The sequence below is a fragment of the Salvelinus fontinalis genome, chromosome 24, assembly GCF_029448725.1.
Source record: "Salvelinus fontinalis isolate EN_2023a chromosome 24, ASM2944872v1, whole genome shotgun sequence".
Lineage (NCBI taxonomy): Eukaryota > Metazoa > Chordata > Actinopteri > Salmoniformes > Salmonidae > Salvelinus > Salvelinus fontinalis.
In genome coordinates, this window is record NC_074688.1 from 16782932 (window position 1) to 16910653 (window position 127722).

The window sequence follows — 127722 nt, forward strand, 5'->3', positions numbered from 1 at the left end:
ATTCTGGACATCAGCACAGCTATCACTAACCTCCATTTGATGAGGACTTCTACTTCAATGAGTCAGAGGAGAAAGGCATATTGATTATTGCGGATCAGACCCGAATCCCCGACACTTGAAGAAGGAGGAGATAGTGCTATAGAGGCCGGCGTGCGGGAAGCCTGACGAGACTAAGCCAGAGAGTGGATCAATCGCCTCTACCCTCCATTCTATTGGCGAATGTGCAATCACTGGAGAATGAACTGGATGAGCTCCGTTCGAGACTATCCTATCAACGTGATCTGAAGAACTGTAATATCCTATGTTTCGCAGAGTCGTGGCTGAACAAGGATATTGTAAATATAAATCTAGCTGGTTTTCTATACATTGGCAGGACAGAATGGCTGCGTCGGGGAAGCTCAGAGTAGGGGGTGTGTCTCATTGTTAACAACAACTGATCTCTAATATCACAGATGTCAAACTCATTCCATGGAAAGCCGAGTGGCTGTGGGTTTGCGCTCCTCCCTTGTACTTGATTAATGAATTAAGATCCCTAATTAGTAAGGAACTCCCCTCACCTGGTTGTCTAGAGCTTAATTGAAAGGAAAAAACAAAAACCTGCAGACACTAGGCCCTCCATGGAATGAGTTTGACACCCCTGCCTAATATTAAGGACGTCTCGAGGTTCTGCTCACCTGAGTTAGAATACCTCATGATAAGATGTAGACCACACTATTTACCAAGAGATTTTTCATCTATAATTTTCCATAGTTGTCTGTTTACCACCACAAACTGATGCTGGCACTAAGACTGCACTCATCGAGCTGTATAAGGCCATAAGCAAACAAGAAAATGCTCACCCAGAGGCGGCGCTCCTAGTGGCCGGTGACTTTAATGCAAGAAAACTGAAATCTGTTTTACCTCATTTCTACCAGCATGTCATCTATGAACTTGAGGTGAAAATTTTTTTAGATCACCATTACTCCACACACAGAGATGCATACAATGCTTTCCCTCGCCCTTCATTTGGCAAATCTGACCATAATTCTATCTCCTGATTCCTGCTTATGAGCAAAAACCCAATCAGTGTCAGTATCAGCTACAGGACTGTTTCCCTAGCACAGTCTAGAATAAGTTCTGAGATTCATCTGACGGCATTGAGGAGTTTACCACATCAGTCACCGCCTTCATTAATAAGTGCACAGAAGAAGTTGTCCCCACAGTGACCGTACGTACAGTACATATCCCAAATAGAAGCCATGGATTACAGGCAACATCTGTACTGAGATAAAGAGAGCTAGAGCTCCCACTTTCATTGAGCGGGACACTAATCCAGACGCTTATAAGAAATCCAGCTATGCCCGCCGACTAACCATCAAACAGGCAAAGTGTCAATACAGGACCAAGACTGAATCCTACTACACCGGCTCCGATGCTCGTCAGATGTGGCAGGGCTTGCGAACTATCATGGATTACAAACGGAAACCCAGGCGCGAGCTGTCCAGTGATGCAAGCCTACCAGATGAGCTAAATACCTTCTATGTGTGCTTCGAGGCTAGCAACACTGAACTATGCATGAGAGCAACAGCTGTTCCAGACAACTGTGTGATCATGCTCTCCGTAGCCAATGTGAGTAAGACCTTAAAACAGTTTAACATTCACAAGGCTGCAGGGCCAGACGGATTACCAGGACGCGTAGTTAGAGCATGCACTGACCAGCTTGGAAGTGTCTTCACTGACATTTTCAACCTCTCCCTGACCCAGTCTGTAATACCTACAGTACATGTTTCAGCAGACCTCCATAGTCCCTGTGCTCAAGAACGCCAAGGTAACCTGTCTAAATGACTATCGCCCCATTGCACTCACATCTGTAGCCATGAAATGCTTTGAAAGGCTGTTCAAGGCTCAAATCAACACCATCATCCCAGACACCCTGGACCCACTCCAATTTGCATTCCGCCCCTACAGATCCACAGATGACACAATCTCTATTGCCTTTACCCACATGGACATAAGGAACACCTATGTGAGAATGCTGTTCATTGACTACAGCTCAGCGTTCAACACCATTGTGCACTCCAAGCTCATGACTAAGCTAAAATCCCTGGGATTAAACACCTCCCTCTGCAACTGGATCCTGGACTTCCTGACGGGCCGCCCCCAGTTGGTGAGGGTAAGCAACAACACATCCGCCATGGTGACCCTCAACACAGGGGCCCCTCAGGGGTACGTGCTTAGTCCCCTCTTCACCCACGACTGCGTGGCCACGCACAACTCCAACACCATCATTCATTTTGCAGATGACACTGGTGGTAGGCCTGATCAACGACGACGATGAGACAGCCTACAGGGAGGTCAGAGACAACCTCTCCCTCAACATCAGCAAGACAAAGGAGCTGAACGTGGACTATAGGAAACGGAGGGCGGGGAACGCTCCCATCCACATCAACGGGGCTGTTGTGGAACAGGTTGAGAGTTTCAAGTTCCTCGGTGTCAACATCACTAAGGAATTATTATGGTCCACACACATCAACACAGTTGTGAAGAGGGCACGACAACGCCTCTTGCGCCTCAGGAGGCTGAAAAGATTCGGCATGGGCCATCAGATCCTCAAAAAGTGACATAGCTTCACCATTGGCTGTGTATTGGGCCATACGCATTACCCTCTGTAGCGCCTTGCACATCTTGGCTACATCACAGCTTGGTATGGCAACTGTTTGGCATCCAACCACAAGGCGCTACAGAGGGTAATGCGTATGGCCCAGTACATCACTGGGGCCGAGCACCCTGCCATCCAGGACCTCTATACCAGTTGGTGTCAGAGGAAGGCCCTAAAAATTGTCAAAGACTCCAGCCACCCAAGTTATAGACTGTTCTCTCTGCTACCGCCGATGCACCAAGTCTGGAACCAACGGAACTCTGAACAGCTTCTACCCCCAAGCTAAAAGACAGCTAGATAATTAGTTATATAGTTAACCAATAGCTACCCGGAATATCTGCATTGACACTTTTTACACTAATCTCTTTTGACTCATCAAATACGCTGCTGTTACTGTTTATTATCTATGCCATTGCCAAGACATTTTATCCCTACCTATACAGTACCAGTCAAAAGTTTAGACACACCTACTCATTCAAGGGTTTTTCTTAATGTTTACTATTTTCTACATTGTAGAATAATAGTGAAGACATCAAAACTATGAAATAACACATATGAAATCATGTAGTAACCAAAAAAGTGTTAAACAAAGATTGAGATTCTTCAAAGTATGATGACAGCTTTGCACACTCTTGGCATTCTCTCAACCAGCTTCATGAGGTAGTCATCAGGAATGCATTTAAATTAACAGGTGTGCCTTATTAAAAGTTAATTTGTGGAATTTCTTTCCTTCTTAATGCATTTGAGCAAATCAGTTGTGTTGTGACAAGGTAGGGTTGGTATACAGAGGATAGGCCTATTTGGTAAAAGACTAAGTCCATATTATGGCAAGAACAGCTCAAATAAGCAAAGAGAAATGACAGTCCATCATTACTTTAAGACATGAAGGTCAGTAAATATGGAACATTTCAGGAACTTTGAAAGTTTCTTCAAATACATTCGCAAAAAACATCAAGCGCTATGATGAAACTGGCTCTCATGAAGACCACCACAGGAAAGGAAGACAGAGTTACCTCTGCTGCAGAGGATAAGGTCCTTAGAGTTACCAGCCTCAGAAATTGCAGCCCAAATAAATGCTTCCCAGAGTTCAAGTAACAGACACATCTCAACATCAACTGTTCAGAGAAGACTGTGTGAATCAGGCCTTCATGGTCAAATTCCTGCAAAGAAACCACTACTAAAGGACACCAATAAGAAGAAGAGACTTGCTTGGGCCAAGAAACACATAAGCCCAAACCATCTGGTTTGGGCTTAATGGGACTATCATTTGTTTTTCAACAGGACAATGACCCAACACACCTCCAGGCTGCGTAAGGGCTATTTGACCAAGAAGGAGAGTGATGGAGTGCTGCATCACCCGACCTCAACCCAATTGAGATGGTTTGGAATGAGTTGGACCACAGAGTGAAGAAAAAGCAGCCAACAAGTGCTCAGCATATGTCGTTTGTTAAAGGAATCAACGGAATGGTATCAAACACATCAAACACATGGAAACAACGTGCTTGACTCTGTTCCATTGATTCCATTCCAGCCGTTACAATGATCCCATCCTCTTATAACTCCTCCCACCAGCCTCCTCTGAAGTACACATGTACTCCGATCACAGAGGCACTTTATAAAACACAAGGTGCTTTATAGGAGCAGCTGTCATGTGTGTAGAGACCCTTCCCCCTTTTCACTTCCTCCCTGCTCCCTTCTCGCTCCCTCCCTACTCCCTTCTCGCTCCCTCCCTGCTCCCTTCTCGCTCCCTCCCCACTCCCTTCTCGCTCCCTTCTCACTCACTCCTTTTCCCTTTCTAGCTCCCTTCCTTTCCCCTTCTCGTTCCCTCCCTGCTCTCGTCTCGCTTCCTCCCTACTCCCTTCTCGCTCCCTCCCTGCTCCCTTATCGCTCCCTCCCTACTCACTGGAGCTTCCACAGCAGGGGCTTAGCGAGGGTCTAGTTCACGGGGACCCCCTGTCCCCGTTCTTCCTCAAGCTGCGGCTAGCTTTACATAACTGTTCCTCCTGTCTGCCAGCCCAGGCAGCTGAAGCCAGAGAGAGGATAAAGTGGCAGGCTAAATTGAGTGTGGCACTGGCCCAGAGTGCATCATTCTCTCCCCTTCTTCTCCTTCTCTATCGTCTCCTCACAGTGCATCCTCACCAAGCAGAACCTGTCTGGTCTGGCTTCACACCAGCACAGAGACAAGCAGAGCCCAGGCACCCAGGTGGAGAGTCCATCATGTGTCATGGAGGCCTCAGTTGGCAGAGCGGGTGTGTACACGGAATTCAGAATGATCAAACCTATGCATGGACAGTATTCTGCATGTAGGTGTATCTTGTTCTACATGGTCAAAAGTCAAAAGACAAAAGTACAAATCTCAAAAGTTTGACAAATGAAATGACTGATTGGTTGACAAGATTGAATGTCTTTTATTGATTGGTTGATGACCACTTAAAAAGGGAACCTCAAATAAGCTGCAAATGTGAGTTGTGTGCCCAACATGCAGTCATGGTAATGCTGTTGACCATGGTGCATTAATAATGAGGATGGATGGGGGTTGACTGGGGTTGACTGGGAACACGGGAGGGGCATGGGGACATGGACAGAGATTAATTTGGTCAGTCATATTAGGGGAGGATAGGCATGACACAGCTGTAAAACTTCATTAAATAGTAGCCGCAAAACACCAGTCTCAACGTCAACAGTGAAGAGACGACCCCGGGATGCTGGCCTTCTAGGCAGAGTTGCAAAGAAAAAGCCATTCCTCAGACTGGCCAATAAAAATAAAAGATTAAGATGGGCAAAAGAACACAGACACTGGACAGAGGAACTCTGCCTAGAAGGCCAGCATCCCGGAGTCGCCTCTTCACTGTTGACGTTGAGACTGGTGTTTTGCGGGTACTATTTAATGAAGCTGCCAGTTGAGGACTTGTGAGGCATCTGTTTCTCAAACTAGACACTCTGATGTACTTGTCCACTTGCTCAGTTGTGCACAGGGCCTCCCACTCCGCTTTCTATTCTGGTTAGAGACAGTTTCGCGGTTTCTGTGAAGGGAGTAGTACACAGCATTGTACGAGATCTTCAGTTTCTTGCCAATTTCCCACATGGAATAGTCTTCATTTCTCAGAACAAGAAAGACTGACAAGTTTCAGAAGAAAGTTATTTGTTTCTTGCCATTTTGAGCCTATAATCAAACCCACAAATGCTGATGCTCCAGAAACTCAACTAGTCTAAAGAAGGACAGTTTCATTGCTTCTTTAATCAGAACAACAGTTTTCAGCTGTGCTGAAATAATTGCAAAAGGGTTTTCTAATGATCAATTAACCTTTTAAAATGATAAACTTGGATAATGTCACGTTCCTGACCTATTTCTGTTAGTTTGTTGTATGTGTTAGTTGGTCAGGACGTGAGTTTGGGTGGGCATTCTATGTTGTCTGTTTCTATGTTGGTTTAGGGTTGCCTGGTATGGCTCTTAATTAGAGGCAGGTGTTTGGCGTTCCTCTAATTGAGAGTCATATTTAGGTAGGTTGTTTCACAGTGTTCGTTGTGGGTGGGTGGGTGTCTCCTGTGTCAGTGTTTGTCGCACCATACGGGACTGTTCGGTATGTTTGTACATCGTCATTTTTGTGTAGTCTATTTTTCCCTGTTCGTGCGTTCTTCGTGTTTTATTGTAAGTTCGTATGTCTAGGTTTGTCTACACATTCGTTTTGTTATTTTGTTAGTTAATTCAAGTCTAGTTCTTTTTCTGTCTTAGTTGTTGTTTCGTGTCTTAATTAAATCATGTCATTTCACAACGCTGCGCCTTGGTTCAATCACTACTCCTCCTCTTCGGATGCAGAGGAAGAGGATTACCGTTACAGATAAGCTAACACAACGTGCCATTGGAACACAGGAGTGATGGATGCTGATAATGGGCCTCTGAATACCTACGTAGATATTCCATAAAAAAATCAGCCGTTTCCAGCAACAATAGTCATTTACAACATTAACAATGTCTACACTGTATTTCGGATCAATTTGATGTTATTTTAATGGACAAAAAAATGGCTTTTCTTTAAAAAATAAGGACATTTCCAAGCGACATTTCCAAATGACCCCAAACAGACTTAAACCTGTCTTGTTGCTACTCTGCTGTGTCTTTCTACAACAAAGGGTTTAGAGCAGGGGTTCCCAAACCTTTTACCCAGGGCCCTCTTTTCACATGTATTATTGTTTATTGAGAACACCTATATTAAATACACCACCAGCTTGATTTTGTTTAATTTGAGGGACCTAGGAAAATGTTGTTTTGAAGCTCATTTTCTGCAATTCTACATAGTTTAACAAAACTCTTGACAGAGCCCTGACCTCAACCCCATCGAACACCTTTAGGATGAATTGGAACGCCGACTGCGAGCCAGGCCTAATCGCCCGACATCAGTGCACGACCTCACTAATGCTCTTGTGGCTGAGTGGAAGCAAGTCCCCAAAGCAATGTTCCAACATCTAGTGGAAATCCTTCCCAGAAGAGTGGAGGCTGTTATTGCATCAAAGGGAGACCAATTCCATATTAATGCCCATGATTTTGAAATGAGATGTTCGACGAGCAGGTGTCCACATACTTTTGGTCATGTAGTGTAATATTCCACTACCAAATATGTTTTATGATTATTTATATAACCCCTCAATTTAATTATACATATTTTATTTTACAGAAAGTGAATAGATCAATTGATAGCGACAGAGTCACACTACATAAGTTTATTTTCCAAGCAAAGTCTAATTTATTTGACTCTTTGCCTTTGGAATGTCATAGTTCAGCTTCTGAATGACATAATGACAAACTAAAGATATTCCCATGTGCAGCAGAGTCGCATGTTCTTCTGGCATTTTACCGCTTGTTTCTATCCTAAAGCGGTGCCTATTTATGCTTTGTTTTAGATCAGTATAAACAATAGTGATATTTTTTGTTGTTGCCCTTAAAGCAAGGAACGCACCCCCCATGTAATGTTGGCACCCCGCTATGGGGATAGCATTCCCTAGGTTGGGAACACCTGTTTTAGAGAATGCTTTGTTCCACAGAGTATAGCAAGCTTGAAACATATTGCAGAGACACATTCCACTTCCATCATTAAGAAATATGAACTTGGTCATTGAAATATTAACCTGGTCATTGAGTCTTCACACATTTGTTTATTACATTGCTGTGACCGGAACCCCTCAATAGTGTTGCAATAGAAAACCCCTGAGCACATCAATAAGTACTGAGCTTAGCTTCTCTTGGCTGCCCCCTACTTTGCATAATGGGAGGGATTAGAAGTGTCTGCGTCACACCCATCAACAATTTTGTTGTCAGTAATTGCACTACTGATATGTAATAGATCTCAGACACAAGGCACCTGCTATATCTCATACTCCTGCTGAACATCTCAAAATAGTTTGATATAAAACCACTGGCTGGTACCCTTTGCCAATTTCCCTCTTGTATTATGTAAGGTGCATTTTATACATGAGATCGAATTTTGACCGAATTTTTTTACTTAATAATACTTTTGATAATATATGCTGAAAGAGGCTTGTGCACAAGGCCTGGACAATCAACATCTATCACTCTTACCCTTTCTAAATCTGCTTCAGCAAACTTTGGTTGTATACAGTAGATGCTTAGGTTTCCTGGGGTGGCAGGTAGCCTAGTGGGTAGAGCGTTGGACTTGTAACCGAAAGGTTGCAAGATCGAATCCCTGAGCTGACAAGGTAAAAATCTGTCGTTCTGCCCTTGAACAAGGCAGTTAACCCATTGATTCCAGGCTGTCATTGAAGATAAGAAATTGTTCTTAACTGACTTGCCTAGTTAAATAAAGGTAAAACATATTATTCAGTCCTTCCAACCAAAGACTCTTCTTCATCTGTGTGTTTGTTATGACTAGCTCTTGACTAGCTTTTATGACTATCACCCCATGGGACACAGCATCTTTCTTTGGCAGGGCCCTGGCATGCTGCTAGAAATAGACATGAAGGCATATATTATCTAGCACAGTTTGGTAGATTTGTCCTGACAGAATGGTTGGCACAAAAGCTCAGGGTAGAGGGTGGCCGGCATGGATTTGTAAGTACAGCACACTGAAGTGAGGGCCTTGTTCATTCTGTTTAGTCATTGAGCTGGGAGACACAGTGGCACTGTGCGGAAGACTTGTTTTAAAAAGTCTCCTTATTAACATTGTTAAACCTTGTGTGAAATCACATTAAGCCTTGATTGACTATGAGCTTCAACAAAAACCTCTGCGAAGTGCAATTGCTCTGAATCCAAGAGGAGTGTGTCACACAGTTCCAGTTTGTGGTTCATATTGTCAGGTATTGTTTATGAAATTCTCAATGAAGTGGCTTTCTCCTTTCTCCTCTTCCGATTCGCCATCTCTCTCAAGGGACCATAACCATATTCCTATGCAAAATCATATTACTTTTTTTGGACTGATTCAAATTAGGACCAAGGGGGTGGGAATACACACCAAACACACTATAGATGAATGAGAGGGAGCTCCAATGACCTTAGGGGAGAACTCCCATGAAATCCCACAACTAGTAATATAATATATGCCATTTAGCTGCCGCTTTTAGACATAGTAGTTATTTGTTCCCCCAGGATCCCTCAATCTCTCAGTGTGAACACTTATAACAGTGTCCATGGAGAAAGTGTCTTTTTACAACTGTCGCTTTACTTCAACTGTCTCCTTCAACCCCCCACCTCAACTAGCTAATCAGAGGAGGAGGGGGACGTTGCCGTTCAGGGGGTAGGCACAGCTGTTGTACCGTATCGGGTGTTGTGATGTAAGTTCATGCCTTTTAGAAACTAAACTGGGCATCAGGGGTTGTGGCTGTCCAATCGAATGAGAGAATTCAGAGACAAACCAGCCAATGGGTGCAAAGGTCTGGGTATATAAACTAGGGTCTAACACCTGTCAAAGTTGGGTGACTCCTATATTGGCTTTGGTGGATCCCGGGAACGTTACCTCCTTCTTTTCTCCTGTGCAGGTAAAACCTACTAGGCAGCGAGCTTCTGGAAAAGGGTTTTAAGTAGAAATTAGGAGAATTCCTGAAAAAGAGCACAAAAAGAAAAGAGGATTAAAAAAAAAAACACTTTAGGCAATTGAAACCTCTCCGTTGCTGCACCATTTGGAATCCTGAAATCGGTTCTTCTTGTTTTTTTGCATTGGACTCCTCTTCAGTTTCTTGCAGCATTTCCTAAAATGGAAGATCTACTTTTTTTTCTTCTTTAAACTTCTTCTTATGCGTTTATACTCGTCATCCTCTTGAGTGCAAACTGTAACTTTGTTAAAAGTTTTGTCGGTAAAAGAGACCACTAGTTTGAAAACAGCCATGATCACTAACGGCTGTTAGTAGAGGAGGGATAGTCACAAGAGGGATAGTCACAGGACAGTGGCTGGTTGATTTGTTACCAGTGGTGATCTATAGATGACACTGAGTCATTTTAGATATTTTGCTGAAAATACATGCAAGTGATTTCTATCATGTCCGCAATTATTCAACAACATGTTTGTAGTGGAGATGTTAATCTGAGATCCTATTCATTCTGATTTGAAGGTCAGTTGCGCTAATGACCGGAGAATGAATCAAGTCAACTCTGGAACCGCCTACTGGGGTGGTAGCCAGACTAGGCTCCAGTGGTGGTGTTTCCCTTGAAGGAATGGAAATGTGGCTTGCATGCCAGTGTCAGAGTATAGCCACAGCAAGAGGGTGTAGTGTGGATGGCCTGGTCTAAAAATACCTTCTGCTGCTAAGTGCATAAAAGCACGTAGATCACACCTGTCACTCTCCGTGGAAACATGAGGCGGTGGCTGGAGGGGTCAGGAGACTGATAGATAAGACACTAGGAGACTCAGTACTACAAATCACAAAATATGGTATATTTAGTGGTATTGGTTGTATTGTTAGGCCATTGCTAGGACAGTTCCTTGTGATTTTTTTCTGAAAACCCATCATGCTCTCTTTTATAAATTGTGGCACAATTTTGTTGTTAGGGACCCAGATATTGTTCTTTCACCATTCTTGAATATTTAGTTGGGAGGGCTTTCGTCTGCCAGATCATCCTACATAGATTCACACTTCTTCCCCCTCTCCTTTTTGCAGGACTAAAGAAAGCCGCAATCATGACGAAGAACTGCCACAATGACTACAAGATGAAATTCTCTGATGTAGAGGAGTTTCCAGACCTCTCCCTGCACAACAACCACATGGCCAAGGTGCTGACCAAGGACATGTACAAAAAGCTGAGGAGCAAGTCTACCCCCTCCGGTTTCACCCTGGACGACTGCACCCAGACCGGTGTGGATAACCCTGGTAAGACTTGGAAGCACACACACAGGAAAACTCGTCAGGGCCCTGAGAGGTCACAGGATATGCATGTCCTGATCTGCTCTGATTGGTGGCTGATAAGGGCACCTGAAAGCAAAACATTCTTAGTGCTATTAACTAATACACTATTAGCATGAAAAATGAGACAGTTGGTAGTGCACTTTGTTGGGGGCCTGTTACATGTAGTTTTCCTGTGGCAATAGTTCTCACTTATTCTCTTTCTGTCTGCAGGACACCCCTTCATCATGACCGTCGGCTGCGTTGCTGGTGATGAAGAGTGCTACGAAGTCTTTAAGGATATGTTCGACCCCATCATCTCCGACCGTCACGGAGGCTACAAGCCCACCGACAAGCACAAGACCGACCTGAACTTCGAGAACCTGAAGGTGAGTGAAGAAAGTGGTCATGGCAATCACATTTTTACATTGGAGTTGCTCCTTTTGCAAGCTTGATTTCTTAGCTAATATATAAGGCTGCAGTGGACCGTGGTGACTAGACAGCATTTGAATGAGTTCCATGTGTAGAGCGACATAATTCATTTCCCCGTTTACAGGGAGGTGATGATCTTGACCCCGCCTACGTCCTGTCCAGCCGTGTGCGTACCGGACGCAGCATCAAGGGATACACCCTGCCCCCCCACAACAGCCGTGGCGAGCGCAGAATGGTTGAGAAACTGTCCATCGAGGGTGAGTGTCTGAGCCCTCAGTAAAATCAGCACTATAAAATCATGGTCAGCTGTGCTGCCATGGAGCACGACCATGTCAATCTCATGTTTATGTCTCTCTCCCCTCAGCCCTGGCCACACTGGATGGTGAGTTCAAGGGAAAGTACTACCCCCTGAATGCCATGACCGATGCCGAGCAGGATCAGCTGATCGCCGACCACTTCTTGTTTGACAAGCCCGTCTCCCCCCTGCTGCTGTCCGCCGGTATGGCCCGTGACTGGCCTGACGCAAGAGGAATCTGGTGAGTGCCCAGGACACAGGCCCATACCAATACCCAAAACCAAAATGATACCATTGGTTAAACCAGATAATGAATGTATAGTATGTCCCACAGTCATGTAATACGTACTCCCTCCTTTCTGAAGGCACAACGATGCCAAGAGCTTCTTGGTCTGGGTGAACGAGGAGGATCACCTGCGTGTCATCTCCATGGAGAAGGGAGGCAACATGAAGGAGGTCTTCAGACGTTTCTGTGTTGGTCTGCAGAAGGTACGCTAGCCACAGAGCCTACAGGACTGCCACACTGTCAATACCTAGATTGTTCTTTATCGCTTGTCGCTTTTCTTATAGTCAATAGTCGAACACACATCCCTTTCGGTTGCCTATTCTCACCTAAAAACGCACTCGCTGGAACATTCTCGTCTCCTGTCCTTCTCTCCCTTGTGCAGATTGAGGCGGTCTTCAAGAAGCACAACCACGGCTTCATGTGGAACGAGCATCTCGGCTATGTGCTGACCTGCCCCTCCAACCTGGGAACTGGCCTGCGCGGTGGTGTGCACGTCAAGCTGCCCAAGCTGAGCACACACGCCAAGTTTGAGGAGATCCTGACCAGGCTGCGTCTGCAGAAGCGCGGCACAGGTACGAGCTTCTCTCAAACTCTCTTTACAGCCTTAATGCATGAAGTCATACTATACCTAGCAATAGTCCATAACATGTTATTACACTGCCATTACATATGCATTTCTGAGGTGACTTGTAAAGCCATATTTAACCTGACATGTACATCATGGAACACCAGTGTTAAGGATTATGAAGACTCACCTTTGACCTCTTTGCCTGCAGGTGGTGTGGACACGGCCTCCGTGGGTGGAATCTTCGACATCTCCAACGCTGATCGTCTGGGCTCCTCAGAGGTGCAGCAGGTGCAGATGGTGGTGGATGGTGTCAAGCTCATGGTGGAGATGGAGAAGAAGCTGGAGAAGGGAGAGGCCATCGACGGCATGATCCCCGCCCAGAAGTAAAGCGGCACTTGTGCTATTGAGTTTTTTGTATTATAAAAATGAGTAGCCTTGTCGTCACGCGGGCAGGAGACTGCCTCCCTGGACTTTTCCTAAAGACACTCCACTCTGATCCAACTCTTTTTTTCCTTCCTTCAATCTTTCTCTTCATCATTTATTTTTCTCCTTCCTCAGTCAATTTTTACCATCTGTCCCGTTCTTTCTGTAACATCTTGGGAACAAAGTACCATCGCATAGTCTGGTGCCATGGGCCATCGCTATGTTTATGCACCAAATCTTAAATCCGTTTTTTGGTTGTAAAAATGTATTGAGCAAATAAAACAAGCCCCAGTTAACCATCAACCCCACTGTCTGATGTATGGTCTCGAAACACACACACACACCCTCGCACGTACACATTCTTGCTGCACGCACACACACGGTGCACGCACGCACACACACACACACACATAAACTCAGTGAGCGCAGCCCCGTAAATGCCCTAAAACCATGGTACAATTAAGCAATAAAACGAGAGGCCATGTGTTATGAAATTTTTATCATGGCTGTGATGTGGTCATAGCCACGAGGCGAAGGCAGGTGGTCATGATGACTTATAGGTGCTAAGACTAGTAGTTTTAAAAATAGTGGTAGTGGGTTGCTAGGTAACGACGTAAACAATGCCACTTTATATGAACGTGACAATGTGTCTGTTGTCTCATATATCATGGACAGGAGAGGCTCTAACAATGGGAATTCCAAACCATCCATTACACATATGACCAACCTGTAATCTACTGAGACCACGTCAACCACAGTGAGAACAAAAATAAACTTCATCCAAAATGTCAGAGTTTGAAAGGAGAATTTATTTTTGCTTCAACACAATTTTCCTATGAGACATGCAGGACTGCAGGTCAGTCATTTCCATATTTGCACCCCGTTTAATCGATAACAGCGACTGCTTCAAACGCACTACTACGTCCTACTGTTGAAGCATGGTCCTAAGCTTTAAGCAATATATATGGGAATTGTTGGGCAAGAAAGGTCCTATTTTGGGCAAAGATGCCCAAAAATTGCACAAAATCACAGCTTTCACATTTTAAGACATTTGTGGCCACCTGTTGCAACTAAAATCTCCCATGATTCCTTGCAACGGGAAAACTGAAGTCATTGTAGTGTCATGGATTACTATGTACTACTGCCATACATGTGTGCAATAAATCTTTTTGCCAAAATGAATAAGGTGTAAAATGCTGCAGTTTGAAAACAACTGAAGGTTTGTTATTGTGTTGGGCAGGCAGTCCAATGTAGGCAGGCTGGCGGATATGGTCAGAGGTGTAACAGTGACAAACAAGCGCACTCTGTAATGAGAACATCATCCACTGTTGATGAATCTTTGAGCCATTTACAAAGGCCAGACAGACTTTCAGAAAACAAGGAAGGTTGAGGAACATTCAGCGACACCAACAACACAGTCTGAGCTGAGAAACTAGAAACATGGTTGAGAGATCTAAACTAGAAGAGCCCACTGCAGCAACTGGTAATGATGTTCTGGCATGTCTGCTGTTATGACCCACTGACAGGCGACAAGGATCATTACTGTATATTGGTGCAAATCAAAGCCAGTGACAGACAGTCAAGGCCGGAGTGAGGGACTATCTACCTGACTTGGGTCAATTGTGAGCAGCTTGGAATCGTGGTTCATTTATAGAAGAGTGTCAGGGTCAATTTCAATAAGGTCACCCAGCGTCACATTCTAAACTACCCCCCTCAGCAATACAGAAGTCTGATTGGCTACCAGAAGGGAAGCGGCTACATCACGCCTGTTTTGCTGACCAATTGCTCAGTGTTGCCGAGGGCTGAGTTGAGGAGCAGTTCGGAACTCATCCTCCAGGGAACCACAGATAAAAGAATCAATGGACATAACTACTTAATGCAATTCAACTAGCATTGCTGTAGTTATTATAGTCTGTTTGATCAATCATATCCTTTTCTTTTTAAGCAGAAAATTAGGAGTTGTTGTAATTTTCTTTTTTATGCGATCTTGCGTCATTTTATACAAAAAAGTGATCCAAATTGTGATTGTGGAAATGTGACAATCAATATTCCCCAACATAATACTAAACACAGCTTACACCAAATCAAGTTATGAATCTTGGCCCTGTGGATGTGCTGTAACATTTAAGAGGAAATACAATTATAAGAGGTGATATTGCTAAACCAAAAGTGCTACCAGAAGAACGTGTAGAATGCTTGTGTACATTACCTGCTGAAACGCAGAAAATCAAAAGGTCAGTGGCTCAGAAGAGCAGTCATCACCTACTCCGCTTTGGACATTGAAGTCAGACAGCCTTGCTCATTAGCAACCAACGTTCTGATATATACAAAACACAAAATGAAACTTGGCTAGAGTAGCAGACGGGGTCCTACAGAATTGAGCAGACGATGGACGGGCAGAAGGGTCTGGCATTTGTTTTACACAATATTTTTTTGTCCGTCTCTGCATTTCAGCATGTCTCCCTATATAGCAGGGGTGTCAAATATATGGCCTGCGATGTGCGAGGGGGTCCAATCTGGCCTGCGGGTTTGAGTAAAACCCCACAAAAATAACAACCAAAAAATAGTATTTGTTTTATATATCTGTACCGGTATCCCCTGTATATCTGTACCGGTATCCCCTGTATATCTGTACCGGTATCCCCTGTATATCTGTACCGGTGCCCCGCTACTGTTATTTACTGCTGCTCTTGAAAAATGAAATGAAAGCTAGACAGTTAGGGAGCATCAAAAATGCAAAAAATGATGGTGGATAGACTATTTTTGGCAAATTTTGACGGCAAGGAAATATAACATTTTCAGTGTTGCCGTCCGGACCTTGTTGAAGAACGAATGTGGGGTCCAGGGCAAAATGAGTTTGACACCCCTGCTCTATAGCCTGGAGTTCTGTCTAGGAGAGGGCTGGCCCCTTGTTTCTTAAATATGCATTCAGTCTGTCAACTGCTCATTGAAGTGAAAAAAAGAAAACCATGAAATTAAAAACCTTTTAAATAGCAGCTGTTAAAAAGGAATGACAACAAATATAATATAATCATAATGACATTGACGAAAAATATCTTAATCTGCAAATATGGAATTAAAAAATAACTGCTTGACTCCCTAGATTCACATAATATTGAGGTGCCTTAGCAGGGTTCATAGGTCATAGGTCTGTGAGTGGCGGGGCCGGTCCGTCTGTGCCGGTGCGCCTGCGTGTCCGTGTGGTACCAGAAGCGGGTCTTTGGCGGGGGTGAGGCGAGGTTGGCAGTGAGGGTAGCGGGTTCAGCCTGTCTCCTTCTCCCGCCCCCTCGGTCAGTCTGTCCAGTGTAGAAGCCCTCTGCCCCACCCCCTGTTGCCCTCAGAGCTCCAGATCCTTGGACACTTTTGTGGCGATATCCCGGAAGGCGAGCGGCGCCCCCCACAGGCGTTTGAAGCGCACGCCGCTGGTCTCGGCGGGACCGGCGGGCAGCTGGCACACCTCAGCCTCGAAGGCCACACGTGAGCCGGCCGCCCCGTGGGTGCAGGAGAGCAGGAAGGGCCCAGCCAGGTGGACCTGGCAGCCGCAGCCCTGGGCCGCCTCGCGCAGCGCCAGCACCACCTCCGCCGGGTCCCGCGGGCTCCGCACCCTCACATCCCAGCCGCATCGGGGGGTCCGGGGCTCTGCCGCTTTTTGATGCCCAGGTAGATGGCGACTGCAGGGGCAAAGTGGGTGAAGCGTGGGAGTGGGGGAGTGATTGGGGGTGAGAGATTGAATGAGAGAAGAGGATGCAGGTGGAGTGTGGGTGAAGTGCATTAACGTGGATGGGAAGAGAGGAACAGGGGAGAAATATATTAGTATCATATAGGGTTTGGTTTAACAGCCACAACTCTTAATTCATCAATAGCAATAGAAATCCATTCCTCAATTACGCATTAAAATAGATAACAAGGCCAGTAGAAATTAAAGTATATAAAATGTTTTTAACAGTCTTTACTGAAGAGTGGATGTAGCATCCACAACACACACAAGTTGCACTACCATCTTAAAATCATGCCACAAATTAGACAATTCTAGAAAAATAAATCTGTGGTTCAATTCAGAGGATACCGCAGTGCAATAAAATGGAATGTTAGGAAGCAACACAAGTTAGGCAAGATAACAACACAATTTTACCTTTTTGAGGACACGCTTGTTCTTCAAGGCAACAACATTCTAAATGATGCTGCACCATTATATCTCATTCATTAGACCAGGCTACAGTCATGCCCCACTCAATGATCTGAACTGTATGCATATATATATATATATATATATACACACACACTACTGTTCAAAAGTTTGGGGTCACTTAGAAATGTCCTTGTTTTTGAAAGAAAAGCACATATTCTGTCCATTAAAATAACATCAAATTGATCAGAAATACAGTGTAGATGTTGTTAATGTTGTAAATTACTATTGTAGCTGGAAACGGCTGATTTTTTATGGAATATCTACATAGGCGTACAGAGGCCCATTATCAGCAACCATCACTCCTGTGTTCCAATGGCACGTTGTGTTAGCTAATCCAAGTTTATCATTTTAAAAGGCTAGTAGATCATTAGAAAACCCTTTTGCAATTATGTTAGCACAGCTGAAAACTGTTGTTCTGATTAAAGAAGCAATAAAACTGGCCTTCTTTAGACTAGTTGAGCATCAGCATTTGTGGTTTCGATTACAGTCTGAAAATGGCCAGAAACAAAGCACTTTCTTCTGAAACTCGTCAGTCTATTCTTATTCTAAGAAATTAAGGCTATTCTAAGCGAGAAATTGCCAAGAAACTGAAGATCTCATACAACAATGTGTACTACTCCCTTCACAGAACAGGGCAAACTGGCTCTAACCAAAATAGAAAGAGGAGTGGGAGGCATCGGTGCACAACTGAGCAAGAGGACAAGTACATTAGAGTGTCTAGTTTGAGAAACAGACGCCTCACAAGTCCTCAACTGGCAGCTTCATTAAATAGTAGCCACAAAACACCAGTCTCAACATCAACAGTGAAGAGACAAAAAGAAAATATTAAGATGGGCAAAAGAACACAGACATTGGAGAGAGGAAGATTAGAAAAAAGTGTTATGGACAGACGAATCCAAGTTTGAGGTGTTCGGATCACAAAGAAGAACATTCGTGAGACGCAGAAAAAATTTCAAGATGCTGGAGGAGTGCTTGACACCATCTGTTAAGCACGGTGGAGGCAATGTGATGGTCTGGGGGTGCTTTGGTTGTGGTAAAGCGGGTGATTTATACAGGGTAAAAGGGATCTTGAAGAAGGAAGGCTATCACTCCATTCTGCAACGCCCTGTGGACGGTGCTTAATATGACCCAATTTCGTCCTACAACAGGACAATGACCCAAAGCATGACACAATCCAAACTATGCAATAACTATTTAGGGAAGAAGCAGTCAGCTGGTATTCTGTCTATAATGGAGTGGCCAGCAGTCACCGGATCTCAACCCTATTGAGCTGTTGTGGGAGTAGTTTGACCATATGGTATGTAAGAAGTACCCATCAAACCAATCCAATTTATGGGAGGTGCTTCAGGAAGCATGGGGTGAAATCTCTTCAGATTACCTCAACAAATTGAGGTAAGGTCTGCAAGCCTGTAATTGCTGCAAATAAAGGATTATTTTATGAAAGCAAAGTTTGAAGAACAAAATTATTATTTCAATTAAAAATCCAACGTCTTGACTATATTTCCTATTCATTTTGCAACTCATTTCATGTACGTTTTCATGGAAAACAAGGACATTTCTAAGTGACCCCAAACTTTTGAACGGTAGTATATATATATATATATATATATATATATATATATATATATATATATATATATATATATATATATATATATATATATTCAGGTCATTATATAGTTATTTCTGGAGGTCTCTGTGGTTTGCAGAGATGTGGTAAAATCCATTTAAATCCAGTCCATTCAGAAAGTAAACCAAATTCCAATTCTATTTCCTAATTTCCCTCATTGAAAAGCATTGAAGAGAATTGGAAATTCAGTGTACTCCCTGACTGCAATTGAAATGGAATTGAGCCCAGCCCTGGTGGTATGCACAGCTAATTAAAGTTGGCATTGATTTACATTTCAAAGCAGACATTTTTCTTTGGAATGCTATCCTGGTGGGTCACAGAATCAGCTTGCGGTGGCATTTTACTTTGCTCGGTCACAAGCTAGCAAAAACACATCTGCTGGGTAAGTAGGTGTAGGTTTAACGGTGGACATAGCCAGAATACCACACACTAGTACTAGTACTACTCTTGGAAACAAGTGGAAGCTCTGTGTATTCTGCATGTCTACATAATTATGGGTATTTATTAATTTATTAAAACCGTTTGAGTAAGTGAGAATGAGGTTCATGTCAATGGATGGGGATTGAAGTTGTTATTACACTGAGGGAACCTACTTGATAAAACACACAGAAGGACCCTACGTCAGAAAATAATTAGAGAGGCAGTCACTCACAGGCATCTAGCACAGAGTACCACATCTACTATCTACGAGTCACACCAAGGGTATTTAGAGCTAATGCTGCATTGACCCATGCTCTGAGCTTTACCTGCTGGTTTTAACCAGAGACTGTCTGACCAGAGACTGTGCAGCCGAGGCTACAGTGTGAGGGAGAGAATAGAAATGCCTTTAGTAACTACTGGTCCTGGAGCTGTCATACTGCCCAATGGTGGGCAGACATGGAGTGATACAGAAAGTCTTTGATTGATAGCACAACTATCTAACTGGTCTGGGTTCAGTTTCGCATTGTGTGATCATAACGAATGTGGTTACAACTGGGTTTGGGGAAACTAATCTTGGGCCTGTAATTAAATCGTTTCTCATCACAGTGAGACATACTGTATTGTAGACACTCACCTTGTGACCGGAGATCTGCAGATTCTCTCAGGTTCGTCTGTGACCCTCAAGAGGAAGACAAAACTGCGTGTTAGGAATGAATCAGCCAACAGTGAAATATCCCTTGTTCCCTCCACTTCCTGTTCCAATCCTTCCCTCAACAACAGCCAATAGAGAAATAACCACAACACCAACAACTCAAAGACAGAGTGACATCAACCTTCCGAAATGCACGGAAGTCATATGAAATAAAATAAACAAATAAAACAAAATATACACTTTGAAGCCACACTAGGAATGTTTTTTAGAGGAAGGGCTCAGGGCAGGTTTGGGTGTCATCCAAGAGACTAGAAAGCTGCTGCTGCTTGCGTTGCATGACATAACTGGACAATTCTTACGTGTGCTGTGATGGATTTTACCAGGGTTTGTAGAACATTTATTCGAACATTTTAACAAAAAGCATAATGAAAGCACATAGTGTTTGCCCAATGACTACTACCACTAAAGTATGGTCAGCTTTTGAGATGTCCCATTACACATCCATCTAACACACACAAGGGGGCGCTGCTGTTCAAGCACCACAAAGAGTGTTGTCATGTTCGCAACCTTCCCATTTCAAATGCCGTCTCCACCAGCCTGACCAACCCAAATGCCATCCCAGGAACTGGGTGTGTCTTGAAAGGACTAGAGCTTTCCTTCTATAAAATCTCCATCTAACAGGATAGGGGAAAAATCTGAGCTGTAGAGTGTCTTAAAACAAACCTGCAAGTGGGGATAGTGTCTGGGCTGCCACGTTGGGTCAAATCTCTCTGGGAGAGAGGGAGTGAGTGGTCCATGGTGAGTGGAGTGGAGGGATAAGGACTGACAAGCCTGTGCCTCTGGCTGGGACTGTGAAGAGGATCCCGTTAAGAGGGGGATAAAGGCTCTATTACGCAACTAATCCTGCTTTGAAGTGTCAGCGATGCTAAGGACGCATGGCAGCAGCTCCTTAAAAAAAAAAAACACCACCCCCTCCAATCTGAATCTCCTTGGCCTTGTGATAGTGTTGTCTTGTGTGGCAAAGAGGGAGGTTGGCTAAATCAAAAACACTGAAACAGCTTCACAGTACTGGCTCTGGGACTGGTAACATTTTAACAACACAAGGAATATATGGAGCTCATTAAATGAGTCACCGTCTTACAATCGCGTTAAAAAGTACAACTGGACGGCACAATGAGTGAAGACGTCATCAGGGTGAGGTGCACCCTGAAGCTTTAGGGTAAGCTTTAAGGTAAAGAACAGCCCGTAGAGTCCAAAGCCACATCAGACCCCTTTGATTTGACTTTCAAAGATAAGAATAAAGAAATGTTTCATGTCCAATCATGTATTATTTTTTTTATTGCCACAATCATTTGGTAGATATCTATACAACAACACATCCATTAACCAACTGCCTTTACATGAACTGAAAATACAAGAAGAATGTATAGGGGATCCCAAACTGCTCCTACATCAAGTACTACAAGCGTGTGCGCATTTTAAAAGCCTTTGGAAAGCAGGGTTATTGCTGGCTGTTGTTCTGTTGTTGTCAAGGGTATGCTGTGTCACCTGTGGCCTCTAGGGCGCGCTCTTGTACTGAACTCAGACAACAGACACAGCGCACAGACTGTGAATGAGAGGGGAGTGGGCGAGGGGTTGGAGGTGCTGGCAGACAAGCAGGCAGACAGACAGACTGACAGGCAGACAGAGAGAAGGAGCCAGAAACATGGGAAGAAGAACTTACTAACTGTTTTTGATCCCTGCGGAAGAGTGCAGCCCGAGACGGACTTGTTTGAGTTTGGACGCTTAGAGGGGTCAAGATTGACCCTACAAGGAAGAAGAGAGAGAAACAAGGAAGAAAAATAGAGAGACAAAGAAAGAAAGACAGAGAGAAAGAGATATGGATAAAGGGGGAAAAGAAGGATAAAAGATTGCAGCTGATTGGCAAGGAAAAGTAAAGTTAACAAGGAAAAGTAAAGTTAACAAGGAAAAGTAAAGTAGTTAAGAAACAGAAACATGAAGCACTTCCCCAAAAAACAGCCAAGACCGAGCGAGAGAGAGAGAGAAAGAGAGAGAGAGTGTGAGAGAGAGAGAGAAGTAGGGAGATGTGAACTGGGTAAGTGGGGGGTTTGAGAGAGAGAGAGAGAAAGAGAAAGAGAGAGAGAAAGAGAAAGAGAAAGAGAGAGAGAAAGAGAGAAAGTTTGAGAGAGAGAGAGAAGTAAGGAGATGTGAACTGGGTAAGTGGGGGGTTTGAGAGAGAGAGAGAAAGAGAAAGAGAGAGAGGGAGAGAGAGAGTGAGAGAGAGAGAGAGAGAGAGAGAGAGAGAGAGTAGTAGGGAGATGTGAACTGGGTAAGTGGGGGGGTTGAGAGAGAGAGAGAGAGAAAGAGAAAGAGAGAGAGAGAGAGGGAGAGAGAGTGAGAGAGAGAGAGAGAGAGAGAGAGAGAGTAGTAGGGAGATGTGAACTGGGTAAGTGGGGGGTTTGAAGCCTGTTGTTAATAGAGGAGGAAGTAAGCCTGAGGAAAGTCAATGCAGATTAAGGAGGGAGTGAGAGAGGGGGACGTCAGAAGCATTTCGGACCCTCCAGCAGTGTATGTCTGAGTACCGATGGCCAGACACACACACACCTTACTGACTCCACTATGTCTCTAGGGCTGAGACGAATGTCCTCCATATTGAGGAAGGGTTCCAATTATCACTGCTAGTCACTGTCCCCTGTCTTGGGCTTTGTGTGCTCTCCTCTACAGTAGAATAACTGGCTTTTCCTTAACACACTATCTAACACAGTAGCCTACACCCTAGAGGTCTTCACAGATCCGAATATCCGAGACCCAATCCAGTACCAGAGCGGTTCTGGATCCAGAATTCTAAATAATGACACAGGTCTGATCTGATTGTCACAGGTATGTGTACTTTTAACTGACTTGTCCTGAAGGACCCGTACAGATCCAAACGCGACTGCTGCAGTAGAGAGAGAGAGAGAGAGAGAAGTTTAGAATTTATGCTGCTACTCTTTGCTTTTCAAGAGTGGCGCGTAGCTGGTTGTTGGTCAATCACAAGTCATCAAAGCGGCAATAGGCTATAGTCATAGAGACTCTGTGTGGGACCATGGTCAGGAGATATCTAATCAATGGAAGGTGGAATTAAAATGATGGAATTTAAAGTTAAAAGAGAAGGATAAGCTACAACGACCAAGAGCCAACAGATAGACTGCTACTTTATATTCTGAATGGTGTTGTTGTTGTTTGTAGCTGTAGGACGAGAAAGAGCACGCTGCATCAATTAGCCTAGCTAGCTAGCTGCTAGCTTAACTAGCTTCTCATGGTTTGATGCAGTCAAGACAGTTACTACGTAATCATATTGGATGATAAATCACCTAGCTATGGCAGCTATTAATCTACTATAGCACGAGTTGGCTTGGTAGGTTGCGGTCTCTCGTCTCTCCCTCCCTCCTCCCTGTTCCCGTGTCACTCGCTCCCACTCACAGTAGCTTACATACACAGCACGGCCCCTGAGCGTCACCTCTTTCTACCTCGCGCTTTATCAATTCCGGTTAATAAAGTAGCTTAAAAATGGAATTTTCTTCCCTCACTCGGATCTGACCAGGTCTGGGTCCAACCAGGTCTATACAGACTAGTTGTCCTCTGGTCCGTTCGGAACGGGTCTCTATATTTGAAAAATGTATTTATGCATATCGGGTCCAGATGGGAAAGCCCCAAGTCTATTTCGGAACGGATCCAAGGCCTCTGCTGCATGCTAGTCTCCTTTAGGATGCTATTTCATGGTCATATGCCTCAATCAACATTTATTTAGACTTTTGCTTCAGGCCTGCTATCTAAACTAAAGTTGATCGTCTCCATCAGTGCACACAGATGGGCAGTTTAAATCTGCTTCGCTAAAAAAGATTTCCCCAGATTTCCACACGTAAAATAACACGGGGGCGTAACAGGAGCGAAAGCTCATAGTAATCCTTGTCCTTGCTAGACCGTACATGATCTTTATTTGATCTAATTGCTTAAACGGCAGTCGCTATCCCTGATGAGTGTTCAATTTTACAATGGCGCGCGCAGCATCGTATAATTAGAACTAACATCTATTAGAATCCTCCAAATTGCACACTGCCTGTCCCTTTCAGCTGTTTAGACTAGGATTGCTTACACTTCTAATGTTTCTACTGAATTTCCTTCAAGCTATGAATTCTACCCTCACTATGGACTCGCCTAGAATTGTTGTCATCACTATACTGGGGGGCTAAAGCTCAGGGCTTCCTCACACTCCCTTCACTCTCCTCTTACCTGCGGGTGAGCTTGGAGGTGAGCTTGCTGAACAGGTTGGAGGTGGCGCGGGTACGTGCGTGGGGCAAGGGGCTGGCGTCGTGGGACAGGGTGGGGGAGGTGGGAGGGGCGTGGGAGGGAGGCCGCCGGTCCCTCAGCTGGCCACCGTGGAAGGTGCTGCGGATGCTTGAGCCCCGGGTGAGGCGGGAGCCCGCGGAGGAGGAGGTCCCCGAGGCCCCAGCGATGCTGTGGGTAGAGGGCGAGGCCGGGGGCAGCCGGTGGGAAATGGAGCTGAGAGAGGAGAGAGAGAGACCAGAAAGGACAAAACAATCAGATCAGCATCACATTCATCCATCACTCAACCATTAACAGTGAGGTGATCAGTCCATAATGTATGATAACCCCGGGCATATCATCGTTCTAATGCATCGGTTGAGACAAAGGATCTGACCCAGAAAGGCTTTAGCGGGAGTTAGTTGAGCGTTAAGGCAGAGGGATGGTGAACAATTACAGGGTAGGAGCTTCCACTTGTGTTGGTTTTCAGCAGAGGTAAGGTGGTGAGGCCAAATCAGAACTGGGCTTTTGGTGGAAACAGAGTGTGAGGGGGAGATGGGGATCAGGGAGGAGGAGGGAAGGACAGACTGGAAAGGGGGATGTGGGAGGGGTGTGACTTGTATGCTGGTAAAGAGTGAGAAAAGAAAAGTGAGCATAGAAATAGAAAGAGAGAGAAAGAGAGAGAGAGAAAGAGAGAGAGGGTGAGAGAGGGCTTGAGGGAGAGTGACAGACTGAAAATGAAGATCTCAGCCATCTGCTTGGAGAAGTGTGGCTGGCGTGTGGACGTCCAGCAGTAGCCACCTCTCCTTCCCCATGCCCCCTTAACCCTGCATCCTTTCATCCACTTGGCAGAGCTCCTCCTCCCCTCGTCCCCTTGGCCCGCTCCCTACAGTTCTCCCTGAATGGCTGGGTTAGCTAGGCTGGCTTAGCCCCTGTTGGCCTGGGGCCGCTTCACTTAACGCTCTAAATAACCAGAGCTCTGATAGACAGACACACACCCACAGGGAGAGGGGCCAAGTAGGGCAGACACATTAGAGTCCTTTGGTTGATTTGCAGCCGTTTCAGAGCACAATCATTTACCCTCAACCTGAGCCCCAAAGCAAAAGAGACCAGGGGCAGGAACTAAACATGTGTAGAATGTAATGCATGATCACTATGACAATGTATTTCTCTGTAATGTATTTCTGTGTAATGTATTTCTGTCTATATCATGTAATTGTACGACTGCATGCATTTGTTTATATGAACATTATTATTTGTATCTGTTTCCAAGTGTGTTGGTTTGTGTATTTTATCATTGTGTGTGTGCAGCGGTTTATTTGTTTGTGCGGCTGCACTGTGTGTGTGCGCTCTAGCACGTATGTGTCCCGTCAGCCCATCTATCGTGGCATTGCATTGACAGGGCCTAGAAGGCGCTTGCTGGTCAAGCTGGGACACTGCCATCTCCCCGCTTTCCCCCTCTATCTCCAACCCCCTCCCTCCCCCAGTCCACGTGGCCCTGAGCTGGGACTTTAGGTCACATGATAACCACCCCCTTCTGGCACACAGCGGTAAGCTCTTTATCTCCTAGTCAAGAGACGTAATGAATGTTGTACACACACACAAACACACCACCACAGTACAGTCAGAACACACAGGTTATGTAGGCACACATAATGCTGAGAAAGTCAATGTATCCCTGATATTATACTCAAGGACTCAACAAATGTAGAAGCACATGTGCAACACTCAAACACAAACACGAAACCCAAACGCTCTGCTCACCTGTTCTCCTTGCCGTTCTGCAGCAGGGAGGGCCTGTCTGTGCTGTTCCGGTCCGTGGTGCACACGTATGTGTTCCGGCGGATCATGGCACTTGCTGGGACGTTGTTCTGAAAGTCAGGGAGAATGAGTTAGATAACACATTGACTGTGATCTGGTGAAATTCAGAAAGGCATCCATCCTACTGTATATCCCTCCTCTGCTCCATATAATGACATTGTCTAATGGTCACATAATGCTAGGGATGTTCATGTCTATTCAAAGCCCTGACTTTGATAACATCTACACCCCACATCACAGTGTCAGTGGGCGTATCCCAAATGGAACCCTATTCCCTTTATAGTGCACTACTTATGAGCCCTGGTCAAAAGGTGTGCACTTTAAAGAACCACAGTATCCGTGTTGAACTTTTGTTGTCACTCTCAGTCCACCCTGTCAGAGCGCCTCTGAGCCCTTCAAAGGGTTCATCTCAGGTTCATCTCCATATTCTCCGTTCACACTGTTGTTGTTCATCAAATCAAATCGGATTGGTCACATACGCATATTTAGCAGATATTGACTCCCTATATGCTGGCGTTGAATCTCTATTCTCTGTCCACATCTTAGTTGAGCATGAATCTGTAGATTCTCTATTCGAAGTGTTATTGGTTCATTCCCCAGCACACTGGTCTTAGTTTCATTAACCTCTTGTAACATTGTCTCTTGATGGTGTTAACCCTTCTTTTTCCTGTGTGTGTGCGTGTGTGTTTATAATGTACAATTATTTGTAAGGTCGTGTTGTAAGCCGACTGCATTACACACATTGCATTGCATCAACCAATGGTTGTGTGGCACGCCTTTGAAGGCGCAGTCTGGCATCAGATAACTCTATTATATGTGGTTTGCAGACATGTAGTCAGCCTGGAACACGGCCTATCTGTATGTGTGTGCGTGCGTGTTCACCGTGGCCGTGATAATCTCCTTGCGGCGGTCGGGGATCTCTGACTTGTTGGGGTTGTTGGCGCTGCTGACCATGGGGCTGGAGGGGGGCTGGATGGAGCGGCTGCCCACCACGCTGCTGCTGACCTTCCGGGACGCCATGCGCCCCCCCTCCTCCTTCAGATCCCTGTCTGCCCCCGCCACGCTGCTGGGGCTACGCTTGGGGTGGGACGGGGGTGCTGCCGGACCGCCTGCACAACAGACAAACAGGGCAGATGATACGACATGAGAATCAAAGTCCAGCCCTGTGTGGTTCAGTTGGTAGAGTAGAGCAAGGCGCTTGTAAAACCAAGATCGTGGGTTTGAATTCTGCTGGCGCCACCCATATGTAAATGTCTGCATGGACTACTGTAAGTAGTTTGGGATAAACAGCATGCTATTATATTATAGACTGACAGATGAGTGGGCAATGTACAAATTATGAATATCTCACCCACTTGTAAAGTGGTGGCTGGTGACCTCACACTCTCATACACACAAAGCAAACATTCTCAAACTTGGCAGAACGGAGGGGAATCCTACTTCACAACCATTTAAAAACACAAGTGAAAAGGTAGTGACGGACAGCTAGTTGGAAAACAAACACCCACTAATGGGTTAGGTCAGACACTAATGGATGTACAGTGCATTCGGACAGTATTCAGACCCTTTCCCCTTTTCCACATTTTGTTACGTTACAGCCTTATTCTAAAATGGATTAAATAAATGTTTTTCGTCATCAATCTACAAACAATACCCCATAATGACCCTTTGCTACGAGACTCGAAATTGAGCTCAGGTGCATCCTGTTTCCATTGATCGTCCTTGAGATGTTTCTACAACTTGATTGGAGTCCACCTGCGGTAAATTCAATTGATTGGACATGATTTGGAAAAGCACACACCTGTCTATATATAAGGTCCCACAGTTGACAGTGCACGTCAGAGAAAAGTCAAGCCATGAGGTCGAAGGAACTGTCCGTAGAGCTCCGAGACAGGATTGTGTCGAGGCACAGATCTCGGGAAGGGTACCAAAACATTTCTGCAGCATTAAATTTCCCCCAAAAAACTGTGGACTTCATCATTCTTAAATGGAAGAAGTTTGGAATCACCAAGACTCTTCTTAGAGCTGGCCACCCAGCCAAACTAAGCAATCGGGGGAGAAGGGCCTTGATCAGGGAGGCGACCAAGAACCCGATGGTCACTCTGACAGAGCGCCAGAGTTCCTCTGTGGAGATACAATAACCTTCCAGAAGTACACAGCCATCTCTGCAGCACTCCACCAATCAGGCCTTTATGTTGGTGGCCAGATGGAAGCCACTTCTCAGTAAAAAGCACGACAGCCCGCTTGGAGTTTGCCAAAAGGCACCTAAAGACTCTCAGACCATGAGAAACAAGATTCTCTGGTCTGATGAAATCAAGATTGAACTCTTTGGCCTGAATGCCAAGTGTCACGCCTGGAGGAAACCTGGCACCATCCCTACGGTGATGCTGCCACCATGGTGGTGGCAGCATCATGCTGTGGGGATGTTTTTCAGCGGCAGGAACTGGGAGACTAGTCAGGATCGAGGGAAAGATGAACGGAGCAAAGTACAGAGAGATCCTTGATGAAAACCTGCTCCAGAGCGCTCAAGAACTCAGACTGGGGCGACGGTTCACCTTCTAACAGGACAACGACTCTAAGGACACAGCCAAGACAACGCAGGAGTGGCTTCAGGACAAGTCTCTTAATGTCCTTGAGTGACCCAGCCAGAGCCCAGACTTGAACCCAATCAAACATCTCTAGAGAGACCTGAAAATAGCTGCGCAGTGATGCTCCCCATCCAACCTGACAGAGCTTGAGAGGATCTGCAGAGTAGAATGGGAGAACCTCCCCAAATATAGGTGTGCCAAGCTTGTAGCGTCATACCCAAGAAGACTTGAGGCTGTACTCGCTGCTAAAGGTGCTTCAACAAGGTACTGAATACTTATGTAAATGTAATATTTCAGTTCTTGATTTTTAATACATTGGTAAAAATGTCCCCAAAAATGATTTTGCTTTGTCCTTGTGAGGTATTGTGTTTAGATTGACGATGGGGAAAAAAACAATTTAACCCATTTTAGAATAAGGCTGTAACGTAACAAAATGTGGAAAAAGTCAAGGGATCTGAATACTTCCCGAATGCACTGCAATGTCATGGAAGCTCCTATGACACATAATACTCCCAGATGGACAGACAGTAATGTATATCAACAATAACTACTACCTATTCCCTTTATAGTGCCCTACATTTGACTAGCGCATTACTTTTGAACAGAGCTCTGGGCTATGGTCAAATATAGTGCATCATATAGGGAATAGGGTGCATTTTGGGACGTAGAATAAGAGACAGCCCACTCACAGAAGTCGCTGTGCCTCCTGCGGGGGTGGTAGGTGGAGGCGCTGCGCTGGGTGGTCTTGCTGTGGGAGGAGGAGGAGGCCGAGGCGGAGGTGGTGGAGGAGGTGGAGTGTTTACTGGTGCCGTTGATGACGGTGCTGGGCCGTACCCGCGCCAGGCTCAGACTGCTGGTTGACCGAGACTCGCTGCCCTCCACCTGACACACACACACACACACACACACACACACACACACACACACACACACACACACACACACACACACACACACACACACACACACACACACACACACACACACACACACACACACACACACACACACACAGAGAGAAAGAGAGAAACACACGTTAGGATCAGGACTCAGGTGACTGTGGACAGTGTGGACACACAGGCATGCATACACACGTATTGTGGCAGACAGGCACGCCAGGTGTTCCCCGAATATTTTTGTTAGCAGCGGTGGCTAAGAAAGCGGACGGGGATAATTTTGTAGATTTTTCTGGTGACTTTTTAAAAGGACATTCTACTCCAAAATGCATGAAAATGTAATTATGTTGGAACCATCTTAAATATAATTGATGTGCGCCACTGCACTAAAGGGAGATGAGGAGCAAGTGGTGGCTGTGCACTCATGACTCTCTCATTCACACTAGCGCTAGCTCTGTTTGCTACAAATATACTTGTAACTTGTCAATTTCCCAAATCTCTCACTATCCCTTTAAAAGCGTGTCGCGGCAGAAATATATATATTTTTTGTAAACTCTAACTGCGAACGCTGGGAACGGAGACAGGCAACGCAGAAAGCCTTAACGAGGAAGGATTCTCTCTCCCCCACCTCTAACCCAACCCTCTCTCTCCCACACATGTTGTCTCGTTGTGCCTCACCTCATTCATGCGTCCCAGTAACAGGTAGGTGGCGGTGACCTCGTTGTACTTCCGAGTGGTCAGAGCGTCTTTGATGTCATCACGGGTGTAACCCATCCCCACCATCACCTCTGAAGGCGAGCGGAGAGAGATGAGGGACGTTAGACAGAGATACAGGCTCAAAGAAAGAAGAGGATGGGTACGTGCCAAATAGCACCCTATTCCCTACAATAGTGCACTACTACTACTACTACCACCAGGGGCCAGTGAACTAAATATTGAAAACGGTGCCAATTGGGATGCATACAATATGTAGGTAGGGAGTAGAGGGGAGTTAGAGAGGGGAGTACTTCACCAATGCGGCTGGCATCATTATGATCCTCCAGGGGCTCTGTATGAGGCTTCAGTTCTTCTCCGTCGTAGCCAGAGTTAATCCACTTGTCGTTCATGATTTGCTAATGAGGAGGGATAAAACAATGTGTTAAAGATGCCACAAACAGGGTGTGTGTGGGTTTGTGAGAGTGTGCATGCGTGTACTGTATGTCTGAGTGGCGCCTGCAGTTGCCCTCCTCACCTCCAGGGTGCAGCGTTTGGTGGGGTTGAGCACCAGGAACCTGCGCAGGATGCCCTCGCAGTCGGTGGACATGTAGAAAGGCACGCGGTACTTCCCCCGCAGTACACGCTCCCGCAGCTCCTAGGGAACAACACATATAGATAACGTTACACAAAACGTGCACATAACGTTGTATAACGTTACACAACACACAAGACATATTAATGGCAAATGGACTAAAAGACAACGTGTTCCTTCTCTTGATCAACTGAACATGAAAATAAAATGTGAACATGAACTAATCAGCACAAACCCCTTCAGGACCACAGGCAGCATTAGTAAGCAAAAACATCACATAATGCATCAACTAAATAACATCCAAACCAGACACACGCCGTCTTGACATTGACACGTCAGTGACACAGTCGGCATCCCAAAAGGCACCCTATTCACTATATAGTGCACAACTTTTGACCACACCATATGGGCCCAGGTCAAAAGTAGTGCCCTATGTAGGGAATAGAGAGCCATTTGAAACTCAGACAAAGTAAAGGCCATTTGGCTGTGCTGCGGGGGGCCTTGCCTTGAGGTTCTGCCCGTCGAAGGGCAGTGATCCGCTGACCAGAGTGTAGAGGATGACCCCCAGGCTCCAGATGTCCACCTCAGGCCCGTCGTACTTCTTCCCCTGGAACAGCTCCGGTGCGGCATAGGGAGGGGAGCCACAGAACGTGTCCAGCTTGTTGCCCATGGTGAACTCGTTACTGAAGCCAAAATCTGCAATCTTGATGTTGGAGTCGGCATCCAGCAAGAGGTTCTCAGCCTGAGGAGACAAGTGAAGATAGCCGAGTGCAGCTTTAAGGACTGAGAGTCTGTTAAATTCAGGCTGAATTTGTATGCTCATTTCAGGAAAGCGATTATCACTGTTTCACATATGTTAATGAATTGATATTGATGTATAATATCAATGAGTTGTTGTCATTTTGGACAATGAAAAGGGGCCCATGTCATCAGGTCTGAACCGGTCACGTACTTTAAGGTCCCTGTGAACAATGTTCTTCAGGTGACAGTAGTGTACAGCAGACACAATCTAGATAGATATAGATATATATAGAGATAGAGTGAGAGGGGGGGAGAGAGCGAGAGAGACAGAGAGAGAGAGAGCGGGAGAGAGAAAGAAGGGGAGTGAGACAAGTCACAGTAAAAAAGCCAAACACAGACACTGACACATACAAGCTTACAATAATGCTTGCAATGAAATACAGGCCACACAGCACCATTCACCGGCTTTTGTTGCGATTATACATTTTTGGTAGCGTCTCACCTGACGGAATTTGGCCCGCGCCTCTTTCTCTTTCATTCTCCCATGGGACACGAGGTAGTCAAACACTTCACCTGAGGGAGAGAGACAAATCACATCAACAAACAGAGAAGCAGGCTTACAACACTGTCTGGTTGAATAGTCTGTAATTGAGGCACTTATACCGTATATTTGTGACTTATATCCGCGGGGCGGGAGGGTTAATGGTCATGAAATGAAGGGAGGTTGGGTGGTGGCCGTGTTGAATAAAGAGAAAATGATGCATTCATAAATGTATCATTCTTGTGCAATTCATATCTGGAGGCTAAAATAAGGTTTTTCTTTCATTACTTTTATCTGCCTTTAGTGTGCAGATATAAGCTTTAGGGCCTAACTGTACGCTCGCAGAATACACGCCAATTGCCAAATGCTTTTGGGAACTTAGGCAGAAAAAGTTAACTTCGATCCACAGAGGCAAAAAGGACAATGCTGGAGTTTAATTCGATAAGAGAAAAGCTGTGAAATGGAAAGTGGAAAATAAATCGAAGGGAGGGACAGAACAGTAGTCTAATGTTGGGGAAAGATTTGGTGAAGTGGTAAGATGATAGCAGTGCCTGTTATGTTATGTGTGATGATTATGAGGCGCTATACAAATTCAACAGTCACAAGACGGGTACTTCCAAATGGCCCGTCAAGGGAACTACTGTTCAGGTGGGTTAAATGGAATAGTAGCCTGAAATCTTTACACTGAATGTAGGTCTATAACCTCTCAAATATAACATGAACTCTTGCAGAATTAAGCATTACTTACAGTGAAATGATACACCAAATGTACATTTTGACTCTAGAATATTTATTTATTTCAGTATCTTGAAAGAATGAATTCGCAGTTAGGGACCGTCTGTAAAGGTGCACTCTTTACTGCAATCTTATCAGAAACATGTAGGGGAGTTTCACAGCTTTACATTTTCTTAAAACCGGTTAAACTGATGTCATTTGGAAATCCCTTTTTAAAATATTTATTTATTGCATTTTCTCCCGTCGAGTGAAGCAGAGAAGCAGAGATGAAAGAGAAAACTTTACCAATGTCAACTAGATTGAAGCATCTATTCTATCAATTTATGACGCTATTCTGGTGAGCAGGGTTTATTTAGTCTGCCAGGGCAACAAGTAATGACAGAAGAGAATCTGCATTTATCTAATTATAGAAGTTGATAGACATTGACTAACAAATAGCCTGCAAAAATGTTGGAATTTATAAGCAGTAACATATGCCTATAAAAAATGTTTGTAGTCGTGTTTCTAATAACCCATCCGCAACCGCCCGACTAAATGACATGTAGTCAGGCAGTTGCGGATGGGTTATTAGAAATTGCGGGCCGGTGCAGGTGAACAAACAGCTGATCCGCACACCCCTACTGTATATATAGTGTGTTTAGAAGAGTTATACTATAATGATATTGTAATTCTATGAGGCACGCTGTAAGTGAGTGAGTGAGTGAGTGTGTGTGTGTGCGATGACGGCATTATGCCACAATATACCAGAGAAATTGCAATGTAAGAATTAAGGAGAACATAAAACAAATATTAAAAAATATGCTTAATTGTAACATAAACCGGATAGGTGCAGTGAAATGTGTTGTTTTACAGGGTCAGCCATAGTAGTACGGCGCCCCCTAAAACATAGGAGAGCATACACAACTGTAGTATCATAAGTGAGATGGATTATTAAATTGAGCCTGATCTGGGATCAGTATCTTCATCATGGAGCCTATAGGGCCTCATTCATCTCAGTGATCCCTGGCCCTATGGTTGACTTTGGGTCATTTACTGAGTGATTATTGACCGGCTAACGAAAAGATGAGAGGAGTGAGAGGAAGATGATGACAGAGCGATGGAGGGGGGAGAGAGAGGCAGAGATAGAGAGAAATAAAGAGAAAGCGAGGGGCAATGAGAGAGAGAAAGAGCAAGTGAAAAAGCGAGAGAGAGGCAGAGAGAAAAATGGAGAGGGCGGCAGAGAAAGGGAAAGAAAGAGGCAAAGGGTGATAGAACGAGAGAGAGAGAGAGAAGTTATGAAGTACAGGGAGCCACTGTCACATCTGGATACCTTATTGATGTGACGGATGCATGGGCATGTATGTCTACATGTCTGTGACCCATGCATGTATTTGGGAATATGTGGTGGTGGTGTGTGAGAGAGTTGAAAGAGAGTGACTTAATAATTGAGTGCATGAGTGTGTGTGTTGTGTTTATAAACAGTACGTGCTTCATGCTAGAGGGCACATCCACTGGGAGAAAAGCAGCGAGGTTGAGATCAGGAGGGGGCACATGCTTGGCTATTAGCTCCTTATTTGGCAAGAAACAGAATGGGAGGAAAAATTGACAATCGAGCGGAGTTGGGGATTAGAGAAGGGAGGTGGGGGGGGGCACAAGCAAAGAGAAGAATGGGTAGAAAGTGAACATGAAGGAAGGGGAGAGACAATGACAGTGCAGAGGGAGGGAGGAGGGCGGTCAAAAGACAATCGATGGGTCAGAGGTACCGGGGAGAGGGAAAGCGTGAGGGCGGGGTGGAGAGAAAACGGATGAGAAAGAGAAATAGAGGAGAGTGGGGATACTGATTGAGGGGAGGTACTCTGCTCACCCCCACTGGCGTACTCCATTATCAGATAGAGCGTATTCTCTGTCTCGATCACCTCAAACAGCTGCACTGTAACACACACACAGACAACTCAGTATAGTGGCACAGACAAACACACACAGTTCATAATGCACAAAGTGATTGACTGTGTGTTCCTTAGAGAAGGGAGATGTGCTGTAAATGCCAACAGTATGGTACAGCAGTTTATGGTTCAGCTGCATGCAGTACTAAATGTGACTGTGTGCTTTATAATAAATGGAGGTAGTCTACTTGTCCTGGCTTTACATGAGCGACTGCACCTTATTGCCTTTATAGTGCACTATGTTTGACCAGGGCACATATGGAATATGGTGCTATTTGGGAAACACCCTCTGGCCATTACAGGGGCAGCGCAAGGGGTGACTGTACCCCCCTGGAAAGGAGGATCATTTTGAGCTCAGTGGGGGATTATTGTCCACATCACACATCCTGACTCCTGCTCAGCATCTGTTTTGACAGTAAACGGGGACATTGTGTGAGGATGGCTGTTAGGCTGATGATGTTCTGGGGTGGGGTATGCCCTGCGGCGCTACACCCTGGAAGCTGAAGAGATTAGTGTAGCCGAGGCACTTACCGATATTTGGGTGGTTGAGGCCTTTCATGATGCGTACCTCTCTGAAAAGCTGGAGGAAAGAGAGAGAGCAGAAGCGAGTTAAAATAATGGTATTTCATTATTCAAGTACTTTTTTCCCCAGAATTGGAACTCTTCACAGTCACACTGATATATATATATATATATTATAGTGCATATGAAGATAGGCAAGAAAGTGGGGGATGATCACAATCCCTGATTCATAATATAAGAGCTGAACATCAGACAGGCGGATAGGAGGAGGTTATCCCGCCTCCACCACTGTCACTCATTTATTCATTCATAATGAAGCTCAGCTGCTTCTCGGAAAATGGATGGACCTCCCCCTCCAACACTTGCTAGCTTTCTGCTAATTAGAGAGAGGACCACTCCAGGGACAGCCTGACTAGACAGAGTACCTCTCTCCCTCGACAGAGCCTCCCTCCCCACAGGAGGTGCTGCTGCTTTTAGCCTCTTCTAATTCTAGAAATAGTGGGGACACCACATCACATAGTTGCTGCAATGGTGGTGCGGCACGGGCACCGTCTGCCGCCGCTGTGTGTGAGTCAATGCCCTGCAGTTATGAGGTGACACACAATCGTATATACACACAGTCTCACACCCACAATATTCCCACACACACGGCCCTCCCTCGAACACGTTCACAAGCCTCCTTTCCTGGTTGTGACATCTGCTGTAGATGGGGAAACTGGGAGCGCTGACGGCATCCTGGGGATAATTATAGTGTGTGTGTGCACCAGGACAGAGAGTCCTCTCTTTCAACTGTATATGTTGAGACTGGGTGACGAGGCATCGGCTTGCTCTGACCATGTAAAGGGGAATCAGTGAGAGACTGTGTTACAAGGGCTGGGTTTGTGGGAGGGGGAAAAGAAAGACTTCAATAAAGACAGAAATAGAGACAGACACAAAGTTAGATTTCCTATTGTATTAGTGTGAGTGGAAACAAGAGGAGGAAAGAGAGTAAGGGAGAAAGACAGGAAGGATAGGGAAAGAAACACACACAATGGATGGAATGTGCTGATGGTTGTGTGAGCAGGCGGCCAGCTTCCTTAGAAGTTCGAGCCCATTCTTCCAAAACACAGAGCGTCACCCAGGGAGCTGCGTTTCACCATGCCTCTTTCTCAGCCCCCCTATGCTCGATCCTGTGATTACGGGCCTTCGACGGCAGCTTTCAAACAAGATATCTGCACACGGAAGTGGCAAGAGTAAAGTTGCTAGGGTTATCTATATATTTTGGGTTGCCTTGAGGACAGAGGGAAACAGAGAGAAGGAAACTGTGAACGATTCAAATGTGTATGCCTCAGTGACTGTGCAAGTAAATGACTAATGTCTCAAATAAACATGCACAAACAGAACGGCGCTGGGCTGATTGGTGTACAGTGTCCTAATTCAATGATTTAAATTACGCTCGTATAAATAATACGAGGAAAAATATCTAGGGATATGGCCAGGGGGAGAAGAAGTAAAAAAAAAAATGAATATAGATTACTTGTGGTGTTACTTACGGGGGAAAGTTCCATCATAGCATAATGCAAGCATAACTGTCTACTTCCTGGTAGTGATGTAATAATACATGGAGGATGCCATAACAATGCGTGTTGCTTGAGGCGACTGGATGAGCCAACCTTCAGCATGGACATTACCAAACAGATTCCTGCTATTCTATGGCCCCCATTGTCCCGAGGACAAACTCAATATAGCTCCTATCGTCGGAACAATAGCAACGCTCTCCCTTTCGTGCTGTTGCACTGCAAAGTGACCTGCCTAAACCAGTATGGAGAGATGTTTACACAAAAACACAGTATGTGATGCAACACAAGATGTTGATCGGTTTGTTGCTGCGCCACATGATTTAAGAAAAGCAGGCGGTGTCCACAGACCCACTTTTGTTTACCAAGTTCAACTTCAAGTAGAGGGCTGGTTTAGTGTTGTTGTACTAATGTCTTGTGCATTTGTATCCAGGACTCTGCACTGAATGTAAATATTTATCAAAACCCAACAAATATACAGTGGACTATAGGCTAGTGATACATGACTTCAGGATATAGGCTAGTGATACATGACTGTAGGATATAGGCTAGTGATACATGACTGTAGGATATAGGCTAGTGATACATGGCTGTAGGATATAGGCTAGTGATACATGGCTGTAGGATATAGGCTAGTGATACATGACTGTAGGATATAGGCTAGTGATACATGACTGTAGGATATAGGCTAGTGATACATGACTTCAGGATATAGGCTAGTGATACATGACTGTAGGATATAGGCTAGTGATACATGACTGTAGGATATAGGCTAGTGATACATGACTTCAGGATATAGGCTAGTGATACATGACTGTAGGATATAGGCTAGTGATACATGACTGTAGGATATAGGCTAGTGAGAGGAAACACCGTGCAGGGAAAAATAACTTCTGAGAAACCATGTTCTTGAAAAACAAAATTCAGGCGGCAAACCTGACTCACTGATTCCCTTGTTATCACTGATCACTGATTCCCTTGTTATTAGACGGTTATTTTTCAATGCCAAAGTTATTAGACGGTTATTTTTCAATGCCAAAGTTATTAGACGGTTATTTTTCAGTGCCAAAGTTATTAGACGGTTATTTTTCAATGCCAAAGTTATTAGACGGTTATTTTTCAATGCCAAAGTTATTAGACGGTTATTTTTCAGTGCCAAAGTTATTAGACGGTTATTTTTCAATGCCAAAGTTATTAGACGGTTATTTTCAGTGCCAAAGTTATTAGACAGTTATTTTTCAAAGCCAAAGTTATTAGACGGTTATTTTTCAATGCCAAAGTTATTAGACGGTTATTTTTCAAAGCCAAAGTTATTAGACGGTTATTTTCAATGCCAAAGTTATTAGACGGTTATTTTTCAGTGCCAAAGTTATTAGACGGTTATTTTTCAATGCCAAAGTTATTAGACGGTTATTTTCAGTGCCAAAGTTATTAGACGGTTATTTTTCAATGCCAAAGTTATTAGACGGTTATTTTCAATGCCAAAGTTATTAGACGGTTATTTTTCAGTGCCAAAGTTATTAGACGGTTATTTTTCAATGCCAAAGTTATTAGACGGTTATTTTCAGTGCCAAAGTTATTAGACGGTTATTTTTCAATGCCAAAGTTATTAGATGGCTGTGCAGGGCAGCTGGACGCCACCATGAATCTGCTGGTGGGGGCCCGTCTGAGAGGATCAGCCTCCGTGAAGCAGACATGTTACATAATAGTGCTGCTAATGTGGACCAGAGCTACTGTGAGTGCCACAAAGTATACATTCAGTGTCCACAAACACACCCCACTGAGGGGATGTCATATTATCATTTAAATGACATGATGAATCGCCATGCGTGAACATACCATCCAAATCAAGCACAGACCCACATCCCTTGAGACTGTCTGTAATTGAATTGAGGAGAACAGAGCGCATCAGCTGTTCACCTGAGCTCTAAAGATAATAATCAGATAAGCCCGTCTCTCCTCTCCTCCCCCGCCTCCTCCTTGCTCTTTCTCTCTTCAGTCATATCCCCCTCCCTTCTATCTAGCACTTCCTCCCTCTCTCGCACGCCCATAAATGACTTCCTGGTCCATTCCCTTGGCAGTGGCCCTACGTCACTGTTGCCATGCCAACCCCGGTACCAAAGCCAGACTCTCTAGTCCTTGTCCCATCCCCAGGCCAGTCTCTTCCCAGGGGAGTAACTCCACCCCACCCCACCCCACCTCTGCCCTGCCTTGCCTGCCACCTTCAGCACATGACAGGCCAGGGGGTGGGACAGCCCATCGACAGTATGCATCTGTCTAATGCAGGCCTCCCTCCCTCCTCCCTCCCACCCTGTACGTCACACCGGAAGCCGCTCTCGCTCTAAAGCAGAAAACAGAGAGAGAACAACAAGGCAGAATTAATCAACTATGAGCTCCCTCTGAGCTCCCTCTGGGTTCCCTCTGAGTTCCCTCTGAGTTCCCTCTGAGTTCCCTCTGGGTTCCCTCTGAGTTCCCTCTGGGTTCCCTCTGAGTTCCCTCTGAGTTCCCTCTGAGCTCCCTCTGAGCTCCCTCTGAGCTCCCTCTGAGCTCCCTCTGAGTTCCCTCTGAGTTCCCTCTGAGTTCCCTCTGGGTTTTCGCCTGTTTTGCATGTGGATTTGCACAAAGCAGTTTACTAAGTTGTCTCTCTCTCGCTCTCGTTCTCTCTGTGTGTCATTGTGGATCGAAGTTACTGGGGGGGGGGGGGTCAGTCAGTGGAGGACACAAGCAGTTGTTGAACACAAGGCTGTGTTTTTGTCTGGGCCGCATCCCTGCGGGCCTCACTCGGACCATTTTATCCAGGCCTTGTGCCCGAGCTCTCGCCTGAACAATCACACGCACAGTCGCATACACACACACAGGCAAAGTATGCCTGCACAGGACACACACATATACACTCGCTATACCCACACACAGACATTTTTGTAAATTGCTTCAACAAATATTTTACACAACCACATTGCGCACGTACAGTCGCACACAAGCACACACCTCCTCCCCCTGACCACACTGTCATGAGACCAGAGAGAGAGCCAGAGAGAATGCGAGCGAGAGAGGTAAACGGAACACACAGTATCCCCTCTGAAATGACTAAGCAGAGCCACTGAATGACCTCCTCTTTCTCTGAAAGAGACGTCTATCCACGCCAACGGCCAACCCAGCCGTCGCCCATGAATGACTGTTCCCTCCCTCCCTGCATAAACAATAACATCTGATGCAAGTGCCACAGCCTACTGTCTCTAACCCCCACCCCACCAATAGAATACCCCTCCACCCCTCCCTCCCTGCTCTAAACCTCTCCCCACACACCCCAGCCCCCCTTAATGTCCCTGTGGGACCCAGGCTGCTCCTCTGGGAAAGGGGGTGTGATTAAGCAGAGGAGAGGCCTTTCATGTTGGACACTGTGGTTAGGGGCGTTCCAAGGCCCCGGCTGTTGTCAACATGGCCCCTCAACAGAGACCTCGTTACAAGCCCATCTAAAACCACACAGTCACTTTGGAAGGAAGGGCCTGAGAATACACTGGGCCTGGTTGGGACTGTCTGGTTTCCAAGGTGTCTTGTGAACCAATAATGCATCAACAACATCTGTCTGACCAGCAGCCCCAGGGACCAGGTGTCACACCCTGGCCTTAGTTATCTTTGTTTGCATTATTATTTTAGTTAGGTCAGGGTGTTACATGGGGATGTATGTGTTTTGGTTTGTCTAGGGGTTTGTATGTTTAATGGGGCAATGTCTTGTCTAGGTGTTTGTATGTCTATGGCTGCCTAGATTGGTTCTCAATTAGAGACAGCTGTGGTTTATTGTCTCTGATTGAGAGCCATATTTAAGGCAGCCATAGGCATTTGGGTTTTGTGGGTAATTGTCTATGTTCTATGTTGCATGTGTGCACTTAGTTCAGGTTTAGCTTCACGATCATTTGTTTTGTTCATTTTGTAAGTGTTTGTTTTTTCCTTCATTAAAAAGAAGATGTATTTTTCACGCGCTGCGCCTTGGTCCTCTCTTTCTCAGCAAGACGATCGTGACACCAGGGCTCAGGTGAGGGGTGCCCAGGGGCCAGGACAATTTCTAAAATGTATTTAACCTTTATTTAACTAGGCAAGTCAGTTAAAAATAAATTCTTATATAACAATGACGGCCTACCACGGGCTAACCCAGACGACGCTGGGCCAATTGTGCGCCACCCTATGGGACTCCCAATCACGGCTGGTTGTGATTCAGCCTGGAATCAAACCAGGGTCTGTAGTGATGCCTCTAGCACTGAGATGCAGTGCCTTAGACCGCTGCGCCACTCGGGAGCCTACAATCCATCCGGTTTGAGTTTGCCCTGTGTAGCACCTACATGCATGGAGGGTAGATTGGGTTCAAAGTTCAAACACACATTGGTGACTGTATGTGGCCAAATTGGTATGGCATAATTCCAGCCAGCCTCAGCTAAAATATACATTCAGTTTAAGATAGCACACACTTAGATTCACTTTTCATTTAAGTGTTTGAATGATCCATGGACGGTAATAATAAGCAATAGCTTCTTTCAGGACTGCACCTCATGTTTATTTGACCATAGTTTAGGACTGGATGTCCTATAATGTAACTGTAGCACTGAGAAGCTGACAGATTAAAATCTACACAGAGCATGAGGTAGTACAACCTTGTTTGGCATGAAGCAATAAAACTCATTCAAGTCACATGCCTATCCAGAACTACAGCAACTGATTTCAATTGTTTCCTGTAAAGGGATCAATAGATCCCAAACAGAAAAGACACCACAGTCCATGTCTGCATCCCAAAATGGCACCCTATTCCCATAGGGCTCTGGTCAAAAGTAGTGTACTACAGTGCCTTCAGAAAGTATTCATACCCCTTGATTTATTCCACATTTTGTTGTTACAGACTGAATTCTAACTGATTAAATTAACTTTTTTCCCCTCACCCATCTACACCCAATACCCCATAATGAAAAAGTTAAAACATGTTTGCTAATTTATTGAAAATGAAACACAGAACTATCTCATGTAAATAAGTATTCACACCCCTGAATCAAAACATGTTAGAATCACCTTAGTCATCAATTACAGCTGTGAGTCTTTCTGGTAAGTCTCTAAGAGCTTTGCACACCTGGATTTTGCAATATTTGCACATTATTTTTTTTATTCTTCCAGCTGTCAAGTTGGTTGTTGCTAGATGGCCATTTTCAAGTCTGCAATAGATTTTCAAGACAATTTAAGTCAAAACTGTAACTAGGCCACTCAGGAACATTCAATGTCGTCTTGGTAAGCAACTCCAGTGTATATTTGGCCTTGTGTTTTAGGTTATTGTCCTGCTGAAAGGTGAAGTTGTCTTCCGGTGTTGTCACGAATCCCGCCGAGGATGGTGCCTCTTCCTGTTCGGGCGGGGCTCGGCGGTCGTCGTCACCGGCCTACTAGCTGCCATCGTTTCTTTCTTTTTGGTTTCTGTTAATTTGGGCTGATTGGGTGCACCTGTTTTGAGTTTAGTTTGGTGGGTAGGCTATATAAGGTTAGGTAGCCCGCTGGCTGTTGTGCGGGCTTACTTTCTGTTATGTTGGTGTAGGATCTTGTAGTGGATTTTGTTATTTTCCTCGGAACAGTTTAGTCTGGTGTTATTGGACTTTTCTGATGTGCCCGTATGTGTTAGGGCATGATTTTCCCGTGCATTGGAAAATAAATCCACGTACCTTAACTTTGCTCTCTGCGTTTGACTCCATTCCACCCAGCACTCCTAGTAGCTCTGACAGAAGCCCGCACCACCTATGGAGTCAGCAGGAGCCACGACCACCCCTCTCCCAACTATGGAGGAGCGTGTCCAGCATCATACAGCGGTACTTCAGCGTATCGGATCAGCGATGGACCAGATGATGGAGAGGATGGAACGATGGGAGAGGAGTGGTCTCCCGACGCCCCCTACAGCTCCCCTGCAGACGACACAACCCACTCCCACAGGGTCATCGGCTGGGACCAGCTCATTGCGTCTCACCCCACCGAAGGAGTACGATGGAGCAGCGGCTGGTTGCCAGGGGTTTTTGCTCCAGCTTGAGCTATACCTGGCTACCGTGCGTCCGACTCCCTCGGAGGAAGAGAGTGTAAGCCTCCTTGTCTCCTGTTTATCGGGGAGAGCCCTGGACTGGGCCAACGCGGTATGGAACAGCCCAGACTCTGCTCGGGACCATTATGCAGAGTTCACCCGCCGGTTTCGGGCTGTGTTCGACCACCCACCAGAGGGCCGAGCGGCGGGTGAGCGTCTGTTCCACCTGAGACAGGAGACGAGGAGCGCCCAGGAGTTCGCTTTAGAGTTCCGGACCTTGGCTGCTGGAGCGGGGTGGAATGACAGGGCCTTAATAGACCATTACCGTTGTAGCCTTCGGGAGGACGTCCGTCGGGAGCTAGCTTGTCGGGACACCACACTATCTCTAGATGAACTGATCGACATGTCGATTCGACTGGATAACCTGCTAGCTGCCCGCGGGCGTTCAGAGGGGGTCCTGTCCATTCCACCTCCCAGCTCTCCCGCTCCAACTCCGATGGAGTTGGGAGGAGCTGCATCTAGGGGGACCGGAGGAGGTGGCTCTTCCTGCACCTACTGTGGCCGGAGAGGACACACTTCGGACCGGTGCTGGAGGAGTCCATCTGGGAGTCGGGATGGCAGGCGGAATACTCCTCGGCCACCTCAGGTGAGTAGGCACAAGACTCACCCAGAGCTCCCTGTTGGTCATATGTTTTTGGTTATTTTTTTCCCTGCGTTTTTTCCCTCTCTTCAGCATAAGGCGCTAGTCGACTCAGGCGCAGCTGGGAGTTTTATGGATCGCGGACTCGCCCGTAGGTTGGGTGTTCCGCTGGTGCAGATAGACCCACCTTTTCCCGTGCACTCCCTAGATAGCCGACCGTTAGGGTCAGGACTGGTCAGGGAGGCCACGATTCCGCTGGACATGGTAACCCAGGGGGATCATAGGGAGCAGATCAGTTTTTACCTTATTGATTCACCTGGTTTTCCAGTGGTGTTGGGGATTCCCTGGCTAGCCATTCACAATCCCCTCATTTCCTGGCGACAGGGAGCTCTTCAGGGGTGGTCAGATGAGTGTTCAGGTAGGTGTGTGGGAGTTTCCATCGGTGCCACATCGGTGGAGAGTCCAGACCAGGTTTCCACTGTGCGCATTCCCCCAGAATATGCCGATTTGGCTATCGCTTTTAGTAAGAAGGAAGCGACTAAATTACCCCCTCATCGACGGTGGGATTGCGTGATAAACCTCCAGGAGAACGCTGCACTTCCCAGGAGTCACGTGTACCCTTTGTCACAGGAGGAGACGTTGGCTATGGAGACATATGTCACGGAAGCTCTGGGACAGGGGTTCATTCGGCCCTCCATGTCACCCGCCTCCTCGAGTTTCTTTTTTGTGAGAAAAAAGGAGGGAGGACTGCGTCCGTGCATTGATTATCGAGGTCTAAATTCAATCACAGTGGGATTTAGTTATCCACTACCTCTGATCGCTACGGCGATGGAATCATTCCACGGAGCGCGTTTTTTCACAAAACTGGACCTCAGGAGCGCGTATAATCTGGTGCGTATTCGGGGAGGAGACGAGTGGAAAACAGCGTTTAGTACCACATCAGGCCACTATGAGTACCTCGTCATGCCGTATGGGTTGAAGAATGCTCCAGCCGTTTTCCAATCCTTTGTAGATGAGATTCTCAGAGACTTGCAGGGGCTGGGTGTGGTAGTATATATTGATGACATCTTGATCTATTCTGCCACACGCGCCGCTCATGTCTCCCTGGTGCGCAGGGTGCTTGGGCGACTGCTGGAGCATGACCTATACGTCAAGGCTGAGAAATGTGTGTTCTCCAAACCAGCCGTTTCCTTCCTGGGTTATCGCATTTCCACCTCGGGGGTGAGGATGGAGTGTGACCGCGTAAACGCCGTGCGTAATTGGCCGACTCCAACCACGGTAAAGGAGGTGCAGCGGTTTTTAGGGTTTGCCAATTACTACCGGAGGTTTATCCGGGGTTTTGGTCAAGTGGCGGCACCAATTACCTCACTGCTAAAGGGGGGGCCGGTGCGTTTACGGTGGTCGGCTGAGGCAGATGGAGCCTTCAACCAGTTGAAGGCAAGGTTTACTGAGGCTCCCGTGTTGGCGCATCCGGACCCTTCGTTAGCGTTCATAGTGGAGGTGGATGCGTCCGAGGCTGGTGTTGGAGCCGTGCTATCCCAGCGCTCGGGCGCGCCACCGAAGCTCCGTCCCTGTGCTTTCTTTTCTAAGAAGCTGGAGCCGGCGGAGCGGAACTATGATGTGGGGGATCGGGAGTTACTAGCTATGGTAAAAGCCCTGAAAGTGTGGAGACACTGGCTTGAGGGGGCCAAATACCCTTTTCTCATCTGGACTGACCACCGAAATCTGGAGTATATCCGAGAGGCGAAGAGACTGAGTCCGCGTCAGGCTAGGTGGGCCATGTTTTTTACTCGTTTTAGATTTAAGATCTCTTACCGACCAGGTTCCCTTAACACCAAGGCTGACGCGCTGTCACGTCTTTATGACACGGATGACCGGTCCATCGATCCGACTCCCATCCTTCCAGCCTCGTGTCTGGTGGCCCCGGTGGTATGGGAGGTGGACGCGGACATCGAGCGGGCGTTAAGGGTAGAACCTGTGCCATCCCAGTGTCCTACTGGCCGTAGGTACGTACCGCTTGGTGTTCGTGATCGTTTGATTCGGTGGGCTCATACACTACCTTCTTCGGGTCATCCGGGGATTGAGAGAACAGTGCGGGATCTTAGGAGGAAATACTGGTGGCCCACCTTGGCTAAGGACGTGAGACTCTATGTCTCTTCCTGCTCGGTATGCGCACAGAGTAAGGCTCCTAGGCACCTACCGAGAGGGAAGTTACAACCCCTCCCGGTTCCACAACGGCCATGGTCTCATTTATCGGTAGATTTCCTGACTGATCTTCCTCCTTCTCAGGGGAACACTACCGTTTTGGTCGTTGTGGATCGGTTTTCTAAGTCCTGTCGTCTCCTTCCATTGCCTGGTCTCCCTACGGCCCTACAGACTGCGGAGGCTCTTTTTACCCACGTCTTCCGGCACTACGGGGTGCCGGAGGACATCGTATCTGATCGAGGTCCCCAGTTCACGTCCCGGGTATGGAGGGCGTTTATGGAGCGTCTGGGGGTCTCGGTCAGCCTTACCTCTGGGTATCACCCTGAAAGTAATGGGCAGGTGGAACGGGTGAACCAGGAAGTGGGTAGGTTTCTGAGGTCGTATTGCCAGGACCGGCCTGGAGAATGGGCAAGGTACGTTCCGTGGGCAGAGTTGGCCCAGAATTCACTCCGCCACTCCTCAACTAACATGTCGCCATTTGAGTGCGTATTGGGGTACCAGCCGGTCCTGGCTCCGTGGCATCAGAGCCAGACCGAAGCTCCTGCGGTGGAGGAGTGGGTCCAGCGCTCTAGAGAGACCTGGCGGGCAGTCCAGGCCTCTCTCAGGCAGGCCAGTGAGCGTCAGAAGAGGAGCGCTGACCGCCACCGCAGTGAGGCCCCTGTGTTCGCACCAGGGGACAGGGTCTGGCTCTCGACCCGAAACCTGCCCCTCCGCCTGCCCTGCCGGAAGCTGGGGCCGCAGTGTGTGGGGCCATTTAAAGTCCTGAGGAGGATAAACGAGGTGTGTTATAGATTACAACTCCCCTCTTACTATCGTATTAACCCCTCGTTTCATGTGTCTCTCCTCAGGCCGGTGGTAGCTGGTCCCCTTCAGGAAGGTGAGGTGCCGGAGGTCCCTCCGCCCCCTCTGGATATCGAGGGGTCCCCGGCGTACGCTGTACGAGCTATTCTGGACTCGAGACGCCGGGTGAGGGGCCTGCAGTACCTCGTTGACTGGGAGGGGTACGGTCCGGAGGAGAGGTGCTGGGTACCTGGGAAGGATATTTTAGATCCTTCCCTCTTGGCTGATTTCCACCGTCGCCACCCGGATTGTCCTGCGCCTCGCCCTCCGGGTCGTCCTCGAGGCCGGGGTCGGCGCGCTGCGGGAGCCGCGCGTCAGAGGGGGGGTACTGTCACGAATCCCGCCGAGGATGGTGCCTCTTCCTGTTCGGGCGGGGCTCGGCGGTCGTCGTCACCGGCCTACTAGCTGCCATCGTTTCTTTCTTTTTGGTTTCTGTTAATTTGGGCTGATTGGGTGCACCTGTTTTGAGTTTAGTTTGGTGGGTAGGCTATATAAGGTTAGGTAGCCCGCTGGCTGTTGTGCGGGCTTACTTTCTGTTATGTTGGTGTAGGATCTTGTAGTGGATTTTGTTATTTTCCTCGGAACAGTTTAGTCTGGTGTTATTGGACTTTTCTGATGTGCCCGTATGTGTTAGGGCATGATTTTCCCGTGCATTGGAAAATAAATCCACGTACCTTAACTTTGCTCTCTGCGTTTGACTCCATTCCACCCAGCACTCCTAGTAGCTCTGACAGGTGTCTGTTGGAAAGCAGACTGAACCAGGTTTCCTCTAGTGTTTTGCCTGTGCTTAGCTCTATTCAGTTTATTTTTATCCACAAAAAAAATCCCTAGTCCTTGCCGATGACAGTCATCCCATAACATGATGCAGCCACCACCATGCTTGAAAATATGAAGAGTGGTACTCAGTGATGTGTTGAATTGGATTTGCCCCAAACATAACACTTTGTATTCAGGACAAAGTTAATTTCTATGCCACATTTGTTTTCTTCAGTTTTACTATAGTGCCTTGTTGCAAACAGGATACATGTTTTGGAATATTTGTATTCTGTAAATGCTTCCATCTTTTCACTCTGTCTTTTAGGTTAGTATTGTGTAGTAACTACAATGTTGTTGATCCATCCTCAGTTTTCTCCTATCACAGCCATTAAACTAAGTAACTGTTTTAAAGTCACCATTGGCCTCATGGTAAAATCCCTGAGTGGTTTCCTTCCTCTCCGACAACTGAGTTAGGAAGGACGCCTGTGTCTGACTAGGTGTATTGATACACCATCCAAAGTGTAATTAATAACTTCACCATGCTCAAAGGGATATTAAATGCCAGCTTTTCTTTTTTTCATCTACCAATAGGTGCCCTTCTTTGTGAGGTATTGGAATACCTCCCTGGTCTTCGTGGTTGAATCTGTGTCTGAAATTCACTGCTCGACTAAAAGATCTTAGATAATTGTCTGGGGTACAGAGATGAGGTAGTCATTCAAAAATAATGTTAAACACTATTATTGAGTGTTTTTGAGTCAATGCAACTTATTATGTGACTTGTTAATAAGCAAACGTTTACTCCTGAACTTATTTAGGCTTGCCATAACAAAGGGGTTGAATACTTATTGACTCAAGACATTTCAGTTTTTCATTTTTTAAAATTAATTTGTAACAGTTTTGAAAAACATAACTCCACTCTGACATTATGGGGTATTGTGTTTAGACCAGTGATACAATGTAACAGTCCTGACCTATTTATGTTAGTTTTTATGTGTTTATGGTCAGGGCATGTGTTTTGGGTGGGCAGTCTATGTTACCTGTTTCTATGTTGGTTTCGGTTTGCCTGGTATGGCTCTTGATTAGAGGCAGGTGGTTTGCATTTTCCTCTAATCAAGAGTCATATTTAGGTAGGGCATTATCACTGTGTGTTTGTGGGTGATTGTCTCCTGTGATGTCTTCGTTATGTTCGATGTATTCACTTTTGGAGCTGTTTAGCTGTTCGTTCGTTTTGATGTACGTTCCTGTTCGTGAGTTTACGTTTGTTGATGTGAGTTTATGTTCAGGTTCCGTTGTACGTCGTTTTCTTATTTTGTAGTTTGTTAAAGTGTTTGTTTTCGTGTCATCAGTTTTCGTTATAAATAAAGATGGCATATTTCCCTAACTCCGCATATTGGTCAGAAGATCCTTCTCTCCTCACCTCATCCGAGGATGAGGAGAGCGTCAGCTATAACAGAATCACCCACCAAAATACAGAGACCAAGCGGTATGGGAAAAATCGACGGAGCAACAAGGACTTTTGGACTTGGGAGGAGATTTTGGACGGTAGAGGACCTTGGGCTCAACCAGGGGAATATCGCCGTCCAAAGGAGGAATTGGAAGCAGCGAAGGCGGAGCGGCGCTGGTATGAGGAGGCAGCTAGGAGACGTGGATGGAAGCCGGAGATTCAAGCTCGTAACCGGAATTATGAGGGGACACGTCTTGCACGGAAGCCCGAAAAGCCCGTGAGTAACTCCCAAAAATTTCTTGGGGGGGGGGCTAAAGGGTAGTGGGCCAAGGGCAGGTAGGAGACCTGCGCCCACTTCCCAGGCTAACCGTGGAGAGCGGGAGTACGGGCAGACACCGTGTTACGCAGTAGAGCGCACGGTGTCTCCTGTACGTGTGCATAGCCCAGTGCGGGTTATTCCACCTCCCCGCACTGGTAGGGCTAGATTGGGCATTGAGCCAGGTGTCATGAGGCCGGCTCAACGCGTCTGGTCTCCAGTGCGTCTCCTCGGGCCGGCATACATGGCACCTGCCTTACGCAGGGTTTCCCCGGTTCGCCTACACAGCCCGGTGCGGGTTATTCCACCTCCCCGTACTGGGCGGGCGACCGGGAGCATTCAACCAGGTAAGGTTGGGCAGGCTCAATGCTCAAGAGAGCCAGTACGCCTGCACGGTCCGGTATTTCCGGCGCCACCTCCCCGCCCCAGCCTAGTACCTACAGTGCCTATATTACGCACTAGGCTACCAGTGCATTTCCAGAGCCCTGTTCCTCCTCCACGCACTCTCCCTATAGTGCGTGTATCCAGTTCGGTGCCTCCAGTTCCGGCCCCACGCACTAAGCCACCTGTGCGTCTCCCAAGTCCTGTACACACTGTCACTTCTCCCCGTACTAGTCCTGAGGTGCGTGCCCTCAGCCAGGTGCCACCAGTGCCGGTACCACGCACCAGGTATAGAGTACGCTTTGAGAGTTCAGTCTGCCCTGTCTCTGCTCCACGCACTAGTAGGAAGGTGCTTATCATTAGCCCGGTGCCTCCAGTTCCGGCACCACGCACCAGGTCTACAGTGCGCCGGATCCGGCCAGAGCCATCCGTCTCCCCAGCGCCATCTGAGCCATCCGTCTCCCCAGCGCCATCTGAGCCATCCGTCTCCCCAGCGCCATCTGAGCCATCCGTCTCCCCAGCGCCATCTGAGCCATCCGTCTCCCCAGCGCCATCTGAGTCATCCGTCTGCCAGGAGCCTGCAAAGCCGCCCGTCTGCCATGAGCCTGCAAAGCCGCCCGTCTGCCATGAGCCTACAGAGCCATCCGCCAGACAGGAGCCGCTAGAGCCGTCAGCCAGACAGGAGCCGCTAGAGCCGCCCGCCAGACAGGATCTGCCAGAGCCGCCCGCCAGACAGGATCTGCCAGAGCCGCCAACCAGACAGGATCTGCCAGAGCCGCCAACCAGACAGGATCTGCCAGAGCCGCCAATCAGACAGGATCTGCCAGAGCCGCCAGCGAGCCATGAGCAGCCAGAGCCGTCAGAGAGCCATGAGCAGCCAGAGCCGTCAGAGAGCCATGAGCAGCCAGAGCCGTCAGAGAGCCATGAGCAGCCAGAGCCGTCAAAGAGCCATGAGCAGCCAGAGCCGTCAGTGAGCCATGAGCAGCCAGAGCCGTCAGAGAGCCATGAGCAGCCAGAGCCGTCAGAGCGCCATGAGCGTCGAGAGCCGTCAGCCTGCCATGAGCGTCGAGAGCCGTCAGCCTGCCATGAGCGTCGAGAGCCGTCAGCCTGCCATGAGCGTCGAGAGCCGTCAGCCTGCCATGAGCGTAGAGAGCCGTCAGTCTGCCATGAGCGTCGAGAGCCGTCAGCCTGCATGGACCTGCCAGAGCCGTCCAAACAGGACCTGCCAGAGTCCTTCAGCCGGGATCTGCCCCTTGTCCCGGTGTTGCCCCTTGTCCCGGTGCTGCCCCTTGTCCCGGTGCTGCCCCTTGTCCCGGTGCTGCCCCTTGTCCCGGTGCTGCCCCTTGTCCCGGTGCTGCCTCTTGTCCCGGTGCTGCCCCTTGTCCCGGTGCTGCCCCTTATCCCGGTGATGGTCCTTATCCTGGTGCTGCCCCTTGTTGTTGTGCTGCCCCTTGTCCCGGTGCTACCCCTTGTCCCGGTGCTGCCCCTTGTTCCGGTGCTAGCTGTTTATTTAGGGGAAGGTAATGTTTGGGTGGTCAATGGAAGGGGTAGAAAGAAGAGGGGAGTGACTATGGTGGTACGGGGACAGCGTCCTGAACCGGAACCACCACCGTGGTCAACTGCCCACCCGGACCCCCCCCTGGACTTTGTGCTGGTGCGCCCGGCGTTCGCACCTTGGGGGGGGGGTACTGTAACAGTCCTGACCTATTTATGTTAGTTTTTATGTGTTTATGGTCAGGGCATGTGTTTTGGGTGGGCAGTCTATGTTACCTGTTTCTATGTTGGTTTCGGTTTGCCTGGTATGGCTCTTGATTAGAGGCAGGTGGTTTGCATTTTCCTCTAATCAAGAGTCATATTTAGGTAGGGCATTATCACTGTGTGTTTGTGGGTGATTGTCTCCTGTGATGTCTTCGTTATGTTCGATGTATTCACTTTTGGAGCTGTTTAGCTGTTCGTTCGTTTTGATGTACGTTCCTGTTCGTGAGTTTACGTTTGTTGATGTGAGTTTATGTTCAGGTTCCGTTGTACGTCGTTTTCTTATTTTGTAGTTTGTTAAAGTGTTTGTTTTCGTGTCATCAGTTTTCGTTATAAATAAAGATGGCATATTTCCCTAACTCCGCATATTGGTCAGAAGATCCTTCTCTCCTCACCTCATCCGAGGATGAGGAGAGCGACAGCTATTACATACAAAATCTCAATTGAATCCATTTTAAATTCAGGCTGTAACACAACAAAGTGTGGAAAAAGTCAAGGAGTATGAATACTTTCTGAAGGGAATAGGGTGCCATTTAGGACGCACTCCACGGGCAGCAATTCATAAAACTGGATTACTGCATATATTCTGACCCCTGGATGAACAGAATGAAAACCTCTCTTCCCATCATCCTTCAACAGTGTGGGATAATATCCCGCCCCCATCTGTATTAATTCCTTTAATATCTTAATGATACCCACTACACTCTGATACACAAACATACTGTCAGGCAGCATCCTTATCTCGAGTGCCGCAGCGGGCTAAGGCACTGCATCTCAGTGCTAGAGGCGTCACTGCAGTCCCTGGTTCGATTCTAGGCTGCATCACATCCGGCCGTGATTGGGAGTCCCATAATGCGGCACACAATTGGCCCAGCATGGCCCAGGTTTTAACTTACTTGCCTAGTTAAATAAAGTTTAAATAAATACAAATAAAATATCCCGTTCTCTACAATACACACACACACCAACGCGGGCACACACACACACTCCGTCTGTGCTCTTTGGTTCTGCCTCATCTCATTGTCGCTTGCTTTCTCAGGATCCCAGCTCCAGTACCCTGGCCCCCTGGAGGCCCCCACCCCCTCTAGGTTCGGCTGTCCCCATTGTTCGTCTGTCTGGAATGCTGCTCCTGACTGAAGGGGCCTGATAGAGGGATAACAACCCCTCCCGCCTCGTCCCTGCCTGCATCCCTCTCCCAGCGCCGGATGGCTGCCTCCCGAATCCCTTTAGGTTCTTAAAGTAGCACCAGACTCTTTTGAAGGGGCCCTACACGGTCAAGGATTACACGCCCCCCCCCCCCCCCCCCCCCCCCACACACACACACACACTCATGACAAAGCTTGAGAAAATCTTGACATCCTCCAGATAAAGGTTAAATAAAATAAATAAAGACCAGAGAGAGAGGTGGAAGATGAGGTGAATGGGGGTACAGAAAGGCTAAAGGGTGGGTGAGATGTGAGGGACAGAAGTGATGTGAAGGATGGGGTGGTTGGAGACATGGAGGTGGAGGCCTATCACTGAGAGATGGATATCGGGGTTTAAAGTTAAAGGGCCTGGTGTGAGATAGGTCAGAGGTCGGGACTGGGAATGAGTGAGAGGTAGAGTGAGGGGTGGGGTAAGAAGGAGACATAGGGGGTGGGAGGTTGAAAGGGGAGAAGTAGATGAGACAAGGGGGGGGGGTTAGAATTTAGGGATATGAGATAGGCATGGGTTGGTAAGTGGTTGGGGGTGTTTCAGATACATGAAGCGGTTGTTTAAGGATGGGTGCAAGTGTCTGTCCTGCTCATGGCTCTGTGGACCATGCTGAAGCTGCTGGGAAAATACACTGTGTGTGTGTGTGTGTGTTTCAGCTGCCGGGGATCCCCCATGCAGTCCCTAATGGGATTAGAGGGAGAGTGAGTGAGTTTGGGGGGGCGGTGGGCCAACATGGAGCATTGCTGCTGCTGCCCAGCTGTCAATGTCAGATTAAAGCCTGCAGATTGCAACCAGATTACCCCAAGAGTACTGCAGCATGGCAGCTGGCTGGGAGGGGGCGGAGCCTGGGCCCTTAAATCACCTGCCGCCGCTTGGGTGTGGGACACTAGCTAATGTGTGGGGCCCAGCCTCCAGAGAGACACCAGAGAGTACATCTGTGGTTACCCTGCATCGCCTGAAGAGAGAAGGGAGGGAGGGAGGCAATAAAAAAAGTAGGAATAAAGTGGGGCAGGTGACTAATAGAGAGGAGGTCAGAGTGTGCGATGAGAGAGGGAGGGCGAAAAAAAGACAGGGTGGGACAGGGGAGTGTTGCAATACGAGAGAGAGAGAGAGAGAGAGAGAGAGAGAGAGAGAGAGAGAGAGAGAGAGAGTGTCACCTGGTGCTCTGGTCTAGTGTGTCCTGAATGTGAGGAGAATAGTGCTGACATGACAACCGTCTGCCCGTTGCGCTACTGCAGCAGTATCCATCCACCAGTGCACCTCTGCATGCAGAGATCACAAAATGCCCCCCGTCCTCCTCCCTCCCTGCCTGCATCCATCCCCAGTCCCCACCAGGCAACCACTCAACACTGGGGGTGCATCGTTAATGGCCCTCTATTCCCAACAAAAGTAGTGCACTATATAGGGAACAGGGTGCCATTTGGGACGCAGCCTGGACCAGCCGCCATTTAAAAGATATATTCTTCAAGAATCAATGGCTACAGTATATAACTACTTTAAAAGTCCAAAATGGATATACTAATCGAAACCTATTTAACCCTATGGTGGCCACTTGATCACTGAAAACTTGAAGACGGGAGTTTCTTGCAACAATTACAAAACGTCTACAAATATGTTAACCTTACAAAGCGCAAAGCGATAGTAGCTAACTAATTGTGAACAGTATAATTTGCAGTGGTTGGTGCCAGCCATATCTGTATCCGCGGCTGACAAATAATACCTTACACAGAGCCACAATCGATAGCTGTGTGTTTTAAATGGATTCAATTGTCCTAAGTAAGAGCCTGCTCCTGTTGTGCTGACAGGGTGGAAGCACAACGAGGCTAAAGTTTGGTCAACAGATGACGGTTTGGTCTGAATATGTGCAACAGACAAAGATCACCTCGTCAGATGTCTGTGAGAAGATGGTTGATCAAAACATGTTCGCCTAGCAACAGGGAAGCATGAGTGTGATGTCATCTGCATCAATTCTCACATGGGAGGTGTGAATGCCTCACCATGCTCATCAGCACATATGGACCCTCTCAGTAGCAACTGGACTGATTATGATGGGTGACTGGAGTTGCGTCTCAAATGGCACCCTATTCCCTATATAGTCCACTATACAGTGCATTCGGAAAGCATTCAGACCCCTTCACTTTTTTCCACATGTTGTTCCACAAATCGTTGTTTTCCCTCATCAATCTAAACACAATACTCCATAATGACAAAGCAAACACTGTTTAGAAATTTTAGCACATTTCTTAAAAATAAAAAAAAATAAAAATCCCATTTACATAAGTATTCAGACCCTTTACTCAGTACTTTGTTGATGCACCTTTGGCATTGATTACAGCCTCAAGCTTTCTTGGGTATGATGCTACAAGCTTGGCACACCTGTATTTGGGGAGTTTCTCCCATTCTTCTCTGTAGATCCTCTCAAGTTCTGTCAGGTTGGATTGGGAGCGTCGCTGCACAGCTATTTTCAGGTCTCTCCAGAGATGTTTGATCGGGTTCAAGTCCGGGATATGGCTGGGCCACTCAAGGACAGTCAGAGACCTGTCCCAAAGCCACTCCTGCGTTGTCTTGGCTGTGTGCTTAGGGTCGTTGTCCTGTTGGAAGGTGAACCTTCGCCCCAGTCTGAGGTCCTGAGTACTCTGGAGTAGACTTGATTCTTAGCATTCAGGCCAAAGAGTTCTTGGTTTCATCAGACCAGATAATCTTGTTTCTCATGGTCTGAGTCCTTTAGGTGCCTTTTGGCAAACTCCAAGCGGGCTGTCATGTGCCTCTTACTGAGGAGTGGCTTCCGTCTGACCACTATACCATAAAGGCCTGATTGGTGGAGTGCTGCAGAGATGGTTGTCCTTCTGGAAGGTTCTCCCATCTCCAGAGGAACTCTGGAGCTCTGTCAGAGTGACCATCGGGTTGTTGGTCACCTCCCTGACCAAGGCTCTTCTCCCCCGATTGCTTAGTTTTACCAGGTGGCCAGCTCTAGGAGGAGTCTCTGTGGTTCCTGTAACGGTCCTGACCTGTTTTATGTTGTTTTTGTATGTGTTTAGGTCAGGGCATGTGTTTTGGGTGGGCAGTCTATGTTATCTGTTTCTATGTTGGTTTTGGTTGCCTGGTATGGCTCTTAATTAGAGGCAGGTGTTTTGCGTTCTCCTCTAATTAAGAGTCATATTTAGGTAGGGTGTTCTCACTGTTTGTTTGTGGGTGATTGTCTCCTGTCTGTGTCGATGTTACACCATACGGGATTGTTTCGGTTTGTTCGTGCGTTTTTGTAGTAAGGACTAGTTCGTTCGTTCTGCGTGTGTTATGTCAGTTCGTCGTACTAAGTCTGTCTATGTTAAACGTTTGTAGCCTGTGTGTGCACATCGTTATTTAGCTTCACGATCGTTTTCTTGTTTTGTTTAGTGTTTAAGTGTTTTTGTTTCGTTTTTCCTTCGTCATCAAATAAATGAAGATGGCTTATTTTCCTAAAGCTGCGTGTTGGTCCGTCTCTCCTCCACACGATCGTGACAGAACTACTCACCATTACAGGACCAAGCGGCATGGAAAGCGGCAACAGGACCCACCTACACAGGATTCGTGGACATGGGAGGAGATACTGGATGGTAAGGGGCCGTGGGCACAACCGGGAGAATATCGCCTTCCTCGTGAAGAGCTGGAGGCAGCTAAAGCCGAGAGGAGGCGATATGAGGAGGCAGCACGGAGACAAGGCTGGAAGCCCGTAAGTAACACCCAAAAATTTCTTGGGGGGGGGGCTAAGAGGTAGTGGGCCAAGGGCAGGTAGGACACCTGCGCCCACTTCCCAGGCTTACCGTGGAGAGCGGGAGTACGGGCAGGCGCCGTGTTACGCAGTAGAGCGCACGGTGTCTCCTGTACGAGTGCATAGCCCAGTGCGGGTTATTCCACCTCCCCGCACTGGTAGGGCTAGATTGGGTATTGAGCCAGGTGTCATGAGGCCGGCTCAACGCGTCTGGTCTCCAGTGCGTCTCCTCGGGCCGGCATACATGGCACCGGCCTTACGCATGGTTTCCCCGGTTCGCCTACATAGGCCGGTGCGGGTTATTCCACCTCCCCGTACTGGTCGGGCGACCGGGAGCATTCAACCAGGTAAGGTTGGGCAGGCTCAATGCTCAAGAGTGCCAGTACGCCTCCACGGTCCGGTATTTCCGGCGCCACCTCCCCGCCCCAGCCTAGTACCTACAGTGCCTACACTACGCACTAGGCTACCTGTGCGTCTCCTGAGCCCAGTTCCTCCTCCACGCACTCTCTCTGTAGTGCGTGTATCCAGTTCGGTGCCTCCAGTTCCGGCACCACGCACAAAGCCTCCTGTGCGTCTCCAGAGCCCTGTACACACTGTATCTTCTCCCCCTACTAATCCTGATGTGCTTGTCCTCAGCCCGGTGTCACCAGTGCCGGTACCTCGCATCAGGTATAGAGTGGGCTTTGAGAGTACAGTGTGCCCTGTCCCTGCTCCCCGCACTAGTAGGAAGGTGCTTATCCTTAGCCCGGTGCCTCCAGTTCCGGCACCACGCACCAGGTCTACAGTGCGCCGTATCCGGCCAGAGCCATCCGTCTCCCCAGCGCCATCTGAGCCATCCGTCTCCCCAGCGCCATCTGAGCCATCCGTCTCCCCAGCGCCGTCTGAGCCATCCGTCTGCCATGAGCCTGCAAAGCCGCCCGTCTGCCATGAGCCTACAGAGCCGTCCGCCAGACAGGAGCCGCTAGAGCCGCCCGCCAGACAGGAGCCGCTAGAGCCGCCCGCCAGACAGGATCTGCCAGAGCCGCCAACCAGACAGGATCTGCCAGAGCCGCCAACCAGACAGGATCTGCCAGAGCCGCCAACCAGACAGGATCTGCCAGAGCCGCCAACCAGACAGGATCTGCCAGAGCCGCCAGCGAGCCATGAGCAGCCAGAGCCGTCAGAGAGCCATGAGCGTCGAGAGCCGTCAGCCCGCCATGAGCGTCGAGAGCCGTCAGCCCGCCATGAGCGTCGAGAGCCGTCAGCCCGCCATGAGCGTCGAGAGCCGTCAGCCCGCCATGAGCGTCGAGAGCCGTCAGCCCGCCATGAGCGTCGAGAGCCGTCAGCCCGCCATGAGCGTCGAGAGCCGTCAGCCCGCCATGAGCGTCGAGAGCCGTCAGCCCGCCATGAGCGTCGAGAGCCGTCAGCCCGCCATGAGCGTCGAGAGCCGTCAGCCCGCCATGAGCGTCGAGAGCCGTCAGCCCGCCATGAGCGTCGAGAGCCGTCAGCCCGCCATGAGCGTCGAGAGCCGTCAGCCTGCATAGACCTGCCAGAGTCCCTCAGCCAGGATCTACCAGAGTATATCAGCCGGGACCTGCCCCTTGTCCCGGTGTTGCCCCTTGTCCCGGTGTTGCCCCTTGTCCCGGTGCTGCCCTTTATCCTGGTGCTGCCCCTTGTCCCGGTGCTGCCCCTTGTCCCGGTGCTGCCCCTTCTCCTGGTGCTGGCCGTTTATTTAGGGGATGTGAGTTTTAGGGTGGTCATTGGGAGGGGAAGACAGAAACGGGGAGTGACTATGGTGGTGTGGGGACAGCGTCCAGAGCCGGAGCCACCACCGTGGTCAACTGCCCACCCAGACCCTCCCCTGGACTTTGTGCTGGTGCGCCCGGCGTTCGCACCTTGAGGGGGGGGTTCTGTAACGGTCCTGACCTGTTTTAGGTTGTTTTTGTATGTGTTTAGGTCAGGGCATGTGTTTTGGGTGGGCAGTCTATGTTATCTGTTTCTATGTTGTTTTTGGTTGCCTGGTATGGCTCTTAATTAGAGGCAGGTGTTTTGCGTTCTCCTCTAATTAAGAGTCATATTTAGGTAGGGTGTTCTCACTGTTTGTTTGTGGGTGATTGTCTCCTGTCTGTGTCGATGTTACACCATACGGGATTGTTTCGGTTTGTTCGTGCGTTTTTGTAGTAAGTACTAGTTCGTTCGTTCTGCGTGTGTTATGTCAGTTCGTCGTACTAAGTCTGTCTATGTTAAACGTTTGTAGCCTGTGTGTGCACATCGTTATTTAGCTTCACGATCGTTTTCTTGTTTTGTTTAGTGTTTAAGTGTTTTTGTTTCGTTTTTCCTTCGTCATCAAATAAATGAAGATGGCTTATTTTCCTAAAGCTGCGTGTTGGTCCGTCTCTCCTCCACACGATCGTGACAGTTCCAAACTTCTTCCATTTAAGAATGATGGAACCCACTGTATTCTTGGGGACCTTCAATGCTGCAGACATTTTTGGTACCTTTCCCCAGGTCTGTGCCTCGACACAATCCTGTCTCGGAGCTCTACAGACAATTCCTTCGTCCTCATGGCTTTGTTTTTGCTCTGACATGCTTTGTCAACTGTGGGACTTTATATAGACAGGTGTGTGCCAATCTAAATTATGTCCAATCAATTGAATTTACCCCAGGTGGACTCCAATCAAGTTGTAGAAACATCTCAAGGATGATCAATGGAAACAGGATGCACCAAAGCTCAATTTTGAGACTCATAGCAAAGAGTCTGAATACTTACGTAAACAAGGTATTTCTGTCTTTTCTTTTTAATATATTTCAACAAACCTGTTTTCGCGTTGTCATTATGGGGTATTATGTGTAGATTGATGAGGATTATTTGTTTTTAAATCCATTTTAGAACAAGGCTGTAATGTAGCAAAATGTAGAAAAAGTCAAGGGGTCTGAATAGTTTCCGAATGCACTTTAGGGAATAGGGTACAAAAGGGAATAAGGGAATAATAGGGTACAATGGGAATAAGCCTGTATGATGTGTGGTCAAACCAAGCTCAAACCTGCTGTTCAATTGCCTCAAAACGAGGAGGGACATACATACACGATTCAATACATGTCTCTGTCCTACATTGGTTTTGTCTGAAGAAAGCCTACTACAGCCATACGAGGTCGGGCCAGCATACTAATCTGATTACAGCTTCTCTATGCAATGAATCTATACATAGGCTCCGTCTGCCCGTGATCTCTGAGCACACTGGACAGTTATGTGCATCGCGCCATGCTTAAATAGAAATCCACTTAGTTCCACTGAGGGGCAACACATGATACAGCAGCACAGTCCTACAGTTCTCTCTCATGTAGGCCTATGGACAGCAACATTATCATTGCATATTTGTCAATGTTCCAAAATCATTGCCCCCATCACTCCCATAGATTTGTAGCTAGTGGTGGCTAAAGTTAGCTGAAGTTTGTAATGGCTGTTTAGAGAAAACAGAACTATGGAATTATAGGGATGTGCATATTTCCCTTTTAAGAAGATTCAATATGCATCTAAATACATGGACTCCGATACAGGAACGACATGTTTTGGTTTGAAACGATTGGGTGCGATTAGAGAATGTGTGTGTGTTTGTGTGGTGTGTAAATGATGTATGTCTTTGCTGTATGTACTGTAGGCACCTGAGCAGTGCCATAAGGGAGGCTAGGCATCTACAACCCCATTACCACTATCAGATTATTGGGGCAATGTAGACTGTTTTTTGTCCCCCCACTTTGGTTCTGAAATCACGATCACCTACTAATTAACTTGTCATTTTTGCAGTTGAAGTGTTTTAGCTAGTAATGTATCAATATTTATTGTTTACAAATTAGCTATGACAAAGCCAGTGAATATATAGCACAATTTTGGACGTCACCCCAAACTCAAAATTGAATGGCTATGACTGTTTGGAAGTTTTTATGGAGTGATCTTCTCTTCTCCTCTCGCGTCGGCTATGCAGTTCCGCCTCGCACATGTGATTGCTGTGCTTGTTATGAAATGATCAACTTTATCCTGTATATAAAAGAAATGACCATATACATTGATTGTTTAAAGCAAAACGACCAAAACTATTGCTGATGGTGAACCTGACAAATCAGCAGGTAGAGCCAGAGGAGAGTTGTGTCTCCAGTAGATTACTTTTTTATTCGTTTTTTTGTGTAATTTTTACCCCCTTTTTCTTCCCAATTTCGTTATTACGATCTTGTCTTATGGCTGCAACTCCCCAACGGGCTCGGGAGAGGCGACGGTCGAGTCATGTGTCCTCCGAAACATGACCCGCCAAGCCGCGCTTTAAACAGAGCATAGATAACAATAACCTAGCAAATGACATAGGTTCAACTAATAAAGCCTAATATCATGCAAGGCATTTTAGCATTAGAATGCTGAAGGTGCCGCGTGTAAATCGCTACATCTCCAATGGATAACAGTTTCTCCTGTATCTGAGAAATAGACTACTTTCACAGTTAGGAACCATCTCAAATCCAAATGGTAAAATCCCGAACTTCCCCTTTAAATGGCCCTGAAATCACTGGTATGTATGCAGCAAAATTATTAGTGCAATCCGGGATCCTTGGGATGTCCCTACCCTAAACCCTGACACCTACCCCAGTGTTTCCCAAACTCGGTCCTCGGGACCCCAAGGGGTGCACATTTGAGTTTTTTGTCCTAACACTACACAGCTGATTCAAATTATCAAAGCTTGGTGTTTAGTTGATTATTTTAATCACCTGAGTAGTGCGAGGGCAAAAACCAAAACGTGCACCCCTTGGGGTCCCGAGGACCGAGTTTGGGAATCCCTGCCTTACCCCAACCATTACACTAACAATAACCATTTTAAATTTAAACTTCAATGGGGTAGGGACACCCCAAGGATTCTGGATAGCAAGTACCGCAGCAAAACCATCAAACCATCCCAGACACTATAAGCCTCCTAGAACTTAGAACTAGGTCAAAGGTCAGGTCATTGCATCATCTCACTGGCCAAATGTCCACTAAAACAATCACACAGGAGTCCACTTCCTGTCACGGTATATTGATATTAGCCTAGTTGTTTAGCCTAGATAGTAGCCTAGGTGTTGAGAAAGTTATCAGCTGTGTAGGAATAGAGTGCAGATAGAGCGCAGGTCAGCATAATATAGTCAATATCAAAACAAAAACCATGACGTTAGGAAGGTTACATTCAAGCTGTTACATTCAAGCTAACCATCATTATCTCAAATGACATGAAGAGAATGGTTCTCAATGCCTCTTGATGCTGTTTGTGTCTTGCAAAACTGTGTGACGTCGCATGCTTTGTTAGGCCTCGTTGCCGGAAAATACCTTTAATCATTGCATCTCCAAACTGTTTCTCATGACAACCACATAACAGCACTCACCTTCTGTAGGCTGGTCGGGTTGAGCTGGTTTTTGTCAATGATCTTTATTGCAACCTGAAACGGCGAGAGACAAATCATTACGATCAGTGATACCAAAACAGTGACATATTCAAGAGCATTAGTAGATCTCAAAGCTCAAACTCCAAAACAAACCAACAGGCCATAAGGCCCCATAAATGGCTTAACAGCGTGATTTGTCTCGGTCAAAGTGTGAGTGAGACTAGGACTGTAAATGTATGTGGTTCACTACACACTGCCCTCCAAATGATCCCATTCCATGTCATTAGGTTGAACTTTATGGCAATCATGTGTAATTATACACCTAAAAATGTGGGTCATGACTTGGGCTAACGTTAAATTATGTTTACAACTACAAAGGCCTTAAAAGTCATGACAGACTAGGACAAACCCAGTCTTGTTCTGTCCAAAATGTAAGGGATCATCTCTAAAACTACAACTACCATCCATCCATCCCATATATTCCATGCTCTCACCACAACCAGCCTGTCAATTTGCCTATTACAACCCTCATTGGCCGTGTGCACTATTCCTACCAGCCTAACCCCATTCTTCAGTCAAGTCCCGACTTCTTTACCCAAGCCTCACCCCTCAGTCTAGCCCATCTACACCTCCAGCTCCCCAGCCCAGTCAAGCCTCACCCCTCAGTCTAGCCCATCTACACCTCCAGCTCCCCAGCCCAGTCAAGCCTCACCCCTCAGTCTAGCCCATCTACACCTCCAGCTCCCCAGCCCAGTCAAGCCTCACCCCTCAGTCTAGCCCATCCACACCCCCACCCCCTCAGCCCAGTCAAGCCTCACTCCTCAGTCTAGCCCATCTACACCTCCAGCTCCCCAGCCCAGTCAAGCCTCACCCCTCAGTCTAGCCCATCCACACCTCCAGCCCCCCAGCCCAGTCAAGCCTCACCCCTCAGTCTAGCCCATCTACACCTCCAGCCCCCCAGCCCAGTCAAGCCTCACCCCTCAGTCTAGCCCATCTACACCTCCAGCCCCCCAGCCCAGTCAAGCCTCACCCCTCAGTCTAGCCCATCTACACCTCCAGCTCAGTCCAGTCTCACCTCTTTGCCCGTCAAGATGTGCCTGGCCAGCTTGACCTTGGCGAAGTTGCCCTTGCCGATGGTCTTGAGCAGACGGTAGTTGCCGATGTGTGGCTGCTCGTCCGAACATGAAGCGATAGAGTTCCGGCATCGTGCTCCAAGTGATCTGCTCGACCAACCGGTGCTCTTCTCCGAGCGGCTCGTCGAGAGAGAGGTATGCTGGGAAAGAGAGAGGGGTCATAAACAAAATGCAAAACAATCTAGCTGCATCGCATCTTGACATCAATGGCGTGAAATCACATTCTGGGCCAATAGATGATTCTAGAACACATACAAGTGATTTAAGCACACATCATCGAAGGAATTCTGGTGATCTAGAACCCCCAAATGTCTACACGTCTGAAACTACCAAAGGCAACATTTGTAATGGTTTTGTGTAATGGAATTGTTCATGTCGATTGTTGAGTGGCCATCAGTGTCGGTTGAGAAAAACCTGTTGATGGGATTAGAGAACGCTATTGGGCTGATAGTAAATACTGAGCAGCACCAAGCTAGCTAACAGGCTAACACATTAACACGTATGGGTTAGCAGTGGCTCATGAGGCCTATGGAAGCCAAGGAAGGCAGCTAATCTCATTCCATCCCACATTGCTGGCATTCTTCACACGCATGCTCCTCAGGTCATAGAATAGAAACGAGTGTCGTGGCCCAATTTGGCATCTCCTAATCGATCTGCTCTGGAATGCTCCACACTACACTGTAGCGCACGGCAAGCTGCGTTCACACGCCAACGCGACATGACGGCTCAACATTCCTCCTACACAGAGCCCTGGCTCGTTGGGTTACCCATTGCAGCATGTTCCATGTCAACAAAGCATAAACGGAGAGATTGGATAACACAATCTATGACAGCATTTGGTAGAATCATTTCAAATAACTATCGACATTTTGAGAATAGTTTGGATAAGAGTCACAGCATGGGTTTTCTGAAGCAACAGTGTCATTTCAGAGAGATTACACTTTACAACGTAGTGTCACTAATGACTTTATGATACAGTGCCAATGCAGGAGAATTAAGAAAAAGAGAGGGAGAAGTGGCGGGACAAGGTTAAAATATTTTTCATCAACTGAATAATTTAGGTGAGGTGTGGTGAGGGACATGTGGGGCCCCTAACGGAATAGGGCAGGAGGGGGGTGCATTCGGGTGGTTTCTAAGATGTGACCTTTTTCCTTTCCTAGTGACTTTACCGTGACCTAATTTGAAAAGGTCACAGTGTTCAAGGTAAAGCGGGTAGGAAAAGGAAAAGCGAGAAGAGGATCGCGTTTGAATGAATCAAACCGTCCCCATTTACTCCTCGTTCACTTTGATGTCTATAAACTGAATTATAAATCATGAATGAAGTAACATTTGACTATGTATCCATATTTACGGAGGAACTCACTATAACGAAGATAATTATGATTTTGTGGTATATAAATTCGTGTTACACCAACGTTTCAGAGAACGTCCCGAAATTAGTTTAAACAGTCAAACCACGACATTATGTTTAGGCGGAGTTATGACGACATTAATCAACAACGCTTCCGCAAAGAATACTTATATTCATCCATGGCAAACTAACGTAGGTAAGGACTAATAGAGCGTCCTTCCCTTGATCATTCAATAAATCTGAAAGCGGTTTTCCTTGCTACCTGTCAAAAACGTCCTCAAAGGACTATTCAATGCACCCAGAGAGATAGACGTGAGATTGAAAAGACAGATGCAGGCGGGGTGAGGCCCACAAACTCATCAGTATCCCTAAGCACAACCAGTTCCCAGCTTAAGACCACAGCCAGGCTAGCACAGGGAAGGCATAGTGTATAACCTTCCGACAGAATAGTGCACACTCATTCCCAGGAGAGATCCCGCTGCCTGACTGAGACCAACTGTCTTTCTTTAAAACACACACGTCATTACCGGCCGTGACCGGGACTCTCATGGGGCGGCGCACAGTTGGCCCAGCATCGTCCGGGTTAGGGGAGGGTTTGGCCGGAGGGGCTTTACTTGGCTCATCCCGCTCTAGCAACTCCTTGTGGCGGGCCGGGCGCCTGCAGGATGACTTCAGTCGTCAGCTGAACGGTGTTTCCTCTGACACATTGGTGCAGCTGGCTTCCGGGTTAAGCGGGCGGGTGTTAAGAAGCGCGGTTTGGCAGGTAATGTTGCGTAGGACGCATGGCTCGACCTTTGCCCTTCCCGAGCCCATTGGGAAGTTGCAGCAAACATTTTTTATAAAAGAACACAAACACGCAGAGACACCAACTCACACTACCATAAATGTGCAATGCACACGCAAGCGCACAAGCCTTAACCCCAGATCAGCACATCAGGTGAAACAGAGCATTTGGTGCTGCATCAGACTACTCTTGGCAGAGCCCTTTCAACCCCCCCATCCCCCTCAACCAGTCTGGTTTATCACTCCTCTCATCCACCTGTTGCCATGTCGTGTCCCTCGTTCGTTCGCTCCCACGGGAAGGAGGAGAGCTCCTATTGGGCATCGTCTCCAACCAAGCTCCATTGTCCCTGCCTGCATCCCTATCCCGCTAGGTGTGACAAGCCCTCAAGTTAGCCTCCTCCCCTTCATCTCCCCCTCCCCAAAAACAAATCAATTCGGCTCCCTCTCCTTTCCACACCCGAGCCCAACCCCCTTGTGTCTAGTGTTGGTATGTTTCTCTCATTTTTAGCCAACCTCACAATCTGGGTTTCTCTCTTTCCCCCGCCCCTTTCCATTTTCCCCTTTCAAGGAGATCCCATCGATTCTCTCTCTCCGTCCGATTGCCACGCCAATGCATTCAGATAGAGGGATGAAGGCTGAGGGCAGAGGGCTGAGTACGAGATGGTGTCGCTGATACATACATAGAGAGACTGGAAAGGTGGTGGGGGGGGGGGGGGGCGAGACTAGAGAGAGATTTGGCATAAGGCGGCTGGGGATACTCTAACCCCAATTTAAAAAAATCACACCTTGATATCGAAAACAACTCTTCAAGCTAGGATGTCCTTCTGAACCGTTTTCCTAAAACCAAACTATCCATTGTTTCAATCCACACCTTTTCTAATGACACAACACAGAATGCATGTTGTAGCAGTGTCGCAGTCTAACAGAGTATGGTCACAGACAAGTCTTTGAGGTGAAACTGAACAACAACAAAAATATCAACAACAAAAAACAAGTGACTATAAGCCTGTGATTTTTACTTGTTTGTTCCTACAACAATGTTCTGTGTGGGCCATGAGAACCCTGGAGGGTGAAGACCAGAAAAATCAAGTGTGAGAGATTGGATCCGTTTGAGTGTAAACAATAGGGAATGGATAGAATCTCAAATGTTCCACAAAATAACATTCAACCAGCTGAAATAAATGGAAAGTGCTGCTGGGTCAAAACAGAATTAGTCATAGTCAAGTAGAAAGAAAGACATACAGGTCGTGTCATAGCCCACAACTACAACAACAGGAAGTGATATAAACCCACCAGTACACCCAACAAGTATGCTATACCTGTTTCTAGTCTAAGTTCTCTCGCTCTCAACCATGTCCTTCTAAAGGAAGCTGGTAAACAGAGAAAGAATTTCAGGCTCAAGGCTTCACCTCCTTCAGAGGAAAGTATTCCAGACCCAGTCATGTGACAGCAGCCTGGAGGCACACTCAGTTTCCTGTGCATCACTGGGCAAGGTGAGGCCAGCCCTGAGATATTAGGTCAGTATGGCAACCTACAAGAAATGCATACAGGCCAATAAAAGCCTGTAAGCGTGGGTTTGCATGAGTGCTAACATATATGTCATTCTAATAGGCTACATGGTAATCTGTACCATCTGTGTCTATGGGCATACCACTGTAGACAAATGTGAACAGCTTCCGTCTTTGAGTAAGGCTGGACAGTGCTTGGGGGCGGTTTGTGTCTATGTTCGCCTCTGATCACACGACTAGTGTGCGGCATAACAAAACAGTAGGAGGCATCCTGCTAAGCTTTGCTGTGCAGTTTGCGTGACGGGGGTGGGGGGGAAATGATGATTGGTCAAGGATTGCACCATCCAGCCACCACTCATTCCGTCTTTGCACAATGCCCTCCACCCCATAACCGCCTCTCAGACTTACTCTCTCTGCCTGTGATGAGTGTTTCACTCAGGCTGGATCTGTCCATAGAGTATAATCTCACTGTAACCCCAAGTAAAATATGATGGCATATGAATTGTTACCAGTGACAAAATCTATGTCCCTCTTACCAATGTGGATGGTTGGAATGTCGTGAAGAGCACGGTGACATGCCACGTTGTCACATCATCAAACTGTGCAGTGTTTCCTGGACTGGCTGACAAGGAAATCCAGCTTGGTTAAAAACAGTGTGAATATGACAGCGTCCAAAAATGTTGATAGACTATGGCCAAAACATATATCCCAATATTCACTGGCAGGCAGCTGCATTAGGGAACCTGACTGAACCAATATTAGGCTACTTTACTCACTGGCACCAAGCTAGTAGATACATTGACAGATCTTTTGCTCTGTCGTGCAGAAGTCAGACTGAGCTAGTGAACTATAGTTTCTTCTGCCCGTATCAATCCCCTTCAATAACTTTTAGTTCCACAGCAGTTACATGTCAGTACATTTTCACACAAAACCTGCTTTGCCGTTAATCCAGAGCATTGACTGATCTTTTGGCAAATACCGTTGTGTTGGTTCAGGGCAGATTAGTTTGCAGCAATGACCTAACATTCTCTATTCTTTGGGTGTCCCAGACAGTCTGCTCTGCTGCCTGCCAGTGAATTCTACAGCATGACTCATGACTGAATGTACTCTCCTCAGTCAGTCAAGTCTGTAAACTACCACTGTGGTTTTACCAGAACCATGAGCAACAGAGCTGAGAAGCCACTGCGGATAATGGCTTCAGAACACTAGACACACACAGCCACTGCAGCCGGTGTTGTTCACAGCACATGTCTCACCTTGGCGTCAGATGAGAAGCCCAAACAAAACCTTGAAATGTGAAGACCATGTGCTAACGGCAAATAATACTACAGCAAGAAAGGTCCATACCCTCAGGGCTTGGACCCTAACCAATATAATACTAGAATAACCCCTAAAGCTATCATCAGGATCATTCAATCCTAAGTATATCTCAGCACCAGAAGAGGTGAGAAGTCTTTCCCAAAAGTATTTGTATGAAGAGCAGAAGAGAATGAGGGTCAAACTTGAATAACTTAACAATCTGCCTCTGAGGAGTGCCTGAAGCCTTCACATTCAGTACTACTTTAACAAATGCGTTCAAAACAAAATGGCCACACACACACACACACAATCCCACTTTCAAATCTCGCATAGGACAAGCTTCTATACAAACTAAGCAAATTACAGATACAAATCTGTTCATGTTGTATTAGGTGGCAGGTTTGGGGATTCCATCCCTTGAAGTGAATTTTCCATTGCAACAGATCTAATAATCCCCCACATAGGCACGTGCTAGTAACACAAACACACATCAACAGAGACAGATGAAAAGAGAGAACTGAACTCTACCAGCAAGCACTTCTGCTTATTTATGTTGCTTTATTTCTCGCTGTGTCAGATATCCGTCTCTTTTTCTCTCATCCGACACACAAACCAAACACACAATCTGCTCAGTCAGGTTCTCTAATCAATGCAACGGAGAAGCCTGAAATGAATTTAACTGATGCTCTTATCCAAAGCCACTTACAGTGCACTGCACAGCCTACACAGTTCATCTATACACCACTGGCTCAGAGAGACAGGGCCATTAGCCTTCAATAGGAAGGTTCACTTTACTACAGTATGCAAAGCGTGAAACCGGATGCTTTGCTCACAGAACAAAACGCTGTCACTAGACTGGCCTATCACTGTAAGCCTACCATATTGCTCAACTTTTGCAATTGTGTTCTGGTCATAACCCCACACAGGAGTCGCATGGAACACATGCCTATCTGACCTTCTGCTGAAGACGTTTCCAAAATCAACAGATGCTCCACGTCGAGACCAGGGGAGGACGAGCAGTACTGTGCAGTGAAACTGAGTAGGTTTATGTAAATAGGATAGATCCTACCATATTCTATGAGTCCACTATAGAAAATATGAAACTAGACATGAAATGAAACTAGGACTCTACCATCTATATGAACAGATACAAGCCTAGTGTCTTCAAGGAGGACTGAATCTTAAATGTTCCAATAATCATTCATCCAGATTAAATCATTTTTAATTATGAAATTTACATGAAGAATCTTTCCACAAAAAGCACATTCCTTTTTTCTAAATCCAGAAATTGCTAAATTTCAGTGACCCTTCAGTTGTGGAAATTGAAACAGTTTACCCAACAGACTACCTTTTGACTTGAATGTGACACTTCTGTAATGTTCACTCAATTCATTCAGCTGAAATCTATTTCAAACTCAATGAAAATGTAGCAGTCGAACACAGGAGTGGAATGCTCTAGCGCAGCCTAGTCGCGCTGGAAAGCGACAGTAGGCCCAGGTGAAACAGATGTCTTACATGCTGACCAGACCGCGCGCGTGCGTTTGCATGCACCACCCCACACCAGACGCAATCAGAACACGCAGGTTGAAATATCAAAACAAACTCAGAACCAATTATATTAATTTGGGGACAGGTCAAAAAGCATTAAACATGTATGGAAATTAAGCTTGCTAGCTTGCTGTTGCTAGCTAATTTGTCCTGGGATATAAACATTGGATTGTTATTTTACCTGAAATGCCACAACCTACCGGAGTGTAGACCTCAGTTCAGCTTTCAATCACCCACATGAGTATATGCTCCTAAAAACCAATGAGGAGATGGGAGAGGCAGGACTTGCAGCGCGTCGAGCATCACAAATAGAACCAAGTTCTATTTTAGCGCCTGGCCACGCAGACGCTCGCGAGCATTGTGGGTGCAATGATTGAATAACATGTATGTGTAAATGTATTTTGCAACGCTGGCGCAAGCAACGCGTCTGGTCAGCATGTTATGCATCGCTAGATAACCTACTCAGCTGGGGCTGGACAATATGGAAAAAATATGGATTTTTCCCCCCAAATATTTTAATTTTTCCAAATATTAAAAGATCTTAATAGGCTTTATGAGTATTGCATGACACTAAAAAGGCCACACATTAATTCTAAGGGATTTAATTGGTCTTTGTCGGTTCTGATGGTTTTATACTCAACCAAACTAGGACAAAATTGACAGTGACGTAGTCCAATTTGTAGAACTTTGCATTTATTTATCACTGTATCAAAATACCGTTATAGATGGTATTGTAAAAATGTGGATCCATACCAGTATACCGGTCGTCGCAATATATCGCCCAGCCCCACACTCAGACCTGGAGACACACAGGTAAAATGACACCAGAGTGCAGCGGTTACGTAACACAGCAGGGAGCTGTGTGCGAATGTGCTTGAAGCAATTTAAATAGACTCCTGTCCTGACAGCTTTCCAACTAAACCAGTTCAACACAACCAAAACTGGCCTGATACTTAGGCTTACTTGGTCATATGAATGGGAGTAAATCAAGGTCATTTCTACTAGACGATAGTCATCTTTAACAAGATGAGCAGGTCAAGTATAGCCCACCATTGATACAAGGTGCTGTTCAATGCAAATCAACAGACTGAACAATCCTATGTGAACTGCATATCTTCAATGGGATTCGAGGAGTCCTTTTCATGTAGAGACAGCCAAATCATGAATCGATCAATCCAAGGCCACACAATGGCTTTGTTCTGTGCCACCAAGAAAAACCTGTTAATTCATTCAGACCTGCATGTGGTTGCAATATAGAGGCTCGTGAATTATTTGCAAAAGGGACAAACTATTGACAGGTAAATAAAACAAAACATTTATATGCAAAATGTATGACTAAAAGTTTGTTCTCAATATTGAGCGTTCTCTGTATATTTGCAAGCTGAGCTGGATAAGAAATGTATAGAGGTAAGTAAAGGTACTGATCAAAACATCAGAAACTGAGCTTACATGGGCTCCATTCATGGGACTGGCTGGGCAACTGGAGAGTGAGAGTAATGGTCACTCTACCAGATGGCGCTGATTGAAGCGAGAGAAGAGGGGCATACAGAGGATGTCACAATGTAGGGGGGTGCGAAACTGTACCAGCCCGAAGACAGCATTAGTCGCCTGACTCAAAACGACTTGGATTCCTGGGACGTGCTGGAGCGGGAGGTGCGAAGCGACTGCGATTATGCAAATCTCAAATCTGGATGACTAATGTGTGCCACCATGTGTGTTGTTAGGTTTATTATTCAAGTTATGATGATAGGGAGATAATATGCCTTTGAATAAGCATCATTAGCCTGCCCTACATACCAAATTCCTTTGCTTTACAGACATGGATTTACATTGATTAGGCTTACACAGATTGATGTACAAGGATATAGGTAATGTCTTACACAAGGGCACAACAAAGTGAAACCCCACCTGGAGTTAACATCATGTCATCTTCTGGTCAGTAGTCTATTTACTGTGTAGGCCTATCTTTTCTAGCAGAAAAACTCATGTGGATATTGAAAATGGTGGTTGAATCAACTGTTTACTGAGCCAAATATGCTACCCTCAGCCTTGTTCAAGAAATTCCGCATTTTAGGTCAACAGCCTCACAGGTCTGGTTTGTTGTTAACAATGATTTACCAAAATCTTAAAAACATGTCGAAGCCCCATCCCACCCTACTTTGCACACTATGTCAACACTATGTCAACTATGTCAACATACACTATGTCAACCTTCATGCAACACATTTTCCCTCTCCCACACACCCCCAGGCTGTCCCAGGGAACGAGACAGAGGAAGACGATACAATCTAAAATCATTTTAATTACAGATGGGTCCTTCTGGGAGGTACGGCGCGAGCAACGTGATAGGAGGAGACCGGTGTGGACTTTCTCGTGTTATGCCACCTCCTTTTCTCTCAGCATAGATCTCGGATTTGGAGGGAAGTGTACTGGGAAGCGAAAGACGCCTAAGATTCCATTGAGAGATGTCAAACAAAAAGAACGTTTGACCCAGTTGACTCCAAGAGCAGGTCAATCATTTTGATCCCTGGCCTGCAACATTTCTGTCACATAAAGGACCACCAACATGGGTTTTTTGTTAAACGGCCAGTGCAGCAAAACAAATGTTTTTCCTGTGTAATGTATATACCCACACTATGAGGTTGGAAAAACACTGTGAAATTGTGAAAATTATAATGTCCTTTTAGCGTAAGAGCTGTTTGAAATGGCTGTCTACAATTTCAGCCTGTTTTGCTGGGATCGAGTGTTGGCCTGCCTGGTGACATCACCATGTGGTAAATGTGTTAATAGATTAGCTAATAATATGAAAGAGAGTTCCAAACCACTCTGCCAATAAGAGCTAGTTTTCAGTTATCCCTTCCCCACAAACCACTCACAGACAGTTCTAGCAAAATTCTTGCTTGAGAAATTGTTCTTTGCTAAGAAGCTATTCAAAACAATCACAGTAAGGTACTTAATTGTTACCCAGAAATTATTTGATATGGAGATTAAAAACATCTGCATTGAAACTTTAAGATGATAATTTGTGGATAGAATAGTATAGTATTGTCTCAGTGCAGAAACATTTTGACCATTTCAAAAACATAGGTGTGATGAGAGGAGTCTGTTCATTTGATTATCTGTGCTGTAAATGTAATCAAGTTTAACAGTGTGGCGTCACTACAGACCCAGGTTCTATTAATTAAAAAATATAAGACAAATAAAAATTGTAACACAAGAGGAATAAAATACACAAGAATGGAGCTATATACAGGGAGTACCAGTACCAGATCTATGTGCAGGGGTACGAGGTATTTGAGCTAGATATGTACATGAAGGCAGGGTAAAGTGACTAGGCATCAGGATAGATAATAATAAAAGTAAAATAAAGAACAGAGTAGCAGCAGCAAATGATGAGTCTAAAAGTGCCTGTGTGTATGTATGTATGTATGTATGTATGTATGTATGTATGTATGTATGTATGTATGTATGTATGTATGTATGTGTGTTTGTGTTGTGTCGATATGCGTGTGCGAGCGAGTGTGTGTATGTGTACGCGAGCGAGCGTGTGTGTATGTGTATACAGTATGTGTGTTTAGCAGTCTTATGGCTTGGGGGTAGATGCAATCTCGGAGCCTGTTGTTCTGAGAACCGTTCTGGTACCATTTGCCGGATGGTTGCAGAGTAAACAGTCTATGGCTTGGGTGGCTGGGACACCGCCTGATATAGAGGTCATGGATGGCAAGGATCTCTGCTCCGGTGATGTATTGGTCTGTCCGCACCACCCTCTGTAGCACTTTGTGGTCAAGGGTGGTGCATTTGCCATACCAAGCGGTGATGCAGCGAGGCAAAGATGCTCTCGATGGTGCAGCTGTAGGGATCCGAGGATCCATGCCAAATCTTTTCAGCCTCCTGAGGGGGAAAAGGCGCTGTATTGCCCCCTTCACAACTGTGTGTGTGTGTGTACCCTGTCAAGTTCTTGGTGATGTGGACGCAAAGGAACTTGAAGCGAAGCTCTCGACCCGCTCCACTACAGCCCCGTCGATGGATGGGGGCGTGCTCTCCCCTCTTTCTCCTGTAGTCCATGATTAGCCAAGTCTCTGACCTCCCTGTAGGTTGTCCCATCGCTGTCGGTGATCAGGCCTACCCCCGTCGTGTTGTCAGTAAACTTCATGATAGCGTTGGAATCGTGCAACGCCGCGCAGTCGTGGGTGAATAGGGAGTACAGGAGAGGACTAAGCACACACCCTTAAAGGGTCCCCGTCTTGAGGGTCAGCGTGGCAGAGGTGTTGTTGCCTACCCTCACCACCCGGGGCCTTCCTGTCAGGAAGTCCAGGATCTAGTTAAAGAGGAAGGTGTTCAGTCCCTGGGTCCCCAGCTTGGTCATGAACTTGGAGGGGACAATGGTGTTGAATACTGAGCAGCATTCTCACATAGTTATTTTCCCTCTTGTCCAGGTGGGAGAGAGCAGTGTGAAGTGCAATTGAGATTGCGTCATCTGACGATCTGTTGGGGCGCTATGCGAATTGGGAGTGGGTCCAGGGTGTCTGGGATGAGACAGACCCTATTTTTCTCTGATATATCCACCTGTCAATAATGCTTTTGTCTGGGATGATGGTGTTGATGGTGTTGATGTCATGACCAGCCTTTAAAAGTCATATAGGCAGGTTAGGCAGGTTACCTTGGGGTTCTTGGGAACAGTGACAATGGTGGTCAGCTTGAAACATGTTGGGATTACAGACTGGGACAAGGTTAGATTGAAAATGTCCTTGAAGACACTTGCCAACTGGTCTGCGCATGCTTTGAGAAAACGCCCTGTTATTCCATCTAGCCCGGCAGCCTTGCGAGTGTTAACCTGTTTAAAAGTTTTACTCACATCCGCCACGGAGAGCGAGATCACACAGTCATTCGGAACAACATGGGCTTTCACACAATACTCTGTTTTGTATTCCTTGAAGTGAGCATAAAGTGGTTGTAATTAAGAGAATCATGTTATCAAATATTTACTCTCGTATTGTCACTTGATGTGAATGGAAGTCCTTCTGGAAGTCTATCCTTTCTGAAAAGGATAACAAGCATGACCTGCTTCATGAATGTCTCGAAGATTTCTATGCCTTTTCTTTAAATAAATATTTTAGAAAAACAATGTAAGCTCAGGCCATCTATTGTGTAGTAACATAATATTATCCTAATATAGCCCTACACCCCACCAATCAACAAACATCTTGCCATGCCCTAATACTATGGATGAGGGTGGGCACAGCAGGGTGAGACAGACCCTATCCCTCTCTGATATATCCACCTGTCAATAATGCTTTGTTAATTCAACTCAAATGCATTTGTAGTGCCTTTTAGTGTGTCACTATTGTTTGCCACTCCTTCCAGGAAGGACCAAGTCAGTGCCACGGTAATGTGAGACCTGCTTAGATATAGGATTTGAATGGTTACTTATTGTAGCAGAGGATGATCAACAAATAACAGCAACAACAATCAGCAGACAATAGAACGTAATATGTTCTGTGGGCGTGGCCTAATATAATTGTCTATTTATCTATTGTTCGTCTATGTAAATAAAGAAATAAACTGGGGCCTGTCCAATGTTGTGATCAAAATACTGGGTTGATTGTCATACTTCTAAGTGTCTGGCCGAGGATCACTGCCAATAAACAGATAAAACTGTCTAGCTTCAAATGCCAGTCATCCGTAAAGAAGGTCTGTGCGAAACTGGTGAGCTACTTGTCCCTTTAAGCTCTGTTATTCTACATTGATACTGTACTGAGCAAACTAGACTCAAGACAAACATCCCCTTCATGATTGATGGGAATTAGAAGAGGTAAAGAGCTTTTCGATGGTGATTAACAAAATGTACTCTTTTCAGCATTCCTAAAAAAAAATGTGTGAAACATAGACATTGAAACCAAAGTGACATATGTGCCTGAGAGGCTGTATACAAACCTGCCACTGCATTAACTCGGCCACATTGGTTTCACATTGAATTGACATATTATTACATACTGGTATGACAGTGTTACAGTTGTATCATTATTGATTTCCAGATTTTCTAGGGACAGAATGTGCTCTCTCAAAATGATGTATTATGGGTTATTCTGTTCACTTGAACAAAATGTACAGAGTGAATTAATTATGGTTTTAACAGCAGTGCAAATAGGCTACAGAAAGCCTTCCCCCATCAATCAATAATGGTTGCATCGGCTTTATGCATCCTCCTGTCGTTTTTTAATACGTTTACTTGTCACCTTGCTTGATTCTATGCCACTGTTCCATTTATACGGTGTAATTCACATGACTGTCTGACATAAACAAAAGCTTATATAAGACCGTAAAATGTATTAAATACTTACGAGGTCCGATTTCCGATCGTTCCCAGGTAGTGCTGCACGAGAAGACATTGTCCCTGAGGTATCCTTTCTATTAGACTAAATGCCAACTTGGTTTGTATGTAGGTATGTACAGGATTAACGTTATATTCTACCGAAGATAACAGTCGACATTGGCCGCTCCACCGCCTAGCCAGTGTTCAAAGGCAATAGACGCCTATCCTACCCGCAACCCCAGGTTCGAGAGCAGTGAGACAGAATTGTATCCTCAAACAATACTCATTTTCATTGCAAAAGGGCAGCACCGAACACGAAAGGATACAGACAATTGTCTAGAAAACTGTCTGAATAGCCTACTTACTAGGCTATCCACTTCATGTTTGGCTGATTCTTCATGTGAAGAAAGGCATCAATGCTGTGCTTCATTTTGGAAATAAAATGAAACCAAAATGGGTTTATTCTAACTATCGCACCATTACTATACTAAAAATATTTTTTAGAAAGCAATTATGTTGTCCAGTGATGCCTGTGGGTGTATGTCCGGAACACAGAAGTTTGTTATATCCAATAAAAACAATTGTCAAAACAAAAAACATAGGTCAGGTAGTCTGCGCGTACCACGACCATGGGTGGATGTCTGTCGTTGAGAAATCTGTAATTTTTGGGGGGGTGCCAAATGATGCTCGCAAAACCAACCACTCCCAAGGCAAAACACTAAACGACTTAAGCCTAATTGTCAACCCGCATTTCATAGTTGATTATTTAATAATTAACCGTCAAAAGAAACAATACAACGACATGACAATTGCTGATAGAGCATCGGCGAATGTACAGTTACCCCCTTTCTCTTTATGCTCGCGATGGACCACTTCCGAAAAAGTAGCCGTCGAATAATAATCAACGTTAGAAAAATTATTTATCTTGGATTCTTGCCGATATCCTTCATTACTATCTGTTGTAACATTTGCCTACATAAAAAGGCCTCCCCAAACTGTATGACAAGAGCAAGAAGGAAGAACGTCAAGCAAAATAATAGGCAGGGCTGCGTCGGAGGCTCAGTAACACACCCTTCCCCCATGTACTTAAAGAGACAATTTCCCCATTCATTCATCGGTAGAACAGCAGTTACCAGCACAAACCACACGCCAACCACGTTGGCAAGCAATACTCTGTGCAGTAATGTCATCACTTGACACTGCAGACAGCATCTTTTGGGCATTTGACAACAGTAGTGACAGCGCCCTGTCTAAAATAGACACACTTAAACAAAGCAACAAACAACTACTGTACTTGTATTTAATTTCTATTGTTGTGAGAACAAACCATCTGTTCTCTGGTGTATAGCATTTCTATGTTTTAATCTAGCTATATTATTCACGTCTATTTATAGATTATTCCAAGTGGGCGATGACAGCAGAAGCACACCACCAAAGACTAGTCTCACCTGTACAAATCGTACACAAGAGGGTTGGGCCCATGAACACCTCATTCTGCTGTGGTCCCCAGGATCGTTGTATTTTGTTATTGAGATAGGCATATAGTGGATGTTGGTTTAGCGCTTTTCTTGCTTTTGCATGGGTGGAAAGAGCAGTGTGAGAGCACTGAAGAGCAGTGTGTGAAAGTGAGTCACTATTGAAACAGTGTGAACCTGACAAGTTCCATGCGTCAGACTCTCTCTAATCAGCATCTTGTCCCGAAGCATCATTAGGCAGTCATTTGGGACCAAATCATTTGGAAACCGCTTTATGTGGAATTTTCAATACTCCTAATGGGGTATGTGCAAAGGCAGGTAAAGTGTGGCCGTCAGTTGGTGCTGCTCTTTCCACAGTGTGTACCACAGAGAGAGCCTGGACATGATTGTAAGTGATGTGTGCACACGGAGTAGGTCAGGGTGATCGACCAGGGCCCAGCCCCACCACTGCATCCCTGGTTGACCCTGAGGAACTGAACACAAACCACCTCCAGTCAGGTCCACTGTCCATCAGAGCCTCCACTGTCTGACTCAAGACTCTTGGCAGATCTGATTTGATATAGCTTCATGAATTAATAGTATTAGTACTGTATTAATAACCCATTAGTAGTCCATTAATTCCAAACATATTACCTTACAACTTCAGCTGAGAGAGTGTTGAACCCTTTTAACTATTTGGCTTCTACGTTATAATAAAAAAACAAGCCCACTCAATATAGGCCTATAATAACATGGCAACATGAACGGTCCACTGTTATCCAAACGCCAAAATGCTTTACATTTACTCGGACACTGGTTGTTTCTGCGCTGACACCACTGGAGGAGAGTTACAAAGTACTGTAACTTCTCTCTATTCCAGTTGACCTACTGTATTTCAGACCTAGTCATCTCAACGTTCTAATTACAGTTGTTGGTAGGCAGCGCCACAGCCAACCCCCCACTGCATTAATCTCTAATCTGGCAGAGATGATGAGGTCTGGAGGCCCACTGGAGGCCATGCTCTGCCCTTAATCAAGAGTCTGTCCAACCCTGACTGGTCCTGATGCCTAGGATGTTGTTGTTCAAAGTTTACAAATCATTTTTTGTGAACAGAATCATTATCATATTTGACGAGCCTGGACTGTAATTCAAAAATGATTGAAGATGTTGTCCAACTGTTTATTTGAATACAAATTGATAAAGGAACCAAATAGAGAGAAATATAGAGCATTGATTGTATACATCATGGTTTTCAAGAGTATATCGACATCAAAATAATGCATTGCTTAAGTTACCATTGAAATAGGTAAGATTGGCATTTTTAGGAATTATGTTTCTAAATATCTCATGTATAGTCATCATACTTTTGCTTGTTATGTTGATATTGTTTGTTGATTGACATTTTTAGATAACATAATGTTGGTGAGAAGTTGCAATGTCATCCTGTTTGCTTTCTGTGCTGTGTTGCAATTCTGTATGTTGTAGAGGGCCACCTAGTGGAGTAGTAGCCTCATCATGGCCGGAGGCATCCTTATAACTGTTGTGATGGCGTCATCTTGTGGTTATTGATGATTATTTTACTTATGTGGTGGCAGTGTTTTATTGTATCGTCAGCAAAACCCCATTTTATCCATAGAATTGTGACATGATGATTGCCTGCAGCTTTAAGCCCGAAAACCCTCTTCCAATTGTGTAGTCTAAATAAGAGAGAGGGTAGAGTGCAGCATCAGGAAGTCAAAATACTTCCAGTCTCTGAACTGGTCTGAGTTTGAACTGTAAAGACAAGGAGGCATATTTCAAACAGCAGGGGAGGCACATAGGCCTACAGTACTTTCATCTTTTCATCCTTGTTTCAAGTTGCAACTATTTCAGCATTTATATGAACCTCTTGCCACATTTTGGTTCACAAATTGAATAATCCCACTCTCTACCATTATCCTTTATATCTGTGTCTATTATGAGACCAACCTGATCACAAGAATCTTAAGAGGGTGAAAAACTCTAAACAAAAAGACCTAGTCATGCCTGTTAAGGACGGTCTCACTTCCATCTAGCATAGACTTACTTGCCATGCTTCTAGGCTCTGAGATATATGCTTGGTGATTGAAACGAATAAACTCAGCAAAAAAAGAAACGTCCCTTTTTCAGGACCCTGTCTTTCAAAGATAATTTGTAAAAATACAAATAACTTCACAGATCTTCATTGTAAAAGGTTTAAACACTGTTTCCCGTGCTTGTTCAATGAACCATAAACAATTAATGAGCATGCACCTGTGGAACGGTCGTTAAGACACTAACAGCTTACAGACGGTAGGCAATTAAGGTCACAGTTATGAAAACTTAGGAGACTAAAGAGGCCTTTCTACTGACTCTGAAAAACACCAAAAGAAAGATGCCCAGGGTCCCTGCTCATCTGCGTGAATGTGCCTTAGGCATGCTGCAAGGAGGCATGAGGACTGCAGATGTGGCCAGGGCAATAAATTGCAATGTCCGTACTGTGAGACGCCTAAGACAGCGCTACAGGGAAACAGGATGGACAGCTGATCGTCCTCGCAGTGGCAGACCACGTGTAACAACACCTGCACAGGATCGGTTCATCCGAACATCACACCTGCGGGACAGGTACAGGATGGCAACAACAACTGCCGAGTTACACCAGGAACGCACAATCCCTCCATCAGTGCTCAGATTGTCCACAATAGGCTGAGAGAGGCTGCACTGAGGGCTTGTAGGCCTGTTGTAAGGCTGGTTCTCACCAGACATCACCGGCAACAACGTCGCCTATGGGCACAAACCCACTGTTGCTGGACCAGACAGGACTGGCAAAAAGTGCTCTTCACTGACGAGTCGCGGTTTTGTCTCACCAGGGGTGATGGTCGGATTCGCGCTTATCGTCGAAGGAATGAGCGTTACACCGAGGCCTGTACTCTGGAGCGGAATTGATTTGGAGGTGGAGGGTCCGTCATGGTCTGGGGCGATGTGTCACAGCATCATCGGACTGAGCTTGTTATCATTGCAGGCAATCTCAACGCTGTGTTACAGGGAAGACATCCTCCTCCCTCATGTGGTACCCTTCCTGCAGGCTCATCCTGACATGACCCTCCAGCATGACAATGCCACCAGCCATACTGCTTGTTCTGTGCGTGATTTCCTGCAAGACAGGAATGTCAGTGTCCTGCAATGGCCAGCGAAGAGCCCGGATCTCAATCCCATTGAGCACGTCTGGGACCTGTTGGACCGGAGGGTGAGGGCTAGGGCCATTCCCCCCAGAAATGTCTGGGAACTTGCAGGTGCCTTGGTGGAAGTGTGGGGTAGCATCTCACAGCAAGAACTGGCAAATCTGGTGCAGTCCATGAGGAGGAGATGCACTGCAGTACTTAATGCAGCTGGTGGCCACACCAGATACTGACTGTTACTTTTGATTTTGACCCTCCCTTTGTTCAGGGACACAGTTTTCAATTTCTGTTAGTCACATGTCTGTGGAACTTGTTCAGTTTATGTCTCAGTTGTTGAATCTTATGCTCATACTAGTATTTACACATGTTAAGTTTACTGAAAATAAACGCAGTTGACAGTGAGAGGATATTTCTTTTTATGCTGAGTTTACATTATAGAAATAGAAAGTGAACCAGCTAAACAGACCATTGCGCCTCTCTCTCTCTCTCTCTCTCTCTCTCTCTCTCTCTCTCTCTCTCTCTCTCTCTCTCTCTCAGCACAGCACATTACTATGTAATAATAAGGTTACAAATACTATATTTTCCATCAAAATGTGTGTGCCTTTTGCATTTTCTACATTATCAAGCACAGCAAGTGTCACGCCCTGACCATAGAGAGACCTTGTTCTCTATGGTATAGTAGGTCAGGGCGTGACTAGGGGGTATTCTAGTTTAATATTTCTATGTTGTGTTCTAGTTTAATTTTTCTATGTTGGCGTTTTGAATGATTCCCAATTAGGCAGCTGGTAATCGTTGTCTCTAATTGGGGATCATATTTAAGTAGCTATTTTTCCCACCTGTGTTTGTGGGACATTGTTTTGTGTTTGTGCATCACATAGTTTCGTTGTTCGTTTATTGATTTATTGTTTTTGCTTTAAGTTTCACTTTGAAATAAATATGTGGAACTCAACATCCGCTGCGCCTTGGTCCCGTTCTTATGACAACCGTGACAGCAAGATAGTATCAGTGTGCTTTACCCTAGACACAGCCTAGACTGATTGCAGTGCGGTCACAGATGAAGCATTGAAGTGGTTTCTATCATTTTCTTGGTACTGAAATGTAGCTGTCACATCTAGACACATGCTTAGCTTTCTGTGGTAATCAAATGTGAGACTGATCTGATGTCACAGATAGGGTCTCCAAACTGCAGAAATTGTGCTGACCTATTAGGAAGTTTCCGACACTTCCTTAAAACCTCACCTTTAAAATGAAGAATTAATCTCTGTGCCTTTCACAATTTATGACTCACAGCTGTCACATGCAGCACTAATCTCTCCTCCTCAAAGGTAAGTTGACTTATGACTAGTGAATAGCATTTTTGGTCAAATATTTTCATGCAACTGTGTGTTTTCAAAGTCAGAATGCATGCACTCATTTTACACTTTTGTCATTGCTAAAACAAGAAAAAATGCAACTTCTTAAAGGGGCAATCTGCCTCGCTTGATGCATTTTAGACTTTAAAGTTAATGATATTATACCTATTGATTTTTTAAGAACATAACTTATTGATGCCTCATTAGCTTAGTTCAACTGTTGTACCCCATCAGAACCAAAAACATTTACTCTTTTGTTAGTAAACATTGTAATTGTAAACAAACAATGTATAGCCTCAAAACATGGTTTTCATTTTTTCTTCTTGTATCCATAGCTCTCTCCATGAATTTGAGAGTATTACATTTTTGCAGCCCAAGCTTTTTACCAAAACAGTGGTGTGGGGACGCTTTGTTATCGTTTGAACTGCAGGTTGCCCCTTAAATCTCAATAAAAGTTTTAATGATGAAAGGGAATCTACTGGAAAGACAGATTGTGTCACTCCCAAGCAATCTGTTGGGTTCCATTTTATAGTAAGTGACAGGGAAAGTATGTATTTATTAAGTTGGCAAGCACAGTGTAATTATAATGTACTCATTGCTACACAGTGCTGACATGTTTATAGACAAACTCCACTATGTATTTATTTGGAGACTGAAGCTAAAACGTTTAATTTGACTCATACTCCAGCATTTTGGATTTGTGATCAAATGTTTTAATTCTCTACTGCAAATGCATCCAACAAGTTTGTAGAGTCGCAAGATTTTCACGTAATTAACAAGACATTGTACTGGATATCCAAAGAAAGGAACAATGAAATGGCATAGATTACATTGAAACTGTTGAGCAGGATGTGTATCGTAAGCAGGAATTATGTCTCAACAGAAGTTTCATATATTTGTTTCACATCTCACATTGGCCCGCTTTCCTTCCCTGTCACATCAACACTAGTTGGCGATGTTGGGGATTTTAAGCACGGTCATCATGGCCCTCATCTCAGTAGCTGCTACCTGCCCTGCCTCACCATGTGAATGTCTGGACAACGTCACAGTCAGCTGCCCGGACAAGAGGCTGAAGAAGTTCCCTAACCTCCCCGATGGTACTGAGGAGCTTTATGTGGCCCACAACCTGATCCAGGAATTCCCCACCAGTGGACTGGAGCAGCTGCAGTTCCTGGATCTCACCAAAAACCGCCTCAATGTCTCCTTGACCTCCAACTTCATCTGGCCCAACATGAGCAGCCTGATCAAGCTGTTTCTCAGGGGTAATTGCCTGGGTTCACTGGGCCCTGGGCAGCTCCAAGGCCTCTCAGCACTCACCTTCCTGGACCTCAGTGAGAACCACATGGAGGCCCTGCACCCAGGATCTCTCCAAGGACTTGGTCAATTGAAGACGCTCATTCTCACACTGAACCAGATCAACAGCCTGCAGTACGGGGCACTGAGTGGAGCCCCTGCACTCACTGACCTTCACCTGAGCAGCAACAGTATTGTGGAGTTTGAAGAAGGGGTGTTTGAGAACTCCTCCAAGTTGGTAAAGCTGATTTTGTCCAAGAACAACTTGGTTAGCATTGGGAATGGCACATTCAGGGGAGCAGTTAACCTGAGTCATCTGGACCTTAGTGGAAACAAGTTGGATTTTGTGCCCATTGCTGCCCTGAAGGATGTGTCACAGCTGCACAGCTTGTACCTCCAGAAGAACAGCATCACCTTCATACCAGAAGATGCTTTCTCTGAGCTCCGCCATCTAAGGATTTTGGTTTTGAATAATAACTGCCTGAGCAGAATAGCTGAGGACTCATTGAGCGGTCTAGCCCATCTCGGTCAATTGGATCTGAGCTACAATAACCTCCAATCCCTCCCCTCTGAAGTGTTTCAATATCTAGGCAGACTGGAGCTCCTGGATCTCTACCACAACAACCTGACATACCTTCCAGAGGACCTGTTTCACAACCTAACTAGGCTGAGAGAGCTGCAGCTTGACAGCAACAAGATCTCATCCATTCCACCAGGGCTCTTTCACATGTCGTCTAAGCTAAGGGAACTCCAGCTGGCCAACAATCAGATAGCTGACCTCCACAAAGCCTTGTTCTTCAGGCTGAGGAGCCTACGGAAACTCTACCTGGACAACAACGTACTAAGCAAGATTCCCAGAGAACTATTCCACAAGACCAAGAGCCTTAGGGAGCTACAGTTAGACAATAACCACCTCAGGTCTCTCGCTAGGTCCATCTTCCATGGTCTTGCTAAACTCCACTCCCTGAAGCTCTTCAACAACCGTCTCAAAGTTATTCACCCTGAGCAGTTTTCCAACCTTGGTGAACTGAGAGAGCTCCTGTTGAATGAAAACCTTATTGAAGATCTTCCAAAAGGCTTATTTTCTGAGCTTCGAAGCCTCAAGATTCTGGATTTGGACAACAACCGCCTCACAGCACTGGCTCCTACAGGCTTTGATGGGTTAGGTTCCCTAAAGGAGCTTCATCTCAGCTTCAACCAGCTTCGTTATCTCCCATATGCCACCTTCTACTCCCTGGATGATTTACGTAGACTCCTTCTCCAGAACAACCGCTTGGTGTCTTTGCACGCTCAAGTCTTCGCCCCCCTGGCCGACTTACAGGAGCTTGACTTGGACAACAACCAGATTGAACTGTTACACCCTGACATGTTTCAAGGCCTTCCCCACCTCCAGAAACTGCACCTGAAATCAAACCGCCTCAGTACTCTTGTGAATGGGACACTGGAGCCTCTGGAGAGCCTGAAGGTCCTCCACCTGGAGGGGAACCCCTGGGACTGCTCTTGCAGATCACCCATTCTGTACATCAATAACTGGATCATCAACAATACCCAGAAGCTACAGGACGAACCCATGTGTTCCTCACTCAACCGACCCATTTCACAGCCTGCACACTTATTAAAACCCTGTGTGAGCGTTGCATGCTGCCCCAGAAGCAAATTTCCCCTAGAGATGCTGACAGTGCTTACTGCTTGGCTTCTAGGTATTGTTTTTCTGTGACTTCCTTTTGCGGTTTCTTTCCTGTTTTCAGATGGTTATGTTTATTGCTTTCATGCAACTGTCTATTGCAAATGCATTGTTAAGAATCTAAGTTGATGTAGTGTAAAGATTAAAATACCATGGAATTATGTTTTTAAATAAACAAAGAAACGTCCTTTAAGCAAAAAAAGAAAAGTCCTCTCACTGTCAACTTCTTTTATTTTCAGCATACTTAACATGTGTAAATATTTGTATGAACATAACAAGATTCAACCCCTGAGACATAAACTGAACAAGTTTCACAGACATGTGACTAACAGAAATGTAACATTGTGTCCCTGAACAAAGGGGAGGGGGGGTCAAAATCAAAAGTAACAGTCAGTATCTGGTGTGGCCACCAGCTGCAGTGCATCTCCTCCTCATGGACTGCACCAGATTTGCCAGTTCTTGCTGTGAGATGTTACCCCACTCTTCTACCAAGGCACCTGCAAGTTCCCGGACATTTCTGTGGGGAATGGTCCTAGCCCACACCCTCCGATCCAACAGGTCCCAGACGTGCTCAATGGGATTGAGATCCGGGCTCTTTGCTGGCCATGGCTGAACACTGACATTCCTGTCTTGCAGGAAATCATGCACAGAACGAGCAATGTGGCTGGTGGCATTGTCATACTGGAGAGTCATGTCAGGATGAGCCTGCAGGAAGGGTACCACATGAGGGAGGAGGATGTCTTCCCTGTAACGCACAGCGTTGAAATTGCCTGCAATGACAACAAGCTCAGTCCGATGCCGCTGTGACACACCACCCCAAAGTATGACGGACCCTCCACCTCCAAATCAATCCCGCTCCAGAGTACAGGCCTCGGTGTAACACTCATTCCTTCGACGATAAACGTGAATCTGACCTTCACCCCTCGGTGAGACAAAACCGCGACTCGTCAGTGAAGAGCACTTTTTGCTCGTTCTGTCTGGTCCAGCGACGGTGGGTTTGTGCCCATAGGCGACGTTGTTGCCGGTGATATCTGGTGAGGACCTGCCTTACAACAGGCCTACAAGCCCTCAGTCCAGTCTCTCTTAGTCTATTGCAGACAGTCTGAGCACTGATGGAGGGATTGTGCGTTCCTGGTGTAACTCGGGTAGTTGTTGTTGCCATCCTGTACCTGTCCTGCAGATGTGATGTTCGGATGAACCGATCCTGTGCAGGTGTTGTTACACGTGGTCTGCCACTGCGAGGACGATCAGCTGTCCGTCCTGTCTCCCTGTAGCACCGTCTTAGGCGTCTCACAGTACGGACATTGCAATTTATTGCCCTGGCGACATCTGCAGTCCTCATGCCTCCTTGCAGCATGCCAAAGGCTCGTTCACGCAGATGAGCAGGGACCCTGGGCATCTTTCTTTTGGTGTTTTTCAGAGTCAGTAGAAATGCCTCTTTAGTGTCCTAAGTTTTCATAACTGTGAGCTTAATTGCCTACCATCTGTAAGCTGTTCCACAGGTGCATGTTCATTAATTGTTTATGGTTCATTGAACAAGTATGGGAAACAGTGTTTAAACCTTTTACAATGAAGATCTGTGAAGTTATTTGGATTACTACTAATTATTTTTGAAAGACAGGGTCATGAAAAAGGGACATTTCTTTTTTTGCTGAGTTTATTTTGTTTTTCTTTTAAATAAAAGTAACTACTTCATTTCATTTCCTGAAATGTTATATCTGCCATAATGTGGGATCTTGACGTGAATTAGACTCAAAGGAGTGTTGTTCAGAGTTAATAAACTTAAGGCATTTATTGTATAATGTATGACTAATTGCCCATTCATGGATACAAAACATACATACTCTCTCCAACTCCAGACATGCAGTCGGACACTCAGAGATACAACTGCTCGGGCTTCTGAATGCCACTAGACATCACTGCGTACCAACTGTGCAGAGTCAAAGATACATTAGCCTAAAAGTGCTGAGGGGTATTATTGCTGAGTATTCGTGAGTGAGCCTTGAGTCAACCTTTTATGAGGTTGAATGTGATTAACCCTAAACTAAAAGAAATTAAGGAAACTGTGGAACATGGGGTCAGGTCAGGCTCCCTAACAGAAGAACACATGAGGTTTGGTCCCTCACTTCCTGCACTGCATTCTAGGTGGGGTGCTGCTGAAGAGTGGCTGGGTGGATAGAAAGTTCCCCTTAATCTAAATGACAAATGATCTGCTATTAAGTACATTGAGTATGTCAAAAAACTTTGGGGAAAATATCCAAAGGTCTTTGGTCTTGGTGAGTTTGGTTGGTAAACATAGAAATACTGCCATGCCCAATTTGACTGACAGGCAGCAAATGTAGACTTTTGATTTTCATGAATTAGGTTACCAGTGGAAACAGGTTAGATTATGTGCCCATTGCTGCCCTCAAGGATGTCACTGCACTCCTTCTCCAGAACAACCGCTTGGTGGCCTTGCACGCTCAAGTTTTCGCCCCCCTGGCCGACTTACAGGAGCTTGACTTGGACAACAACCAGATCAAACTGCTACACCCTGACATGTTTCAAGGCCTTCCCCACATCCAGAAACTGCACCTGAAATCAAACCGCCTCAGTACTCTTGTGAATGGGACACTGGAGCCTCTGGAGAGCCTGAAGGTCCTCCACCAGGAGGGGAACCTCTGGGACGGCTCTTGCAGATCACCCATTCTGTACAGTGGCAAGAAAAAGTATGTGAACCCTTTGGAATTACCTGGATTTCTACATAAATTGTTCATCAAATTTGATCTGATCTTCATCACAACAATAGACAACCATAGTGTGCTTAAACTAATAACACGCAAAGTATTGTATTTTTCTTGTCTATATTGAATACATAATTTAAACATTCACAGTATAGGTTGGGAAAAGTATGTGAACCCCTAGGCTAATGACTTCTCCAAAAGCTAATTGGAGTTAGGAGTCAGCTAATCTGGAGTCCAATCAATGAGACGAGATTGGAGATGTTGGTTAGAGCTGCCTTGCCCTATAAAAAACACACACAAAATTTGAGTTTGCTATTCACAAGAAGCATTGCCTTATGTGAACCATGCCTCGAACAAAAGAGATCTCAGAAGAGCTAAGATTAAGAATTGTTGACTTGCATAAAGCTGGAAAAGTTTCCAAAAGTATCTCTAAAAGCCTTGACGTTCATCAGTCCACGGTAAGACAAATTGTCTATAAATGGAGAAAGTTCTGCACTGTTGCTACTTTCCATAGGAGTGGCCGTCCTGCTATGACTACAAGAGCACAGTGCAGAATGCTAAAGGAGGTTAAGAAGAATCCTAGAGTGTCAGCTAGACTTACAGAAATCTCTGGAAGATGCTAACATCTCTGTTGACGAGTCTACAATACATAAAACACTAAACAAGAATGGTGTTCATGGGAGGACACCACGGAAGAAGCCACTGCTGTCCAAAAAAAACATTGCTGCACGTCTGAAGTTTGCAAAAGTGCACCTGGATGTTTCACAGCGCTACTGGCAAAATATTCTGTGGAGAGATGAAATTACTGTTGAGTTGTTTGGAAGGAACACACAACACTATGTGTGGAGAAAAAAAGGCACAGCACTTCAACATCAAAACCTCATCCCAACTGTAAAGTATGGTGGAGGGAGCGTCGTGATTTGGGGCTGCTTTGCTGCCTAAGGGCCTGGACAGCCTGCTATCATTGACGGAAAAATGTATTCACAAGTTTATCAAGACATTTTGCAAGAGAATGTTAGGCTGTCTGCCAATTGAAGCTCATCAAAAGTTGGGTGATGCAACAGGACAACGACCCAAAACACGGAAGTAAATCAACAACAGAATGGCTTCAACAGAAGAAAATACACCTTCTGGAGTGGCCCAGTTAGAGTCCTGACCTCAACCCCATTGAGATGCTGTGGCATGACATCAAGAGAGCAATTCACACCAGACATCCCAAGAATATTGCTGAACTGAAACAGTTTTGTAAAGAGGAATGGTCCAAAATTCCTCCTGACCGTTGTGCAGGGCTGATCCGCAACTACAGAAAACGTTTGTTTGAGGTTATTGCTTCCAAAGGAGGGTCAACCAGTTATTAAAGGGTTCCCATACTTTTCCCACCCTGCACTGTGAATGTTTACACGGTGTGTTCAATAAAGACATGAAAACGTATATTTGTTTGTGTGTTATTAGTTTAAGCAGACTGTGTTTGTCTATTGTTGTGACCTAGATGAAGATCAGATCAAACTTTATGACCAAATTATGCAGAAATCCAGGTATTTCCAAAGGGTTTACATACTTTTTCTTGCCACTGTACATCAGTAACTGGATCATCAACAACACCCAGAAGCTACAGGGTGAACCCATGTGTTCCTCACTCAACCAACCCATTTCACAGCCTGCACACTTATTACAGCTCTGCGTGAGCTTTGCATGCTGCCTGAGAAACAAATTTCCCCTAGAGATGCTGACAGTGCTTACAGCTTGGCTTCTAGGTATTGGTTCTGTGACTTCCTTCTGCAGTTTCTTTCTTGTTTTCAGATGGTTATGTTTATTGCTTTCATGCAACTGTCTATTGCAAATGCACTGTAAAGAATCTAAGATTAAAATACCACAGAATTATGTTTTTAAATGCTTTATTGAAAATTCATACTTTTATTTTTATTTCATTTCTTGATGATTTACAATATCTGCCATAATGTGAGATCTTGATGTGAATTAGACTCAAAGGAGTGTTGTTCAGAGTTAAACTTAAGGCATTTACTGTATAATGTATGACTAATTGCCCATCGATGGATACAAAACATACATACTCTCTCCAACTTGAGACATGCAGTCGCACACTCAGAGATACAACTGTTCGCGCTTCTAAATGCCATTAGACATCACTGCGTACCCACGGTACAGAGTCAAAGATACATTAGCCTACAAGTGCTGAGGGGCATTACTGCTGAGCATTCGTGAGTGAGCCTTGAGTCAACTTTGAGGTTGAACGTGATTAACCCTAAATTGAAATAAATTAAGGAAACTGTGGAACATGGGGTCAGAGGTCAGGCGGCCTAACAGCAGAACACAAGGTTTGATCCCTCACCTCCTGCACTACATTCTAGGGTGCTGCTGAAGAGCAGCTAGGAAGCGCCCCTTCATTTATATGACAAGTTATCTCCTATTATGTGCATGGAGTACGTGAGCGAACCTTGGGGGGGAAAAAACGAAGTTCTTTGGTCTTGGTGAGTTTGGTCAAAACATTTAAATTCTACCATGCCCAATGTGACTGACAGGCAGCAAATGTAGACTTTTAATTTTCAGGAATGAGGATCGGAGGGAAGGATGATCATTGATGGGTGCGAGGCAGACCACCATAACCACATATTAAATGAATTAATCAATGTAAAGTGTGCAACAATATTAGGAACATATTTAATTGATTACCCTATGAGGATTTGCAAATTTGAAGTGCCCAAGGTAACCTTACATGAATTATGAATATGCAGACAAAACAGATTGTTCAACCATTTCACATCAACTTCTAATAGTGCGGAAGATAATAATCTTCAGGTCACACTTCTTTTCAAATCACCTACAGCGTTACCTTGGCCTATTCATAGATTTTTTTAACTAGTTTGGCTCGATTCAGGAAACTGTCTCACATCCACTTTCCTCTTGGAAGGGAAGAGAGCATGGCACAGTTCTATCATAGTGACATTGGCTGAGGTATGGCAACACAGTTGCTAGTAATGTATACCTCTAAATGGGAGGCACACCACCAGTCCAGTCAAGAGTCTGCTCATGGAGGAATTCATGCATTGATACAATTGTAATTAATTTCATGTGAACTAGATGATCTGCTAGAACAGTGCCAAAAATGGACGGAAAAATAGGTTGGTTTTCCTGTTGCTTCTCCTTGTTACATAATATCCATGTGAGTCTTTGTGGAGTTGTGTAAATATATCAGTCACATCTGTGGCACTTTACATAGCGCCATAGAGGGACACCAACCTGCAGGGACACCAACCTGCAGGCACCCGATAATTTGAATCCTTTAAAAAAAGCAGCACACTAGCAGCTCCGATGCCATAAATGAATAACCAACTGCAAGCTGTCTTCATCGGGGTTTCAGGCATGTTTCGCTCTACTGACAAGCCACTCCCTTAGAAAATGTGTGTTTTTCTCCCTCAATAACCCTTTCATTTGCTCAATATTATGTTGCAGCTGTTAGAGGGACTATATGCACAGATAGCAAGAACAAGTAATGCTTCAAAATATATAGACAAAGGACTAATTTCAAGAGTTTTATTTACCATTGGCTCACAAATCTGAGACAGCAGTAATAAAAAGGTACACAAGACAAGAAAGGTTACAGATGTATATCCTTCTCAAATAAATGAGGCTTTGCTCCATTGAAAAGTTACTGGACCACCAGCCAATCCAAGTCCTTCTACCCAACAAAGGCAACTGGTTATTCATTTTTCAAAATCAAAGTTGATTTCGAAAACAAGTCATGTTTAAAATTAAATAATTTGAATAAGGCTGTTTTGACAACCAATCTTATCAGTACGCTTCATATGTCAGTATGCCACTCACTGACCTATAAATGCATTTTTAATGCTGAGACAATTGTTCAAACCAAGTAAGTGTGGTCCATCGCAATAAGAGGCTATGCCTATTGGTTTTAGATATAGTAACACTTGTGATCTTTCAGATTCCTCAGGTAGGAAAAACTCTTCCCGCATTTGTCGCACATGTAAAGTTTCTCTCCGGTGTGGATTTGTTTGTGGGCTTTGAGGCTGTTGCCCTGGTTGAAGCTCCTCCCACAGAGGTCACAGCTAAAAGGCTTCTCTCCAGTGTGTATCCGCTGGTGCCTGTTGAGGTTCCCAGTGTTGCTGAAACATTTCCCACACGTTTCACAGCTGAAAGGCTTCTCCCCAGTATGGACCGCCTGGTGGGTTTTCAGGCTGCTGTGTTGAGTGAACATCCTTCCACACACGTCACAGGTGAACGGTCTCTCCCCAGTGTGAGTTTTCATGTGTATATTCAGGTAGCTGACCGACTTGAAGCTCTTGTTGCATAGGCCACAGCTGTGCGGCTTTTCCATAGTGTGGAGTTGCTGGTGCGATTTGAGGTGAGTGAGAGAACTGAGACTACTACCGCACACTGAGCACCTACAAGGCATCTCTGCTGTGTGAGTCTGAAGGTGTGTCTTGAGAGAGTTGACGCAAGCCAGGACTGTTCCGCACACCACACAGAGGAAGGCGCTCTCTCCTGCGTGGGTTCTTTGGTGCATTTTCAGAGCACTTCTTTGAATGAAACATTTCCCGCACGTCTCACAGGTAAATGGCCTCTCTCCTGTGTGGATCCGCTGGTGGCCTTTCAGAGTGTCTGCCTGGTTGAAGCTTTTCCCGCACGTATCGCAACGGAACGGTTTCTCACCCGTGTGTATACGCTGGTGCCTGTGGAGATTTCCTGGTATGCTGAAACTCTTCTTGCAGATCTCACAGCTGTATTTCCTCTCTCCCGTGTGGACGATCTGGTGCATCTTGAGACCGTGGGCCCGGTTAAAGCTCTTGCCACACTCGTCGCAGCGGAACGGTCTCAACCCTGCATGGAGTCTCTGATGATTCTTGAGCAGCTGCTTTAGGGTGAAAGCTTTACCACACTCGCCACAGGTGTGCGGTCTCTCTCCTGTGTGAAGCAGCTGGTGTGCATCCAAACTGCGTTTAAAGGAAAAACCTCTGCCGCACTGCTGGCAGATAAAAGGTTTCTCCGCTGCTGCATGGATCGCCTGGTGAGCTTTCAGCTGGATCAGTTTGCTGAATGTCTTCCTGCAGTGCTTGCAGCTAAGGTGGTTCTCCTTTTTGGGCTTTGCCCGACGAGCCCCTGTGATCTTTGGATTTCTGAAACGCTTTGGGCCTGTGTCGCCACCTTTGTCCTTTGAGTCCGCTGTAGGGTTCTCTGGGTCACTCACCTCCTGGGCCTGGCTCTCTAAAAAATGACTTGGGTCTGATGTGCTGTTGTACAGGTACTCTTCCAACCCTTCTTCTTTGATAATAACTGACTCGATCGTGTCCTCCATGTTGGAGTGCTGAGATGGAGAGGGAAAGCAGTTTTAGAGTCCGATCTATGTATAATGATATCATACAACAGAAATCACCAGAAAGGGATAAAATGCTTTAAATAATTAAATACAATTGGTACCAAATGGTGCATAATGATACTTGTGTGATACAGATGCAGACAAGTAAATAGGTTATTACTTTCTGTACCCCCTAGTAATTCCAGACAGCTTTCCAAGAACTGAACCTTTAACAGAATATTGTCAGTTACACAAATAGACCTACCTCGTTTACAGTTGAGGGAAGTCTGCCTTTCCACAGGTGGAGGATGGGGGATCGTTTCACTTCTGCATCACCAGCGCAAAAGCCTGAAAAAAATTGCAGTCAAAATCAAAAAGGTTTGCATTGAATTCAAAAGCACTGGTTTTAGTAACAGTGTGCAAAAGCAATCTAAAACCAGATTGATGGCCTATCTGAAATAATGCCAAGTCTCACCTGGTTGTGTGCCTTTTAACTGGTGGATGACCTTGACTTCACTGCAGCAGCCATTGGCTGATGTGTTCTCTTGTCCTCCACTCCCTTCTAAGACAGTCCTCAGTTCAGTCTCAATCGCGTCTAGCCTCTTCTTCAAGTCCTCATTCTCAGTTTGACTCCGAGACACTTCCAGATGCAGAACAGAGGAGCACTCGTTGAATAGCTTGTAGATTTTGTCCACAGCCTCCTTAGCCAGTATCTCCATGAAAGAGGTCAACTGGGTCAACTGAGTGAAAAGAACAAAAGCAAGTTGAAGGCATACAGGTTATATTATTCACAGAACAAACTTCAGTTTACTTAACTAGCTAGCTACCATTATAAAACGTAGCTGACAAGTATTTCTGGCGATTATGATTCATTCACGCAATGGCATCAGTTAGAGCATGTCACATAAACAACGAAAGCTGGTGAGTTTGTTGCTGATGTTTTAGGGCCTGCTCTCTGTGATAACATTTTGCGCTGATAATTGTCCAGTAGCATTGTCACCAGCTTGTTCTATGCAAACGGTGCCGCCCCTTCTCTGAGCGCGCAACATTCTCTCTTTTTGACACTTAGGCCTCGGAGGTGTAAGTTCAGACTGAGGCTCAGAATAATCAGATGTCATCAGGATTCATTTCTTCCCCATCAGTGGTTTTCATTCAGATTTGGTAGCAAAGCTAACGCAGCATGTGCATCAATTTGTCTTGGTCTTCTTGCCATTGTAAATGATGCACGCCCTCATTGACTGTGTACTCCAAGGCCAGAGTTGACTGATAGGACTGCTTGGATTCGGTGGACTGATTATAATTACAATAGAATGGCCCGCCCTGTTCTTAATTCACAAGTGGTGATTACACAATTATACATCGTCTGCTTCCCCTCGCTCATCAACTCACGCATTCGCCCCATCATACTTTACTTCATTTATTTGATCTGTTGTGATATGTGTGAATTTAGTTTTGGTATAGTTTAGGTTCAGTTGAGGCAATTATCGGGGTGATTATCAACTGCCCATTCAACTATTGGGAGCAGGGGCGCAGGCCCTACTGTCGGGAGGGGCAACCATTTAAAATGACATGCCCTCCTAAAACTGGTTATAATACTACTTCTGTTTGTGCTATTAAGATTCTAACAACGACAGTGTGTTTTATAGACTTCTTAAGTAAGTCAATGACAGAGAGGGGCATGACTTTAAAAATTAATGAGCAGTCCAAATGACTGCTTTACCGGTTCTAGTGTGTGTTTTAAAGTAAAGACATGTAATTGAAACTGTAAAAATGTTTTACCTTTTAATGTGGCATGAACACAACCAGTCATGCTTTCATCTGAGTGTCAAACAATACACTTCAAGTAAGTTACCTTCACACGCTCGTCCAAAAATTAATTCCAGCATCCGAAAAGTGTACCCGACAACTTTCCTTCAATTATCACCGGAGACAGCATCCAAGCGATTGAAAAAGCACCTCTGTCTCAGTATTTGTAGCCCATGGCCAAAAAGAGTATGACATGCAATACTCTTTTTGTCCAGACATCATATACATGGGCTACAAATACTAAAACAGAGGGGCACCGTTTCGCACGCTCTGAGGATTTATCTGAGATTGCGTATTTCTGTAGGGACGTCTTGGTCAAATAAATTATCAATATTTTTATTTGGATTGCTGCGCTGTTGGAACTAGAAGCACAAGCATTTCGCTACACCACCATCTGATAATCTAGTATTGAGAAGAGAATTGTATTGGATTCACCATGTGTACCATGTCTCCTAGAGGTCTCAAGAGTTTGAGATCAGACAATTGATTACCTGAATATGTTACTTTAATTTGTCTTGCCTTACCGGTTACCCGCTTGGTCATTTTGTAAATATATATTATTTTCTGGAACCATTACATGCACCCATCTCATTATTTAAGATACACAAATGTTTTGGCACCCACCATGCGTCAAGTCCGCAATGATCATGTGAGGTGACATGTTCACATCAGTGTGTGTTTGACCCGACGAAGATCCGTTTCGGGTAGCAAGGCTGTCAATAAAGCGGTGAAATGGGAGCTTTAACAGTGTGGGGGCCTTCTTGTTCTATACTAGTATTCTTTATTAACCCAGCGCCTATGTTTTTTAAAGATGTGTGTATGACCACAAACTTCTCTAAACACGTGTATGTGACCAATAAAATGTGATTTGATGTACGATCTGAACGCTGGCCCTGAGCTAAAGGATGGCACAGATTGTATTATATTGACCAGATACTATAGTGGCCGCTGTAACAATGAAATAGGCGGGATTATGACTTTGTGGCTGTGGTAACTAATGACGACCAGGTACCGCGCAAAGTTGCCAGGATCCACGTGTCCTACTTATATCAGTAAACTTCTATTCGATCAAATAAACCAAATTCGATACTCATTTACCTCCATACAACAACGTTAAAAATGCCACCTGCTGAGAACAGATTTTTGTGCCCAGTTACCCCGCTCGCTTCGCCTCTTCTTCGGGGACAGTTAACCCCAGTCCCCGGGGGCCAGTTTGGTGACACACTTTTGCCCCAGCAATAATCAACTAATCATGGTCTTCAGTTTAGAATGTAGCCAGATAAACATCTGGTATTGATGGTTTCATCTTACCATCCAAACGCATTGTATGCAGCCGGCAATACACTGGTATCCCCGTGGACCGGTTCATACCTAAAACAGTTCATTCAACTGCAAAGGCATGGGTTATAGATCTGCCATTCTCATTGATCTGTCACGCTCCTTGAAAACAAGACTAAGAAGCGGTAGATCTGTTCTATTTCTGTTTACAGTGCTTAAGTTTCGTTTTTGCATCTTTTACTTTCGTACACCAGCTACAGAAAATATTTCACAGCGGTTAACACTATTCTGTGTTGTGTCACAAACTGAAATTAGGCGAAGTATTATAATTTTAGCAACCAGGAAATGGCGGCGCAATTTCTGCATGGTGCATCTTTAAGAATCAAAATGAAGCAAACATAACGAAATGGGGAGGGCTCTTTTTGAATGTATCCAATAGCAACTCTCCTTTGCCTTTTCCGTCTGGAGTAAACGGTTTCGGCGTAATGATTACGCCCCAGGGTGGAGGCTGGAACCTCGGTATAATTGACTAGCAGGCTGGTTTACAAAATGCCGTACTTCACACAATCAGCAGATATACCTGTTCGTTTGGGGTTTCACTCGCGTTCTCTCCCGTTGTTGCCACTTCAGACGAGGCAGAACCCTCGATAACTTTGCTAATTTCTGTAACAGTCGCGCTGACCATTATCTCCAAAATGGATCCAATCTGTCCTTGCAAAATTGACATTTTTGTCTAAATCACAACGCACTTACAAATCTTTGTAAATATGCGCTATTGGTCAAGTTGACCTAGCGCTATGTAACGTTAGCTACAAAATAAATGTAGCTAGTGCTGTTAGCAGTGTTGTTGTCCGACTGACCTGAAACACCTCGAACGGCATACGTCACATGTTCTTCCGGGTCGAGGCGTGGATTTTTATTGGTTACAGCAGCCACAAAGTCAATGTGGCTATATCGTAAAAATTCATGAAAAAAAACCATTTGCTTCTTGGTCTTGATTTAAGGTTAGGGACATATCCACATTTACTTGGCGGGATGGGCTGGTCCAACTCAAGGTGTCATAAAAAAAGCACCCCTCTTCCCAACATTAAACATATTTTCACATGACCCTCCTTTTGTATTGTAAAATTAATGGAACACCCTCCCCCCTCATATAATTAACTCGAAATAATGTTTCCGACCCAAAATAAGAATAACTGTAGTGACCCTGTGTTTATAAACGGATATCGAATTTGCCACTTCAACATGCTTTTGTGGCACTGTCAATGCCATAATCAAATTAAACCATACAGGGCCAGAATATTGAGGGTTTTCCGACCACCACAGAGGTCACTGTTTCATTACGTCACAGTCACAGTCAGAGTCGGCTGCAGACAATGATCAGTTTAGGGGGGAGAAAAAAAGATGTACTTAATTTTGATGCCATATTTATAATTATATAAAATCTATGCAACAAATTACCACCAACAGGATTCTGTGGCAATGCACCACACAACCAATAAACAAAGCATACCGACTACTTAGGGCACTTCAATATCATGTTTTGCGTTTTCAACACCACAGTAAAAGAGACTCTGTAAATCTCAGAAAATACATCCCTCCCTACCTTGTAGGCTTACCAAGTATTGAAGGCTTGGCAATCTCACTTTTTGGTGTTTTGTAACAGATGTCTCTTCCATTCATCAATTGGCTGCTGCAGTTTGGATTGATGTATTTTAACTGACAAAAAATCAATATACACACTTTTTTTTTAAGTGACCCGGATTCCACAAAGTCAGGGACTCATATACAATTACATAAATATACACATTACAGACACAGAGAGGAGAAGTTTAAGTACAATTCTTACAAGCTTGTTTGACTGGTAACTTATTCTTTAGATGTTTGGGGCTGCAGGTAAACCATGATATGGCGGCATAATCAAAGTGAAACTGGACTACAGCACTTGCCAGAGTCTTTAAGGTGTCTATAGCTAGGTTTTCATCTAATTGGCCACAGATTTTCATGCGAATATTCTAAAATCCTAATAAAACCAATATGCCATTTCCATTTCAGAGTTTAGGAAAATTTGGCACCGGACAACATGAGGGGGAATATTTTTAATTAACAAGACATCCATATGCCGATCCGACCTGGCACAGCCGGCACCATCAATAAACGAGCGATGTTGACCAAATTAGCCACATTTACTTGTCCTTAAAACAGCTATAACAAATTACAAAAACGCAATTCCTTGTGTTTCGATGTGTAGCATATGCAAAACATTATAGCCTATTTGAATTTTTTAGGCTACTTTCATAAACTCAAATTTTCCACTTCGCAGTTAAATTGTCAGAGATTTGAGTATTAAAATGTATCAGGGCAGAGCAAGATTGACACTCTAGCCTTTGGTAGCCTTCTTGCCCACTCGAATTTCGCTCAGGGCATACCCGGCTCAGTACGCATTTGTAGTCTACTTGTGTGCTGCTATAGCCCCTTGCTTTTGCTACTGTCATGGAATTCACAAAATATTTTCAAAAAGAAAATGATAAAACACACAGGTGCAAAAATCAAGGTGACTTACAAAGATGAGGAGCAAGAGAGGGAGTGCGGTGATGTAGTGTCCACAACTAAAGAATCATCGTGGAATCCCAAAAACATGATGGTGTACTTACTACGTGCACATACTAAAAGAAAGGAATGAGGTGGGTAGCTAATTAAGCGTGTCTATCACGCCTGCTCTTGCTCGTCCCAGCGTCAGGCTCCCCAGCGTTACGCACACCTGCCTTCCCCCATCACGCGCATCAGCGATTAGGGGGCAACACTACTTAAGTCTCAGAGCAAGTGAAGTAACTGATTGAAATGCTACTAGCGCGTACCCTCTAACTAGCTAGCCATTTCACATCCGTTACATCTAGATACTTTTTATCGTGGAGATCAAGTTTATAAATTGCCTGGCTGGGCTGATGACGTGTATTGAGCAGTCAGATGGAACAGAGTAAATAGGCATCTTTAACGTCATAGATTTAGCCGTGGCAACTTGTGGAATAGACACGGGATGGAATGCAGTTTTAACCAATCAGAATTAGACCCACCTGTTGAATAAAAGGAAAATACGAGCAGATGAGTGAATCAACCAGGGGAGAGAAAATAAAATCTCACTACCCTCCCCAAAGCAAAAAAAACATTTAACAACCTTCCCCTATTTTGGACCACCCATCCCCTCAATACATTTTGATATGTCCCTTAAAGAAAAAATATGATTATGAGTGTAAAATAACAAAAGTTTTGCTACAAATAAATCACTTGGAATGATAATACTGAGACCTTGTCATTTTCCTGCTCAACAAATGCCCAGATATCAGTTTGCAGCATCATCAACCCTGAGACTAACATACTTACCTTTTAGTGCCCACTCTAATAAAAGTTGATAACAATTACATGTCAACCATGTAGGAACCCATAGCTATAAATGTTGTGCTGCAAATGGTTATCTATTGACACACTTGTGTTTGACATTATTTGCTTGGCTGAACATTTTCCCACATACTTCACAGCTAAAGGGCCTCTCTCCTGTATAAACAAGCATATGCCTTTTAAGGTCATCCCACAAGTTTCACATGTGTAAGGTTTCTCGCCAGTGTGAATTTGTTCATGTAGTCGAAGACTGTTTGGCAAACTGAAACTCTTCCCATACATGTGAGACTGCTTCTGATGTATGACACAAGCGGCTCGCTGGGTGAAGGTTTTCCCACATGTTGAGCAAGCAAACGGCTTCTCACCTGTGTGAAGCAGCTGGTGTATTTTAAGCGTCCCAATGGAGCTGTAGCGCTTCCCACATCTCTCACAACTTTGTGGTCTCCTGTGTTTGTCCTTTTCATCATCCATGTGGGTCTGCTGGTGGTTTCTCAGAGCGTAATTGTATACAAACATTCTTCCACAAATGTCACACATGAAGGTCTTCAATTCTTTGTGTACCTGCATGTGTCCTTTGACGGTGCTGGATTGGTTGAACTGCTTTCCGCACACCTTACAGCTGAACGGTTTAGTCCCTGTGTGAATCAGACTGTGCCTTTTAAGGTTTACCTCGTGACCAAAACTGCTTCTGCATATCTCACATTTAAATGCCGTCAGCCCTGTGTGCACTACCTGGTGAGATTTCGATACCCAGTCAGTCATGAAACCCTTTTGACACTGAGCACATCTAAATGGCTTGTCGAGGGAGTGTGTTCTTTTATGTGTCGTGAGGTAACTGAATTGTGCAAAAACTCTTTCCAAACAGTTTTTCACCTGCGTGAATTCCCTGGTGCACCATAAGACTGTTTCTTGTTGTGAAACCGTGTCCACAAGTCAGACAGTTGAATGGTTTTGCCTCTGAATGAACAAACTTGTGTGGCTTTAGTGCTCTCTCCTCACAGAATGTCTTTCCGCAAACTGTGCAGCCGTAAGTCCTCCCTTCTGAGTGACCCAAGACATGATTGTTGAGAGAAGTTAAGTTTAGAAACTTCTTTCCACACTGGCCACAAGAGAAAGGCTTCTCTCCCGTGTGAACTTGCGTGTGCTGTTTCAGTAAGCTGCTCAGAAGAAAACGCCTCCCACACTGGTCACAGTTAAAGGATTTCTTCCTTTTGGGAAAGATCTGCTTTGTTCTGAGGCTGCTGAGCTCTGTAGTTTCTGTTACATCAGTAGATGAAACTTCTTAATTTGTTCCATTGCCCTCTGTTTTGAGCAGTATGTCATTAGTGAGAGCATCATTGATGTGTTCAACGTCAGTTTCAATGGCTCTTAATGTGGGCTCTGCTTTTACTTCCTCTGTTTCCTGCAAGGGGGTCACTGTCTGCGACTGAATTCTCTCTGCATGCGTTGTCAACATCTGCAGGACCTAAGGACAAATACAGTACATTCAGAAATTATTCAGACCCGTTGACTTTTTCCACATTTTGTTAAGTTACAGCCTTACTCTAAAATGGATTAAATAAAACATATTCCTCATCAATCTACACACAATACCCCATATTGACAAAGCGAAAACAGGTTTTTAAACATTTTGGCAAAATGTATTTAAAAAAAATAAAAGTATTCAGACCCTTTGCTATGTGACTCGAAATTGAGCTCAGGTGCATCCTGTTTCCATTGATCATCCTTGAAATGTTTATACAAGTTGATTAGAGTCCCCCTGTGATAAATTCAATTGATTGGACATGATTTGGAAAGGCACAAACCTGTCTATATAAGGTCCCACCGTTGACAGTGCAGGTCAGAGCAAAAACCAAGCCTTGATCTCGAAGGAATTGTCCTGAGCAATCAGGGGAGAAGGGCCTTGGTCAGGGAAGTGATCAAGAACCCAATGGTCACTCTGACAGAGCTCCATAGTTCCTCTGTGGAGATGGGGGAACCTTCCAGCATCATGCTGTGGGGATGTTTTTTCAGTGGCAGGGACTGGGAGACTAGTCAGGATCAAGGAAAGATGAACAGAGCAAAGTACAGAGAAATCCTTGATGAAAACCTTCTCCAGAGCACTCAAGACCTCAGACTGGGGCAAAGGTTGACCTTCCAATAGGACAACAGCCCTAAGCACACAGCCAAGACAACACAGGAGTGGCTTCGGGACAAGTCTCTGAATGTCCTTGAGTGGTCCAGCCAGAGCCCGGACAAGAATGTGAGAAACTCCCCAAATACTAGTGTGCCAAGCTTGTAGCATCATACCCAAGACTCGAGGCTGTAATCGCTGCCAAAGGTGCTTCAACAAAGTACTGAGTAAAGGGTCTGAATAATTATGAAATTCATTTTTTTTATGAATTATTTTATATGTATTTTTATTATCATTTTTTTTACCCCAATTTCGTGACCAACATCTTGTCTCATCGCTGAAACTCCCCAACGGGCTCGGGAGAGGCGAAGGTCGAGTCATGAGTCCTTCGAAACATGACCCGGCAAACCGCGCTTCTTAACACCTGCTTGCTTAACTCAGAAGCCAGCTGCACCAATGTGTCGGAGGAAACACCGTACAACTGATGACCGAAGTCAGCCTGCAGGCGCCCGACCCACCACAAGGAGTCGCTAGAGCGCGATGAGCCAAGTAAAGCCCCCCTGTTCAAACACTCCCCTAACCCGGAAGACGCTGGGCCAATTGTGTGCCGCCCTACGGGACTCCCGGTCATGGCCGGTCATGACACAGACTGTCAGTTTTTTTATACATTTGCAAACATTTCTAAAAAAAAAAAAGTTTTTGCTCTGTCATTATGGGGTATTGTGTGTAGATTGATGAGGGGATTCTTTTTTTAAATCCATTTTAGAATAAAACTATAACGTAACACAATTTGGAAAAAGTCAAGGGGTCTGAATACTTTCTGAATGCACTGTAGAGTGCAAACACAAAGAAAGCCACATGAACCTCTGGTTAATAGAAAAATGACCATCTAAATACAGTTGAGACGTCTACAGAGCAGAATCACTGAGAATAGACAATCAAATATATTTGCCCCCTGCACTGGTTGATGTGGCATTGATTCCTGAAATATCACACTCCTTGATGGAACAGTCGATTGAGTCATCCTCCTGCCGACAGACACAAACACACACACACAGTAAAAACAGACTTCCCATTACAATGATTTCTCATTTGCGATGGTTTGATGAAGAAAAATTGACCCACCTCAGTCTCCCTCTGATAATGCAGAGGTCTCCCCATCTTTCATTGCACTGGCAGGAGACACGACATAACCTAAAAGAGAAATGGAAATAAGAGGAACTCTTTCAACCCTGTTTCTTTCATATGAAATCAGATTAATATGTTTAAACGATAGAGTTTTTATCTAATATTCTGCATGGTATTCTAGCTATTTAGATTTTAATGTTCTATTTGGGATTTTTACAATCAGTGATATTTCCTGTGGATTGCGGCCACACTCCCAACTAATCAAAATTATTATTGTTGGTCAACTCAGAAGGACTCTTTTCGGATCTCACCCTTTTCCAAAGGTGTCACCATAAATTCCAGTTTATTCTTCAGGGATTCATTTTCATTTTGTATAATTGTTGTACACTCTGTGAATAATCTATATCACTTTCAAATGGCTTCCTTCATAAACATGTGCATGATGGAGATGGAAAGAAAATAGTGGCTAAGCAATATTAGGCTACCTAATTTCACAAACACATCATGACCCCATCTCAAAGTTTGATCCTAAAAAACGAAACTCCATCTCCCACCGTTTGATCCTAATAAACAACACCCCAACTACCACAGTTTGATGTTTAGTGTGTTATCTGAGGGGTGACATCAGCTAGGGGCATCTAGTAAAGCAGTGGTTCCAAAACCTGTTTGGGCGGTTGGCCATCATACCAGTGAGAGCCGAGTCTTCCTGAAGTTAGGACTGGGTCAATGCATTTTACTAACTGAGCATCGGAAACATCAAGATGTTACTTATTTTACACCATAATTTGCAAATAAATTAATTAAAAATCCTACAATGTGATTTTCTGGATTTTTTCTTCTAATTTTGTCTGTCATAGTTGAAGTGTACCTATGATGAAAATTACAGGCCTCTCTCATCTTTTTAAGTGGGAGAACTTGCACAATTGGTTGCTGACTAAATACTTTTTTGCTCCACTGTATCTGGCTACGTAGAAAGACATCCACCCCTGTGTTGACATTTTGAGCACCATCATCTCCAGTGCAAGATATTTCACACATGATGCCATGATTGACCCTTCATGCTCAACTCTGCACATTTCCGCCATGGCCGGAAATAGACAAAATTGACGTTGTTTGTGATTTAAATGACTCGTAATCCATTGAAATTGTGTCCTCAATCTAATACTAAAATTAACAATTTTGTTGGACTTCTTTAGCTCCAGTAAGATCGCTAATGGAATCAAAAGTTGTTTGATGGCCCCTTTGCTCATCTCACCAGACAAAAATGGCAACCTTTGTGGATCTTCTTGTGCCATTTTCCAGTTTCAAAATAAATATCCAACACGTGATATAGTTCGAAATTTACATGTACATTTTAGTAGTTTAGTAAATGTTCTTATCCAGAGTGACTTACAGGAGCAATTAGGGTTAAGTGCCTTGCTCAAGAGCACATCGATTACTTTTTCATCTATTCGGCTCGGGGATTCGAACCAACGTTTTGGTTACTGGCCCAACGTTCTTCACTGCTAGGCTTTATATACCACTAACATCCAGAGATATGGTATGTTATAACAAACAATCTCCAGACGTCAGTCAGTTAAGATTTACAACAGAATCTAAAACACACTGGATAAAATATACACCAATCAAGCATATCAACAGAAAAAGCAACGCATCTATGTGTCATGTCTCTCAGGATTCCAGCTAAATGACCATTAAACTAAGGGCAAGTTTATAGATGTTGAAGCCATTTGGAAAGACATTAGATTGTTTCTATTTATAATAGCAATAAGGCACCTCACCCCCAAGTATACACATCAGATGGCGCTGATCTGCTTTCACACACAACCTTTACTTTAACCTCTTATTTTGAGTGTGGTTTAAAACCACCACTAGGAGACAGCAATCAGTTACATAAAGACTGGAAACAAATTATCCGTTTTGCACGTTTTGGTTTTGCACTACACAGCTGATTCAAATAACCAACGCATCATCAAGCTTTGATTATTTGAATCAGCTGTGTAGTGTTAGGACAAAAAACAAAACGTGCCCCCAAGGGGGACCCTAGGACCGTGTTTGGGAAACCCTGAAGTAGGATACAAGCAGAGCCCACCGAACATCAGAACAAGTTATCTGGAGGGTTAATCTTGGATCAAAAGTTAAGATGTTGAAGTCCATAGTCCATTGCTGTGCCTATTCTGCCTATTTACATAACTTCATCACAATTTTTCAATGATATACATTTCCGCAGCAAATTCTTCAATACATCCATATCTGTCTCTGTCCTAAAACTGAAAAGAACTGCAGGTAGCCAGCCGTTATTACGAGCAAAAGTATTGGTTGCTCCTGTCTATTCATAACCAATAAGCGCAGTGTTGCTATGCCTTATCGCTGTATTGGTTGGCGGACACGGCTGTCAATTTGTCTTCAGCCGAAGTACAATGTGGGTCTGTGTAATTACGTCAAACTCGGCCTGGGAACCGCGCGCTTAAAAACATTGGGTCTGCACGATTGTCAGGGCTGGATAGGACATTTACCTCGAAAGAAATGCAAAGAAGGATATAGGTTTGGCTTTGCTACGAGGAAAACGAGGAGGCGCGATTTTTTTAAGTGATCAACATATTTTTCATATATTCAAAGGTAAATCCTTGCATATATATATATATATATATATATGTATATAAATGGTTGAATATGCTGTTTTAATTGAATTGCCCATTGTAGTTCAGAATGTTGCAAGCTGGTTGTTTATGTTGCGGGCATGGATGGGATGGCGAGGTCTGCAGTGGAGCTGGTTGTTATTATTATTATAACACGTTACGCGTGGCCTGATCCTGCGCCACCAGCAGCCGCAGGCAGAAATAGGATATGAGAACATCGAGTGCGTGAACATAATCCTGCCTGCTGACAATATCATATGCATTGGTGTAGCGCAAGGTATATTTGCAGTTATATAGCTAATCTCATGCTATTTTACACATTTTGGCATGAGGCTGAGAAAATTGTGCTGTTTTAGAGCTAATTTCCAGCTAGTCTATACATTTTTCCATGAGACTGAGAGACAATGTTGAACTTTTAAAACTAATTTCATGTCATTCAAAAAAAAAATCATGCTTTCTGGGGGACCCGACCTCAGGTGAGATCCCAACCCTGGGTCTGCGGCGGTGTGTGCTATGCCAGTGAACATGTCTACGTCATGTTTATTATGGCTTCTGTGTTGGGTGTTGTGTTGGGTGTTGAATCGCCTGGAGCCTAATCCTCTAGTTGACCGTTGTCAAATTATTTATTTGCATGTCTCCTATAGACAACTGGCGCTAATAGACACGTGTTGCCTTAACATAGCACTTCAACTCATCTATAGGACTGTTCAAAGTGTGACGCTAAAAGGCAATGCTGAGTAAATACTTTTTCTGCATCATAATGTAAAGACAGATGTTGTCTCAAATAATGACATGTTACTCTACACCCAATACATAATTTTGGATCATATAACACACTCATGAACAAGGTGTGTATGTGCCTACACGGATGTGTGTATGTTGAATTAACTTCCTTGCATTGCCAAACCGAGGCATCCCCACCAACTGTGGTGGCTAAAGGTCTGCCATATAAACAGTGATCCAGGCATCCACTGTCTCTGACCAGATTCATATGTGTAAATACACAAGCCCCCCAATCAGACACACACACACACGTGACACCTGGACACATGATCAGATAAGAGGATTTGAGATTTGGTCTGTTGCTGTCAGTGATGTAACGCATCACTATCACTATGCTGTCTGTTGCCACAATGAGAGAGAGAGAGGAAACTACATAAAGCCTCCTGTTGGAGCTGTGGGCTATGAAGGACAGCTAGAGCCCCAAACACAAGGACGCATGCTCCCCAGTCCGTCCATCCATCCGTCTCGCTCTCTTTCTCTCTGTCCCCTGGCTGCTATCACTATCATCGTCTCTCTCTGTTCGACCGAGCGACCGCAGCAGCAGCTCCTCTCCGGTTACGTAAGCAAGGTTGTTGTTTTTATACCAGCGAGGACCTTTTGGCTGGTAAGTGATGTGGCATGTAGTGTGGCACCCAGACTATATCAATACCAGACAGCTCAGAACATCAGCCTTCAGGGGCGAGGCTGAGGGGCAGACAGAAACAGGAGAAGGTGATGTGTCAGAAGAACACGGCAGCAGTTTTTGCAAGCTCAGACAGCATTGGCGGATCCCATCCCTGTTATCTTTGGATAATTATTTGACCGGGACAGAATTTGTCAGGGTTAGTCTTTGGATTTATTCTTAGCTGTCTTAGATTTTCTTCTGTGACATGAAACAAAGAGGCTTTGGTGCAAAGCAGGGTAGAGCCTCCGCTTGCTGGGGTGTTGTTGTTGTAGTGGATGCATTTAGTCTACAAACAAATGCTGGGTCTTGAACGAGATCCTTTTCTAGATGAGCGCATCAAAAGATGATCTGGTTTATGAAAATTAATGGAGGATTCTTCAAAGTGTCAGTCAGCCTCTCACCTAAGAAACAACCGGTGCAACACATGTTGAGTTGAACTATAAAATGTTAGATACAAGTGACTATATTCACCTGCTATTTCTATATCTGTTACTCTCTTTCTGTGCATATGTCACATGGAGATGTAATTAAGCAATAAGGCCAGAGGAGGTGTGGTATATGACCAATAGACCACTGCTAAGGGCTGTATCCAGGCACTCCGCGTTGCATCGTGCATAAGCACAGCCCTTGGTCGTGGTATATTGGCCATATATCACAAACCCCTGAGGTTTCTTATTGCTATTATAAACTGGTTACCAACATAATTAGAGTAGTAAAAATAAATGTTTTGTCATACCCGTGGTATGCGGTCTGATATACCACGGCTGTCAGCCAATCAGCATTCAGGGCTTGAATCACCCCGTTTATAATATCTCTTATAACTGAGAGACCTGGCCAAATTATTTTCCCTATCTGAGTCGAGGGTGGAAAATCATTCCTAATGGAGGTGATTTGGAAGGCTAATGTGATTTGTGCAGACAAGGCGTCTCCGTTTGTAATGCACATGAAACACCGCTCTCATTTCATCTCTCAAGTAACTGACATGCATTGGAAAAGCTTGGGAATGGATCCTTTGGAAGGAAAATGGGAAAGTGAGTCAGAAGGCAGTGACATAAGGCATCTCTTTCACAATACTTGATTTCCCCAAATCAACATATATCAACTGCTGTGTAAGTGTGTGTTTCTATGTGGGTGAGGCATGCTTGTGTGATATCCCCATGAGACAGAAATAGACCTAGGTAATCTAACCACCCGTTAGAGAGTGTGGTTGACTCGTCATCCATTAGCCACAGAACATATTGGATTCATAGAGTACATCACTGCTTTGACAGTTAACTGTAACTAAACACATCAGATCTGTATTTAGCTCCATATTTCAAGATTATGTCAGGACAGGCCTTGAACCTGCCAGATAACAGATATACATGTCTCTAACCAAGGCTGTTTGACTAGATGAACCTCATTGCCCCCTCATTGCAACCTCATTTACTGCAAGGTTGGGGTCAAGTTCCCCTTCCAATATTCCTTAATGCGTTTCAAGGAGGTAAATGTGGAATTGGAATTAAGTTTACTTCCTCAATTGACTGAATTGAAAGGGAATTGACCACAGCCCTGGTTTAGAGTAGCACCCTGTTCCTAATTGGAGTCTATGGAGATTGTGGTGATTACTTAGATATGTGCTAAACTCTGCTTTAGTCTTATCCTCACATGTTTGTCCTAAAATGACAGGGAGAAAGGAAAGACTTTGGGGTTAAAGTGTGTGTGTGCAAGACATTTTGAGTGGTCTCTTTATGCCCCGGTCCCACACTGATGGCTCAGAGACAGAAGCCTACAGAGAAAACAAGGGCATGTCTTAAAGGCTTATAGCACACAGCCTTTCCCTTACAAGCCTCTTTCTGTTAACAGTCAAGTTAAATTATTTTTAGGCTACTGTGTCTCAGTATAATGATCATGAGATCACAGTCTATGCTTAACTCAGTATAGAATACCTGACATTTTTCATCTATCATAGGCTACATACTGTACACATTCATGCTCCACTGCACAGTAATTTGCCTACTGAACATTAATTCATATGCAGAGAACAAATGGAGGCTAACAGATTTTCGGATCTTACAGTGTAAGATAGACAATGATATGCAGCAATATATATATATATATATATATATATATATATATATATATATATATATATATATATATATATATATATATATATATATATATATATATATACAAAAAAAATCCAAGGCACTCAAGTTAAAATCTCTTTATAACCACACATGGATTATCCTGGACCCAGATCTGTTTGTGGTGTGTTGCCAACAACCTACACAGCGATTAGATTAAAAAAACAAGGTTTTGACTATAGACCACCTTCATCAGTGTGTGTCTCCTGTGCTCCGCTTCACCAGGTGTGTGCCTCCCGCCCCGCCCCCCACCACGGCCCTTACCTGTGTGTTGCGGTGCTTCCCCTGCGAGCCTAGCTGGGCCGGCAGCCCTTTCCTGCACCGCCCCCCCACCCCGCCCCACCCGATGGTCAGGATGACACGCTCCAAAACCTTCCAGGCCTACCTGCCCAGCTGCCACCGAACCTACAGCTGCATCCACTGCAGAGCGCACCTGGCCAACCATGACGAGCTCATCTCCAAGGTGAACACTGACTGTTTAACATACAAACCACAACCGTTCATCCCCTAATAACGCTGCTTGCTCTAATAGTGTTTCCCTCAATCTATTCCACATTTCCTTTAAAGAGCCACTGAACACCCCTAAAGGCACATGTGTTTTTCTGTTGCTCATTAGAAAAGCTAGATTTCAGTCTTGGAGGTGTGTTTCCTGACCGATTCCACGTTTTGGTTAATGATGTTTGTCCCTCATTAGACACTAGACACAGAAGCGTATTTCACTTTCTTCAAAATCCCCAGAATGAATCTAAGATAACTCAATAAATCTGTAATTTAGTTTGACGTTTTTACAGAGGATGTTCAAGTTGAGCAATTTTACATCTAACTAAGGTGTTTGGTGCAGTATTTCTCAAGTTAAAAAAATGCGCAACCTGCTGTCTTATGTAAGCAGTCGGAGCTGCTGGGCAGGTCTGTCTCACTGTCTATGCTGCTATTGGATTGAGAGAAATCACCGCAGCTGTTCACCCCATGTTAGTGGGCAAAAGGACATCGTCATTTACCCATTGTGACTCACGGATGTTCTAAACTCCTTTTACACGAGACTTCCTTTATAACCAAAATCATCCTATTTCCACTTTGTAGTCAATTTGGACACTAGAATAACTGTTTCTGACTCATATCGATGCTACATAGGCTGTTTTCAAGGAGATTTGTTGCTTTTTAATGTCTGTCACTCTTTGAAGCCCAGCACCTGGGTGGTGCTCAGTAGGGCATACAACTGAAAACGTTTTCAAATGTTTTAAAACAGAACATTTGTGTTTCTTGTTTGACAAGTCCAGGTAGACACTCTGTTTTCTTCTGTTTTGTGCCTAATGAACTTGACCCTGATTCTACTAAGCAAGGGTTTGGTGATCAGCTGAATCGGGTATGTAAGGGAAACTCTGCCCTAATGTGCAAGTCATTCCCAAGAGAGCGCATGTGAGAACACGCTACTGTTGGGCTCCAGGGCTTACCTGAAAGACATGTCCATCTCAACATGACCTGTATAAATACTGTCGTTTTTATAGATTCATTTGAACTTTCAGTGCATCGCCCTGTAATAACTAGAAAGGTATTGAGTGCTTGCTGCAGCTGTCTTAAAGCGCTGCTGGCAGACTCCTTCACACTTGGACCTAGTATTACAGCTGATGCTGCGCTTTCAGACTGAAAATGAGCGTACTGCACCTCTGTCGCTCATTTCACCGCCATCTTACTTCTACAGCTTGTGTGTTTGAATATGACTTGTTCCATATGCTACACTATGTAAAGTAAACCCTCACCTGTACAAAAGCACATGTGTCTGTCAGTCAGTCTTAATTTAAAGGCAAAATCTGGGATATTTCCTGCTGTTCAATGATCATGTCAATGAAGTGGCGGGGCTGAAACAAACTCCATATTGTGGCTTTAATTCTGACTGCTGAGGATACTCCTCCTTTTTAACCTACTTATCTTCTTTTCCTGTAGTCTTTCCAGGGGAGCCAAGGCAGAGCTTATCTGTTCAACTCAGTGTGAGTATCAGTGTGTCTGCATGTAGTTACAGTACAGCCACGATCCAGTCCTCAGCCCGCGAGCACAATCACAATGAAGATGCTCATTTCTACTGTATGAGCATGGTCCCTATCTAGCTTAGTATGAAGTGCCTTTTGGGTAATATCTAGTGTGTGAGTGGGTGTGTTATGACTCAGTATAGACAGGCAACCTTTACGAATCAAACAGCTTATGAGCTTGCTTTCTCTCTCGCTCTCAGGGTGAACGTGGGGTGCGGGCCGGCAGAAGAGAGGGTGTTGCTCACGGGCCTGCATGCTGTGGCAGATATCTACTGTGAGAACTGCAAGACAACTCTGGGTTGGAAATATGTGAGTGTAAGAGTGTTTACGTGTCAGGGGAGGTTAGAACTGCATCTAGAGTTAGAGAGGATAGGCACATTATTACCTTCATTATTAATAGTTTTATTAGCATATTAGATCGTTGTAGGATTGAAACGCTGTGAACTAATAAAGGTTTTGGAACAATTGAGTGTGCATGTTATGGTATTGACATGGATGAGTTCTGGTCTTAATTTTTTGACTATTTTGGGCCCATTATTCCTACCTCAAGTGTAACATTACAGTACATAGGCTGACTCAGTAAAGGGATTCCTTTCCGTTTCAATCTTGATCTGAGGGGCATATTTCTCATGATGTAGTCCTATATCTTTTCCAAGAACTCAACCAACTTGACCTCCTTCTCCTAGTTCAGAGATGGGGGCCATTCATGATAGACAAGAGCTGGGCTGTCCACACTGAGATAACTGTAGTGATTCAAGACCAGTTTGACCAGCAACAAGAACAACTGCTTATCCAATCACAAATTAGACAAAGGGTTAGAATTCATTCAAAATAAAAATCTGTTTTTATGTATCGAGAATAATATGTTGCCTATATACTGTATAATTAAGCAATAAGGCCCGAGGTGGTGTGGTATATGGCCAATATACCACGGCTGAGGACTGTTCTTAGGGACAACGCAAAGTGGAGTGCCTGGACACAGCCCTTAGCCGTGTAATATTGTTCATATACCACAAACCCCCGAGGTGCCTTATTGCTATTATAAACTGCTTACCAATTTAATTAGAGCAGGAAAAACAAATGTTTTGTCATACCCGTGGTATACGGTCTGATATACCACGGCTGTCAGCCAATCAGCATTCAGGGTTCAAACCACCCAGTTTATAATGTAGCCTATATACAGTGCATTCAGAAAGTTCAGACACCTTTACTTTTCCCACATTTTGTTACATTACAGCCTTATTCTAAAATTGATGAAATCAATGTTTTTCCTCATCAATCTACACACAAAACCCATTAAATCAAAGCGAACACGTTTTTAGAAATGTTTGAAAATGTATTACAAATTAAAAAAACATACCTTATTTACATAAGTATTCAGACCCTTTGCTATGAAACTTCAAATTGAGCTCAGGTGCATCCTGTTTCCATTGTTCATGCTTGCGATGTTTCTACAGTTTGATGGAAGTCCACCTGTGGTAAATTCAATAGATTGTACATGATTTGGAAAGGCACACACCTGTCTATAAAAGGTCCCACAGTTGACAGTGCATGTCAGAGCAAAAACCAAGCCATGAGGTCGAAGGAATTGCTCATAGAGCTCCGAGACAGCATTGTGTCAAGGCACAGATCTGGGGAAGGGTGAAGGTCCCCCAGAACACAATGGCCTCCATCATTCTTAAATGTAAGAAGTTTGGAACCACCAAGACTCTTCCAAGAGCTGGCCCCCTGGCCAAACTGAGCAATCGGGGGAGAAGGGCCTTGGTCAAGGAAGTGACCAAGAACCCGATGGTCACTCTGATTGAGCTCTGGAGTTATTCTGTGGAGATGGGAGAACCTAACAGAAGAACAACCATCTCTGCAGCACCACCAATCAGGCCTTTATGGTAGTGGCCAGACAGAAGCCACTCCTCAGTAAAAGACACATGACAGCCTGCTTGGAGTTGGCCAAAAGGCCCCTAAAGGACTCTGAACATGAGAAACAATATTCTCTGGTCTGATGAATCCAAGATTGAACTCTCTGACATGAATGCCAAGCTTCACGTCTGGAGGAAACCTGGAACCAATCCGACAGTGAAGCATGGTGGTGGCAGCATCATGCTGTGGGGATGTTTTCCAGCGGCAGGGACTGGGAGTCTAGTCAGGATCGAGGGAAAGATGAAGGGAGCAAAGTACAGGATCTCAGGATCTCTCTGTACTTCGCTCCCTTCATCTTTCCCTCGATCCTGACTAGTCTCCCAGTCCCTGCCGCTGGAAAACATGCCCACAGCATGATGCTGCCACCACCATGCTTCACCGTCGGAATGGTTCCAGGTTTCCTCCATTGTAGAATAAGGCTGGAACGTAAATGTGGAAAAAGTCAAGGGGTCTGAATACTTTCCGAAGGCACTGTGTGTATATATAGACATTACCAGTCAAACTTTGACACACCTACTCGTTCTTTTTGTACCTTTTTCTACAATGTAGAATAATAGTGAAGACATCAAAACTATGAAATACACATATGGAATAATATATTCAAAAGTGTTAAAAAAATCAAAATATATTTTAGATTCTTCAAAGTAGCCACCCTTTGCCTTGATGACAGCTTTGCACACTCTTGGCATTCTCTCAACCAGCTTCATGAGGAATGCTTTTCCAACAGTCTTGAAGGAGTTCCCTCATATGCTGAGCACGTGTTGGCTGCTTTTCCTTCACTCTGCGGTTCAACTCATCCCAAACCTTCCCAATTGGGTTGAGGTCGTGTGATTGTGGAGGCCAGGTCATCTGATGCAGCACTCCATCACTCTCCATCTTGGTCAAATCGCCCTTACACAGACTGGAGGTGTGGTGGGTCATTGTCCTGTTGAAAAACAAATGATAGTCCCACTAAGCGCAAACCAGATGGAATGGCATATCGATGCAGAATGCTGTGGTAGCCATGCTGGTTAAGTGTGCCTTTGAATTCTAAATTAATCAGACAGTGTCACCAGCAAAGCACACCCTCACCATCACACCACCTCCATGCTTCACGGTGGGAACCACACATGCAGAGATAATCCGTTCACCTACTCTGCGTCTCACAAAGACACGGAGATTGGAACCAAAATTTGGACTCATCAGACCAAAGGACAGATTTCCACCGGTCTAATGTCCATTGCTCGTGTTTCTTGGCCCAAGCAAGTCTCTTCTTCTTATTGGTGTCCTTTAGTAGGGGTTTCTTTGCAGCAATTTGACCATGAAGGCCTGATTCACGCAGTCTCGTCTGAACTGTTGATGTGTCTGTTACTTAAACTCTGTGAAGCATTTATTTGGGCTGCAATCTGAGGTGCAGTTAACTCTAATGAACTTATCCTCTGACGCAGAGGAAACTCTGGGTCTTCCTTTCCTGTGGCGGTCCTCATGAGAGCCAGTTTCAACATATCCCTTGAAGGTATTTGCGACTGCACTTGAAGATTTCAAAGTTTTCTAATTTTTCCGGATTGACTGACCTTCATGTCTTAGTAATGAGGGACTGTTGTTTCTCTTTGCTTATTTGAGCTTTTCTTGACATAATATGGACTTGGTCTTTTAACAAATACGGGTATCCTCTGTATACCACCCCTACCTTGTTACAACACAACTGATTGGCTCAAACGCATTAAGAAGGAAGGAAATTCCACAAATTAACTTTTAACATGGCACATCTGTTAATTGAAATGCATTCCAGGTGACTACCTCATGAAGCTGGTTGATAGAAGGCCAAGAATGTGCAAAGCTGTCAAAGGCAAAGGGTGGCCCCCTTGAATAATAAAAAATATGTTTTGATTAGTTTTTATGCTTTTGTTGGTTACTACATGAATCCATGTGTTATTTCATAGTTGTGATGTCTTCTCTATTATTCTACAATGTAGAAAATAGTAAAAATAAAGAAAACCCCTTGAATGAGTAGGTGTCTAAACTTTTGACTGGTTTTGTGTGTGTGTGTGTGTAATAAATAAATGTATAAACTAAGCAAAAAAAGAAACGTCCCTTTTTCAGGAACCTGTCTTTCAAAGATAATTCGAAAAAATCCAAATAACTTCACAGACCGTCATTGTAAAGGGTTTAAACACTGTTTCCCATGCTTGTTCAATGAACCATAAACAATTAATGAACATGCACCTGTGGAACGGTCGTTAAAACACTAACAGCTTACAGACGTAGGCAATTAAGGTCACAGTTATGAAAACTTAGGACACTAAAGAGGCCTTTCTACTGACTCTGAAAAACACAAAAGAAAGAAAGATGCCCAGGGTTTCTGCTCATCTGCGTGAACGTGCTTTACGCATGCTGCAAGGAGGCATTAAATTGCAATGTCCATACTGTGAGATGCCTAAGGCAGCGCTACAGGGAGACAGGACGGACAGCTGATCGTCCTCGCAGTGACAGACCACATGTAACAACACCTGCACAGGATCGGTACATCCAAACATCACACCTGCGGGACAGGTACAGGATGGCAACAACAACTGCCCGAGTTACACCAGGAAAGCACAATCCCTCCATCAGTGCTCAGACTGTCCGCAATAGGCGGAGAGAGGCTGGACTGCGGGCTTGTAGGCCTGTTGTAAGGCAGGTCCTCACCAGACATCACCGGCAACAACTTCGCCTATAGATAAGCCATTCTAGTTAAATTTGTCTTTTGTTTCTGTTAGTCTTTAGTGACATGGATAGAAGTACAGTCTGCTGTCATTCTGATCTAAGAATATTACTCCTGCTTATTATGAAGAAAAAATACATCTGTTTAACTTTGTAAAGTAAAGGTGTGTTTAGAATTATTTTTGTTGTATTAATGCTATTTAATCTCTCCTCAGACTAATATTATTATGTTTGTCCTGTGGGTACCTTTGCCACTGTTCCACCCCTTGTGTATTGCGCTGTCATGGTGTACAAACCCACCGTCGCTGGACCAGACAGGACTGGCAAAAAGTGCTCTTCACTGACGAGTCGCCGTTTTGTCTCACCAGGGGTGATAGTCGGATTTGCGTTTATCGTAGAAGGCATGAGCGTTACACCGAGGCCTGTACTCTGGAGCAGGATTGATTTGGAGGTGGAGTGTCCGTCATGGTCTGGAACGGTGTGTCACAGCATCATCGGACTGAGCTTGTTGTCATTGCAGGCAATCTCAACGCTGTGCGTTACAGGGAAGTCATCTTCCTCCCTCATGTGGTAACCTTCCTGCAGGCTCATCCTGACATGATCCTCCAGCACGACAATGCCACCAGCCATACTGCTCGTTTTGTGCGTGATTTCCTGCCAGACAGGAATGTCAGTGTTCTGCCATGGCCAGCGAAGAGCCCGGCTCTCAATCCCATTGAGCACATCTGGGACCTGTTGGATCGGAGGGTGAGGACTAGGGCCATTCCCCCAGAAATGTCCAGGAACTTGCAGGTGCCATGGTAGAAGAGTGGAGTAACATCTCACAAATCTGGTGCAGTCCATGAGGAGGAGATGCTCTGCAGTACTTAGTATCTGCTGTGGCCACCAGCTGCATTGACTGTTACTTTTGATTTTGAACCCGTCTTGTTCAGGGACACATTATTTAATTTCTGTTAGTCACATGTCTGTGGAACTTGTTCAGTTTATGCCTCAGTTGTTGAATCTTATGTTCATACAAATATTTACACGTTAAGTTTGCTGAAAATAAACGCAGTTGACAGTGAGAGGACATTATTTTGTTGAGTATGTGTGTATGTGTATATATAATACACATACTCAGCAAAAAAAATGTCCTCTCACGTTTATATATATATATATATATATACATAAATACAGTTGAAGTCGGAAGTTTACATACACCTTAGCCAAATACATTTAAACTCAGTTTTTCACAATTCCTGACTTTTAATCCTAGTAAAAATTCCCTGTCTTAGGTCAGTTAGGATCACCACTTTATTTTAAGAATGTGAAATGTCAGAATAATAGTAGAGAGTGATTTATTTCAGCTTTTATTTCTTCCATCACATTCCCAGTGGGTCAGAAGTTTACATACACTCAATTAGTATTTGGTAGCATTGCCTTTAATTTGTTTAACTTGGGTCAAACATTTCGGGTAGCCTTCCACAAGCTTCCCACAATAAGTTGGGTGAATTTTGTCCCATTCCTGCTGACAGAGCTGGTGTTACTGAGTCAGGTTTGTAGGCCTCATTGCTCGCACATGCTTTTTCAGTTCTGCTCACAAATTTTCTACAGGATTGAGGTCGGGGCTTTGTGATGTCCACTCCAATACCTTGACTTTGTTGTCCTTAAGCTGTTTTGCCACAACTTTGGAAGTATGCTTGAGGTCATTGCCCATTTGGAAGACCCATTTGCGACCAAGCTTTAACTTCCTGACTGATGTCTTGAGATGTTACTTCAATATATCCACATAATTTTCCTTCTTCATGAAGCCATCTATTTTGTGAAGTGCACCAGTCCCTCCTGCAGCAAAGCACCCCCACAACATGATGCTGCCACCCCCGTGCTTCACGGTTACGATGGTGTTCTTCAGCTTGCAAGCGTCCCCCTTTTTCCTCCAAACATAACGATGGTCATTATGGCCAAACATTTCTATTTTTGTTTCATCAGACCAGAGGACATTTCTCCAAAAAGTAAGATCTTTGTCCCCATGTGCCATTTGCAAACCGTAGTCTGGCTTTTTATGGCGGTTTTGGAGCAGTGGCTTCGTCCTTGCTGAGTGGCCTTTCAGGTTATGTCGATTATAGGACTCGTTTTACTGTGAATATAGATACTTTTGTACCTGTTTCCTCCAGCATCTTCACAAGGTCCTTTGCTGTTGTTCTGGGATTAATTTGCACTTTTCGCACCAAAGTACGTTCATCTCTAAGAGACTAAACGCGTCTCCTTACCAAGCGGTATGACGGCTGCGTGGTCCCATGGTGTTTATACTTGTTTGCTATTGTTTGTACAGATGAATGTGGTACCTTCAAACATTTGGAAATTGCTCCCAAGGATGAACCAGACATGTGGAGGTCTACAATTTTTTTTTCTGAGTTCTTGGCTGATTTCTTTTGATTTTCCCACGATGTCAAGCAAAAAGGCACTGAGTTTGAAGGTAGGCCTGAATTTGAAGGTATACCTCCAATTAACTCAAGTGATGTCAGTTAGCCTAATCAGAAGCTTCTAAAGCCATGACATCATTTACTGGAATTTTCCAAGCTGTTTAAAGGCACAGTCAACTTAGTGTATGTAAACGTCTGACCCACTGGAATTGTGATACAGTGAATTAGAAGTGAAATAATCTGTCTGTAAACAATTGTTGGAAAAATGACTTGTGTCATGCATAAAGTAGATGTCCTAACCGACTTGCTAAAGCTATAGTTTGTTATCAAGAAATTTGCGGAGTAGTTGAAAAACAAGTTTTAATTACTCCAACCAAAGTGTATGTAAACTTCCAACTGTATATATATATATATATATATATATATATATATATATATATATATATATATATATATATATATATATATATATGCATTCAGACATTGCATTTTTGTCCATCCCCAGTTTTATCATTGGAATGTGATACAAAACGAGGCAATGGTGTGCTTTAGGACCATGCGGATGCCTCTGAGCGATCAGGTGGGCTGTTTGGAGTATTTTTCCAACTGGATAAAAAAAAGTTCTGTCCCCCCCACTTCTAAAACCAGTTGCTCCCCTGTGTATATATATTTTAGTAATAGATTTGGACAGCTTTATATTTGCACTGAAATATAATTGTGCCTCCATGTTCAGTGCTTAGTAAAGGTGGTATTTCTAGCAGCAGGTCAATGTGGAACACACAGCTGCTCCACATACCAGCTGTCCCGTTTATCAGCATGGCTTTATGCCCGGTAGTCACTGCCACTTCCCCCCTCAGAACACTATGTGTGTGTGTGGGGGGTGGGGTGGGGAGGTTGTTATGACTCACACACATACCTCACACGTCTGTCCAGATATAACGAAACGTGGGGCGAGGCCATTCATATTCCTGACACGGTTGTTTGTACACCGTCGTCGAGTTCCAGAGACGCTTGACCGAGTGGACTTCCAGAACGTGAAACCTGATAATGTCTCTCTGCTTGAATAGGAAAGACTAAACAGGATATTGAGATGTACAGTAAAAACACATTTGATTACATTTGTAATCTGCAGTGGTCTACAGCACTCCTTGCAATGCTCCATTATATGACGTGGTTCAGTTAGGTTGGAGGTGAAATCAGAGGACAGTGTTTTCAGTGGCAATGAGTGTGTAGTTTCTCATCCTGGAAAAGCCTAATCTTCTCTCCCCCTTCCCCTACATTTCTCTCCCCTTTCCCTCCATCTCTCCTTCCTTTTCTCTCCCCTTTCCCGCACCCTGTCTCTTCCCCCACCCTGACACTCCAATACAGGAGCATGCCTTTGAGAGCAGTCAGAAGTACAAGGAGGGCAAGTTCATCATCGAGCTGGCCCACATGATCAAGGACAATGGCTGGGACTGAAAGACGAAGCGCCGTCCGTGACTCGGTTCGGGGTTGAATGGGGGTGGATGGGAGGGAAGGGGGTGAGTGTGCGACTTTGATTTACCATGGACCTCTATCCTCCCCTCCTGATGACACACCAGCAGCCTCCAGGGTGGAGGTTGTAGGGGAGTGTGTGTGTGGCTGTAGTAGCAGCCTGACCTGCCCCTCTGGGTTATGTGTGTGTCTGGACTGGAGGAGGATGTCATTGGGGATGGATGGACACCACCAGACACACGCACATTGGCAAGCAAACACACACACGTGCACACACACACACAAACTAACAAACAAACATGCATGTCCCAGACCAACATCCCAGCCTGATGTGTAGCTCTTCAGATGGAGAGCCAGGCCAAGGCCAGTGTTGTTGTGTTACTGTCTATGTTAGGACTGGCTGGCCTGCAGTGTGAGGAGGGACCAGGCCCTGGCAGGGTCCGTAGCCTTGGGTTAAAGAGCTGATGGGAGCTCTCGTCTGTATGTGAATGAGATGGCCTAAGATGATTATCCCCAAATCCAGCTGATCTGATCCACCCAAGGCCGTGCCAGCTGGGACAGTGATGAGGCCTCTGGGGGCTGGGTGAGGGAAGGGTTAAGGGGAGGAGGGTCAGGGAGAGGGCAGGTCCTGGATTCTAGTCCACCCTGGTTGTGAGGTTGTAGTAGCAGCTGGTTGCACAGCTGTGTGATCCACTCTAGGTTTCAGCGGCAGCAGTTGTTGTTGTGAGAGTCAGGAAGATAGGGAGTGTGAAGGATTTAAGTCTAAACTCTGAGAAGAATCTGCTCAGTCAGTGTTTCGGCTTTCTCCATCATCCGTAGATGCCTGAAATCATGTCTTGTGATGTTTGGATCCTTCATGTGTTATGTCTGATGTAAGTCAGGATACATCTACCATCACCACTTTGGATTAAATTGAACATCTTAGACTTTTGAAGCTCTGACTTGAACAGGCTTGGAGATTGGTTCTAGTGTTTTGGCCACTGAAGCAGTTAGGATGTGGAGGCCTTTAGGAGATGCTCGTATGACATTCTGAAAGCTTGACGTTCTGAAGCTTTCTTTCAGTCTGGGATGACCATAGCAGTTCATAGATTGTTACACACACTAATTTACCACCTGGCCCTCACTTAAAACACTGAACAGCAAAGCTGTACAGTAGACCTGTGGATTTTCTGAACAGAAGCCAACTAAGCAACACAACTAATCAAACTAATCTCCATGGTATCCACGGCAACTGACTGGCAGTCGAGACTTCCAATCAGAGGCTGTAGACGTCCCTAGCACAACCAAAGAACCCACCCATCTACCATAAATTGACCAAACACACATATATATATATAAAATGTTTTTTGCTTGGGTCAAAATGTTGCCAACCGTGGGGTTGAGAATTGTTGTTAAAAGCCAAGGTTATGGATAGCCTTTCTCTTTTTGTGATATAATGCATTATGATTTTTGTAAATGACAAATCTTAATATACAGTGCCTTCGGGAAAATATTCAGACCCCTTGACTTTTTCCACGTTTTGTTAGGTTCCAGCCTTATTCTAGAATGGATTACATTGTCCCCCCCCCCCCCCATCAATCTACACACAATATCCCATAATGACAAAGCAAAAACTGTTTTTAATTTTTTTTTGCTAATTTATTGAAAATAAAAAAATTAAATTTTACATAAGTATTCAGACCCTTTACTCAGTACTTTGTTGAAGCACCTTTTGGCAGGGATTACAGCCTCGAGTCTCCTTGGGTATGACGCTACAAGCTTGGCACACATGTATTTGGGGAGTTAATCCCATTATTCTCTGCAGATCTTTCAAGCTCTGTCAGGTTAGATGGGGAGCGTTGCTGCACAGCTATTTCCAGGTCTCTCCAGAGATGTTCGATCAGGTTTAATTCCAGGCTCTGGCTGGGCCACTCAAGGACATTCAGAGACTTGTCCCGAAGCCACTCCTGCGTTGTCTTGGCTGTGTGCTTAGGGTCGTTGTCCTGTTGGATGGTGAACCTTTGCCACAGTCTGAGGTCCTGAGCACTCTGGAGCAGGTTTTCATCAAGGATCTCTCTGTACTTTGCTCCGTTCAGCTTTGCCTCGACCCTAACAAGTCTCCCAGTCCCTGCCGCTGAAAAACATGGCCACAGCATGATTCTGCCACCACCATGCTTCACCGTAGGGATTGTGCCAGGTTTCATCGGACCAGAGAATCTTGTTTCTCATGGTTTGAGAATCTTTAGGTTCCTTTTGGCAAACTCCAAGCGGGCTGTCATGTGCCTTTTACTGAGGAGTGGGTCCGTCTGGCCACTCTACCATAAAGGCCTGATTGGTGGAGTGCTGCAGAGATGGTGGTCCTTCTGGAAAGTTCCTCCATCTCCACAGAAGAACTCTGGAGCTCTGTCAGAGTGACCAACGGGTTCTTGGTCACCTCCCTGACCAAGGCCCTTCTCCCCCGATTGCTCAGTTCGTCTGGGGAGCCAGCTCTAGGAAGAGTCTCGGTGGTTCCAAACTTCTTCCATTTTATAAGAATGATGGAGGCACTGTGTTCTTGGGGACCTTCAATGCTGCAGAAATGTTTTGGTACCCTTCCCTAGATATGTGCCTCGACACAATCCTGTCTCTGAGCTCTATGGACAATTCCTTCGACCTCATGGCTTGGTTTTTATTCTGACATGCACTGTCAATTGTGGGACCTTATACTGTATATAGACAGGTGTGTGCATTTCCAAATCATGTCCAATCAATTGAATTTACCACAGGTGGAGTCCAATCAAGTTGTAGAAACATCTCAAGGATTATCAATGGAAACAGGATGCACATGAGCTCAATTTCGAGTCTCATAGCAAAGGGTCTGAATACTTATTTATATAAGCTATTTCTGTTTTGTATTTTTTGATAAATTAGCAAAACTCAAACCTTTTTTTGCTTTGTCATTATGGGGTATTGTGTGTAGATTGCTGAGGATTTTTACAAATGTAATCAATTTTAGAATAAGGCTGTAATGTAACAAAATGTGGAAAAATTCAAGGGGTCTGAATACTATCCGAAGGCACTGCATACATATATTATAATTTATGTAAATCTGACTGTGTTACTAAATGTAAATAGTAATATGTCTCTTATCTATGATCGTCATATGATTTGGATTCTTGCCATGCTTTCTCTGGTATAGCCCTCGTCGGTTGAACGATATTTACTACTTTTTTACTCTTTGAAAATGTTTCAATTTTAGTGTCTTTTGTAAAAGGAGGAGATATAGGAGTGACAATATCATTGGAACTTGGTCAATTAAAGCATCTCCTTGATACCTGTATTGGATGTGTTCTGCGTGCTATGTTGGTCTTTTATATACCACCATATGGTATCAAGTATCAGGGTCCATGTTCCTTCTCTATAGAACAGAATATGATAGTGACATAGAATATGTCACTAAGGACAGATCAGAGCTATATATATATACACTGCTCAAAAAAATAAAGGGAACACTAAAATAACACATCCTAGATCTGAATGAATGAAATATTCTTATTAAATACTTTTTTCTTTACATAGTTGAATGTGCTGACAACAAAATCACACAAAAATTATCAATGGAAATCAAATTTATCAACCCATGGAGGTCTGGATTTGGAGTCACACTCAAAATTAAAGTGGAAAACCACACTACAGGCTGATCCAACTTTGATGTAATGTCCTTAAAACAAGTCAAAATGAGGCTCAGTAGTGTGTGTGGCCTCCACGTGCCTATATGACCTCCCTACAACGCCTGGGCATGCTCCTGATGAGGTGGCGGATGGTCTCCTGAGGGATCTCCTCCCAGACCTGGACTAAAGCATCCGCCAACTCCTGGACAGTCTGTGGTGCAACGTGGCGTTGGTGGATGGAGCGAGACATGATGTCCCAGATGTGCTCAATTGGATTCAGGTCTGGGGAACGGGCGGGCCAGTCCATAGCATCAATGCCTTCCTCTTGCAGGAACTGCTGACACACTCCAGCCACATGAGGTCTAGCATTGTCTTGCATTAGGAGGAACCCAGGGCCAACCGCACCAGCATATGGTCTCACAAGGGGTCTGAGGATCTCATCTCGGTACCTAATGGCAGTCAGGCTACCTCTGGCGAGCACATGGAGGGCTGTGCGGCCCCCCAAAGAAATGCCACCCCACACCATGACTGACCCACCGCCAAACCGGTCATGCTGGAGGATATTGCAGGCAGCAGAACGTTCTCCACAGCGTCTCCAGACTCTGTCACGTCTGTCACATGTGCTCAGTGTGAACCTGCTTTCACCTGTGAAGAGCACAGGGCGCCAGTGGCGAATTTGCCAATCTTGGTGTTCTCTGGCAAATGCCAAACGTCCTGCACGGTGTTGGGCTGTAAGCACAACCCCCACCTGTGGACGTCGGGCCCTCATACCACCCTCATGGAGTCTGTTTCTGACCGTTTGAGCAGACACATGCACATTTGTGGCCTGCTGGAGGTAATTTTGCAGGGCTCTGGCAGTGCTCCTCCTTGCACAAAGGCGGAGGTAGCGGTCCTGCTGCTGGGTTGTTGCCCTCCTACGGCCTCCTCCACGTCTCCTGATGTACTGGCCTGTCTCCTGGTAGCGCCTCCATGCTCTGGACACTACGCTGACAGACACAGCAAACCTTCTTGCCACAGCTCACATTGATGTGCCATCCTGGATGAGCTGCACTACCTGAGCCACTTGTGTGGGTTGTAGACTCAGTCTCATGCTACCACTAGAGTGAAAGCACCGCCAGCATTCAAAAGTGACCAAAACATCAGCCAGGAAACATAAGTGGTTTGTGGTCACCACCTGCAGAACCACTCCTTTATTGGGGGTGTCTTGCTAATTGCCTATAATTTCCACCTTTTGTCCATTCCATTTGCACAACAGCATGTGAAATGTATTGTCAATCAGTGTTGCTTCCTAAGTGGACAGTTTGATTTCACAGAAGTGTGATTGACTTGGAGTTACATTGTGTTGTTTAAGTGTTCCCTTTATCTTTTTGAGCAGTGTATATACATACATACATACATATATATATACAATAGCCTACATCTCGTGTATATATATTGTATATGGCTGTATATATAGCTCTGGTCTGTCCTTAGCCTATGTCACTATCATATTCTATGCTGATACACTGAACATATACTGTACCAGTCAAAAGTTTGGACACACCTACTCATTTTAGGGTCTTTCTTTATTTTGACTATTTTCTACATTGTAGAATAATTGCGAAGACATCAAAACTATGAAGTAACACATATGGAATCATGTAGTAACTCGAAAAGTGTTAAACAAATCAAAATATATTTTATATTTGAGATTCTTCAAAGTAGCCACCCTTTGCCTTGATGACAGCTTTGCACACTCTTGGCATTATTTCATAGTTTTGATGTCTTCACTATTATTCTACAATGTAGAAAATAGTCAAAATAAAGAAAAACCTTTGAATAAGTAGCTGTGTCCAAACTTTTGACTGGTACTGTATATATGTATATACTTTTTTATCCAGTCGGATAAACACTCCAAACAGCCTACCCAACTGCTCGGAGGTGGCCGCATGGTCCTAAAGCACACTGTTGCATCGTTTTGTATCACATTCCAATGATAGAACTCCAGGGGACAAAAATGCAATTTCAGAATGTGCGGGGGGAGACATGTCCCCCCATCCCCAGTGAAAGTTGCACCCCTGGTAGTAGGCAACACAGTACCTTCACGAAGGCTGAGTGATACAGTATGGCTCACATACTTTCATAACAGTTCTGGGCTAATAGCTGATGGGTGCAATTGCTGCCACAGGTTAAACTAAAGCAGCACTTGGGTGAAGCAAATGCCTTGTGCTTCCTTTCTTACTTTATTCATAGTACAAAATAACTCTTTCCGTTTGTTTCACAACGCCATATTTATGGCCCATTGGTCTGAGGGTGTAAAGGCCGGGTCCAGACAGACAGACAGTGCAAATCACCAGCTCCTACCACCGTGCCACAGCTCTACAAAATAGAGCCTGTGCGGTTACTAAGAGATAGGACCCAATGCAAACACAGCAACATCTGCTGCAATGATCTAAGAGAGAGGCGGACCGGCCGGGCAGCGGAGCCCCTTCTCAGCCTGGCACCAAGCCTCCCCTGGAAACCCATCCACCAGACAAGTTGGAAAAAGAGAAAGAGAGAAAGAGAGAAAGAAAATGATAGGAGAGAGAGAGGCGAGGGAGAAGATAGTGAAAGGAGAGGGACAGCGAGGGAGAAGGGGGGGAGGAAAAGCATAGGAGAGGGAGAGTGAGAAAGGAGGGGATAGGTAAGAGATATACAGAAACAGACAATTTGCAGGTGTGACATCAGCCCACACACTCTCCCCTAAAATCTGTTCCTGTTCCAGCTAAAACAGCATGGGTTAAGCTAACATAATCACATTTGCTTTTGATGAGGCTAGAAGTGGTGATGTAGCCAGTCCTCAAGTGCTGCTATAGATAAGGTGAAGCTGCCATTGTTTTTCCACTATTTATATGTATGTACATATAAATACATTGCTGTAAAGAAACCACTACTAAAGTACACCAATAAGAAGAGACTTGCTTGGGCCAAGAAACACAATCAATGGACATTAGACCAGTGGATATCTGTCCTTTGGTCTGATGAGTCCAAATTTTAGATTTTTGGTTAATTTGGACTCATCAGACCAAAGGACAGACATTTATTTATATATATTAGACCAGTGGATAAGACATGTCCCTCCCACTTCTAAATCCAAAGTTGTACCCCTTTCTACTACACATACTGTACCACCTGATTATAGAAAGAGGATGCACACATCTAAAGAGGTTGAATGAATGATTGGACTTGTTCATTCATATCATTGTGTGATCATCACTTCCCCCGATCATCCCGTCAATCAGCCAGTCTTCTCCGTACAGACCACAGCCGACGCAGAGGGCGAGTTAGGACTCGCTTCCTGACATTTCACTGCTCCTACTGTTTCCCTGTCCCGGCCTGAGGACAGAAACCAACCCACACACTGACTGTCTATAGCAGGGACAGAAAACACAATGAATGTAGTTTACCCTCCTACTTAATTCATTGCCTTGCTCGTTTGAGTCTTCTTTTAGCCGTACAAGGCTTCACGACAAACCCACAAGCGTCAAATCATCTTTCTGTGAACAGATTGAGAAACAACACTCAAAACGGTCCTATGCCTGTGACTAGAGCTGTAGCTAGTAACTTTCCCTCTGTTCTTCTTAAAGATGTATGGTTTTCATTGAGAGTTTATAAAAACAACAGCAACACTGCCTCCCTACTTGTTAAAAGAGTACATTGGTGTGATATCTCACCATAAGGAACTCGGCTAACCTCTAAAAGCTGTCCAGTGTACAGCAGGCACTCCGTCTCAGTCTGTGTTGGTGAAACATCATCGCCCCTGAGAATGCAGCATCATTTGCTGTTTTGATTGTTTGCTTGCTTTCAAGAACCACAGCCCTTAGAGAGACAGCTCTTTATTTTATTGTCCAGTGACCTCATGTCACTTGACAGTTATTGAAGAGTCTCTTAAAAGAGACACTTCGGGATTTTGGAAATTAATCTACGTCCACAGAGTCAGAAGAACTTATGGATACAATTTCTGTTTCTATGTCTGTGTCCAGTATGAAGGAAGTTACCATTGGCTCACGAAACTGCCTCTAACTATGCACAATGACTTTTGTTCAATGTGCAAGGCTAGCGAAAACAATGTAATCAAAAGACCTCCAGTGAGGCAGGCTGGGTTTGATCATAGTTTATTGTTCCTATGGCTGACACCCTTATTCACACAAACATTGAACAGTGATTACATTCACATGGCCTGGCTTCACAATAAGGGCTCCTTTTTAGGGCTTTAACCCTGTAAAGGCACACAAAGACTACAGCACCTCCTGGCTCCAAGTAGAGGAAAAGGTCAACTCTACAATAAAGTCTTGTGACGCAGCTAGACAAAAATACTTTTATCTGGTCAGGTCATGTGGTCAGAAAAAAACCCCTCTGGCCCTGATAACACTCATCCTGTAAATGAGCTAGCATGTGATGGTTAGTTAGACTCCATCTTATATTGGGATTCTGCACGTGCTGTTAAGGGCATTGTTGTACTGTCATTGTCCAGTTTTCCTCAGTGGGATATATCGTTTTTCTCATATACCCAAAGCACTATGCAACAGAACCAGAGTCAATATCTGATAAATAAAACATGATAAAATGACCCAGACCTTATTTACTTGATGACAAAAAAAAAAAAAAAAAGTCAAGATCAACATCTGTGATGACAGCAACTAGGGAGCTGTAGTGTCTGAATGGATGTGTTGTTTGTTTGGGGTATGGGGTCCATCCAGGCATCGTGACGAGAACCTCAGTCAGAGTATAGCGGGAGAGCTCTCTCGATTTTATAGAGCCTAGCGCCTGCTCAGCTCCCAACCAACCGCAGGGAACTAAAAATAGCTCAGCCTCTCTTGGAGCAATGCATCACACCTCCCCGTCCACCTCCCCCTCCCTGCTTGTAATGGATTAGAGAGGACACAACACAACATAAACCGACAACACAAATCAGCCAAACAACAGCTGAGCAAACAGCATCCTCCACAGTGTTGTTCAAGACATCAATAATGAACAATTGAAAATGACTGTATACATTGGGTAAACTCTGGTTAATACATTTAAAAAAAGGAATACAGTCACTGTGGCGTGTGTGTCTGGTCAGATGTCGTCGCCGGGTGCCGGGGCTGGTCTCAGGCAGGAAGAGGACACAGATCAGCCATAGCTGAGGCCTACAGTACCAGTACAGTACACAGAGGACATGTAGGGCCTGACACCTGTTCACAATGAAGAATGGTACTGCACTGCTGTCTGTATGCAGTAT

At 45.1% G+C, this 127722-nt stretch overlaps 5 protein-coding genes across 14 annotated transcripts; 3 read left to right on the top strand and 2 right to left on the bottom strand.

Annotated features, from left to right (window-relative positions):
- Window positions 1–9518: 9518 nt before the first annotated feature.
- On the top strand, window positions 9519–13270 carry LOC129822056 (creatine kinase M-type-like). The gene is made up of 8 exons (XM_055879927.1): window positions 9519–9625; window positions 10742–10951; window positions 11198–11352; window positions 11520–11652; window positions 11760–11931; window positions 12056–12179; window positions 12359–12548; window positions 12753–13270. The coding sequence occupies exons 2-8, from the start codon at window positions 10762–10764 to the stop codon at window positions 12929–12931; spliced, it is 1143 nt and encodes a 380-aa protein (XP_055735902.1). The 5' UTR covers window positions 9519–9625; window positions 10742–10761; the 3' UTR covers window positions 12932–13270.
- Window positions 13271–13755: 485 nt separating this feature from the next.
- Window positions 13756–76499, bottom strand: LOC129822054 (MAP/microtubule affinity-regulating kinase 4-like). 5 transcript variants are annotated; one of them, XM_055879926.1, is made up of 19 exons: window positions 75432–76499; window positions 62544–62741; window positions 61469–61522; window positions 35227–35275; window positions 34617–34682; window positions 32000–32070; window positions 31709–31765; window positions 31262–31498; window positions 30700–30819; window positions 30481–30580; window positions 30147–30256; window positions 29262–29454; window positions 26867–27093; window positions 25928–26034; window positions 24131–24400; window positions 21582–21664; window positions 19841–19885; window positions 19533–19581; window positions 13756–16638 (listed from the first exon to the last, which is right to left on the bottom strand). In XM_055879926.1, exons 1-19 carry the CDS (start codon window positions 75477–75479, stop codon window positions 16305–16307), a joined length of 2418 nt encoding a protein of 805 aa, XP_055735901.1. In that variant the 5' UTR covers window positions 75480–76499; the 3' UTR covers window positions 13756–16304. The 5 variants fall into 5 exon arrangements, with proteins under 5 accessions (XP_055735901.1, XP_055735897.1, XP_055735900.1 ...); XM_055879925.1 differs by lacking the exon at window positions 19533–19581 and having other exon boundaries at window positions 16489–16638; window positions 75432–76498; XM_055879922.1 differs by lacking the exons at window positions 19533–19581; window positions 21582–21664.
- A 4631-nt stretch (window positions 76500–81130) lies between these two features.
- LOC129822063 (leucine-rich repeat-containing protein 15-like) lies at window positions 81131–86143 on the top strand. The gene is made up of 2 exons (XM_055879944.1): window positions 81131–81358; window positions 82335–86143. The coding sequence occupies exon 2, from the start codon at window positions 82341–82343 to the stop codon at window positions 84393–84395; it is 2055 nt and encodes a 684-aa protein (XP_055735919.1). The 5' UTR covers window positions 81131–81358; window positions 82335–82340; the 3' UTR covers window positions 84396–86143.
- A 4480-nt stretch (window positions 86144–90623) lies between these two features.
- On the bottom strand, window positions 90624–100410 carry LOC129822064 (gastrula zinc finger protein XlCGF26.1-like). Of its 3 annotated transcripts, XM_055879946.1 has the most exons (6): window positions 99263–100410; window positions 98065–98575; window positions 97121–97220; window positions 92893–93157; window positions 92683–92765; window positions 90624–92426 (listed from the first exon to the last, which is right to left on the bottom strand). In XM_055879946.1, exons 3-6 carry the CDS (start codon window positions 97178–97180, stop codon window positions 91017–91019), a joined length of 1818 nt encoding a protein of 605 aa, XP_055735921.1. In that variant the 5' UTR covers window positions 97181–97220; window positions 98065–98575; window positions 99263–100410; the 3' UTR covers window positions 90624–91016. The 3 variants fall into 3 exon arrangements, with proteins under 3 accessions (XP_055735921.1, XP_055735922.1, XP_055735920.1); XM_055879947.1 differs by lacking the exon at window positions 97121–97220 and having other exon boundaries at window positions 98065–100408; XM_055879945.1 differs by lacking the exons at window positions 97121–97220; window positions 98065–98575; window positions 99263–100410 and adding an exon at window positions 96082–96400.
- A 4152-nt stretch (window positions 100411–104562) lies between these two features.
- LOC129822068 (protein yippee-like 2) lies at window positions 104563–122149 on the top strand. Of its 4 annotated transcripts, none has more exons than XM_055879954.1 (5): window positions 104568–104757; window positions 108579–108816; window positions 110295–110338; window positions 110578–110686; window positions 118747–122149. In XM_055879954.1, exons 2-5 carry the CDS (start codon window positions 108700–108702, stop codon window positions 118834–118836), a joined length of 360 nt encoding a protein of 119 aa, XP_055735929.1. In that variant the 5' UTR covers window positions 104568–104757; window positions 108579–108699; the 3' UTR covers window positions 118837–122149. The 4 variants fall into 4 exon arrangements, with proteins under 4 accessions (XP_055735927.1, XP_055735929.1, XP_055735930.1 ...); XM_055879955.1 differs by lacking the exon at window positions 104568–104757 and adding an exon at window positions 105971–106164; XM_055879952.1 differs by lacking the exon at window positions 118747–122149 and having other exon boundaries at window positions 104563–104757; window positions 110578–110842.
- The last annotated feature ends 5573 nt before the right edge of the window (window positions 122150–127722 follow it).

Excerpts from the sequence above, each read along its gene's own strand:
- LOC129822056 (XM_055879927.1), top strand. The coding sequence starts at position 10,762 with ATGACGAAGAACTGCCACAATGACTACAAGATGAAATTCTCTGATGTA. Across the intron at positions 11,932-12,055 it reads CCTGACGCAAGAGGAATCTG|GCACAACGATGCCAAGAGCT; the intron begins GTGAGTGCCCAG and ends TCCTTTCTGAAG. Across the intron at positions 12,549-12,752 it reads TCTGCAGAAGCGCGGCACAG|GTGGTGTGGACACGGCCTCC; the intron begins GTACGAGCTTCT and ends CTTTGCCTGCAG.
- LOC129822054 (XM_055879926.1), bottom strand. The coding sequence starts at position 75,479 with ATGTCTTCTCGTGCAGCACTACCTGGGAACGATCGGAAATCGGACCTC. Across the intron at positions 31,499-31,708 it reads TTGTTCACAGGGACCTTAAA|GCTGAGAACCTCTTGCTGGA; the intron begins GTACGTGACCGG and ends TTGTCTCCTCAG. Across the intron at positions 30,257-30,480 it reads TAATGATGCCAGCCGCATTG|AGGTGATGGTGGGGATGGGT; the intron begins GTGAAGTACTCC and ends GCTCGCCTTCAG.
- LOC129822063 (XM_055879944.1), top strand. The coding sequence starts at position 82,341 with ATGTTGGGGATTTTAAGCACGGTCATCATGGCCCTCATCTCAGTAGCT.
- LOC129822064 (XM_055879945.1), bottom strand. The coding sequence starts at position 96,228 with ATGTCAATTTTGCAAGGACAGATTGGATCCATTTTGGAGATAATGGTC. Across the intron at positions 93,158-96,081 it reads GTGAAACCCCAAACGAACAG|TTGACCCAGTTGACCTCTTT; the intron begins GTATATCTGCTG and ends CTTTTCACTCAG. Across the intron at positions 92,766-92,892 it reads GTTAAAAGGCACACAACCAG|GCTTTTGCGCTGGTGATGCA; the intron begins GTGAGACTTGGC and ends AATTTTTTTCAG.
- LOC129822068 (XM_055879952.1), top strand. The coding sequence starts at position 108,700 with ATGGTCAGGATGACACGCTCCAAAACCTTCCAGGCCTACCTGCCCAGC. Across the intron at positions 108,817-110,294 it reads ATGACGAGCTCATCTCCAAG|TCTTTCCAGGGGAGCCAAGG; the intron begins GTGAACACTGAC and ends CTTTTCCTGTAG. Across the intron at positions 110,339-110,577 it reads GCTTATCTGTTCAACTCAGT|GGTGAACGTGGGGTGCGGGC; the intron begins GTGAGTATCAGT and ends TCTCGCTCTCAG.